Source organism: Sapajus apella, unplaced genomic scaffold (genome assembly GCF_009761245.1).
Source record: "Sapajus apella isolate SASKATOON/1434 unplaced genomic scaffold, GSC_monkey_1.0 scaffold5, whole genome shotgun sequence".
NCBI lineage: Eukaryota > Metazoa > Chordata > Mammalia > Primates > Cebidae > Sapajus > Sapajus apella.
The window spans coordinates 40,758,267-40,879,157 of NW_022436945.1; the positions used below are offsets into that span (position 1 = coordinate 40,758,267).

The window sequence follows — 120,891 nt, forward strand, 5'->3', positions numbered from 1 at the left end:
AAAGAAAGAAAGAAAGAGAAAGAAAGAAAGAAAGAAAGAAAGAAAGAAAGAAAGAAAGAAAGAAAGAAAGAAAGAAAGAAAGAAAGAAAAGAAGGAAAGAAGGAAAGAAGGAAAGAAGGAAAGAAGGAAAGAAGGAAAGAAGGAAAGAAGGAAAGAAAGAAAGAAAGAAAAGAAAGGAAAAAGAAAGCACTCCAGACATACAAAATGGATTGACCATCTGTTTCATCTGTTACCAGGTTAATCCTTTACCAGCACCAATTCTTTGGATTATGTATTTAATCATTTACAATTGCAACAGAATGGCCAAAGAGAATGATGTTTTCTGTAGTTTCAGGTGAGATTAAGTGGAGAAAAGAAGCTCAGGAAAAATGATTGCAGGGATCAGTAAAGGACTTGGTGTTCCTTGAGAATCCTGCCCATCCCCACCCCCAATAAAGGTAAAATAAGAGTGTGGTAAGGTAGGCTGAAGGCTCCATGCGTTATATGATCTTTTCATAATTGTTTTTTTCTACATGAAAAATTAAAACTTATAGGCCAGGCACAGTGGCTCATGCCTGTAATCCCAGCACTTTGGGAGGCGGAGGCAGGCAAATCACCTGAGGTCAGGAGTTTGAGACCAGCCTGGGCAACATGGTGAAACTCCGTCTCTACTAAAAATACAAAAATTGGCTGGGTGTGGTTGTGGGTGCCTGTAGTCCCAGCTACTCAGGAGGCTGAGGTGGGAGAATTGATTGAATCCGGGAGGCAGAGGTTGAAGTGAGCTGAGTTTGCACCAATGCACTCCAGCCTGGGTGACAGAGCAAACCTCCACCTCAAAAATTTAAAAATAAAGAAAATTAAAACTTGAGGAACTTCAAACACCTTTACAAATCTGCCATTTGCTCATATTTGCTGTCTCCAATATTTTTTCTCAGTCCATCCCAGCCTGGCATACCCATGCTGGATAGAGCTGCAGAAGATATGAATGACCAGAATTGAGCTGGGCCTACACTACGGGAATTGAGAGACATAGAGAACAGATTGAAGAGAAACTTCTCCTCATAGATGGCCCAGGCACCAAGCTAAGGGTGCTTCCCCAGCCTCTCTCCTCATCTTGCTCCTCATTCTGTAACGAGTCAAAAAAATATCAAATGTTTACTCTGATTTTGCTTTTCAAATGTGCTTGGTTTTCAAGCCCAGCTGCTTTGTGACACTGCTCCAACCGGGCCCAGGCTGGCTTTGCAGACGTCCTGCTGCATAGAGTGAAAAAATAAACAAGTCACAGGAATCCCAAGTCACATAGCAAGTCAGTTATTTTGGACTCATTTAACCTTTATTCAAGATTAACTTCTCATTAGCTTTATTTTATTAAGGGTTGCTATAAAGTTTCTTCTGCGACTATGGTGTCAGATTTTTTTTAGCAAGTAAAACAAATGCACAAGTATTTTGATAAGAGGGGCAACTATGCTGTTTCTATCTTTTATAAATCTGAAAGACTCCTGGTTGTCACATGGCTTTGGCATTAAGGGAGATATTTAGCAGACAGGATCACGCCCCTGACTTTTATCTTTGTGGACTTAAACTCAGTGAAAGTAAGTTCACAGAGATGTTCTTATTAGGCTGGACTGGACTGTTCATTTCCTGCACTGACTTTTCATATCAGAAGAAATAGTTGACCTTAAATCTTGTGATTTTTATTTCCTAGAAAAAGTCAAGAACAGGCTAATAGGGAGTCATGGGACTTGAGGAAAAGCCCCTAAACAAGCGATATCTGACATCTGAGCCTTTCTCACTGTCTGCAATGCCACCATGTTATGGCAGCCGCCATTACCTTTGCCTGAGGTCATCACTTACAATGGCCTCGTCTCTGATCTCCCTGTGTCAATGATTGCCTGATTCCTTTGTGCTTTCTGCACACACAACAGCCAGGAGGATTTTTCAAAAAGTGTACCTTATATCAAAGCATTCCCCGACTAAAACTCTATAGGCGCTTCCCTTGTGCTTAGAGTAAACCTGAAGTTCTTACTGTGGATACATGGCTGCATGTGGTCCAGCTCCTGCTCGTTTCTCCAGGCTCAGCCCACTATCTTCTAGCCCCACTAGACTCCAAGTCCTTGAGTAGCTCTTTTAGGCCTCAGGGCCTTCACACATGCTGCTCTATTTAGAAACCTTCTCTTCACCCCATCCCTTTCTCCCAAGTGACTTTCTCCTTATTCTTGGGACTTCAGCTTAAATAGCCCTTTCTCAGGGAGAACTTCCCTGACTGTCCTATTTCAACTAGACTTCTCACGCTTGTCATTAGTCTATTTTAGACTTTTTCAGAGGATTTATCATGATTGTCGTAATTTTTACTTTTCTTTTTTTCTGATTTATTTTCTGATTCCTGTGGTTGAACGTAGAGAGCCAAAATCATGATTTTGTCTTTTTCATTTATATCCTTTTTGTCTAGGAAGCCATTTGGCACAAAGTTAGGGACTCACCAAATAATTATAGAATGAAGAAACACTTTGTTCTGGTTGATAGAGAAAATGGCTGCATTTTCCAAGAAGTAGTCTTCTTTTTATTTATTTAATTTTGATTCATGGTTTTGTTGTTGTTTTTAGAGATAGGGTCTTGCTCTGCTGCCCAGGCTGGAGTGCAACGGTGCGGTCATACCTCATTGCAGCCTCAAACTCCTAGGCTCAAGCAATCCTCCTGCCTCAGCCTCTCAAGAAGCTAGGACTGCAGATGCGTGCCACCATGCCCACCTATTTTTTAAAATTATTTTGTACAGAAAGGGTCTTGCTATGTTATCCTAGCTGGTCTTGAACTTCTCACCTCAGGCAATCCTCCTGCCTTGACCACCCTAAGTGATGGAATTACAGGTATAAACCACCATGCCTTGCCTGCTTTTAAAGCTTTAATTTTATTAAACTTTATATGACATGCTGAAGTGTGAAAATTGTCTAGCTATAAATTTCTTTGAGATTTTTCCCATCAAATTCCTTATGTTTTGTGGTCTTGTCTTTTGTGAATTATATGAATATGAATGTAAGCTTCATCTTGCCTGCTGTATCTCCAGTATCTATAACAGTGCTTGGCATATAATAGGTATTATATATGTACCAATGCTACACAAAAGCTATCCAGGATGAAATTTCTAAATTGATTTAGCACTTGGACCACAAACTCACAGAGAAGTGATTCTTAGAGTTTGCAAACTGGTTGCCTATCAGTGTCCCAGAAAATTGTATTATTTGACCTGGGTAATGTTTTCACTTGTATTCAATCAGTTGCCAATATATTAAAATTGGGAGATTTCATATAAAAATCCTGATGTAACTTTTCTTGAAAAGCCAGAAGATCTGGCCATACAGGGCTCTCTTTGTCATGTGCCACAACAGGCTGAAGCTGCCCCTTTTGAATGTGCAGCTCCTCTCCATTGCATTTTCTTCTTTTTCTTTTCTTTTTTGTTATCTGAGACAGAGTCTCACTCGGTTGCCCAGGTTGAAGTGCAATGGTATGATTTCAGCTTACTGCAACCTCTGCCTCTCAGGTTCAAGCAATTCTTCCTGCCTCAGCCTCCCAAGTAGCTGAGATTACAGGTGCCCACCACCATGCCCAGCTAATATTTTGTGTTTTTAGTAGAGACAGGGTTTTTGCCATGTTGGCCAGGCTGGTCTCGCACCCCTGACCTCAGGTGACCCGCCCGCCTCAGCCTCCCAAATTGCTGGGATTACAGACGGGAGCCACGGCGTCCAGCCTCCATTTGCATTTTCTATCAGTTTGTGTTGACAAAAGAATTGTGCCCCATTACAGTCATCCTGAAAATAATTTTAGGGGATTTTAAAACTAGGTAAATATAGAATTCCATCAGAAACTTCATCAGAGATGAAGAATTAACTCAGCGAATATTTGTGCAAGACTGCGATGGCGTCAGGCCTGATCAGTTCTTCAGAGATTTGTTCAAAGCTGTCTGCAAGTGGTGCAGTAGGTAGTGGCTGGAATAGAAATTATTTACCCTTGAGATCTTCTATCTTGTTAAATTCTAGGCATGGAGTAAGAAATTAAACCAATTTCTTCCTCTCAGGACCAAACTAACTTGGCTCATAATTATTCAAGGACACCATACCCCCAACTTCCAAAGAAAGGAGGGAACAAGGTAAAGGCAATATTCAAATCGATTCCTGGGTCATATGCCTGGCAAGTTGGCAAACCACTAGTGCCTTGATGAGTCAAAGTGCACATTCCATCAACTGAGGATTAGTTAGCAGGAGCACAGCTTCACCTTCATCATCATCACCATCATCATCATTATCATTGTGGAAACAGAGTTTTAATATGGACCTTTGGAAACAAGCTGCTATAAAGAGGTTGTGGTTACATTTGATCAGTAAATTCTTTGTCCATGTGGCCCACAGAGTCAAAATAAGAAATGATCTATGAGAACTGGCAACGAGTTACTGGCTCAAGTAAATTTAGGCTGTCATCAAAATTATAATTAAGTTTATTATAATTTTACTTTTAGAATTTTATTTTTGCCTCCATTTACTTGTTTTGGTCATCATGGAAAAAAAAAAAATAGGCCTGATGAGAGTAAAAACATCCAGTATTGCTGAGTTTGATTTAGCCTAGCAATTAGATACATTTTTATAAGTGCTACTAATTGTCCCTTAAAATAATCTGGAATGTCACAGTCTAAAATTACTCCTCTATCTTGAAATCTAATTCATAGCTTCTACTTAAATGTTTACAGATTATAGTAGAAAATAAGGACTATCAAAATTATAAAATGTTTAAGTATAACTTTGAGGAATTTATCATTCATGATTTAATTAAGCAGTTCTTTGCAGCTGTTCAGAGTCATTACTGAGTAAAAATATCTTGCTCCCGAAGTACTATTGAAAACCAGAATTTCTTCTACAACAAGATTTGCTCTTGTTTTTTTTTCTTAAAAGTGTAAGAAAACAAGAATTTAGGAAATTAGAAAATAATTCTTTTTAAATGTGGAAAAAATTAACATGTAGTCATTTACTGGAATAGTAGCAGTGTTCCATGTTAAAGGACCACTACCTTGGATTGAGATTACTCTGCAATTTCTGGCCCACCTGGGCCCCCAGGGCAGAGCAGCCGAGCTTCAGAATCACTGATGGAGTGTATTAAAAGTATATATGTCCCTGGAGCTTCTGATTGCTTTGCTCTAGATTGAAACCTGAAAATCTGTATTTTTGTCAGGTGTATCTGAGGGTCACCCATATTAGGCAAGTACTAGGCTAGTTCCAGAGGATTTAGAAACACTAGAGGGACCTGACATGGATTTCTTATCTTGTTCTTCAAATTCAGGTGAGCCTGGAACCCATGATCTGAACCAGACAAAAGCCCTCCAGGCTGATTTGGTCCTTACATTCCAATAGTCTCAGATTCAAATGCTTAATCTAAGTTGAATGATCTCAGGGGAATGGCAATCAGACGATTTGGTTCTAGGCATCTTTTTGCTTCTAACTGGTGGTGTGAAACCGCTCTCTTCTTTGGAATTACCATCTTGTAACTTACAGGTTTGTTGCCCAATGCGCAATGAGTCAATATACCAAGACACCAGGGGTTGCAGCGGAGAAAGAGTTTAATCATCGTAGGGCAGCAAAATGAGGAGGTGGGAAGAAACCTCGAATCCACCTCCCTGAGAGGTTGGAGTATGAAGTGTTTAAGGGATCTGGATGCGTAATGGGCTAAAGTGTGAGGATTGCCGATTGGTCATGGAGAGTTGAAATCATGGGACAGAGAGATATAGAAACTGCATTCTTATGCTGAGTCAGTTCCTCGGCGGGTTCTTTAGATAGATTGGTGTTTGCTGGAATTCAGAATCTGAAAAGCAATTTTGGGGAAAAAGGTGCAGTCCGAGGTTCTGTCTATAGGAGTAATGCAGGACCAGGTGGTCAGCGAGCTACCTGACTCTTGATTAGTTAGCAGCTGTAGGGAAGCGGGTCAAAGTTCATCAGCACAGCCTGATCAGTGCCTAACTAAATCGGCCTAAAGCCTGGATTGTAATTCTCATTAACCCTGCAAGGGTAGTTTCAATCTGTAAAATGAAGGAAGTGGGATAAATGGTTCCTATGACAAGGATTACAAAGCAGTGTCCCCAGGGCATATCCAACCTACAGACTGATTCTACTTGGACCTACATGGTCTTTGAAAATGACCAAATTTTGTTATGTTCCAAATAGGGATATTTCACCCTCAAAAATCTGGATTTTCAGCTTCTCTTGGAAAATTGAAAATTCTGGGCAACACTGGGCTTCCTGTTCTCGTGACTGTGCTGGGTAATGTTTGTTTTTTTGAAATAGGCCATGAGTTCTTGTAGTCCAACAGTAGCTTCCCCTCTAACCCAGCAGCCTGCTCATCCATTTATGTTTCCTGCTTGGTGCCTGGAGCTGCTGGAGCTGTAGGCTTGCCCCCAGGTCATTTTCAGGGTTAACGGTTCTGGGTTCTCCAACTTACATCTAAGAGCTGGGTCCCTTAAACAGACATGGCCTGATTGGCCCCTTTCTTAATTTTTGAATCTGAAAAGCAATTTCTGGTGTTTCTTTTTCAGGGTACAGTGAATCTTTAAAGAAGAGAGGCCGAGGCAGGCAGATCACAAGGTCAAGAGATTGAGAACATCCTGGCCAACATGATAAGACCCTGTCTCTACTAAAAATGCAAAAATTAGCTGGGCATGGTGGCATGTACCTGTAGTCCCAGCTACTCAGTGAGGAGAATCGCTTGAACCCAGGAGGCAGAGGTTGCAGTGAACCGAGATTGTGCCAGCCTGGTGACAGAGTGAGACTCCATCTCAAAAAAAAAAAAAAAAAAAAAACCCAAGAGAGTAGAGGACTGAAGGAACGTGGTTGCTGCTTCTTCAGAAATGACCCCAAAAAAACCTCAAAAATTTCTATGTTTACATAGATTTCTAAGTACATTATACCCAAGTGAGTCTTATTTAGGCCAAATGTTTGTACCATGGGTTATGTGAAGTTCTAGCAAAAGGAAAGAGATTACTTAATTGCCAGGTTGTTGCAAGTCATAATGAAAACTGTATGGCACCGAGTCTAAAATCTTTGTACCAATATAATAACTGCTGGATGGCTAGAATTACTGAAAGGAAGTGGCTTTTCTAGGAAAACAAAAAGTGGGAAAATTCTTTCAGCTTTTTCAGAAGCATCTTAAGCCTAAAGGTGAGGCAGCTAGGGTTGAGGGATATGTATTTAGGATGCTATTGAACTGATATAGACCTGTTTGTGAATTAATCAGATCTCACAGTTATCAAAGGGACTGATTTATCACACCACTTCTGCTTAAACTCAAAATGTGCCAAATGCAGAATGGCTAGAGCAGATATTCTTAGCTTCCCCAAGGCAAATTAGTGTCAAAAGTACACTTCCTATGATCACTTACTTCAATTCAAATCAAGCATTCCTGGTCCCTAGTAATGGGCATGATTCTACATTACAAAAGATGGATCAAATTTGAGCCCAGAGCTAGTGTATGTTACAGACACCCATGCATGTGACAAAAATAACTGTCGAATGTTTTAAAGGAGCCCATTGTTGAGAAATAAACAATGTGCTATGTAAATGAGAGAAGGATAGCATTTACATTGGGCCTGGAAGGATGAGTTGAGTTGGGTGGTGAAGTGACAAGGAAAATTTAGGCAAATGATCTGTCGGTAGCAATATGTGTTTGGGGGACCATGAGTGATCTGCTGTGACTGCAGTCGAAGCTTCTAGGATGATGAGAGAAATAAAAAGGAATGAGAATTGGCAAGAAACAAGGCTAGAAAGCTAAGTCATAGCCAAATTGAATAGTCTTGAATGCCGTGCTATGGGACTGGAAAATTGTTTTTAGGTAATAGTGGATGTCATTGAATATTTTTGAGATAGCCATCAGAAACCCCATTTTTTTTTCGGAGATAGGGTTTTGTTCTGTTGCCCAGGCTAAAGTGCAGTGGTGTAATCATGTCAAATTGCTGTTTTATCCTTACAGGCCGAAGCATTGCACCCACCTCAATCTCCTGAATAGCTGGGACCACAGGTGTGTGCCACCACACCTGGCTAATTTTTTTTTTTTTTTCATAGAGACAAGGTCTAGCTATGTTCCCCAGGCTGGTCTTGAATTCCTGGGCTCAAGCAATCCTCCGACCTTAGTCCCCCAAACTGCTGGGATTACAGGTGTGAGTCACCATGCCCAGCCAGAAATATCATATTTTTTATTTTGGAATATCATATTTTTATTTGCAGTGTGCAGCATGGATTGGAGAGGCAGGTGTGATGGAGGATGGGTGGGCGAGGAAGAAGCAAAGTTCTATTGAGGTTTCTACCTTGGGTTTGTCATTATCTTTTGCCTTAAATCCAAAAAAAAAAAAGTCTATCCATTCATATTTCGTTAATATTTGTTAACTGTTAATTTTAAGGTTAGATTTGAATAACAGTCCTTCCAGTAAATTGAATTATCCTGTTAAAATAAATAATATATATTATTTTATTCCAATACACTCCTTCATTAAAAGCAACCATAAAAATTAATCACAGCTTAATTATTTAAGGATTCCTCCAACACCCTTTATGAATTTCCCCTTTATGTCTTTCACTGTAGTCTAAGCAATTTTTTTGGTACTTATGAGTAATACAACCAAGTTTGGCCACTAAATCAGTGATGGGAGTTTGAGGTTTGGGCTGGAGAGCTGAACGATTCTGGATATCCCTGTTCTCATCTGCTGCCAAAGCTGAAAGTGTTGTAAGACATATAGAATGGAAACTATTAAGTCAAATGGCGGAATAAACTGATAAGCAAGAAATCTTATTAGACAAGAAGAAACAATGAAAAAGATGCATAGCCCATTGAGAAGGGGACAAAACATACACACTGCTATTTCTCCATGTTTTACATGGGTCTATTATATGTTGGATCTGCTTCAGGCTCATGGAAAATGGATGATTCTCAGCAAAATCCACCAATGGCAGACCTTTGGGGACACTGAAGGGAAAAGGAAGCCCTTATGTACAAAATGCAATTACAACCATGTGAAATGTCTTATTGCTGGGTCTGGTATCATTGTACTGCTCTGGTAGAGACATATTTAAATGTTCTATTCCTATAAACTGTGGGAAATGATGGCTGATAAAGAACATAAGGCTGTTTCATGAATTTCACATAACTTCAGACACATTCTGCCCACTAATATGCATGGAGAAGAAGAATTCCATGGAATGAGAAAAGACTGCATCTGATATTTTATTACTTTGCTAATACTTTTATTATTTTGGAGAATTACTTATAAACTTGATGCATGCCTTTATTAAATACTGTTACTAATTATAGATTAATATTATCTTAGTAAATATAATACAATCTCAGAATGTTTTGGTTGGAAAGATGGAAAACAGCAATTAATATACTCGGAATTCACATTTTGAGCCTGGTGTGGTGGCTCACACCTATAATCCCAGCACTTTGGGAGGTCGAGGCAGGTGGATCACGAGGTCAGGAAATTGGGACCATCCTGGCCAAAATGGTGAAACACCGTTTCTACTAAAGATACAAAAATTAGCTGGGCATGGTAGTGCATGGCTGTAACCCCAGCTACTCGGGAGGCTGAGGCAGGTGAATGGCTTGAACCAGGGAGTCAGAGGTTGCAGTGAGCCAAGATCATGCCACTGCACTCCAGCCTGGCAACAGAGTGAGACTCTGTCTCAAAAAAAAATTTAAAAAAATAAACAGAACTCACATTTGAGCTAAGAAAACAGGTGGAGTTGAAGACACCTGCCTCCAAGTTTGTATACAGTGACAGTGATGGACTCTAGGAACTTATGGCAGCAATTCTCTGTCATGTAATCATAAAAGCCACAGTATAACCCAGGATTATTTGCTGCTTTCCCACCCAAACATGGTGGGCAAGGTTAAGACCTCCATCAGACAGGATTGCTCTGGAAAGCTGCTGTGCTGCTTACTAACTGTGTGGTCTGAAGCAACAGCTCTACCTAGCCTTTCTGTATCTCACTTTTCTCATCAGTAAAATGGAAATGACAATATTCTAGGGTTGTTTTGGTTTTAAATGAGATAATTTATTGAAAGCAGGATTTATCAGCTTCAGCACTATTGCGATGTGGGGCTGGATAATTCTTTGTGGTGGGAGGTTGTCCAGTGCATTGTAAGATGTTTAGTAGCACCCTGGCCTCCATCCACTAAAAGCCAGTATCACCTCCCCACTCTCCTCCTCCCCTAGTTGTGAGAATTGAAAATGTCTCCTGGCATTGCCAAATGTTCTCTGGTGTGCGAAACCACTCCTCCACGCTAACCAGTGATTTTAGGAATGTACCTGGCACATAGTAAACACTAAAAAATAAAAAGCTCTCACTATTATTATTTTGTATTCCTGTTAAGGAGCAGTAATTTTGTACTTATAAAATCTTTGTTTCTTTTTTTGGCCTTCATGAAAATGTGTAGAAAAAATGGTTAAATGCAAGGGGTAGGGAAAAGATGAGCCACAAACTGTATAAGCAGCTTCTCAACAGTTTTGTTAAATGTAGTGTAGTGATTATCGTTTTTTTCCTCCTTCTCTAAGAAGAAGAAGATGACCCCACACCTAGCCCTTGGATACTTTCTGATGTGTTCCAAATTTTACCAGGCCCTGAAGATGCCTGAGTCAAGGGAATGTTGTCACCGTACCAAGCCTGCTGTATGAGAAAAGAGAAAAAGATAACATGGTTAAACCACTTGCATGCTATTAATACAAGTTGCGCTCTGGTGAGCCAAGCAGTCCCCGAATGTAATTTCCGTGTATTTCTTCACCTCTCACCTTCCACCATTGCTATTACTTAACCCACTGACCCAGATAGCTGCTTATTAACATTTAATACATGCTGAAGTGTTAGTGGAATTTGAACAAAACATGAAGAAGTTTCTGATTTGCTTTTAGCTCATTGCCCTTGAACCACTACATGAGTAATTCTTGAAAGTCCTGCTCTGTCATTGCTATAACCGTGGTATGCATTTTCTTTAAGACAAAAATGAACAATTTGTGAAAAGGAATTTCCTCCCACCCTCATGCATGCAAGCTTTCATTCATTTAACCAATGTTGATGAGTTTCTGTTATGCTAGGCATTCTAAGCTGGGGAGGTCATAATGAACGGGCATGGTGTTTATTTTTTCGTTGCTTGTAAGGGAGGTGGAAGGTTGGGAGACAGGAGTACGTAAGTGGGAGATTACAACACAGTGTGAGAAGTACCAAGACACAGAAGGTGTGTGTCCATCCACAAGGGACAATGAAACCCGTCCGAGGGCCCCTAACCAGTCTCAGGGTTAGAAATATTTTCCACATTGAAAAGCAAATGAAAATAGAAGTATCGTTCCTCCCCTCTCCTCCTCAATAAATAAATAGTCACACGGAGAAAAATACGGGATTCAATCAGATAGGAACCTGGAAGTCTGTGACATCTGAAGTGTGTAGCCCTCATATATGCAAAATGCAAGATCATTTGAGAATAGGAATGTTTAATTTGACATAAATATTTATTAATTCCTAAGTTCATTCCAGAATATATTTGCCATAGCTAAATTGGGCAAATAGCAGCTTATATTTTTATTTCTTAAAATGTAAAAGTAATACATGAACATGTTTGAATAAAAATTTAAACAATAGAGAAACAAATAGAGGAAGAAGTGAACTCCCCTACCGAGTCCCCTCCCCTTCATTCCTTAATTTTGCACTCCTAGCCAAAGATGAGCAATAAACAGTTTGGTTAATGTCTTTTCAGAGATCTATTTATATAAAATCACATTATCAGCATCTTGGTATGATTCAATCTGATAGTTAACCTAATTCGAATGATCCCACACATATATTCTGTGACTTTCTCTTTAACAATGTATCTTTAAACTTTGTGTGAACAAATAGAGATTAATCTAATTTCTTTGGCACATAACATCTCTAAAAGCATTATTAAAAAATACTCTTGAGAAGATAGATTAATGCTACAGAGGAGATGCCAGTGATGGAAGAGCTGCTGGAAAAATTACTCATAATAAGGGACAATTTGAAAAATAATTCCTGGTCACCTGAGGTCAGCCCAGAGGCCCAGTTCTTTCCAAAAGGCCCAGTGTACACGGTTAAGAAGCTTTTCAGTATGCAAACAAAAGAATGCCCCTGTCCCCTTCTCCCTGCTGGGCTGGCTTTTGCTGGCAGTTGTAATTTACCTTCCAGCCACCAGTGCTCTCCAACTGCACTGTGCTGGGCTCCAAGCTGTCTGGGAGAGAGGCTGGCTGGCTCCAAGACCCAGAGGCCGCAGTCTGAGACTCAGATGAAGTTTCTGTGGTGAACAACAAATGTTAACTTATTTTCTGATGACTGCTGGAGTCTTGGGATACTACCTGATCCTCCTAGATTGTTGTCTAGTATAATTTTTCATAATTTGCTATTTTCATAATAATGCCCTAAGAGGGCAATTTGAGTAGAAGCAACATTGGATTTATGGTTTAAACATTGCGTTTAAATGTCCGCTCCCTCCACTGTTTATTAAAACGGATAGACTGGCTAAATCACATATCCTCACTGAGCCACAATTAGTTTTAATAGCTATAAAATTGGAATAGTAAAAAACTATATATCTGTCATTTATTGGGCGCTTCCTATACGACAGGCACTGCTTTTAGCACTTTACATATATTAACTCACGGAGTAGTCGTCATAGCCCTACGAGGTGGTTATGACCCTATTCTCACCCTGTTTTACAGATGAGAAAATTGAGGTGCAGGGAGGTTAGATAAGTTGCCCAACATCACATAGCTAGGGAGTGAACGCAAGAGGTGCAGTGTCTGAAGAGGAACAAAGAGAGAAATAGGAGTGGTTTCAGCAGCTCTGCTTGGCCACCAGAGCTAGCCAGGACAAAGGGTTACGGAACTTTCTTTTTTTCTTTAACTAATTTTTTTTTTTTGTTTGTTTTTTGAGACACAGTCTCACTCTGTTGCCCAGACTGGAGTGCAATGGGGGGATCTCAGCTCACTATAACCTCTGATTCCCGGGTTCAAGCCACTCTCCTGCCTCAGCCTCCTCATTAGCTGGGACTACAGGCATGCGCCCTCATGCCCGGCTAATTTTTGTATTTTTAGAAGAGACAGGGTTTCACCATGTTGGCCAGGCTGGTCTTGAACGCCTGACCTCAGGCGATTCTCCCCCCTTGGCCTCCCAAAGTGCTGGGATGACAGGCCTTTTCCTTTAACGATTGTCCTCATATCTGATAATTAGAATTTTAGAGCTAGATGGAATCTCAGAGATAAGAGATTGTCTGGGGCAGACCTCTCATTTTAAGAGGGACAACAGTAGGTCCAGAGCACTGAAGGAACTTGGGCAAGGTTCAAACTTGCTGATGAGAGTGTAGGGCAAAGATTTCGCTGCCTATGGCCCTGTCATTCCCTTGGTTTTCTCCATTGGGTTAAAATACCATCAACAATTTAAAACCACTGTTTATTGTGGAAAAAGTTAAACTCCTACAATAATATAATGAACCTCTGTATCCTGCCACTCAGGCTTCAGCAACCTTTCCGCCAATCTGCGCCATCCATATGCCAACCCACTCCCTCCCGCCCCTCACCCCCACTCCACTGGAAAATTCTGCAGTGACTCTCAGGTATCATAAGATTTCATCGTAAGTACTGAATATATCACCAAACTATAAAGACTCTATTTTTAATGTTAGTACAATGCTATTATCACACCTTAAAAATAATCTTGCTTAAAATCATCAAATATCCTGTTAGTGTTCAAATTACCCCATTTGCCACACATATTTATTTTTATCTTTGGTCTGTAGGAAGCAAGTTTTGAACTTTGATTCAGTATAAGACACTGTAGAGGACACAGAGATGGCTAAAAATACAATCCCTTTGGTTCCAAACAATGAAGTATGAAGTTGAAAACCTACTAGTAAAAAGGAACAATAGTGTACTACAGTCCCATGGTGCAGAGGAACGCAGCAGTGTAGAGGTTTGCCTGGGTTCTTTTTATTTTACTTTTTAAATTTTTTTTTTTTTGAGACAAAGTCTCACTCTGTCGCTCAGGCGGTGGCGTGATCTCTACTCACTGCAACCTCCGCCTCCCAGGTTCAAACAATTCTCCTGGCTCAGCCTCCCACGTCACTGGGATTACAGGCACCCATCACATGCCTCGCTAAGTTCTGTATTTTTAGTAGACATGGGGTTTCACCATGTTGGCCAGGCTGGTCTTGAACTCCTGACTGCAAGTGATCTGCTGGTCTGAGCCTCCCAAAGTTCTGGGATTACAGGTGTGAGCCGCCATACCCGGCCTATTTTACATTATTTTATTTTCGAGATAGAGTCTGCCCAGGCTGATCTAGAACTCCTGGGCTCAAGTGATTCTCCTACGTCAGCCTCCTGAGCAGCTGGGACTACAGGCATGGGCCCAGCTGGCTACCTGGGTTCCAAACCTACCACCACCACTTACTAATCAGGTGACCTCAAGTAAGGTCACGTGATCTTCCAGTGCCTTCCTTTCCTTATCCGTAAGATGGGGCTATGACAGACCTACCTCAAAGGGTTATTTGAAGGAGAAATGTGATAATATAAGCAAATACTTCCATCAGCACATGAACCACCATGATTGATCAATAAACATTAGCTACTATTATATCTTGATATGGTTATGGCCCATGAATAAGTCTTAAAGTCATTTGTGTAGTAAAATACGGGTATTCTGATCATTATGTCATGAATATATAATTATGAATTATTATAATGAGAATGATGATTATTTTGGCCAGAAATTATTTTTTTAATAGGCAAGTCAATACTATTGGTGTTTTTCAACTGACTTAAGCTCTCTCTCTCTCCCTGGCAGCCCATAATCTTCACACTTTCCTACAAGCTGAGGTAAAAAGCATTCAGTATTTGCAGCCATATTTTCAGGGCATTTCTGTTCTAAAGGGCCTATGGGATAGAAGAGACCTGATTCCCAACTGAAAAGGGTGTTAGCAGAGAAGTTTCCACAACCGCTATCCTCAGGATAACCATTCATCCTGGAGTGCCCAGTTTACACCTTTTGTTCTTTTTCACTTCTAGAAGTGTCCCACTATGGATGATAAATTATATGATCATCCTACTTACACCCTATTCGAAATATCAAGTATGTTTTTTTAAAAAACACCTTGTAGAGTCAACCTCCCCTCACATATCTCCTTCCTCTTACCTCAGGGCCCTGCCAAGTAAATATCCCCATCTGCAGAGTCAACTTTAACCAGTGGAGGCCTGTAGTCAAGTGATAATCAGAGACTATTTCTGTCGCTGGGAATGGTTTATGCTACAGGAGTTCGAGACCAGTCTGGCCAACATGGTGAAACCCCGTCTCTACTAAAAATACAAAAATTACCTGAGTGTGGTGGCGTGCACCTGTAATCCCAGCTACTCAGGAGGCTGAGGCAGGAGAGTTGCTTGAACCCGGAAGCTGGAGGTTGCAGTGAGTCCAGATAGTGCCACTGCACTCCAGCCTGGGTGACGGGACTCCGTCTCAAAAAAAATAATAAAAAAATAAAAAGAATGAAAGGGCAGTCCCTAATCTAAGATCATTTAGTTGCAAATGTTAAGAATTGCATATAGATTATAAATAATTCTGTTTCCCCAGCCCCCCTCCAATCAGGAAACTTGATTTATTTGTACTCTTTCTTGTGTTAAACACATATTTACTCCTTGTATTTACTCAACCATTTAAGGCTTCTATTCTTAAGAATAAAAAGAAGAGGAAAACCAAGTTTTTCTCCTGCAGCAATGTAAGGTAACTTCCTTATCAGATCAGAAGGAAAATAATAAAAGTCAAAAGAGTCATAGTATTCACCATGAGATTAACATAGATTTGGATTCTACAAATTTATGACGATAATAATAATAATAAATTGGATTTCCTGGGGACAAAACATATCCAGATGAAGTAAAAAACAGAGGGAAAAGCCTCCAGATGCATAATTGTCAGTAATTATGGTTTTGTAAACACAGTGCCTATTGGGTGCCTGGCTTGCCTGGCTTTGTTTTGGGCAAGCCCTTTGAGCCTCACAGTTGACTTATGGTACCATTTCGTCAAAGAATTTATTACTTGGTAAAGAGGCTGTGACAAGGTTACAAATAATTGTTATATAAGCCAAAGAAAAATATATGACTTAAAGATGTCTGAACTACGTGCTAAGGAGATTTACGGAACTCTAAAGTTCAGAAATACTCCTAAATCTGGGAAGCAACGGGGATTTAGATAAGATGCCCTATCACTTTATATATGTATGTATGTATTTATTTCTGTGCAGTGCCTCTGTTGTAGGAAGTTCTCAGGAATGATGGTTGATAATTATAAAAAAGTTATCATATTTTAAATACTCATATATCTAATGGTACTCTAGAGCTTTTAAATTCAGCCTACACGCTTCTCCCATTTCTCATTGGACTTGTTCCTTGTGTTTCTAATGTTCATTCTTCTCTCTTGGCTTTAGATTGTGTTTTCATTTCCCTTTTAAAATCATCCTACCCCCTCACCTAGATCTTCCAGATCTGTTTTCTTTCTTTTTTTGAGACAGGGTGTCACTCTGTTGCCAAGGCTCAAGCGATTCTCCCACCTCAGCCTCCCAAGTAGCTGTGACTATCTGCACACACCACCAAACTCAGCTAATTTTTGTATTTTTTTTTTTTTTTTAAAGACGGGGTTTCACCATGTTGGTCAGGCTGGTCTTGAACTCTCGACCTCAGGTGATCTGCCCGCCTTGGCCTCCAAAGTGCTTGGATTACAGGCGTGAGCCACCACGCCCAGCCAATTTTTGTATTTTTTATAGAGACAGGATTTCGCCATGGTTGGTCTCGAACTTCCAGGCTCAAGCCATCCTCCTTCCTCAGCTTCTCAACGTGCTGGGATTACAGGAAAGAGCCACCGTGCCAGCCCAAGATCTCTTTTCTCTGGTGCTTTCAGTGGAGCCTACACACTGTGCAAGGCTCCCCAATCTTCCCTTAACCTCCTTAACCTCTTGCCTCTTCCCCTCTTTCCTCATATCAACAAACTTGAAAGCTTTCCAAGGAATAAATCATTGGGCCTACTTCTTCACTTCTAACGTATTGCTCAACCTGCTACATTCTGATTACTGGCCCCACACACTGTGTATGCATGTAGATGGGTGTGTAGGTGTGAGGACATGTGTTTAAAGTTACCAAAGACTTGTAGGTTTAGGGACATGAGATATTACAGTAATTAGCACAGGGGTTATGCCAAGGGTTCCAATCCTGGCATAAGATTCAAATTTTGTGCAAGTTACTTCACTTCCTTGTACCTCAGTTTCCTCATCTGCAAAATGGGGAGAACAAGAGTATCCACCTGGTAGAGTTCCTGTGAAAATTAGAGTTAGTGTACATAAAGAATGGAGAACTTTGGTAGATGTTGTCAGTTCTTATTACAAACTCCCACTGATGCTCTTCTGCCCTTATCGTATTTGACCTCCTTAAGAGATATGATACAGTTGAGTACTCCAACTTTCCTGAAAATCTCCTTTTGCCACAGCCCTTCTTTTGGCTTCCTGAACCTGCTTATTGGGGTCCTTTAAGGAATACTCTTTTTTTTTTTTTTTTGAGAAAAAGTCTTGCTCTGTCTCCCAGGCTAGAGTGCAGTGGTGTGATGTTGGCTCACTGAAATCTCTGCCTCCCAGGTTCAAGCAACTCTCCTGCCTCAGCCTCCCGAATAGCTGGGACTACAGGCACTTGCTACCATGCCCAGCTAATTTTTGTATTTTTAGCAGAGACAGGGTTTTGCCATGTTGGCCAGGCTGGTCTCAAAGTCCTGACCTCAAGTGATCTGCCTGCCTCAGCCTCCAAAATGCTGGGATTACAGGTGTGAGCCACCACGCCCAGACTCTTTATGGGGTACTCCCTGCCTGTATCTTACATGTGAGTAAGGAGATGACATCTTTCCTCTGCTCTCCTTGTAATGTACATTTTATCTGGAATGACCTCATGCAAATCTGAGGCTGCAGTATACCTTCTCTGCAGCCTGGTCCTGTGTGGAGCCCCAGGCTGGCAAATCTAGTGTTAAAACGTCTGGCCAGGTGCAGTGGCTGTAATCCCAGCACTTTGGGAGGCTTTGGTGGGAGGACTGCTTTAGCTGAGGAGTTTGAGACAAGCTTGGGCAACACAGTGAGACCTCATCTCTTAAAAAAACGTAGCCGGCTGGGCATGGTGTCTCATGCCTGTAATCCCAGTGCTTTGGGAGGCCAAGGCAAGCAGATCACAAGGTCAGGAGTTTGAGAGCAGCCTGGCCAACATGGTGAAACCCAGTCTTTACTAAAAATACAAAAATTTAGCTGGGTATCGTGGCAGGCATCTGTAATCCCAGCTACTCAGGAGGCTGAGGCAGGAAAATCGCTTGGACCCAGGAGGCAGAGGTTGCAGTGAGCCAAGACCACACCACTGCACATCAGCCTGGGTGACAGAGCGAGAGTCAGTCTCAAAAAAAAAAATATTAGCTGTGTAATGGCATGTACCTGTACTCCCAGCTGCTCAGGAGGCTGAGGCAGGAGGATCACCTGAGCCCAAGGAGTTGCAGGCTGCAGGGAGCTAGGAGGGCACCACTGCACTCCAGCCTGGGCAACAGAAGGAGACCTTGTCTCCAAAAAAATAATTAAAAGTCCACGAGCATCTCAAAACCAACAGGCTCAACTCCAAATCTTTCACCTTCTACAACCACCTACCTCCTTCCATGTCTTGCTGGATGGGAGCACATATGGCTCACACGAGAAACTGAGCTATCATCCTAGACTCCCTCTTCCATTCATCTTCGACCGTACTTTTGGTCAGACAGGCCTATTGAGTCTTCTTATTTTCCTTATTCATCCCCTCTCACTGTTCTCACCTCTGTGGACTTAATTCAGTTCCCCTGTTACTCCCGTGGATCACTGCATTAGGCTCCTTACCATTTTCTTCCTGCCTTAAGTTTTGCCCCCTTTCAACACACCCCTCGCTGAGTTTCTTCACTATCTTTCCAAAATGTAAATCTTATCACATCAGGCCGCAGCTTAAAGTCCTTTAGTGACTCCCTGTAGCTCAAAGGATGAGATTCGCATTTCTGAGTATTTAAGGTTCTTGTCTATCTCTGTGGCCTCAACTCTTCCTGCTCCCCTCCACGCCCCGTTTTCTTGACACTCCTTGTTCTCCCTATTCCTGTTGTTTCCTGCCTCTAGCCCTGTGTGTTTGTACTTCCCATTGCTGGAACACTCTCCTCTTCTTTCCCTTTCCCCACTCCTGATCCTTCAGAGTCTAACGGCCACCTCTCTGGGAAGCCGCATGAGCTCACCAGACAGGTGCTCTTCTGTGTTTAAACATGACTGTGCATGGCTCTGTTAGAGTAATTCATGCCATGTCATTTTGGCCCCTTTATTCGTCTCTCCCCTCATTCGCTGGAAATCCCATAAGGGCAGCATCTGTGTCTTGTCTAACTTGGTGTGCCTGGCACCTAATGCACTATATCTGACACAGAGATGTTCAATTAATAGAGTGAAAGCTGGAATGAAGACTATACATTATCTCCTTTCATACTCACAAACTGTGAAGTGGTTATTGTTAGTATAGAATGTAACCAGGGGGATTATATTAATCTATTCATTTCTTCAACTTTATGGACAAAAGACTTTCAGATGATTGCTGAAAACCAAGAAAAGCTATTAAAAATCAAACTTGAAAAGGATTATATTCTTGGTGTGGCAATTCTACCTCTGGATAGGAATGCATACTTAACTAATCAGAAGCAGGCAAGTTGTATTCACCAAGACATTAATCATCAAGTAATTTATGATAGTAAAAAAATTGAAAAACAGATAAATGATTAAATGCCCAGAATTATGGTACATCCATACAATTGAACATTATACTGCCATTAAACAGTACATTTCCAAAGGATTTTTTAATGATATGTAATAATGCTTATGTTCTTTGTGAAAAAGCTGGATAGAAAACTAGAAAATATGTAAAGAGAAAAAAAGCCTCACACATAAACGGAGAAAAAAGAAACATATTAAACCATTCAGTGATTGTATCTTGAATGCTTATTTTGGTTTTTGTAATTTTTGGTATTTTCCAAATTTTCTACAATAAGCATCTTTACTTTTACAGTCAGAAATAAAATATTTTCAAGTTCAAGATTTTAGCTGTGTTAGTTCTATTTGTATGGCGTTATTCCTTTCTTCTGTCGACGGTGAGTCAATTTTTCTTTCAGGATGCAGCCCTCCCTGTCTCAGGCCACGTTACTCAGACATGGCCAATTAGCATACTCCATCCCTCTGGCTCCTTCCCCGTGGGCACGTGACTTAGGCTGGGTCAGTGAGACTCGGTTTCTCCCATAAACTTTTATAGGAGATGTTTATGGGGCAGGAAAGCTCTACTTCCCGGGGGGCGGGGGGTGCAATAATGAGCTGAAAGCCTAGAGCTTCCCTGAGTATACACAAGGACAGCAAAAAAACGTATGAAAGTTTCATTGAGGATGAAGGTGGAGGAAAGTGTATGTACACTTGTGCACACATGCACCCACGCGCACTTGCCCTTTAAGTCCTGATAACTTTGAGTCCTTGGATTTAGGAAAGTCTGAAACACTATCATCCCTGGACTTACCAGTTATCAGAGCCAATACATTTTAGCTTTCTTTGCTTGCTTAATTTAAGCAGCTTCTACAAGTTGCAATCGAGAGTCCTTACCAGAAGAATTATGAAAACAATGAAATACATATAGCATAACCCCTGAACAAGTCCAGGACTATCACAAAATGCAGTATAGAATAATCCATACATCCTACCTGCAATATAAAACATTTCCATCATTGCCAGTGTTCCATTGGACACTGCTGATCTATAATATAGCTCCTTATATATTACAGCACATATGTTCATTCACAGTGCCTTATATATTATGCTTCCTTCCTTTATTTAACAGGTGGGAGGAGGGTGGGTACTATTAAAAACAACTAACAACCCTAAAGGTACAAGTACTGGAGGCTCTCTGTTGTGGCCAGCATTAACATTTGAATTCCTGGGTCGAGGAGATTTGGTGTGTCTCAAGGTTGGGTTGGAAGGTGTTTCAGGGGATGGCTTTTTCTGTAATCAGTACAGAAGGATTTCAATATTGTTCCAATAAGGCCAAATTGGTGTGTACTGGCTGAACATAAGCTCTGTTAGCAGATATTATAGTTTTTTATGTGAGTACCTATTTTCCCTGCTGGACTGTGAACTCCCCTAGGCAGAGACTTTGTCTTACTCATTTATGTAAGTCTTATGCCTACCTAGGTGCTCAAAAAATATTTGCTGAATGAAAAACAGGAATGACAGTCCAACATTGTATAACTCCCTATTCAGTTTTTTTTTTTTTTCCTGATAGAAGATTCTTGCTTAGAATTAAATTGCAATATGGTCTCTTTTCACCCACTCTTTTGAAGATGTTATCCTCTCCAATATCAGCTGATGGAAGAAGAAAATTGTAAATTTTCTCTCTGAGGCATAATGTTGATATTTTAGCTCATAGTGATTTTTTCTCAATACAAAATGGATTTTAGAAATAAATCAAGATCCCAGAAACTTATGATTGCTTTGAGTGGTATCTTTTATCTGTCATCATAAGAAAAACATGAGATCTGATGGCCCAGAGCACAGACCTTTTGCATTTCAGTTCTCCTACAGTTGCAGGACTCGAACCTTTTGCTGGGAGATTGGGATGTAGGTCCCATACTTGATTATGAGGACTGTGAGGGCAGGGGCCACATCTGCATATCTGTCTATTAATAATAGTACTCCTGGTACCTAGCTCCTCCTTGCTTCACAGCAGACACTAAATAAATGTTTGCCGAGTGAACAAATACATACATTTGAAGAGAGGCAATTATACATATTGATCATTTGATCATCCTCTAGTACTGATAATTTTTAAGTGATTAGCTTTAAAAATCATTTTTCTTACATCAACCTGGGTCCTGTCACCATTAAACAACAGGAGAACTTTCAATATCCAGTGAAGTGAGGTAGCTGGGCAACTATAAATTTTGGATGAGACTTCAGAGAAGATGTATCTGTTCTATCCCTTTTTCTGATGGGCATCTGCCATTCATTTTCCATTTTTGAGCTCTCAGGAGGGATGTCTTATTAGTTTATCAAAATGCTTAGGGGAAGCTCATCTTTCTTGGAGTATGACTTCAAACAAGGGTTTTTCCCTCACTACAATAAGAAACATACCTGCTCTATCCCCCTCACAAAGCTGTTATCCTGAGCATGAAAGAAGAGTCGGTGTGGGGAACTAGTAACCCCCACACTGTTGCTGCTTTCCGTTCAAGGATCCACCATGAGACCGTGGGTAATGCACTTTCTGGGCAGTGAAATACTGCTTAAAAGAATCGTTGTGCTTTTATTTTGCTCCTGGGACCGGCAAGGACAGTTAAGAGGAACACAGGGATCCCTAGCCCTGAAACTGTCGTCTGATACAGAGGCAGAGAAATCATTACAGGGGTTGGCAGCGTTGGGGTGGGGGAAGAAATGTGTAAGAAAACCTGGGCTCCCAGAGCAAACCTCGCAACGCACCCCTCCCCACTCCACCGCCCCAGTCTCCACAAAAGTCCGGGTACCGGCTTCTTGGGCGTAGGCCAAGCCGACCAATAGGAATCCACTGTGTCCTTATATGTTACGAAGCAGGTGGAGAAACTGAGCAGAAACAATTAGCTAAGCCAGGCTCAGCCTTTACCGCGGTGCCAGGCGCTCCTAACAGGCCTGGAGGGTAATGTCGGGGCTCAATTTCCTAACGCTCCCCTCCCCATCCTCGTACCTCCGCTACCAGCGGCGTCCAGCCTCCTCTCGCTCGAACGCGCCGGAGGGGCGGGGAACCGACCTTTATTATCTAGGGAGCACCTGGCAGGTGGCGGGACCGTGCCCTAACGTGCACATGGTGCCCAGCTTCACAAAGCCAGCGGGCAGCACCTCCCTGGTCCGGGAACGGCCTCGGACTGGCAGACCACATCCCAGGGGTGGAGAGGTGGAGAGAGAAAGGGGCTCCGGGGTCAAGGGCGGCGAGGGCGGGCACAGCACCCCCTCGTCCCCCCACCCCCGGCATTAGCACGTCGAAAGAGCAGGGGCCAGACGCCTCCGGGAAGGAGCGAGACCCGGGCGGGCGCGAGGGAGGCGAGGCGAGGAGGGGCGTGGCCGGCGCGCAGGGGGAGGGCGCTGGGAGGAGGGGCTGCGCTCGGCGCTCGCGGCTCTGGGGGCTCGGCTTTGCCGCGCTCGCTGCACTTGGGCGAGAGCTGGAACGTGGACCAGAGCTCGGATCCCAGCGCAGCCACCGCGATGAGAGGCGCTCGCGGCGCCTGGGATTTTCTCTGCGTTCTGCTCCTCCTGCTCCGCTTCCAGACAGGTGGGACACCGCGGCGGGCACCCTGGCCGTGCGACTCCTTGGCGAAACCGGTGCCTGGGAGGGTGGTACACGCCAGGGTGCGTCCGGAGGGGGAGCTGCGGGCCCTCAATACCCTTGCGTTCCAGCCTCCGGGGAGACTCCAGGCGGCCCTCGGACTCTCCAGAACCCTGCCTTGCTCACCTGCGCGAGGAGACTTCAGCTGCTGGTGGTGGGGGGCGCGAAGCCGGGGTTCTTTCGGGAGTGGGGACAGCGAAGGGGTTAGGCGTGAGCGAGGCTGCAGGCTGCTTTTGAGTTTGGGGTGGCTTTTGTGCCGACGGTGCTCTGGGGGCGGAGGCGGGCGGCTCGGGGGCTCGCACCGAGCGCCTTATCACTCCGTGCGAGGCGCGGCCGCAGATTCCTTTTGTTAAAAGTTGCGTGTGTGTAACCGGCGCCCAGGACTACCTGCCGGCAGGTTCTCCGCCGCGCGGAGGGCAAAGTTAAAGTGCCCTTTCTCTCCTCTGCGGCTGCTGCCTTCCAACTGCAGGCGCTCTTTGTGCCCAGAGCTGGGGACCGACCCGCTGCCGCCTCTGCTCGCGGCGCCACCCGTGGAGACGATTCGAAGGCTGAGGCGTTTCCCCGCCTCCGGGTTAGGGTTTTGCACGGGAAGCGTGCGGCGTGCGAGTGTGCGGCCGGACCCCCGCGAACCTGGTGGTAGTGGCGACAGGGACAACTTGGGTAGGGCGTGTGGAAAGCAGCCGCTAGGTTGCAGACTTTTTGCTTTCCTACATCCCGTGCTCGCCTCTTTCTGCCGTGGCGCCGTTTCATTCCTGCCAAGCGCCCCGGGGCTGCTGGATGTTGCGTTTGCCGCCTGCTCCGGGAAGGCAGCGGACAGCGTGCTGGGACTCTGCGGTTCCTGACCCCGGCCGCCTAGCGCGCTGGCCAGAGTGCCTGGCCTGCCTGGCGGGCTCTGGAAGCCCCTAGTCCGGCTGTCTGCGACCTGTATTCCCAGGTCCTTATTTTCTTGGGAAATTTTTGAGGTTCGTGGCCGCCCGCCTCCCCACCCTCGGGACGTCTAGACTTCAGGGCTGCCTGGGGATGGGGAGGGAGATGGAGTGGAACTTTTTGCAAATCTTAGTTCTTAAAGCTGTAACAAAAATCCAGGTATATTCGCGTGGGAACTTGGGTCTTAGGTGTAGGACTTCCAGGCTGCTGGAGCCCCTCCGTCAGATTCCTGCCTCCCGTTCCCTTGTTTTCTAGGTGTCGCTGGTGCGCGCGAGTGCAGGTCGCCCAGCTAACCCCTGAAGCCCTGTTGTCTCCCAGGTCATTTTTAAAAACAAACCTTTAAGGTTACCCTGATGATGTAAGGATAGAAAGTGAGTCTAAGCTGGAATCAAGTGCTTGAAAGGAAGCCGCGCAATCAAGGGTTGTGAGACTGTCGACTACCGGTCAGTTTCTCTAGAAAGCCTCCAGGCGCAGCCTCCCGCGTCCTCATCTTGTAACCATTGTGAGGGCTTTCCTGTGGGGGTAGAGAGGCCTTGCATCTGGACCCCTGAGCAGCAGGAGGAGTCAGCAGGGGTCACGCGGGAGTCTTCAGATTCCCTGGAGGATTTGATTACCTGGCTTAAAACGACTCATCTGGTCTTTGTTTTTTGTGCCTTGGCCTTTTTAGTATCAGTTAAGGTATGTGAACTAGACTCCACTAGGAGACTAGAAAGACCACATCGAATATCTGCCTTTTTAAAAATTAAATGAATCAATGGTTTCCTTCTTCCCAGTAGATTTTTGGCAAAGGGAATTTGAAGGTCTGCCTCCTGGGGGGCAGTGTGGTACAACGACCAAGCCTTACTCTGTCCCCGGGATTCTCCTTTTCTCTGCCATTCCTTGGCTGCGTGTCCTTGGGCAGGTTGCTTACATCCTGGGGAATCCAGTCAGTGTCCTCCAGAGTACAAGGGGGCATCTGCATCCTGAAGGATCCTTTGCATCTAGAATTATCCTCCAATGTTCTAAGTGTAGACTCAGCAGTCTTTTCAACTATTTCCCTGGTCCCTGCCTGCCTCTTTGAAATTCCTCTGCCTCTCCAGCTCACAGGGACCTCATAGTGTATGGATGCATCTGACTAGAGCTGTGGCTTATGCTGCCCGCCCCTCAATTCCCATATATTCCTCTGAATTGTTCTTTGAGGACTAGGAGGTACCCACTTTGTCCTAACCCTCGTTCTTCTCCTCCCCTTCCCCCCTACAACAGTATTACAGCTCCTGTGCCTAACAGGATGAACCTGCAAGGAATAGTGAATCATACCTTCCCCCCTCGTTCCTGCAGGTGTGAGGCTGGAGACATTCTCAGCAGCTGGACACAAGGCACTCTAAATTATCCTACTGGAAATAATAAAATGGTTTTATAAAGAGATCCCAGATAATTCATTTATCCCTATTCTGTTTTTCCCACCACTCATCCCCATATTTTCTTCTCATGACTCTAAATCCTGTATGCTGTGCATTTTTACAGCATGCTTTCTAATGCATCTTAAATTTCGTATGACGTGTGTGTTACATAGTTGTTGCTCTTCAGTTGGAAACGATGTACCAGGCCCGGTGCTTGTGGCTTTACCTGCAATTTCTAGTAGTCTCAATGGGCCCAGGAAGTAGTACTATTATTACCCCTAATGTTTTACAGCTGGAGAAACTGGCAAGGATAAGCCCCAAATCATCAGTGGTGAAACCTGATGAGATTGGCTTCATGTGCCCAGCTGTATATCCATTCACATTACTCACCAGAATCTGTTGTAAGACTCATTCAAAAATATTTAATGAGTTTTTACTATGTGCCAGGCATTGTTGGAGGTTCTGGGAATGCAGAATGGCCAGTGTCACTTCCTTCCCAATTTTGGTGAAAAATATTGAGAATTGCATGTCTTATGACAAGGGAGTATTTGTGGAGAGAGGATTCATTAAATTTTAGCTTGGAGAAGGGGCTGTAGGCATTTAACCTGTGGTATGCTGGCTTTAGGTGTTAGCTGTCCCATTCCAGGTAGGGTCTCTGAAATGAAGGTAAGCTGCCTCTAAAATGATGATGCAAGCCAATGTAAATCCATCTCTCCAAAACATAAAAATGGTCTTGTGCATAGGTGGGAGCGAACACCCCCAATAACGGCTGATACCGTTGGCTATTTACCCTGGATAATACGATGAGAAATAACGACAATTTACCATCCAGAGCCATTTTTTCTCCCAAAAGAAATTCTCATCAGAAATGTGCCAAGTATTCTGCGGGCTTCCCTTGGAGCACATTTATGTACAGATGTTGTGGTGATGAATTTTGCTGCTGTTGTTGACAGTCCTTCGAAGTTACCCTTAGGGTTTTGACTCATTTCCTCAAGCTTCTTCCAGTTGATTAAAGAATGACACAAGGAAATGAACCACAGTGTCTCCAGCGGAATTCTCAGAGCTGGACTGCAGTGTGGGGACCCCTTCAAGGTGTAGTGGTCAAGGCTGTGGCAGCATTTTCTCCAGAATGAATTCAGTTGAAGAGTTGGCAGGCTACCATGTGGGAAGTGCTTTCTTTTGCTGCATTAGTGTGTGGCAACTTTTAAAAAGAGAAATTAAATGACCTTTGCAGGAATCCAGATATGCAAAATTGCATGTGCAGTTTTGGTAACTTGGATACTGCCATAGCTATAAGTCCAGAGTGAGCAAGGCTTGGGAGGGAGTTAGTGGAGGTAAAAGTTTGCCTGGAGGGCAAATCCAGTGTCAATCTTTGTTGTACAGAGAGAGGACTAGAGTTGACTCAGCTTGGCCCAGCAGCTCTGATTTCTGACATTTTTTGGACATGATCATATGGCTCATCTTTTGACCTCAGATTCTTAAGTAAAGGGCAGCTGTAATCTGATAGCTGGCAGAGACCTGTTTTGTTTGGCCTACATGGTGCTTTTTAGAAAACATTGAGGTGATATTAAACAATCTAGAGTTTTTATCAAGATCTCTATTTCTGTTTTCTCTTTAAGAATTGAAGGTCATGGCCCCTGTAGAGGGGGCCTGTGCTCTTCAGGTTGCATTAGGCTCTAGAACTTGATCCTGCCGACCCTCAGTGTTTCCCACTGGGCTCTGGTAAATGCAGGAATCCAAATCTGCCCCTGGGACCAGGCAGATGACAAGTAGGAGGAGCACAGTCCAGCCTACCTTGTGTTGGTCTGATGGCTTCATGACTGACAGCTCTGTAGCCTTAAAGCAAAAAATGGGATTAAATGACACTTGGAGGAATCCATATATGCAAAATTTCCTGTGCAGTTCTCTTAACTTGAATAGATATTGCTACAGCTATAAGTCCACAGTGAGGAAGGCCTGGGAGGGAGTTAGCAGAGGTAAAAGTTTTATTTATTTAGGAGACGGAGTCTTGCTCTGTCACCCAGGCTGGAGTGCAGTTGCGCGATCTTGGCTCACTTCAACCTCCGCCTCAAGGGTTTAAGTGATTCTCCTGCCTCAGTCTCCTGAGGCGCTGGGATTACAGGAGTGCTCCACCACACCCAGCTAATTTTTTTGTATTTTTAGTAGAAACGGGGTTAGCCAGGATGGTCTCAATCTCCTGACCTTATGATCCACCCACCTCAGCCTCCCAAAGTCCTAGGATTACAAGCGTGATCCACCTGCTTAACATTTTTGAGTTTTCATTTTTCCATCCTAGTTTTGCCACTTATTAGCTCTGTAACTTTGGGCAAATTTCTTAATCTCTGCCAGTAAATGTGTTGCTACATGTAAAACTTTTAGAATGGTGCCTCATAGTACAAGCTTAATATATGTTAGCCATAATTACCATCTGTAAAACGGGAATTATTATTGCCCCTAAAATGGGAGTAATGCCTACTCTGTTAATATGATTGCCCTAAAGATTAGAAAGAGATTTTTGTAAGGGTGCTTGGCACAGGCTAGGGATGGGATAGGCACCTAATAAATGAGTGAATGCCTCAAGTATATATAGAACTTGACTATTTCTCTATAATTCTTGAGCATGGGTATCAGTAAATAACAAACTTGACAGTTTTTTGTTTTTGAGATGGAGTTTTGCTCTTGTTGCCCTGGTTGGGGTACAGTGGCACAATCTCAGCTTACTGCAACCTCCACCTCCTGGGTTCAAGCGATTCTCCTGCCTCAGCCTCTCAAGCAGCTGCGACTACAGGCGCACGCCACCACACATGGCTAATTTTTGTATTTTTAGTAGAGACAGGGTTTCATCATGTTGGCCAGGCTGGCCTGGAACTCTTGACCTCAGATGATTCACCTGCCTTGGCCTCCCAAAGTGCTGGGATTACAGGCGTGAGTCACTGCACCCAGCCGACAGTTTTTAAAATGAAATAAACTTTAATTTTTTTGTCTTTTTTAATTTAACTTTTGATAAGAATTAGGAAATTACTAGTCTTAGAGACTGAGTAGATCTTGAACTTTTTTTTTCCCTCCAGGAAAGAAAACAAAACTACACATCTTGTAAGATTTATCCAACAGGAATGTTTGTGTCTGGTACTTTTCCCATTCGTCTTATGTTTTGGCTTTTATGCTTACATTTTGATTATGACATGCTTTTGCTAGACATCTTCCTGTGCATACCTTTCTGACAGGTTTTCAACATTTTTGCAAAATTTAAGGTTTAAACCAAATTATTATTCAGGACACGTGGCATCAGTTAATTATGAGCTTGGGCTCTGAAATTGACACCCTGGATTTTTATTCCATTTCTCCCTCTTCCCTGCCGTGTGCTCTGGGACAAGACACTTAACCTCTCCTTAAGCTTCATTTCCTCATCTGTAAAATGGAGATGATGACGTGGGGCTCCTGCGAGGATTACATGAGATTCTGCATGTTATATGCTTAGCACAGTGCCCCTCATAGAGGAAGTTTGTGGACTCCAGTATCAGGCTGATTTTCTTATGTTCCCCTTTCAGCTTTGCCTCTCAGAAAACAAAAAATTGAAAATGTGTAGACTGAACATGTAGAGTGGTTTTTTTTGATATTAAGATGAAGTTGTTATCTTTAATTAATATACTACAGTTAGTGGTAATGCATATTTATCCACTTGGCTCTTTGTTTAAATGTATTCTTGGGTTACTTTCCACCAAAAGAGATACAGATTTCTGGATCAAAGTTTACGTGGGGGAAATGTCTGTAAATGTCCATTTTCTCTAGGTGAATAAGTGCATGTAGCTCACCTGGGGTCCTTGAAATCAGTCAAGGAGCTTTTCCCTGACTGCTTTCCTTAGGAGTTAAAGGACAAAGTTGAACTTGTCCATTGCCCCAGGCTAGACATAGTGGTTGGTGTTCAGTAAGCATTAGTTTAACATCTTTTCTGTTCTCCAGCACTTACACTAAGCTTTGAACATAATAAATGCCCAGTAAACATTTTGGATTCAGTTTAACAAAGGCTTACCAATCCCAATGACTTGGTCTTCCGTTATGGGCTGGGGGTGGAGGAAGGACAGGGCAAAAGCACAGCCTCTTAAGAGCACAGCTTCTGATTCAAAGTAGAATTTGGTTGTCTTAAGTGCAAAGTACTCTGGGCAGGATTTTAAAGGAAATGAACTTAAATCTTGATGGGCAGGTAGTAGGAGATCAGGGATCTGTAAGAGCATCCGCATGAGAGATAATATTTGAGATTAATTTCTCAACCTTAAAGGAAGAAGGTAGTATATTTGTGGCTTCAGCTGGAAAAAACTGCAGAAACATGGAGCAAGGCATTAGGATCTTACTTGAGGATTACCAAACCTTTCTATTGGTGTGATGGCTGGGGGTAGGGAATTGACTAGGAAGGTAAGACTCCTCTCTTTAGCCTCAAGGAGCATGGATGGAATGTGTATCTAGTGCTGAGTGTAGGTTATGAAGAAGGCTTTTTGAAGTCCAGGGTAAGGTGGACTTGACCCAGGAGTGGCCCCCAGGCTTTGCTTACTAGTCAGGGCTGCCTGTTCCACCATTCTGTCCAGTTAGACATACTCCCCAACGTGTTCCAACAGTCTGGTGAAGTGAGAGGCCAAGCCCCTCCTTAAAACTTGGACACACCCTTGCTTGGGCAACCAAGACTAAGGGAAGGTTTGTTTGTTTATTTATTTATTTATTTATGAGACAGGGTCTTGCTCTGTTGCCCAGGCTGGAGTGCAGTGGCATGATCATGGTTCACTCCAGCCTCCACCTCCTAACTTATGTGATCTTCCCATCTCAGCCTCCTGAGTAGCTGGGACCACAGGCGTGTGCCACCACACCCGGCTAATTTTTTTATTTTTTTGTAGAGAGTATTCTCAAAATTCTGGGCTCAAGCAATCCGCCAGCCTCAGCCTCCCAAAGTGCTGGGTTTATAGGTGTGAGCTACCACATGTGGCGTGTTTTTTTTTTTTTTTTTAATAGTAAAATATACATAATATGAAATTTACTACCATAATCTTTAAATGTGTAGTTCAGTAGTGTTGAGTACATTCACATTGTTGAACACTTTTCATCGTGCAAAACTGAAATTCTATACTCATTAAACAGCAGCTTCCCTCTCTCTCCCTCAGTTTCTGGCAACCATCATTCTAATGTCTTTCTCTGAATTTGACTATTCCAGGTATCTCTCAAATGCTGAATTTGTACTTTTTTTTTTTTGACTGGTTTATTTCACTTAGCATAAAGTCCTCAAGGTTCATCTCTGTTGTAGTGGAAGTCAGAATTTTCTTTTTAAGGCTGAATAATATTCCATTGTATATATAGACCATATTCTGTTTACCTATTCGTCCTTTGATGGATATTTGGATGGCAAACAATGTTGTAATGAACATTTGCATACAAATATCTAACAGATTTTTGTGGAGACTATTTTGGGAGCGTTAAACTCATGGCTGTGAGCTATGTGTTGGGGAGCTGGGCAGACATGGGCTCTTTAGATTATCTCTGGATGAAGGGGTAGAGGACCTGGGTATTAGGGTGCATGCTTTGGAAAGAAAGCGTCGGTAAGAAACAGGAGGATAAAGGTGCAGGTCTTCACTCACTTGGCGTATTTTATGGGCACCTTCTGTGTGTCAGGGACTGATAAGATTGAGGGGAAGAACTGGAATGATCATGGGTGTAGGTAACTGGAAGTAATGTTGATACTATGGAGTTAGTGGAAATACAGCCAAGAGGAGGAGGGGTTGCCTCTTTGAGGGCGGGAGTATAATGTTGGGCTCTGCCTGTGTGTGTTCATTGACTATTTGTGAGCAGCATTTTCTTGAAACTCAATTTCACAGACACGATGGAAGACGTCAATGAAATTCTTCTTAGGTTCAGGTCCCTGTAAGAAACTAAACCCCAAAGTCACAGAACTTGGCTCTATAATATGATAGTGGCATTGGAGACTATAAAGAATGGTGTGTTAACTGTGAACCAGTCATAGGGTAAAAAGGAAGTTTTCATGAAAAGAAGTGTAGACTACGAAGGGAATCCTGTGTTCTTCTCTGCGCTAGGCAATGTTTAAGATACATTTTTTTGTTTTTTTTCAGAGAATAAAATGGCCATATTGGGTGTAGAGGAGGGCATAGAGTTGATGAAGCTTTGGGGAATAGGTCCTTTGAAGGCAACTTAAAGAAATGGGATTTATTAAGCCTGGTGAAGATAAGGCGAGGGAGGTTTAGTGAATGGCAGTCTTCAAATATTTGTATTGTGTGAGTGAAGGGTAGAACAAAATGAGAGTCATTTAAATTGCCCCAGAAGGAAATTGAACATTTTTTTTTTAGGGAAAATTTTTCATTGGAAGGGTTGGCAGAGACTTTATTGTGTTACCGGAGCTAGTTATAGGACCTTTGCTGGAGCTGTGAAGAAAACCAAGTAATTGTCATTTTGAAATGGTTCTTAGGTCCTGCCCAACTAGGTTGGTTTGATGGCCCTTTAAGGGCCTGTCTGAAATCCTTTTGGAATAATTCAGAAATGGGAAAATAACCGGTAGCTTTTCTTTCCTCACTGCCTTGGCTGTGGGGCAGAGTTTCTTATAAATGCTGGGTAGACGCTAACATAATCCACAACTATAGGCACAATTTCAGCTGTATTGAAAACAGCCAGTAAAGAACCCACAGCCTAAAAATGGGTTATTGATCTGTTAGGTGTGGCAGGATCTAACCACCGAAGAAAATGTACTGTGTGATAGTTTAAACTGAGTGTCAAAATAAGACAGATAAAAGGAAGCTCAAGGTCTAGAGAAATCCATAATCAATCATTCAGCCCTACCCTAAGAATCGTGCTCTAATACAGCACGGAGGCTGAAAGGTCTGTATGGACGAAGGACGGCTCCTGAAGTCCTTTTCTCTTGATTACTCAAGGATGGATTGGTTTACCCACCACTCTGACTTCCCTTCCCATCTGTCCTGTCCCTCTGGTCATTCTGTGGTCATGGCTCAGTGACATGTTTGAGATCAGCCAGAGGTCCAGTGGGGAAGGTGGTAGAAATGAAATTGCAATTCAGCAGCTCCTGGATGGTAGACATCATCAATTTTCACGTGACAGGTATTAATAAAATGATGTTAAGATGGGATCCTTGCCTTTAAGGAGCCTAGGACCTATAGGAAGATGAATGCTGGGTAGCCGCTAAGGTTACAGGACTTGTAATAAGGTTTAAGTAACAGTTCTGGTGATATTCATTACCATTGGTTTGGAGGACATAGGCATGACTTCTTCAATAGAGTGGCCAATTGAAAGGAAGATAGGGGCCCGAATGGGGTGGAATTTGATCAAGATGTGAAGAGCAGAAACAAAGGTTAGAGTTAGCCGAAGGCTCTTCTGCCACAGATGGAATGTCTGTAGAGACTAGCGGAAGATAAGATAGGATAATTTTTAGGGCACCTGGATTTTTATTCTTCAATAATTGGTCTTTCCTGCAGTGCTATATGTGATGAGATTTTTGTAAATGTAATCCGGCTAAGTAGTTGCCTATTCGGATAAATGACTTTTAAAAATGGAAATGTATGGGTATCACTTTTGCATGTATTACCTATGTTGTATGTTCAATGCAAATCCAGCATGGATATGTATTTTGACTTGTTTTTAAGTCCAAGGCTGCTTCTGTTCCCTTCTCACCCCCCAACCCCAACAGCCACCTGACAAGAGATCCTGTGGGCTTAACATCTGATTGTGACAATAGATGACCTTTCATTCTTTGCTTATTAACCTATTTTAAATATTTAGCAAAATAATACACCTTGTTTATGTCAGTTCATTCATTGAAGCAAACGCAGCAACAAACAAGCCTGCAAACCTTGATAAGGGGCCTGTGTGGTTTAGATCATCTTGAGATTCTTCCCTGGAACCCCCAAGTCTGTTTTGACGGGGTGTTATGAGCACTGTTGGCTGCTCTCCCCAACCCAGGTAGTCTGGGGAGGGAGGAGGAAGGAGGCTGTTTGCGGTGGGCAGAACTCTTGTCACTTAAGGAAAAGGCAGGTCTGATAGCACTTGCCAGTAGTGAATCCCTCATTCTTGACCAAGTAGAAAAATGATAAGAGGCAATATGAAAAAGGCGAAACTGTTCTCCTTTATCTTGTATTTTTAAATTGCTTAGTGAAGCAAAATATCCAACTTCATTTGGGTTTACCCTAGGTAACTCATTACAGAGGGTTTTAGAAAATTCTTCCAAACAACCCTGGGACTCCCAGTAATTTAAATATAATGGCCTATGTAGGTTCTTAAGCAGAGGAATTAGTTGACAGAGTTAGAACAAAGGAGAGCATTATCACAAAGAGCTCCGGAAGGTAATGTGTCTCTTTTTATTGGAAAAGAAGTATTTCTAGAACGGGATTCAATTGGCTTCTGGGGAAAATATTTACTGGAAATTTTAGAAACGTGAAAGCTGGCAGGAGACGGAGACGTTGGCTATTATTCTCCTTGGCTAGTGCATGCTTAAAAATAAAACAAGACTATGTTAAAAAGATCTTGAGAATTCTCCTTGGAAAGACTGAAGTAAAGATGGTACAGATACTTTTCAAAGGATATAATTTTTGGCTTAAAGTATTTCAAATGCATTTCCACCTTAACTTTGACAATGCAGACTTTCTTTTTAATGGCTGATGTTGAGGGAAGGTACCTTGGAAGATTTTCAATTTAAGGAATGGATGATACTTATTTGGCTAGTGAAATAATCACAAGGACTGTTTTTTAGACTTTTTGACATTATTAACCCAGGATTCTTAACCTAAAATATATTAGGATAGCTAATGAAAATACTTAATTGGAATGTTTAAACATTCCTCTGCTTATTTTAGTATATTCTGTATATGTGCCACAAGGAAATAGTATGTACGTTTTTAGCCGAACCAAAAAGCATCACTTTGATAAAAAAGGACACCCCCCCTCTTGCTGTTTTAAAATAAACCAGCATATGTAGAAGGGTTTGTGAGGTTTTTTTGTAGAGCTGAATGTGTTGCCCAATTTACATTCCAGCATTTTCAAGGGATATTAGTTAAATGATCATCTTGATTTCGGAACCACTGAATTTCAGAGGCTGGCCCAGATCATGTGCATGTGCCTGCGAGTGAGGTAGGTCCCACGCAGGTCTAGAGGCTTTGCTCCATCCTGGCCACTGGAATACCAGCTCTGGCCATACAGCATGAGTGCTTAACATTACAGCTTCAATCTTCATTCTCTTGGTCCCTTCTCGTATCTTTAAAATGACGCTATATCCGAAATCCATAGGTGTATTCACAGTTATTGAAGCGGCGGAGGTGTGTAGCGGCAAACATAGCAGGCAATAATCTTTGTCCTCTCCTGGGGCTTATGTTTTAGTGAATTATTTTCTCTCCAGGAGAGAGAAGTCCAGGAGTCCAGAAAGAAAAAAAAAAGAAAGATGTAATTGAAGGGGCTCTCATAGAAAGCAGTTTAATTTAGACTTATTTCAGTACCATAATATGGTTAACTAAAGAAGAAAGAGAAAAGAAAGTTTATGCAGAGGGTCAGAGGGCACCAGTTCATGAAAGAGGAAAACCAGAGAAGGCAACTGGAACAGGAAACTAGAGAAGGAAAACGAGATTCAGGGGCCGGGGGAGGTGGGCGGGAGGGGAGTCAGGGAAACTTTGTGAGGTGCTTGTCACTGCCTGCCACCGGTCCAGCCCTCCGGAGGGCTGTGTACCAGCTCTATCCCAGTATGTCCCTGCCCTAGTTTCTGTAACTTCAAAGCAGCAGGCCTCTTCGTTCAACAGGTGGGTTTTTGATGGAGGATTTACCAAAGAGCCTTAACTAGTGACAGGTGTCTTCATTTTCAGGCCTTTTGGAGCCTTTAATGTGCTGAAGTGTGCTATTAGTCTGCAGGTTTGGAACTGTTTGTTCTGCAATATGCTGGAATGCTCTTTCACAGCTGAGAGGGACGTTTCAGGGTCCAGGCTGGATGCTCTTTGGTATCTCTCCAAGGACCGGAGGTTGCGCACCTCCTTTTAAAATTCATTCATCTTTTTCTTATTAAAACATGACCCACTTCTGTTTTAATAATAACTGTGTTGTAATAACTGTTGGTCTGTTTGACACGGTGCCGTTTAGCCCCTGTCAGCCCTAAACGGCATGTCAAGTTTCAATGTTCCTGTTACTGTAGCTGGCCTGGGTGTGATGCCAGCAGAGAGGTGACATCAGGGTGACTTCATCCAGCTTTTTCCATTGTAGTTTTAGGGTGGCCTTTCACTGGCCCATGAAGTGATAAACTCTCCGGTTTCAAGTGAGGGACTCCTCAAGTTGAGAACTGCCACCGTTGCGTTCCTCAGGACGGGAAAGTTCCTTCTCTGTCAGTTCTTGGGCACCGGAGCCTACTCTTGCTGCAGACGGTATTGTTCTGGCTCTCGGGGAGGAAATCCAAGATAAAGGCTGTCTAGAGATAGAAAATGGTACCCTTTTGGGATATGGACAGGAAGGCATCCCCAGTAACAACAGCCTTGGTTGACCATATTAAGGAGCAATCTTGAGGTGCTAGGTAGGATGTCAGTTAACAATTTAATGAAATGACCAGCATTAGGCCTATATGTATGGCTGCTTCACTAATTACGAACTCAGCTGCTTAAATATATTCGCTCCAGGTTTCACAATTCCTTTCATCTATGGTAATTATCATTGGTTAGCACCTATTTTGGATGAGAATTTCAGGGTCTACATTTAAGTAGATCCTATTTAATTTTTTTATCAGTTGACTAGGGAAGAGTTAAAAAAAAAAAGCAGCAGGGAGTCTATGACTTCTAGGATATTCCCTGGCTTGTTTGAAAATGTATTAGCAGCCATTTTATTTCAGTATGGAAGGACAGAACTTTAAAAAAATGCGTATTTTAATTTATGGCAACATTTCAAATGGAATAGTGTAATGAGCCCTCATACAACCTTCTAGCTTCAACACGTATACCAACATGGCCTCTATCCACTGTGTCTCCCATGATTGGGAAGCATGTCTCAAGCATCACAGAATCTCATCTATAAATATTTTCAGTAGGTAGTCCTAAACTACAAAGACCTTCTTTTCTGAACATAACGACGATGCCAATATCAAGCCCTTCCAAATCAATATAATTATATAATGTCATTGAATATCTAGTATTCACATTTTCCTATTGAAGATAAATAAGTTAGAAACAAACAAGATCTACACGTAGCAATTTGTTGATATGTCCTTTAAGTCATTTCTTCATTCTAGGTTTTAGCCCCCTTTTTGTTAAGGAAACTGCAGTTGTCCTGTGTAGCTTTTCATTCTGATTGCATTCCTGCAGTCTTCACCTGTATAGCATTTTGACTATTTCCTGTAAGTTGGTGACTTAGACGTTTGATCATATTCAGTGTGATTTTTCTTTTTAATGAGGGGACTGTGTAAGTGGTGTGTTTTCTTGTTCTGTTTTCTGTCTCTTTTTGGTGTACCTTTGGGTATTTGTGAGGAGTCGTGTTTTTTAGATTTGTATTTTTGGTTTTAATGGTTGCCTTCAGACTAATAGCTTTCTCTAATACCCCTGTCTGCTCTTTTTGAGGGGGCTATTTTCCATTGGTTTGCTACTGTAATATTTAAATTAGCCAGCATTTGTTCTTTTCTCTCCCACTTCTCTCATGAGCTGGACTGGAAGTAATATATCTTTTTTTTTTTTTTTTTTTTTTTTGAGACGGGGGCTTTTTTTCTCACCCGGGCTGGAGTGCAGTGGTGCAATCTCGGCTCACTGCAACCCATGCCTCTTGAGTTCAAACGATTCTCCTGCCTCAGCCTCCTGAGTAGCTGGGATTACAGGTGCACACCACCATGCCCAGCTAATTTTGTATTTTTAGTAGAGACAGGATTTCACCATGTTGGTCTTGAACTTTTGACCTTGTGATCCACCCGCCTCGGCCTCCCAAAGTGCTGGGATTACAGGCATGAGCCACCAAACCTGGCCAGGAAGTAATATTCTTTTACTTCCAGTTAATACCTAAAAGGCAGTCAGCAAGCATATTCTACTTTTCGGAACTTCACCTAGCCCCCATTTTTCTGGTGGCTATACTCTTTGTCAGAGCATACAGCAAGTATATACTCTGCCATCTCCCTTGCTACTATCACTTAGTCTTAGTTGTACAGGTAAGTATCTGTTTAATGCTGGCAACCACCTTTTACCATGGCTTTCCTGGCATTTTGGTTTTCTGAAACGCACCCTCTAATAGATGCCTCATGGGAAGTGTTTCCTGAATTACATGTCCACAACGGGGAGTGCGTAATCTGTGTATTTAAAGGTCAGGTTGGCTAATATAAAATTGCTGGCCCATCTTATCTTTGCTCAGATATCTTTATATTCTGTATTGCCTTTTGCCATAAAGTGGTGTCAAAATCTGATGATAATCTTCTTTCCCTCACATTTAACTTGACATGTTTGCCTAGATATCCAAAGGAATGTTTTTCTACCTTTATTCTTTAAAGTCTACCAGTTGCTTTTATAGTATTGGCTGCTGTTGATTATTTTTTTTCTGTAGACAGTGTGCTGCATTATTATGTATAATTTTAAGAGTTCCTTTGTATTTCCTCTCCAATAAAGGTTTCATTTTGTTCTGTTCTATTTGTTCTGTTCTTTGTTGGCTTTGGGAACTCCCATTATTCATGTTAGACCTTCTTTGGCTGTAATCTGTATCTGCCACTTTCACATCTTTTTAATTTCATCATAATTTGTGTGACTTTAAAATTTCTCCTCCTTCTAGTTCATTTAAGGCACTGTTCATTTTTATTTGCTCTCATGTTTTCTTTACCTATCATTTCTGAAATGATTTTATTTTTAATTCTCAGTTCTTTTGCCTCCATTTAAAAATCTTCATTTTCTTCAACTTATTTCTGAGTTTTAAAAACCCTGATGGATGCTGTTCTTCATAGCTTCTTTCACTTGTTAATTTCTTTTAGCTGCTTTTGAAATATTAGGTCATAGCTTTCCTTTGTGCTCTTCTGGCATGATTTTGTTTATACGAGGGATGTCATTCTACTCCTTAGTTTTTCTTTAAAAATAACTATGTGGAATTCAACTGTGATTCTTTTCTGTGGTTAACTGAGTTTTCCTATATTTTTAGGAGGGCCAGTGTAGATTTTCTAGTGTCAGAGATCTAGGAGACTCTCTTAGTTGTTTTCATTTTATTTTATTTTATTTTTGAGACAGAGTCTTGCTCTGCCTCCCCAGTTGAAGCGATCCTCCTGCCTCAGCCTCCTGAATAGCTGGGATTACAGGCATGCACCACCATGCCCAGCTAATTTTTTGTATTTTTAGTAGACATGAGGTTTCACCATGTTGGCCAGGCTGGTCTTAAACTCCTGAACTGAGGCAATTCAGCTGCCTTGACCTCCCAAAGTGCTAGGATTACAGGCATGTGAGCCACCGCGCCCAGCCTCATAGTTGTTTTCATAAAGGAGTAAAAAATATATATATATATGAACTCTACTTTCCTATATCCTAAGACTTCTTTTTTGACCCTACCCACACTGCTCACTTGCCCAGACTTTTTCTTACCTTTGCCCCTATTTCCTCCTCTTAGATCTCATCCCAGCAGCTTCTGCCCATTGTGGGGCTTTGTCTTGGCTTGTTAATTCATAGAAATCAGACCTCTCCCGCCCCAGAACATTCTGGCACATTGGACATACAGGTGGCACAGCCCACTCTGCACTCACTAGTAAAACTGGAACTTTTTTCTGTGTCTACCGTCAGGATGACCCTCTGAGCTTTCCAGGGAGTGCCTGATGGTGGTTCCTGTAGCTGATGGTAGGCTTGTCATGTAGATTTGTGGGATACCTTGTCACCTCGAGTTTTTGTAGATGTTCCCCATGGTTTTTGAGTCTGCTCTCTTAGTCAGTTTTTATGGTTGGGGAAAATCAGTAATTATGCTGCCACCACCATCTTCCCAGAATCTATATTGACATTTTAACATAAAATTTGGCAACCTTTGGGTTGACCAAATCTGCACCAAAGTCCCATCTTGAAATCTCAGCTCGCAGATTGCTTTTTCAAAATAATTTGCTTCCAAAATAAGTTACTTAAAATTTGTAACTATCTGAAAACTGATTACTATGGAAATGAACACTATATGGCCTACCTAACATTAGCTTTCTAAGCTCATTGTTTATGACAAAATATGGTGGCTGAAATCATCCTAGTGCCAGGAAACTCATTGCTGAGCTGTTATTTCTGAGAAAAATTTATAAGAACTGACATGCTTTTGTCATTGTTTGGTGTGAGATTCCTTGAATTTTGAAGGAGAGAGGGCTGTTTAACAGTTTTAAAAGCATGAAGCCATATTTATACTTAATACCATCTAATAAAACAGCATTTCTTAATTAGGTGTATTTTTCTCAGATTTATTTTTCCCACTGAAAAATCTGCATATCTTTAATCATTTCTGGGAAAAATGCTGTTAGGGATTGACGTAATATTTAGATTTCCAAAAATACTAAATTTCCTTCTTCCAACTTGAGTTTTCCTCCAATTGGTCATTGATTTAAATTGCATACTCAAAGGTTGCAATTTTAGAATTGGCCCCTTTACCCCCTGCTTTTGTGGATGGCTAATATCCTAAAGCCATATAAAGAATAAGGAAAGCTTTCTCAATAGACATATTGGAAACTTTTGTTATTTAAACTCTGGAAAATAGAGCAAGATTGTTTTTAGACATTTCCTCTTGTTTTCCACAAACAGAGTGAGAAGAATTCATTTCAAACACAGGGCTGGTCGTTAAGAATTTGTGGCAAAGGGAAACAGGCTTAATGTATTGCTCTAAGTGAATGTCACCCAAGAAAAATTAAGGGAAAAGTGAATACTCATTAAGCAAATTGACCAGCAAGCGTTCTGATGAATGTTGAAACAAATTTGAATAAACTAATTTTGTCCATTAGTGTGCTTTTAAACCAATGTGATTGTTTTGGCCTAATTATTTTCTACTTTGCTTATTCAGATGTAGAATGGCTGCAGAATTAACTATTGCAGCAATTATCTGATTAGCAATTTAGAAAATTGGTGAATGGTATCTGACTACTCACCAAGAAATGTCGGGTATTTCATAGGACTGTGTGGAGGAACCCAGACTGTCCAAGGAGGGTATCTGCCGTTTTTCACTCACTACAAATGGCAGCTCGGAGGCTCTTGCTGGATTAGTATGGGCTGTGGATGTGGGCTCCGGGCCGTCAGATGTAGTGCACCAGATTGAGGTCTGATGTGCTGCAGAAGTTGTATTTGCCACCCGGTATCACTATTCTGGAGTCCCATAGCTGTGACTGGAGAATTCTGCAACATTTCCCACCTCTAAAGCTTGGGGATTCGAGAAATCTGTGCCCGACTGGCTGCCAAAGCTTGTCAGGGGGACCCAGTGCTAGGCCGATTTCTAGGCGTAAAAGCCAGGCAGATTTGCTCACTCAAGAAAATCTGTTTTTGCAGGTTTGCTTTGAGTTCCAGGATACAGATCCTGGTAAAATTGTTTGTAATGCCCTGGGTTTCTTCTGGAAGCCGAGTTCTTAAGTGTGGTCTGGACCAACAGCATCAGGATCATCTGGGACTTGTTAGAAATGCAAACTTTCCACCCCCACCCAAGAGCTGCTGAGTTGGAAACTCTGAGAGTTTCCAACAGGGCCCAACAATCTGTTTTAACAAGCTCTCCAGGTGATTCTGCTACAGGCAAAAGTTTGAGAACCACTGGCCTTGAGTGTAGAAATTACTGGGCTTTGTCCCAGCTGTCAGCCTGTGCTAGTTAAAAAGTTAAAGCCCTCTCGGCTTCTTCAATCCCCTCAATGTCAGAACGGCAGACGAGGATGTAATTCTCAGTTCTCCTGTCAGACTAAGAAAGATAGATACGAGTTTCGCTAAGTACAGACAGGAAAACACACAATTGCAGTACCGTGAGACAGCGTTGCAATAGAGGCTTCGAGAAGCGTGCATGTGTGGATGGAGGAGGCGAAGAGTGGTATTTTTTAAGAGGACAAATACGATTGTGTCCCACCCTGATTAAAACCTTTCAGAGACTGCCCAGTGCTCTGGGAATGTTGCCTGTCCCATAGATTCCTTTCAAGCCTCTGGTATCTCCTTTTGATCTCCATTTTGCACACAGCACCTGCCTCATTCTTGGCTCTAAGTGCACCCTGCACCTCCAAAGGTGTCCAGCTTCTATCCACCCATCTGTGGCCTGTGAAGGAGCTGCCCACTGCCAGGGGCCCCATGGTTCTCCCTGGCCTCCTAGTACATTTCATGGCCCACCTCCCACCTCTCCTTTGCAATCTTAATCTTCTCTGACCTAGGGTAGGTCAGATCGGTTCTCATTGTACAGTGTGCTTGTTTGAACTCATCACATTGTAACTAATTGTATAATTATTGGTTTATTGCTCATGTGGAGCTAAATATAAACTCTATGGGTGGGGGGTGGGGAAGTCTTACCCTCTTGACTGTCCCAAGGGCCCAGCACATAGCAAGCTTTATTTTTGTATGAATGAATGGTGGAGGTCGGGGGGGCAGTTGCCATCTTTGTTCTTAGGACACATGGGCTGGTTAATATATTAAATTTTGATTGAGGTGTCACCTGAGTTTTAGACCCCCCCATCCCTCCCACTCCCATCCCCACCCTCTCTTGGGAGCATTTGCCATCACCATCTCATTCTACCATGGGAAAGGCAGGTCCCTGGCACGGTGGCAGTGGAATTTCATAGCTTGGTTCTAACTTGGGGTCTGCCCTGTGGGACACTAGAGAGAAGTTCTTGAGTATCATTATTTCAGGGATATAGGGAAGGAAGAACTCTTTTGCTTTTGCAGACATTCATAATACATGGGTCAGAAGCCAGTGGCCTGAAGAGTAAAAGTGGCTCCTGGGAGGGTTTCAGGGAAAGTAACTGTTGCCTCCTCTTTCCTCGGGGCGCTCACAGAAATTGATGTCAGGTGGAAGTTGTGTTTCTTCCCACTCACTTCCAAATCTATTTAATAGAAGATATGCACTCTTTTGCCTATTTAAGTCAATTTACTTTGGCCTGGTGAAAGCCAGTGTTTTTTATGCCTGTTCTAGAAGGTGAAGGCATGGAAGTTGCCCTTCAGAAGCAACAGCTGTGCAACATTGGGACATTTGTCTAAAATAAGAAACTCAGCCTTGCTGATTTAATAGAAGGCTTGACAGTAGCTTATACGAATACAGATATTGAGAATGAGGGCTCATTTTTTGTGAAAGATTGAGGTTTCAAGACCTAGAGGGTAAAGAGGCTGATGTACTTATGGGAATCTTGCTTTTGATGGAGGAACTGGTAATCTGTTGACTATTTGCACGTTGATTGATTGTTCGGTGGTTTTTGTTTTTGCATTTGAGACTCAACATACTCTCTCATACCTATTGTAAACGTCTGCTAGATGAAGTGAATGTAATAAAACACAGTAAATTTGGGAACAAAAGTTATAAACACAATTCCTCCCTCACTGTCAGAGTACTGTAGCTGCCATCTGCCAGGAGTGTTGATAGCAGGAAGAACTATAATTTTGTGCTATGATAACCTGTGCTATTTTCTTTATCTTCATCAGGTGCAGTTTTTCCTCATAGCTCCAATGCATTCCATGATCCCCTTCCTTCCCCTCCTGGACCCCTGTGAGGCTGTCTCCCTGCTCCTTCACATTGCCTTACCCCCTTCTCTTCTCGCTTTCAAGTGCAGTAATTACAGCAGTATAACAACAGGACCATTTTATTTGAGCATAAAGCATTTAAAGGATTTGGAGGTGATGTGAAGATTCTGACCTATTTTGCCCCCTATAGATGTCAAAACTGAGGTTTGAAGAGGTCAAATGAGTTTTCCCAAAGTCTCACAATTGCTTGGATTGGAATCCATGCATATCTGAATCCAAAACCCACACCTAATTTCATATTATTCCTGTTTTCACCTGCTCACCCAAGCTCAGAGAAGCACCATCATTTCCAGTGTCTGATCCTCCTTCTAGATTTTCCAGTATTGCTGAATAAAGTTACAAAGCTGGACCCACTTTTTTTTTTTAAAGCTCCTTTTTTGGAAATAATTTCAAACTTACAGGAAAATTGCAAGATTAGTACAGAGAACTCCAGTATGCCAGTTGTTAACATTTTGACACATTTACTTTGTCTGTTTTATATATGTATTATTTTTTTTCGAACCATTTTGAGAGTAAGTTGCTAACATAACCCCCTCCCCACCTTTGCTGTGCCCCCTTTGAAGACCACTGAAGGAGACAGCCTTCTATTCTGTGAGAACACCGAGGCCCCCCAGGGTGAGTTCCTCTACGTGGACCCAAGTGCAGCCTTTACCCTGTCCCTCTAGAGCTGAGGATCCTGCTCCAAGGAGTGACACTGTGAGCTGCTTGCTTGTGAGCCCTTTAAATTAAACTCATATTCTAAAACACATTCACTGCCTTCCTGGAAATTGGCTTTCTTGAGCACGTACAAAACAGATCCTTCTCTATGGCAAGGTAACACAATGGCAAGTGAAAAGGGGCTCCCTGAATGTTTCTACCGATTCCAGAAAGAGAGGAGAAGAGGGGATTTGCCTCTAGTTGTTACCCAGAGATGCAGGTAAACTATTTTGCCTCTGCTAATTCAAGTCTGTCTGCAGAACAGTTATCAAGGCCAGTGACCTTTTTTCTAGCCTCAGATAAAACTTTTTTTTCTTATTAATACTTTTGTTTTTACTTCCTTTGGTATAAACCATGCCTGTGGCTATACAATGACATTTTCGAAAGTGGAAATAAAAGGAAAAATGTCCTGCCTGCTCAGTGTGTGGGATGGATGGGAAGGTGCATTTTTCCTATCTGACAGGCTCATGAAAAGCAGGATTTCAGAGTCTATTCACTAGCAAAGTGGACTGCTTTACCCAGTATGATGAAAATTAGCTTAAATACCTAAATCAAGTATAATTTCTAGCATTTTTAAGAGCTAGAAAATCGTGCATTTCTAAAATGTAGATCATAATCGAAGACAGGTTTTAAAAATGCGTTAGGGAAATAATACAAATATCAAGACATGGATAAACAAAAATGTATACACAATGGAATATTATTCAGCTTTAAAAGGGAAGTCAATTTTTATAAATGACACAACAAAGATGAACTTGGAAGATGTTATATTGAGTTAAATAAGCAAGAGACAAAAGCACAAATACTATATGATTCCACTTATATGAGGTACCTAGAGTAATGAAATTCACCAAGACAGAAAGTAGAATCATGGTGATCAGGGGTGAGGGGAGGAGAGAATGGTGAGTCATTATGCAGTGAGTATGATGTTTCTGTTTGGGATGACTGAAAAAGTTCTGGAAATGGATAATGGTGATGGCAGTACAACAACATGAATGTACTTAATGCCACTGAACTGTATACTTGCAAGGTTAAAATGGTAAATTTTATGTATATTTTACCATAGTAAATGATAAATTTTATGTATATTTCATGTATATTTTATCGTAGTAAAAAATTTCTTAAATGCCCCAGTTGCCAGATACATGTGTATATATACACATGCACACAGATATGCATATGTGTGTGTATAAATGTTAATCAGTCTCTCACTTATCTGTGTTTCATTTGATACCATTCAAATTAGATGCCATACATTACAAATAGAGTTTAGGGTGTCACACTTTTTTTTTTTTTTTTTTTTTAATGTCTTGAAGTTTTGTATTCCTCACAACTCCATTTCCCCTCCTGAGCCTGCAGGGAATTGACATTTTGCAGAAGTTTGAGTGTCCTGATAGGAGGAAATTTGGTGATTAGTGAGTATTGGAGTGCCTAGCTCACACTCCCCCAGATCCTGCCACACATGTCCAGGACAATGCTAACATTAAGGCAGTTTTGCTTGACGGGTCCTCCTGCAGGATCTTCCTGCGAGGATCAGGCTACGCCCATCTGTTTGTGGAGCGGAGCATGCAGCCAGGAGGATGTGCTGGGAGGCGAGAACTGCACCAGGGCTCCCTTTGGTATATCCTAGGTCTGGGGGTGTTAAACCTTTGACTAGTGTGGCTGACCTCTGCTGTGCTCTTTTGACCTGTTTCTTTTTACTTTGTTCTTAATTGTTCTTTAAGTGAAGAAAGCAAATGTTCAAAGAAAGGACGAGCTCCCTACCCCCACCCCAAACTTCACAGATGGTGAGGCCCTTGTTCTGGTGTTTATTGGATTCCACCCCTCAGTGCTTTTCTGGTTCACATTTCAATATGTGCTTTCCAGAAATCAAAACATGGAAATCTACATATTTACAGGGGGAACGGTGCTGGGCTGTTGGGAAAAACCCACTGAAAATAAGAAAATTCCTCCTTTCTGCTCAGGGATGGATCCCAGTATATTTTGCTTGTCACATCCAGACCTTATCCAGCTCCCCAAAGTCTGACTTCATAATGGCAAAGAAAGGTTTCCTCTTAGTCCGTCTCTGTCTGAGGTCAAAAGGGGAGGTCTTTCCTCAAGCATTAGGTTGTATTTTTGTTAGGATGAGTGAGAAAAGAATATGTCAAGTAGTCCTATGAAAGTCTTTGCTGCTGGTAATGTGTGTGTATCTAGGAGAAGTTTGACCAAATAATTAGCTGAGAAAGGTCCGTCTTTGAGTGTCGAATGATACTTGCATCTTCACAGTTGTTTATGATGTCAGAGCCGTGCCTCAAGTTCCATGTTTAGATCCTTATTCTAACTCTGGTCCAAAGAGTAGTATAAAAACAACGTAGACAGGGTGTGGTGGCTCATGCCTGTAATCCTGTCACTTTGAGAGGCCGAGGTGGGTGGATCACCTGATGCCAGGAGCTCGAGACCATCCTGGCCAACATGGTGAAACCCCAGCTCTACTAAAAATACAAAAACTAACCGGGCATGGTGGCAGGTGCCTGTAATCCCAGCTACTCAGGAGGGTGAGGCAGGAGAATTGCTTGAACCCAGGGGGCAGAGGTTGTAGTGAGTGGAGATCGTACCACTTCACTCTAGCCTGGGAGACAGAGCAAGACTCCATCTCAACAACAACAAAGTAGATGTTTAGTTATATATTTATAAGAAAATCACTGCTATTCAGTCTTGCCACAAACATTTGAGTGCTTTCTATGTCTAAGCACTGAATTTTCTTTTCTTTCTTTTTCTTTTGAAACTGGACCTCACTTTGTCACCCATGCTGGAGTGCAGTGGCATGATCATAGCTCCCTGCACCCTCAACTTCCTGGGCTCAAGCAATCGTCCTGCCTCAGCCTCCCAAGGAGTTGGGAGTACAGGCATATGCCACCATGCTGAACTAATTTTTGCATTTTTTTTGTAGAGATGATGTTTAGCCACATTTCACTAGCTGGTCTTATGCTCTTGGGTAAGCAGTCCTCCTGCCTACAGGCATGGGCCACGGTGCCTGGCCCAAGTACTGAATTTTTATTAATAGGTATCTTTATCTTCCTTTTTCTATTTTATTATTTTTTGAGACGGAGTCTTCCTCCGTTGCCCAGGCTGGAGTGAAGTGGCATGATCTTGGCTCACTGCATCCTCCACCTCCCAGATTCAAGTGATTCTCCTCCCTCAGCCTCCCAAACTGGGATTATAGGCAGGGCCACCACACCCAGCTAATTTTTTTTTTTTTTTTTTTTTGTATTTTTAGTAGAGACAGGCTTTTACCATGTTGGCCAAGACTAGTCTTGAACTCCTGACCTCAAGTGATCCACCTGCCTCAGCCTCCCAAAGTGCTAGGATTACAGGCGTGAGCCACTTCACCTGGCTGAGATTTCTTTATCCTGACTTTTTTTTTTAAAGGCAGAGTTTGGCCTCATTGCCCAGGCTGGAGTGCAGTGGCAAGATCTTGGCTCACTGCAGCCTCTGGCTTCCTGGTCCAAATGATTCTTGTGGCTCAGCCTCCTGAGTAGCTAAGATTACAGGCATTGACACCACACCTGGCTAATTTTTGTATTTTTAGTAGAGATGGGGTTTCACCATATTGGCCAGGCTGGTCTCAAACTCCTGGCCTCAAGTGATCCACCTGTCTCGGCCTCCCAAAGTGCTGGAATTACAGGTGTGAGCCATTGCGCCTGGCCTATCTTAGCCTTCTGATGGGCCTACGTGTTTAATTCCAAACATACAATGTGTAATGATGAAATCAGGATAATTGAGGTTATCCCAACACCTCAGCATTTATCATTTCCTCTAAGCATTTAGTTACAGATCTTAGTATTGTTAGTGGCTTTAGACTACCTCTTTAATTTTTCAGATGAGAAAAATGAGGCCTGGAGACCCTAAGTAACTTGCCTGATGATTTTAGAATCCAGAACTTATGTGTCTCTGCCAGTACGTTTTCCCCCTTCACATCCTTTACTAATCTAATTGCTTAAGAGCAAAAGTATGCAGTTATGCCTGGGCACGGTGGCTCACGCCTGGAATCCCAGCACTTAGAGGCAGAGGCAGGAGAATAGCCTGAGCCCGGGAGTTGGAGATCTGCCTGGACCACATAGCGAGACCTCATTCTCCGCAGAAAGGGAAGGCAAAGACAAAACCCCTCCAAACCCAAGTCTAATACCCACAAAAGTATGCAGTTATACATTTCATCTAAAATATACAAATATTAAATGTTTAGCAGACACCAAACATTTAATAATTTCATTTGTCATCTCCAGACTGAGAAAAGCTTCCTATCTCTAGAAGGCACTCATTGGAAGCTTGAGTCGCTGCTGGGTCCTCTTAGTTTCCTTAGAAGCAGGCAGAACATTTAACATGTTCTCTCTCTCTCTCTCTCTCTCTCTCTCTCTCTCTCTCTCTGAGTGCTGTTCAAAAAGCAGAAGCAGCCTGAGGGCGTCTTGTTTTGCCACCAGATGGCACGCTTGCAAATTGGGAACCGGTGGAAGGAATGAGTCAAGGTGAGGGCGCCACTAAAAGGCGTCTCCCAGCTGGGCAACGTCAAGGAATCTGCTTGGGGAGATGCTTCATATTACAGAATGAAGTCTGTCTGATTTGCCCAGAGATCACAAAAATAACAGACGGAAAAGCAGAGCATGCAAATGCTACAGGAAAGGTGGGATTGGCACATGATACATTGGTACTATGTCCGTGTGGTTTAAAACAGAAAATTGAGGGGTGACTTGGCCCTGAGGAGGAAACTACTCTCAGTCGCAGAGGCAGGAAGGGCCCAAACCACAGGTGAATCCACCCAGGCTGAACCACCCACACGGAGGTGTGCGGGTGGAAAGTGGGTGGAGTGGGGTGGTGCAGCCTGACTCTGCCTCCGCCGCAAAGGATGTACCTTTGCATGCAGTGTGACATCCTTCTCTAGCTTTGGGGAGCCTGGGAACCACTTGTCCTCATATGTCCTTGGAAACGTGGGACCCACATGTATCATGGGCTTCTTTGTACTACTGAGAGTCTGCTGAAGAGTAGACCCAAAAAAGGGGGGGACTTGCGCCCAAAATAGGCTTCTGCACCTTATGGACACGTGCGTCAGCCCCTGAGGCTAGCTGCAGCCGTCTGGAATCCCACACAGGTCAGCTTGGGAGCCCTTCTGGTCACTCCTCTGGCTGTCCTGTCCTCAGTTTCTTCTTTATTGCCATCTTCCTCTGTGAATGTTCATCTCCCCAACTCTTCATTCTGAGTCCTCTGGGAGCACCCTGTGCCTTCATGCCACCATCAGGCACTGTCCCCCACACTCACTCCGAGGGTCCTCCCTCCACCTGCTCCCCGAAACCAGCCAGCTCCTGCCATTGCTGCTCCCCCAACAGCACAACAAAGCTCCCTTCTTCCGTGGGCAGGCCTGCTTCTGCAGTGCCAACTGCCAGGCCCGCTTCTGCAGTGCCAACTGCCAGGCCCCACATCTAGAGATCCTGGCTTGACTACTGTGGGCAAAGCCCTGGTGATTCTGACGTGCAGCTGGGGTTGCTAATGAGTGTATGAGTTCTGTGATTGTCTCCTCCCTGCTCTCAGTGGCCACTCCTGTGCCCTGGAGACTTGGGGGCAGGTTCCCCATCCTTCTCTGCTCCCCCACCTGCAGCCTTGTCCTCACAGATTCTAGCGTCCGTCTATTTCGCCATTAAAAGTAATGGCAAAAACTGCAGTTACTTTTGCATCAGCCTAATAGAAGGCGCTATGCACTGTCTGATCTGGAATTTCCTGGTTCTCCTTTAACAATGGAGTCATTGTCATCTCTACCCTACTTCAGCCACCCTGGGCCTTGTCATCTCCCTCTGGCCCCTCTGTTCTTTGTAGTCTCCACTCCCTCCCTGGGGGATTTCATGGACACCACTCATTACCCTCTGTGTGCCAGCAAGACTCCAGAGTATATTTGTGGCCTTGACCTATCCCCACCTCCTACCTCCAGTTTCCAGAACTTTCTTGCTTCTGCCTGCTAGGCCAAATGCCTTGAAATCTGTTTTACGCCTTCAGTCTCTTGGCACCCCATCTTCCCATCATGTAAGACAAAACCAGAGATGTTTTTCTCCTTCTTGCTTCTTCACTGCCCAGGGCCAGTCCACCCCAGGTCCCTGGCTCACCTAGCATATAGCCACCTCTCCCCTTCATCCCATTGCCTCTGGCTGATTCCCTCATCAGCTCTTGTCTAGGTCACTGACTGGCTGTCTCCTGGCTGACCTCGTCTCCTGTTCTGTTCCCCTAGCCCTATCCTTCGCTGCTCCCATAGTAGTCCTCCCAAAAATACACCTCCAGCTCACCCTCTTACCATGAGGAGGAGGCCTCCGGGGGTCCTGCCCTCCTTACCGCTCTGGCCTCACACCTGCAGCAATTCTGAATGATTTTGTGACTCCTAGGGCACTGACTCCACTAGTCCTGTAATATTTGGTCTTGAATGTCTCTCTCCTCCCCCCACCCAACTGACAGAACTTTCTCCTCTTCTACCCCTCAGCCTGGCCACACATATTACTTGTTTGAGCCCTAGGAATCTTTTTCTGAATCCTCTCCACTTGCCCACTGCCTTAGTTTCCCAGCACAGTTCTCCATAATACTCTGCCCTGTATTTTAGCTTGTACCTGCTTCATTGTATGGTAATTATCTGTGTGAGTCTCTTCCCCACCAGGCTGTGAGCCCATTCTTTGTACTCCCAGGCCAAAAAGATAGGAGCTCAATTCCCATTTCATCCATGAGGACACGTTGGCACAAGTGCTTGCTTTGTTACTGATCCAGCCTTGTTTGCCGTTAATTACCGACACTCTACCATTAGCTTTATTTCTCTGTCCTGTGATTCCCCTGTGTCAATTTTCATCATCTATAGACCAACCTTGAAGTATACTTAAGGAGCTGCTAAAAAAAAAAAAAAAAAAAAAAAAAAAGAACACGCTGTAAGGAAGTCTGTTATCTTGTGATATTTAAATGGTATAGTGCTATTGCTTGAAACCGTCAACTGTCCAAATGTTGAAACTGATTCTGTAAAATCACTAAATATCCTGTACGTAATGTAGTCCTGAGACCTGGCATGCAGATAGAAAATTTCTTGAATTTTTAAAAGCTAAACAGAAACTTGCTTTTAAAGGAATTGGTTTCCCAAGGCTGGACTTGGGAGTATTACAGTGAAAGGCAGGGAGGAAACAATGTCAAACAGTTACCTGTTATTCACCTCATGCCTAAGCCTGAGTAGGTTTTTTGTTTTTCTGGAAATGGGGTCTTACTCTGCTGCTCAGACTGGAGTGCAGTGGCCTGATCTCAGCTTGCAGCCTCAACTTCTTGGGCTCAGGTGATCCTCCCACCCCAGCCTCCTGAGTACCTGGGACTACAGGAGTGTGCCACCACGCCTGGCTAATTTTTGTATTTTTTGTAGAGATGGGTTCTCACCATGTTGCCCAGGCTGGTCTCAAACTCCTGGACTCAAGTGATCTGCCTGCCTCGGCCTCCCAAAGTGCTGGGAGTACAGGTGTCAGCCACCATGCCTGGCCCCGAGCAGAATTTAATTATGGATTCTGCCTAAATAAGTGCTTTAATCTCTGGATTACTGTCTTAAAGATACATCTCAACTTTCTCTTACCCAGAAAAATCTTTGGAAATAGAAAGTGTGACCCATCCAGGTATGTTCTCAGACTTTTCCATAGTCTTTTCCATAACTTTCTAGTTATAGTCTTTCCGATAACTTTTCTACTTGTAAAGACTGGAGTGGACATTTGGGAATATATAGTTGTAAAGTAGTTCAGTTTCTTCGAAAACTCATGTGTTTCCCCCTGAAAAATAAATGCATTTGAATTTACCTTCTGTATTACAGTATGTAAAACAATGTGAAATGTTGTTTAAAATTATTTACCACTGAGTAAAATTGACCTTCAAGAAGACTCATAATCAACTTTGGGAGGCCGAGGGCAGGGGTGGATAACCTGAGGTCAGGAGTTCGAGACCAGCCTGGCCAACATGGTGAAACCATGTATCTACTAAAAATGCAAAAGTTAGCCAGGTGTGGTGGCACACCCCTGTAATCCCGGCTACTCAGGAGGCTGAGGTGGGAGAATTGCTTGAACCCAGGAGGTGGAGGCTGCAGTGAGCTGAGATCGCGACACTGCATTCCAGCCTGGATGACGACAAGGAGACCCTGTCTCAAAAAAAAAAAAGACTCATAAACATCCTAGATGAAAGAGCGTTGCCCTGCAGGGTGATGCCACAAATTATCCTTTCCCTTCCTGCCCCTTTACATTTTCTGTACTGTAGACATTCCTTCGCTCTGCACTTCTGGAACCACCTATGGTGTTCCTGGCACTGGACAGAGACCTTACTTTGGATTCTGAGAGCTCACAGTTTGGTTGGGTTGGGGTCCCCATAGGACTAGCTTTTCCTGAAGCACTGCACCCTTCATGCTTAGGTAACTTTGTCTTTGCCTTCCCTTTCCTTGAATATACATAGAAACACATACACATGCAAACACATAAACAAAGTCTTCCTGGCTCAGCTCTTCCCCGGAGCCTTTTGTGGTCCTTCCAGGTAGCACAGGCCTGTGGCGTGTGTGCCACCTCTTGATACGATGGTGCAGCAGGCTCCCACAGTAGAGCAGGGACAGTTCTGAGATTCTCTGTCTCATGGCTTCCTTCAGTTCGTGTGGGTGATCCAGAGTTGATTTCGTCTCCTCACTGCTGGGTGAGAGCGTTTTGAGGACTCGTGGTTTTCACTGAGCTCATACTCCCCCTCCCCCATCTCCACACCATTTCCAGTATCATCTCTTTGTTTAAAAGCCTCATGGGTGTTGTGGGTGATTACTGGGATCCTTCCATCTTGGTTTTCATTCAGTGTATTCCCATGGGGATATGAAAGTATGTCAGAAACAGTATGATATACAAATCATTAGCTTTTTTATTACGAATTGTGGTTAAACACTGTGTGAACCGGAGAGTAGCTGAACTGCAATGCACAGGCTCTGCCCTAGTCACGGTTCTTCCTGCTCTGCTTCCCCAAAGCTAGAATAGGCCTCTCATGTGGGGGCTTTTCTTCCTCATCATTATTTGGTCTGGTTCCTTATATTTGTGTCCAAAGCAGGTTTAAAAAGGACTTCCTTACTTTTACCCCCACCTATCAGTCCAGTTGTTGCAGCTTTAGCCTTTTGCGAAGGATAGACAGATGTTGCAGTCATGGTTGACCTGGGCTGGCCACTGCTGAAGGTGCCTTGGAGCACCCTTGGGCTCAGTCAATAGGTTGCTCCTACTTCGACAGGTCACTGCACCCAGAACTGATGTCTCAAGTAGTCTGTGAATTGACGTGTTAAAAAAAACTACAGATATGCCTTGCATATTTCATTTTCACTTAAAAAATGGAAGATGGACAGTTGCCTACAGGGGGCCAAAGCTGCCTCTTTGAGTTTTGGTTGAGCAACGGTTTTGTCAGGAAAGTTCTGAGCTCTGATAATCCTTTCCACACACCATACCTGCAGTGCAGGGTCCGCCATTCCTTTTATCTGTGTCCTTAAATGGAGCACTTGTGAAACAACCCAAATGCAGAATCCCCCACTAAGTTTTTGTAAGTTGGAGGCCCTCCCCCGATCTGCTAATGTCTGTCCACATTTAATTCAGTGGTAGGCTTTGTTTAGTTGAGTGACCCATATATAGTCTTTTTAGTTATGGAAGAGTCAGCAGCTTTCTCCCCCATATGCACACACTCATTTTCCACCAGTTTCCATAATGTGTATTTCATACATATTATTTATACGTAATAAAATATCAAATACAACTCCCATAAGCAGGTTTGGGGATAGAACCAGATGACTCGTGGTGTGAGCAGAAGAGCAAAGATGCACTAGAGAAGAACTTAACGGTCTTGAACTTTAAAAATGTCTTGGGCAGGGTCAATGTGGTTTAAAATAAGAACTTCTAGGTCTTTCCGCTCAGAGTTAAAAGACCTTCCCCTGCCAATGCTTATTTAGTATGCATGCAACTGTATAGAACAACTAAATAAAAATAGTGAAGCAATTAATTTTTTTGAATGATACGATTTAAAACAACATTGAGGCGTTGTCATAGAGGCCAGTGTGATCACATAAAAAAGCATCAGGATAGCTGAGGAAGGTTTTAGGTTTAGCCAGGCCTTAAAGAATTGTTGAGTTTTTAAAAAATTAATTGTGCTAGAATACATGTAACTTAGGATGTACTATTTTTAAGTGTCCCAATTCTGTGTGGCACCAAGTATCTTCACAGTGTTGTGTAACCATCACCACTAACCATTTCCAGAAATTCTTCATCATCCCAAACAGAAATTCCACTTATTAAATAATAACTGTCCATCCCTCTCTGCCCTGCCTCCCCACACCTTGGTGACCTTTTCTCTTTCTGTCTCTATGAATTAGCCTATCCTTGGTATGTCATATAACTGGTATGCTACAATATGCCTTTGTGTCTGGCTCATTTGGCCTGTTTGCAAGGTTCATCCATGTGTGGTATGTATTAAGAATGTTATTCCTTTTTTTTAGCCAAGAAATATTCCATTATATGTATATACCACATTTTATCCATTCATAAGTTGTTGGATGACACTTGGGTTGTTTCCACCTTTTGGCCATGGTGAATAATACTGCTGTGAATACTGGTGTACAAGTATGGGTTTGAGTTTCTGCTTTCAGTTACTTTGGTTGAATTTTATACTACTAGTGATGGGGGACATACAGCAAGTATCTGATGAGGGAGGTTATAAGCACAGGGTATGTTGGCATTTCTTTTATTTTGAACTATTCCTAAAGTCTTGCATTGTTGACTGTTCCTGAGAGTCCCCTTCTTCCTTTATGGTCTTTGAAAGCAAAGGCCATTTTCTGGGTTCAGGACTTACCTGAACCGGGGGTAAGTATTTACTGAATAGTTTCTGGAGCTCCTAGCTTAGAGCCATTATTCCTTATAGTACTGGTTGGTCTCCAGAGTGCTGGGTTTTGCCATCTATCCTTTTTTTTGGTTCATTAATTAACATGTGTTCAGGGAACAGAAAACAACTCTTAAGATTAGCCTTAGCCAAACGTAATTAGGGAAGTACATTTGCTAATGCAAAAAGTCCTGATGTAGATAAAACACAATTTGACAAACATTTGTTGAGAACTTGCTGTCTACCACACAGATTTCAAAATTTGGAATTTCAGAGCAATTTCAAAGCTAAGTTGGAGTACCTTTTCGAAAGGCATTCTTTTAATATGAATCTCTATACAAATTGTGAGACTGTTATAACAATATTAAAGACAGTTTAAAAAAGAGAATAAACATATTACAGTCCCACCCTAATAAAGGCCCTATTTTCATTTTATAATGTGAGTTTATAAACCATTTATTTTGAAAATAAAACCCTGAATACTTCTGGTGGCGATTATTGTAATTATTTTTTAAAACTCTAGAAGTGAAGCATGAACTCAGGATATTGAATTTAGAGGCCCCATATTTGAAGGTATGCATGGCATGGCTGTTTGACTTAATGAAGCCAAGCGTTTCTTGGTGGAGCAGCAGAATTGACATGGGTCATCTTTTGGGTGTAGATCTGTAGACTGTTGACATCTGTTTAGGGACTGGGTGTTTAGGAGCCTGTCTTCTCTTTTAATCTTTCATATGTTCAGGATTGAAGAGAATGTTTTTATTACAATGCTAGAGGGAAAAGTACAATTTAGGATCCTCATCTGCAGGCTCTAAGACCTTGGAGTGGGTGTAGGAGGTAAGATATGGACACAGTTGAACATCAGTACAAGGCAAATGAGTGATGGGCTGCCTGTGTTGGTGGGATTTAGTGAGGACAGGTTATCGCAACCTGTCATGGCTAGGGAACAGCATCCATGAAGAGGCTGTCCTCAGCAGAGCGTTGCACATGACAGGACGTGTCCGAGGGACTCGGGCAGAAAGGATGATGGGCATGGCAACGGATGAAGAACGTTCTCAGGATCCAGTCTAAGGAGAAGCAGGTTGGGTCTGGGGGAAAGCAGCTAGAAGTTAACCCGTGACAATTCCTTTAAAGTTGTAAGAACTGTTACTGTTAGCTGCTGCTGCTTGTGTTGTGGTTTTCAGGCTGGGGATGGAGTTGTTCAAAGAATATTGGTTTAAGCTGATGGACCTCAGAGTTTTGAGGGAAGATGAGTTGGGGTGGGGTGGGTGGAGGCTGGGAGGGAGTCTTTTAGGAGAGGATGTTAGCTCTGTGAAGTAGTTGGCTGGTCTGGGATGGGACAGCAGGAATGGAAGGGATACCGGTGTGTGGAGGAGGCTCTGAGGGAAAGATTGCTGGGATGTGCTGCCCGAGAGGTGGAAGGAAGTCAGGTAGGAAGTCGTTTGGGAGATGATGGGAACTCTTCCCATGCATAGGAAGTGGATGAGTCCGCACTGATTTGGAGGGCCAGTAAGAAGTTCCATTTCTGGAATAAGTGTGTCTAACATTTATTGTGTATTTTCCATGTACCCAAGCGTCGTTCTAAGAGCTTTACGTAACAGCCTTATAAAAATAAGTGCAGTTACTATCCCCACTTTACAGATGAGAAACTGAGGGCAGATTTGAGTAGGAACTTGCCCCAGGGTTGTGCACGTAGTGGCAGAGCCAAGATCTCGACAGCCTCACTCAGGAGCCAAGCTCTCACTTGGTATGCGAAAAGGCTTTCCTGCTTTTCTGTGATGGCGTGTATTAAGAACTGTCCAGTCCTGTTTTAATCTCCTTGCTTGTGTTACTTCACTTGATTCTCAGAAGAACTCCATGAGGTGAGGGTATTTTTATCCTCATTTTTCAGGTGTGGAAATTTGGGCACAGAGTTAGAGTGATTTGCCTATGTCACACAGCTTGACTTACCTGCATCGGCCTGGTGTGTCTCAGGAAGTCAAGGATGTTTGTTTGACTGGATTGTAATTATCTATATTCATCAGATCAACCCATGAGAAAATGGAATTAATTGAAATAGATTGCCATTTAAATTCTTTAAGAGTTATTGGGTCAAATCTGTTATCAATATCATGCACATTCATTGGGAACTGTTGCTTTTTTAAAAAGGATAGATAATAGAAATAACAGCATCTTCATTTATTCCTGCCTCTGTTTTTACTATTTAGTGCTCTGTACAACTCTGAAAATAATCCTGGCCACTGCATGTCCATAGAATTGCTGCCACATTTAGATGCTGCACCTAGTGGACTCAGAGTCTCACTCTATATCTTTTCTCACATTGTTGGCACCTAATAACATGTAATGCTTATAACTGGCCTTATTGGCTTTTGATCTGGGGTATACTTTGCTTGACATAATGGGGCTATAGTTGATGCTACCACATGCAATATTTGTCTAGCTAATAAATAGGAATTGAGACTGGTCATCCATACACACACCTGCAGGGAACAGTTTCCACCCTCCTTTAAAGCAGCTTCGGTCTGTCCCTATCCACAAGCGCTCTTCTTTCTATCGCACATGTGAAGGGGTCTCCTGTTTTCCTTACCTTTAAGCCTGGTTTGGCTATAGATCTCTATTTCTGTCTTGTACTGCCAGAACTATCCAAGGGAGATGTCTGCATTTGCAGCCTGTAACCCTGGAGCAAACGGCACTTCCCACTCAACTGAAATTGTACTTTAGGATTTCCAGTGGTCTCTTTGTAACCAGATCAGGGGTCTTTTATTCATTCCCTGCTATCTTACTGTGGCATCTGCCTTCAGAGCCACCACCCTCTCTTTGAAGCTTTGTAACGCATTGCCTTCTTTGCCACTTAGCCTCTCTGCTTTCTTCCTGGTGGTTCTTTCTCTTATATCTCTCATGACCCTTTCGTGCACCCTCTTGGCTGGAAGAGCTCTTTAAGATCAGTGCTTGGTTAGTTCCTCAGATCCTTTTCTTTAATGATCTGATCTTGTTTTTTAACTTCACAAGGCATCGCTGGACCACTATCATCTGAATTCCAGGTCATAAGCAACCCACTGCTGAGAAGTCCAATTACTGACCAGGTTGTACCTGTGAGCAAATTACACCTCTCTCACATACCCTCCCCTCTGACTATTCCCCCATCCCTGATCCTCAGCCATCCTGAACTTGTGTGGCTCACTCAGAGCAGTCCTCATCTGCAACCTTGCATATGGTGACAGGAGACGTAAATCTGATGTGCATGAACCATTCCCCTCACCATCCTGCAGAGGTGACTGAGAGTCCCCAGGGAGTCTCATTATCACACTGCCCCAGCCCACCTCACGTGGGGACCTTGCCTTCTGCCGCCACGCTAAAGTCCTCCCTGAGTCAGCCTTTCTGCTTTTTCGTCCCACTGATGTGTCCTTCTTGTGACAGTCTATTGCGTCTTTTCCTCTTTATTCTTAATTCCTTACTGTGGGTTCTCATTACTTCTGCCTGCAACCAGCACTTTTCACTTGTATTCTTGAATCTCGTTGATTCTCTAGGATCTCACTGTGCATGTCATTTCTCTGCTGAAAAACCTAGAGTGAGTCTACAGGGTTCCTGAGGTACCTTCCCAGAAGTTCAGGACCCTTGATGGATCTGGTTTCATCCCGCACATTACCTGTCATGTGCTCTGCAAGGTACCCTGTTTTTTAGCCAGGCTGGTTTCTGTATAATTCTAGAGGCTCTGTGCTTACTTCACTGCGAGCCCTTTCTTCATGCTGTCCTCCTCTCCTCCTCCTGTTTGCCTTTATGATATGGTTATACTCCGGCCCACCTTTTGCTTTCATTTTCTTCAGATTGACAGTAAATCTATCTGTCTCTCTCTCTTTTTTTTTTTTTTTAAGAGAGAGACTGAGTCTCACTCTGTCACCCGGGCTGGAATGCAGTGGTTCGATCACAGCTCACTTCAGCCTTGACCTCCTGGGCTCAAGTCATCTTCCCACCGCAGCCTCCCGTGTAGCTGGGACTACAAGTGCTCACTACCACGCCCAGCTAATGTTTTTTCTAGTTTTTGCAGATGAGGGGTGGGGAGAGGGGTCTCACTATGTTGCCCAGGCTGGTCTCGAACTCCTGGGCTCAAGCAGTCTTCCCACCTCAGCCTCCCAAAGTGCTGGGATTACAGGCATGAGCCATGGCACCTGGCCAGCAGTTTGTTCTTTAAACCCTGAAATGTATGTAAGGACCATGTGTCACACTTGCATGGACTTTTTCCCAGCAGCTTAGCATAGTGCTTTTGTAGATGATAATGAATAGGTATTTGAATACATGGAGGCATGCATGACTGAATGAATTGGGTGTTGTAACATTTTTAGGGTTCAGGTTTCATATTCAGAGCTTAAAGTTTGCATCTTTATAAACTAAATAAACTAGTTTCTTATCTAAGAAACCTATATAGGCATTAGGATGATTAGGTTGAAACCCAACATAGGCCAGAAATTATTGATCTGATCTTTAAAACAAGTGTATCATTTTCTGTCTTAGTGTTTAGAGATTTGTGAATAGTTCTCCTTTTGATGAGCATTACCATGTAAAGAGAATTATATAGAAATAACTGAATTCACACAGTTGTAAGGAAAAGCTTATTCTATGTCATGGTCATGTATATTCTGCCAAAGAGAGTGACAGGCCAGTAGTTTTTTTTCGGCCCACATAGTGTGAGATTTTGTTTCTGTTGTTTCTAAGCCGGGTGTCTGCATGTCTATGCTGTGAATATGGCCCATATTCAGATGAAAACTTGACCCAGTTGTATGTGTTGAACCCAGAGAAGGCTGTGGCATCCAGCACGTCCCAGCTTGGGAACCAAATGTGACCCTCAAGACTAATTGAGGGTTGCAGAACATAACTTAATTTTCTAGATGAACTTAAGTTTTAGACTGAACTCTCTTTTTAGCCATAAATAGCAGGGCAGCTTTGTCCTATTTTTGTTGTAGAGTACACAGAAGATGGAACTCAGTATTGGAAGAAGTGCTTTATTTCGCCAAGGAAGAAGATCATACTCAACACGATTCTATTTTTCTTGGCAGGCTCTTCTCAACCATCTGTGAGTCCAGAGGAAGCGTCTCCACCATCCATCAATCCAGCAAAATCAGAGTTAATAGTCAGCGTGGGCGACGAGATTAGGCTGTTATGCACTGATCCGGGCTTTGTCAAATGGACTTTTGAGATCCTGGATCAAATGAATGAGAATAAGCAGAATGAATGGATCATGCAAAAGGCAGAGGCCACCAACACCGGCAAATACACGTGCACCAACAAACACGGCTTAAGTAGTTCCATTTACGTGTTTGTTAGAGGTAAGTGCTTGGCTTTCTGCGATGTTGTGCTTTCGAGAATTTAATATCATGCTTTTAATTTCGGATGACATATGGATGACTGAGCCATAGATAAAATATTTCTGGCTGGGTCTAGAAAGCCTAAAACACACATGTTTCTTTACTGTTCTCCCCCATCTTTTGATACGATACACAGTGGCTTTGGGTATGGCCCCAGCTGGAGGACTGGAGGACGGGAGGACTGTGATACTCTTCCTAATGAGATTACAGTAGGTTTAGCCCATTTGTGCTGGTGCTTTGAGTAAACCCTGAGAATCAATTAGACCCATTGGGAAAGCTGCCATTTTAATGCCTTGAGATACTAGATACTCCAACTTAGTAAAAACACTTCAGGGAACCAAAGGCCTCTCAAGGCCTAACCAGACCGACACTTCAAAAGATGTGGCCCACTCTTAAGGAGGAAATTTCAGAAAAAATAACTTGGTCAGCTAGACATCCCATGTCTGTCATGGGTTCTTTTGTAGAGTTTTCCATAAAAAACATTGTGACCTCTTATAAACAAAAGAAAAAGAAATATGGTAGTTGGATTTCTGTGCTTCATTTCCTATGACACGTTCAGTGATTTGTCTGTGATTTTAATAGCCTTGTCAAGAGTAGGCATGCTGGACCAGGGTGTATCTTGTACTTGATGTAAAAGCTGATCTACTTGTCTGGGCACGGTGGCTCACACCTGTAATCCCAGTATTTTGGGAGGCCGAGGTGAGTGGATCACGAGGTCAGGAAATGGAGACCATCCTGGCCAACATGGTAACCCCATTTCTACTAAAATACAAAAAAAAGAGTTACTTTGTTGCTCTCTTTTTCAGGATCTTTTTTATATTATTATATAACCTTTTCTAAGGGCGTGGTGGCGTGCACCTGTAGTCCCAGCTACTTGGGAGGCTGAGGCAGGGAAATCGCTTGAACCCAGGAGGCGGTGGTTGCGGTGAGCTGAGATCGTTCCACTGCACTCCAGCCTGGCAACAGAGCAAGACTCTGTCTCAAAAAAACAAAACCAAAACTGATCTACTGACATACTCAAGTGATGGGCAAAGAAATGGAGTCCTGTTTTCTAGGTCTGGGTGTACCTGGACTGGGGCTATCTGTGAAACAGGCGTGAGTGAGAGGCCTTATCCATGGTATCATGAATGAATAATAGATACATTTATTCTAGATTGGAGATCTTATATACCTCCTGAGCCCATTTCCTCACTGCAGTATTTGGATAAGATGATCTGTTCTGTCTTCCTTACATAATCATTAGGGAGCCAGGGTGGTACAAATTCTAACATGCCCATCAGGAGCTAATAAAGCTGACTCTAAAGCTTGATTGTGCCTCTGCTTTATCAGTTGTCCTTTCCTAAGTAGGTAGCTGCAAACAGATATAGACTGGCAAGTCACCACTTCACCTTGGGGCACGGTTTTATAATTGCTGAGCTAACCCATGTGCTGTTCGTTGACATTCAGGAAGGTATTCTGCAGTTTCCAGGTGGCGATGAAGTATCAGGACAACTGAATAAATGAGGAAAACTGTTGAATTGGTTAAATCACTCTTAGCAGGGCTCACAAACTTTCTTTAAAGGGAAAGTTATCTTCTGTAACTTGGAACTATCCTTAATTATAACAAACGCAAAATGTGCGAATACTTAAGTAATCTATGTTACAGCAATGAAGGAGGTGGGGCATCATTGTAGAAGCTAGACTCAAGTGACCTGCAAAGAGTAGATAGAACAATAACTAGCTATGGACTAGGGCCATACATAGTTCAACCATCATGAGTTCATTTATTTGCAGAATAAATTAGTAAGGCTGGGAGATGCATAATTTATCTTGGAAAACTTTTTTCAAAATTGGTCAAAGAAAGTTAAGAATAAAACACAAGCCTATTTCAGTGATGTCAAGTTCATGTTTGTGCAACACGACTTCCGGGTGGGAAAGACACTTTAAAAACAGATTTTAAATGTAATCTGTGGGCCTAAGCATGTATCTATATTATCGTTACACTGTAGAGGGTGGCAGCGTATTGTGTATACAGAATTAGGTCTGTCTGGCTTCTGTGAGGCCCCAGTCAGCCTGGGTCACTCCCAGTTTATGCCTATGTCCTGGCATAAACTAAGAGTGTTCACTTTCACTCATAAGTATCCTGGTGGACTATGGAATTTGCCACAGCATTCCTAAAACTCACAGCCTCCCTTTGTGCATTTGAAATTATTTGATTTCCAGAAGTTACATTTATGTTTCTTCAGAGGAATATGAATCAAATGAGGCTCACCTATCTATGATGGGTACTGGGTGGCCTGCTGAGAGTTTTCTAGATTCTCTTTGGAAGGTGAAAGTCTCTGGAGACGGGAAACGCTGGAAAGGGCCCTGCACCAAGGGGTTACAAGGAGGAAGCCTTTCCTGCTCTCACTGGGAATCACCACGCTGGCTTATTGGCCGATGAATCCTGGAGTTGTAAACAACATTTCCTAAATGTTGTTTCCTTAAAAACAAAGTTTTAAGAGCTCAAGTGTTGCTCTCTGTTGACCTGGGTTTGAGTTTCACTCAGCCATTTCCAGGTCATGTCACGTTAGGAGGGTTGCTTTTATGACACCTCAGTTTCATCTATGAAATGACAGTAATGATAGCACTGATCACTGAGGGGCATTTTGAAGTTTGCGGTTAAGTGTAATGGTCCAAGCTTAGTGCATGTTATATAGAAAGCATTTAATAAATGTTAATTCTCAATAGTACTAGATGTATAAATGTTGCTTTTGTTTACACACAAACAAAAAGCAGTCACTTGGACCATTAGTCATGAAAGACAACATATTAGATCTTTTAGAAACTGTTTTCAGTGTCTGTCCCCAGCCATGCCAACTACTAATTTTGGATATGCTTCTACAGATCCTGACAAGCTTTTCCTTGTTGACCGCTCCTTGTATGGGAAAGAAGACAATGACACGCTGGTCCGCTGTCCTCTCACAGACCCAGAAGTGACCAACTATTCCCTCAAGGGGTGCCAGGGGAAGCCTATTCCCAAGGACTTGAGGTTTGTTCCTGACCCCAAGGCTGGCATCACGATCAAAAGTGTGAAACGCGCCTACCATCGGCTCTGTCTGCATTGTTCCGCGGACTGGGAGGGCCAGTCAAAGCTGTCGGAGAAATTCATCCTGAAAGTGAGGCCAGGTACTGGCCCTTTATTAATCGGCCTCTGGTAGTTGAAAACTCACTCGTCTAAAGAATACTTCACTTCTCGTTGGTCCACCTTAGTGTAGTCAATCAGGGAGCTGGCTCTTCATAGTTCCCCCGGTTTCAAAAAATGTCATCTGCTTGTGAGTTTATTTCATGGTCCTGAACCCATGTGGCAGTTCCATGACTGCCTCTAATAGAGGTTCTGCCACAGATTGGCACTTAGACTGGACTGACTTAGGTCAGCCCAAAGTTTCATAATTGCATCAAGTATTCCTTCCAAGAGAAACCCTTTGGGAAGCTTGAATTACATTGGTTGAAAAGATTAGCATGCAGATTATTCATTCTTTGATTTACTATTGACATATGAATTGGCTTTCCCTTCCACTGATTAATTGTAATACATTCTTAAACTGTTTGAGATCTGAGAAGGAAAATTCCAGTTGACAGTGGAACTTGTTTCTATTGTGGCATTTTGTAGAATATTTCATTAGCTGGAAGATAATCTAGGTTTTAAATCTCAGATCATCTAATTCAACACCAGTTGACATACAGCTATTGAGTACAGTTTTTATTAAGGCTTTTGAAACTTATTGAACTTAAGGAAAGTTTGATTATTTAAAACCTGGGATTTCCAGAAGTAAGCAAGGTAGGATTTGCATGGGAAAGATGCCTGTTTGCTTAAAAGAATATAAGTAGTTGTCCTCATGACACCATCAAGGTTGTCTGAAGTAAAGATTAAAGCAGCTTCCCTGTGCTAGGGCTTCTGCTTGGTTTTGAAAAAGCATTTTCCAGAAGCATTATAATCTCACAGTGGGCATTTCTGCATTTTTCACTCAATATTAATGAATATACTTGAAGGATACATGATTTAATTGTTGATACCTTCAGATATGCAAGTAGAACAGATAGGTTACCACCATGCTTTGTATTTTATTTAAAAGATGACGAAGTAAGCTGTACACATTTGAGGAGAAATGGTAAATCAAAATTTTGTTCTGTAATACAACAAATTATTTGAGGAGCCACATTTCTTTTCATTCTAGCCTTCAAAGCTGTACCTGTTGTGTCTGTGTCCAAAGCAAGCTATCTTCTTAGGGAAGGGGAAGAATTCACAGTGACATGCACAATAAAAGATGTGTCTAGTTCTGTGTACTCATCATGGAAAAAAGAAAACAGTCTGGTGAGTGAATCACTTCATTCTTTTTTCTCAGCATAGTGTTCTGTCTCTGTAGGAGATGATAAGGTTTCTCTTTAAGCAGAGTCTGTCCTGGAGCTGCCTTTGCTGCTGAGTCTGCCGGAGGTGGATTGTCTTGGGAACATGTTGGGTTTGTATATTTCTGCCTTTCATACCTCCACATGGAGATACATGCATTTATTATTGGTAACAACTAAATTTCATTTTATACATTTATTTTGAGAAACTTGAAGAGAGAACTTCAGATTCATGTGATTACTTCATGCTGTTTCTTTGAAAAACTTGGTTAGGGTCTTAAAAAACATGGTTAACTGCATGAACAGTTTGATTTAAAACTATTATTGATACTGTTTAGGCCAGACTATTTAAAATAGAGAAAAGAGTTGCCAGTTTTTTTCCTTCCATGTTTAAAAAGAATAGACAGTCTCAGGTATTCACCAGAAAGCCCTTGCCTTGCCCACAAATTGGCCTATCCATTTGAAGATGGGTTTCTTTTTGTAAGGATCTGATTTCCTCCTCCGAGGCTGGTTACCTGAGATTAAGTTGCTAATGGTTTTCTATTTGTTTTAGTCACTATTTATAAAATCGTTATCTTTAATCTGAAACATTTGGGCATGTTTGCATTCTTATTCGTTTAACAAATGCATATTCAATGCCTATTATACCTCAGATATTGGGTTAAGTGTATCTTAAAATTAAATAAGTTTTAGCTAGCTATATTTGAAGTTTTCTCTAAATGCTCATAGAGCTTTTACACTGCTGTCTTAATATCCAAATATTTTGCTTTAAATTTCCCATTGACTAAGCTTTCAGTAATTTTTCTTTGAGTAATCTTGGCCATCTAGTTAATTAGCTAGCACAGTGGTTTTTGTTCATTACATATGTATGCATTACATTGGAAAAAATAAATACTATATTTTCCTTGTCCTCCTCTTCCCCTTCCTCCTCCTCGTGCCCTATATTCAACATTGGCAATTTTATGCCTGTTTAAAAAATTCTTTGCTAAACAAATAACCATGGTAATTCCCATAATGCAAAGACATTGTGATGACATTCCTGTAGACCTGTGATGGATGATATCTTGCTAAATGGAGCTGCCATTGACTGGGAGAATGGATTGTACCGTAGACTTATTCTTTCAAACCAATGACTCAGAGAAACATTTTAGTTTTTGTATCATATAATGTAATAAAAACAATAGTTTATGTATGGATTTTTGGCTAACCTTACAGAATACAATCCCATATTAATTGGCTTTCTATAATCTTTTATTTCACATGAGAGAACGATTTAGACTGGGTGTGCATTTGAGCCTCTGTATAACTTGAAAATTGCCCTTTTTGAGATGAGAAATTAAATTGCCCCAGGCAGTTTTGTTCTGAACTATTTCTCCCAGGAGCCCTGCATGCCATTCCCAATTAATCCACTGGTGCTGGTAGATAAGCCGTCAGTGTTAGGAGCTCTTTGGGGAAATCCCAGTGTGCACCTCCAAGGGTTAAGGAAAACCAAATCACGTGCAAACAATATGTAATGTGTGACTTGCAGATGGGGCTCATGGCTGTCTGCCAAGGTTCATCTATGAATCTTTTATTGATATCTTTTGGCTTAATTTGGAATACTGTTAGCACTATCAAATTATTCAAAAAAATCCGTAATTTTTGATTCTGACCCTTTGGAATAGGCTTAACACACAATGTAATTTAAGGTAAAATGATTTTTTAGTGTTGCAATTGTTTGTTTAAGCGCAAGAGAGTCTTGAAGTTTGTTCAGTACTGTTAATCTTGGTTAGCTTTCTTAATGCCTCTAAACCTTCATATTTTTACTTGCTTGTAATCAGAATCTTTGTCAGTATCCTAAATTTTGGTCTTTGGGTTTGGACGTTCATGCTGCATCTCTTAAGACCACACTATTCCTTTGGGCCCTAACAAGTTCAGTGTTCCTGTTTGAGCTCTATTGTGGACTCTTGGGCTCTTGAAAGAACTAGAAGGAAGATAATCCTAAATTGAGACTTTGGTGTGTTATCTGTCCGTTGTCACTCTGCCTTTGTAGAGAAGTCTGTGAAACTACAGACTAGGAAAAGCCAGTTTGAAAATGTCACTTCACCTTGCTCTTATATCTTCTTGACAATTGATCTTATGCTGTGAAATGGTAGATTTCTGCCAATTATTAGAAGATTGTCTTAGAAGGGGGTAGTAGCAGATCTACAAAGCGTTCCAAACTACAAGCCTTTAAAAAATAGTTTCGTTCCCATATATCCTTTTAGAAACAAAAGCTAAGACTAGTGATGTTCCTGACTTACCTAAGATCTCACAGTTAACAGCAAAAGAGGTTTCTGTTCTTTTTAGTTTGCAACATTCAACTTCAGTCAACTTTTATGCGTGCTTACTTTAAAAAAGTTTCTAAAACTATAATAACATTAAAAAATAGGCACAATCCCACTATCATATGATAACATAAAAAAATAGGTATAATCCCATTACACGGCATTGCTATCATAGACAGCAATGTTGTGTAAAAGAAATACATGAACCTTACATGTAATTTTACATTTTCTAGTAGGCACATTACAAAAAATGAAGGTAAAATAGATTTTAATAATATATTGTATTTGACCCAGTGTATCTACAATATTATTTCATAATGTAATGAAACATGAAAATTACTAATGAGATGTTTTACTTTTTTTTAATATTAAGTCTTCAAAATCCAGGACATATTTTCTATTTATAGCACAACTTACTTTGGACTACCAGATTTCAAATGCTCAGTAGTCCCAAGTGTCTTGTCCTTATAAATGCTATATAGTCTGCATTTTTTCATATTTCTTTTCTCTTTTCCCCTATGCATATGTATTATCACATGATTGCGGTTTTAAGGTACATTCAATTTATGCTTTTTAAGTAGTGTAAACACCTCTCTTACAGTCATAATGCTATACTTGGTATATGTTTAGGTCGTTTCTGAATTTTCACTGAAACCAACATGTTGGAGCTTTTATTTTCTGTTGAGCAATTTTCTTGAGTTAAATTTGCTGGGGTTGATCAGAGGGTATGAACATCCTGGCAAGCTCCTCTTCCAGAAGGATTTTTCTGATTTATAATACTATCAGATATTTAACTCTATTAGGTTTACCATAGCCTCACCAAGGAATCAACCTTGATCTCATTCCACGTCAGTATCAGCTCCTTTTACTTTACAGCTAGTGCTCGACTTACGACCACGATTGGTTCTGACAGACCAGTCCTAACACGATTTGGTCGTGAGTTGAGTAGGCTATATGCACGCGGAGATGGTAGTGCTGCGGGAAGCTGGTCCACACTGTCGTACGCCCAGCTGGGCAACGTTTTCACTGCCAGACGCAGAGCAGTCGTGGCTAGCGATTGTGGTCGTAAAGTCGAATGGTCGTAAGTTGCATAGGTCGTAAGTCGATCAATACCTGTACTTAGTTGTTTTTCCCCCATTGTAATAGGAATGTGTGTACATTACAGAAAATTTGGAAGATGTAGAAAACTATATTCAACTCTCTTTAATCTTTTCATAAAGCTGCTGTAGTTTATGTTACGGTTTTCCCATGACGTTTTAAACACAAGAAATCTCTCCATGTCTTGTCTGCAGACAAATAATGAGATGGTGATATCACAAGGGTAAATTAACAACCTTTTCAGCTCATGCTGAAATAATTTGGGCCTTGTTCTTAAATGTCTAGAATACCTTGGAACACCCTTCAGTGGTTCACAAGATTCTGCTGGGTGAGAACTACAGGATGAGTTTCCAAGTTGTTGACATTGTGATTCTGTTTTCATTCCTGCAAATAATAAATTTTAATAAAATAGAACATTATTATTAGTAATATGTTGTCTCTCAGTCATTGGAACATAGACTAGAAAAAGATATAATAGGACATGACAAAAATATGCTGACTCATTTTACAAAATATCAGTATCCCATACTATTTCATATATAGCAACTTTTAAAATTTCGCATTGCACAGAATTTGGAATTATACATCCTAGGGTTAAGAAATGAATTTTCATTTTTTTCCCAATCATTAATAATGACTGTCTTTCAATATAATCCTGTAATATGAAGTGTTCCAATGACAGACTTGTCATGGTGCTTTATTATTCTTACTTAAGTAGTGTATAATGAAAGCTAATATGGAGAAGTTAATTGCTGCTATTTTTAATTTATCCAGGAAAGATTCTGAATATAAATTATATGGTAATCTTTATTTTTTTTTCTCCTTTTCTGAAACCAGCAGACTAAACTACAGGAGAAATATAATAGCTGGCATCAGGGTGACTTCAATTATGAACGTCAGGCAACTCTGACTATCAGTTCAGTGAGAGTTAATGATTCTGGAGTGTTCATGTGTTATGCCAGTAATACTTTTGGATCAGCAAATGTCACAACAACCTTGGAAGTAGTAGGTAAATACCTCTATGGGAATGTTTAAATTACTGGCGGTAGTGAAAGAAGAAATTACTAGATAGTTTCCTTTTTATGTAAATGGAATGTTGAACAGATTCTTAGAATTTTGTTATCACTGAATGAATGAATGAAAATGATCATTGTAGCCTCTTGCAACGAAAGCTCAAAACCAAATGCTACCAGTTTAGTAGAGGAAAGTTGAAAGCTGTTACTGAAATTGTTCAAACCTGTTACTCTCTGCACCCCACCTTCCTTTCCCCACCAAGCAAAAAAAACATAAGTTGAGATTTTTCAAAAATGCTAGTGCTTGCTGAATTACTTGAGTTTGGAAATGGATGTAGAATTTCTCAAGGAGCACAAATGCTTAGAGCCTAAAGTATTTCTCTGAAACTTTTGGTAGAGGTTCTGCCTCTTGGTTTGTTGTTTTGCCACTCATCAGCTCTAGTTCCTTGCAGTAAAGACTTAATTGGACATTTCTTCCCTAGGATGCCCTACCTCGTTATCTCACCTGTTCTCTAAGCGTAAAGATGATAGCATAAACCTTCAGGAAGGAGTGCCATTGGGGCACAGGTCATTGGTTCTACAGAGCATAAACTACAACATGGTAATCTGTCTTCTAACCCCATCATTTCTGGGATGTACAATTAGTTTTGCTTCATCCTTTTTTTTGGACACAGTCTCGCTCTGTCGCCCAGGCTGGAGTGCAATGGAGTGGTCTCGGCTCACTGCAGCCTCTGCCTCCTAGGTTCAAGCGATTCTTCTGCCTCAGCCTCCTGAGTAGCTGGGATTATAAGTGCCCACTACGACACCTGGCTAAATTTTATATTTTTAGTAAAGACAGGGTTTCCCCACGTTGGTCATGCTGGTGTCCAACTCCTGATCTCATAATCCGCCTGCCTCAGCCTCCCAAAGTGCTGGGATTACAGGCGTCAGCCACTATGCCCAGACTTTATCTTCTCTATTCTAGAAATTTCACTAAATATTTATTTTCTAAGCATATGTTTAAAGAGAGCAGAGCATAGAGAGTTTCTTCATGCTTTTGATTTACTGAGAACAATTATTTTAAAATTACTTTGTTTATACTTTTTTTGTCTTTTGAGTATTGTTTGAATTAAATCCATTTTCCTGTCTTTTTAGTGCAACCATATTCCTAGTGTGTGACTTTTCATTAAATACTTCTAGGGTGGCAAAATTTTTTTTATCAAGAACAGTAATAAAGTGATGCAGTATTTGTTTTCATATCTTTCCCTGCCTCACCAAATTTCTTCAATAATTTATGTAGCAGTATTAAAGCTTTGTGATTATCCCACAATAATCTCATAAAATTTTGGTGTTTCTGCCCATGTTATAGTGGAAAGTTTCTCCCCAGACTGAACATGGGAAAGATACTTTACTTGCAATTATAGTCAGCACACAGAAAGTGTACCACTTTGTTCCTAAACATGATTGTGAACCATTTATTAGTTTGAATAGAAGGCTATGCTTTTAAAGTATTAAACTCCATAAGCACTAATTTGCTAAGTTGATTAGGGAGCATGTTGATATATCAGCTTCAGCTCCAGAAGCAATTAGGAAGGATGTTTTGAGAACATCGTTGTATGTAATCGGATTTTTTAAATCCGTTCATCAGTTTCCAAGAATTATCACTCTATGACTGGAAGGACTTGTGGCTGTGAAACCTGAATCTCGTTTTGTATTGTTTTGAGAATGGGCTGGGGTGGAACAGGAACAGGAGGAGACAAAGAGAAAAGTAATTTTTAGTGGCTGGGAGGAGGATTTATATCCCTCATGGAGTGATGGAGAGAACAAGGCTTTGGGATCACCCTTTTTAAATAATTTTTTTAATTGTATATTTTTAAGGTACACAACATGATGTTATGGGGTACATACAGATAGTACAAAGATTACTGTAGTGAAGCAAATTAGCGTATTGATCCTCTCACAAAGTTACCCTTTGTTTCTGGTTTTGTGATGAGAGCCGCTAACATTTTACCTGGTTTTGAATTGGGGTCTTTGCTGCTTAAGTTTCTAATGCACCCCACTTTAACTCTGCCTGCACTTTGTTTTCTGAGAAACACAGCCTCTAACTTCCAAAACTGTGGAAAGGAGAAAAGGCCTTGGTTTTTTTTTCTTTTTCTTTTTCTTTTTTTTTTTTTTTGAGATGGAATCTCACTTTGTCATCCAGATTGGAGTGCAGTGGTGGGATCTCAGCTCACTGCAACCTCTACCTCCCGGGTTCAAGCAGTTCTCTTGCCTAAGCTTCCCAAGTAGCTGGGATTACAGGCATGTGCCACCATGCCCCTCTAATTTTTCTGTACTTTTAGAAGAAACAGGGTTTCACCATGTTGGCCAGGTTGGTTTTGAACTCCTGACCTCAAGTGATCCATCCACCTACTTGGCCTCTCAAAGTGCTAGGATTACAGACATGAACCACTGCGCCTGGCCACATCACCAATTTCTTAATACAGAAATAGTGGGAAAAAAATTATGCTTCATGTTGTAACAACCTAGGTGGAGTTGATTCTTTATGTTACAACAAGCTGGGTGGAGTTCTAATAATTCTTACTCTTCACGAATTTGAAGTTCTGTTACACTATAGGACATGAAGCTATATTGAGCAAACTAGACTAGAAAGCTCAGGAGCACTTAAGTATTTTGTATACTTAAGTATTTACAAGTATATACTTAAGACTATACTTACATACTTAAGATTAGAAAGCTCAGGAGCACTTAAGTATTTTGTAAGTGAAAGAGAAATAATTTCAATGCAAATATTGTTGCCTGAAACAATGGAAATAATTGTTGCCTAAAATAAGTAATAATTTTGCATAATTTACTGCTTTTGAATTGGTGACCTTGAGAACCTGAAAATTCAGTGTAGCATTCAGATGGAAGATTGACTCCCTCAAAATTAACCCAAATTACCTTAAAGAATGACAGGGCGGGAGAATGTTATTTCTGATTCAGTTATTAGAACAAGGAGGTGATTTCCATCTCTTCCCAGCTTTTGTTGGATTTTTTATTCTCTTCCCCAACATCCGTTTTTTAACTGGCACACCGGGTAGAGGATAGTTGGGCTACACTTTTTATTCTGAATCTCTAGGAAACTAAAGAGCAGTACAAACTATAATGACAACCACATGTGGAGCTTTAAAATATATTTAACCAGATAGCACCAAAGTGAATGAGTAATTTTAAATTTTATAACTAACTTTAAATCGTAAAGAATAAATAGAAGAATAAAATCAAAACTCTTCCATACTCTTCACTCACTTGATGTAATAATGTAAAGATTTTGGCATATTGCTTGTATTTTTATGTCTAACAGAATTTGAATCATGCGTACAACTTTATTCGTATTCGCACTTAAAGTATGTAGCAACTCTAGGATTTGCTGTAGTAAAAAGAGGCCAGCTTTGGCTTCTCACAGACTTGTAGACATGTGTTTAAATCTAGGTTCTTCTAGATGGCTTTCAGACCTTGGTTTTTTTCATCTATAAATTAGAGAGTATAAACTCATCTCTCAGTATTGTCATAAGATTAAATGGGCTGAGCCTGGTGGCTAGAGTGGGTAGATCTCTTGAGCCCAGGAGTTTGAAACCAGCCTGGGCAACATGGCGAAACCCCGTTTCTACAAAATACAAAAATTAGGTGAGCATGGTGGCAACATGCCTGAGTTGCAGCTACTTGGGAGGCTGAGGCAGGAGGATCGCTTGAGCCCAGGAGGTCGAGGCCTTAGTGAGCTGTGGTTGTGCCACTGTGCTCCAGCCTGGGCAACAGAACGACACCCTGTTTCAAAAAAAAAAACACAAAAGATTAAGTGTCACAATTAAGTAAAATACATGCTTAACTGCTTAAAGCAGTTCTTAGCACATAGTAAGCATTCCATAAATGGTGGCCATAAAGATAATGTTAGCAGTTACTTTGTTGCTCTCTTTTTCAGGATCTTTTTTATATTATTATATAACCTTTTCTAAGGGCTCCTTTAACCAGTTCTCTATTTTGCCATTTTAAAAATTATAATCTTGTATAATATAAATAGTACTTTTTCTTTGGCCCGTAGCTGTCTACCTCATTTTAAGAAGAGTTCTCAAATGGAAATTACAAGATTTAATCAAGGGATAGATAATTAAAAAAAAAAATCTATATTTGCTAAATGCTTCCTGAAAGAATTGTGCCAATTTACAGTGTGGAATTCAGTGTGCTACTTTTTATCACACTTGCAAAATTATTGAGTTTAGTTAAAATTAGTTTTGCTATTTTTAATAAATGAAAAGTGATGTCTTATTTTAATTACTAGCTTAGCTAAACATTTTTTCCTATATTTTATTCTCTTTTTCCTGTTTCATTATTTTACTATATAGACATTTTAAAACATTTATGTATTTATGATTTTTTCCTTCTGTTGCTTCTAAAAAGGCTAGAAAACTGCCCCTTCTGTAGAAGTTTCATGGTAGTCAATTCTGTTACTTAGTTAAAAATACCATTTTGTTGTTAAAATGCTCTTTGATTTATCTGTGATATATGATAAGAGCTAAGATTATTTTTCTTCAAATACTAAAGGATATTCTTTGAACATTTTTATTCAACATTAGGACTCCCTTCTTTTCCCCCTTAAATTATGATGCCTTATATATACAATTAAATTGGGTCTGGGTATGAACTCACTGTTTATTCCAGATACTTTTTAACCTAATAAACATCAAGACTAGTAGATTAGTCTTTTAAGATGGTGATAGATCTTTAAGAGAATTGCTTAAGAAACAGAGGTGGGAGAATCAGTATTTCAAATGTGTATCCTTTTTTATTTGTGACAGTGATTCTACAAGAGCAAAATAAAATAAATGGCTAGGTAAAATTATCTTACTTATTGCCAATTAATACTGGAAATCGATCATTTATCTTTGTCATTCCAAGATGAAGTTGTGGTTTTTTTTGTCCAGTAGTTGTAGATAATGGTTTCTTTCTGTCTTATTTCATTCTCATTAGATAAAGGATTCATTAATATCTTCCCCATGATAAACACTACAGTATTTGTAAATGATGGAGAAAATGTAGATTTGGTTGTTGAATATGAGGCATTCCCCAAACCCGAACACCAGCAGTGGATCTATATGAACAGAACCTTCACTGATAAATGGGAAGATTATCCCAAGTCGGAGAATGAAAGTAATATCAGGTAAGAAACAGACTTTGCCCTGGGGGAGGATTACACGTTACCCCCTTTTCCACTGGGCTTAATCAGATCCTATTTCTGTAACCCGTAAATGCACGAGAAGATACCTGGTAAAGAAGAAAGTCTGGGGCTGCCTCGTATGTCTTCATCCTAGTATTCCATTTTGTTATGTTTAGAGCACACACACACACCTCTGTACGCCTCAGTTTTCCCACTTGTGAAATGGGGGAACAGTTCTTAGAGATCTGAGCTTAGCTCAAAGCAGTGAGTGGCATGTACTCGGGACACAGCAGATCTCTTCAGAGGATGTGGGAGTTAGTATCTATAATTGTTCTGTAAAGTTCTAAGAAAACTAAGAGTCAGATGGCTTCGGCTCAGGCAGTGAACCCATGTTCTTTTACAGTAGACCTCTCATTTGATCCTCAAAACATTATAGTAAAAATAGTAGCAATAGTAGTATTTCAGGTAAGCCATAAGTGCTTTTTTCTGAGGCATGGTTCCAAGTACTTCACACATATTCACCCACTGACCTGAAGCCTCACAGACCTTGTGGGCAGGCACTTATTTCCCACCATTTTTGTAGAAGAGGAGACAGAGGTATAAGGGGTGAAGTAGTTTGACCAAGACCGAATGGCTAATAAGGGCTAAGTGCCTTGATAGGGCTTTGCTGTTTTCCCAGTCAGGACTATTGACTGGGGTGAGAGATGATAACATCCCAGGCCAAGGACTAAAGATTGGAGGGAAGAGGACAGATTTGGGAGGTCTCCAGGTGATTGAGAGGGCAGGAGACATAGGGAGGAGCCGATGATGCTCTTAGGTTGGGTGGTGAGAGGCCATACCATTCAGGGAGTGGAGGAGGAGGAGCAAATTTCTGCGGAAAGATAGTGACTTTGGTTTAGGGGTTGTTGGATTTGAGATTGAGTGGGATCTTGAGTGGGATTGTTTGGGTAGGGAGTATCTTAGGTCAAGCACTCTAGAAGCAGAGCCTGAGACAGGGATTCTGAGGCCAGGGACTTAGGCACGGAGAGAGAAACTGACTAGGGAGTAGGGGATGAGGGATGGGAGGGTAAGGGGGCAAGTAAGGACATCGCTGAGATGACCCCAAGCCTTATTCTTATCCAGAAGCTCTGGGCGGGACTTTTGCACCTCTCTGCCTGTCAGTCACTCATTGGCTATAGACATGGCTGGACAGTCAGCTTCTTCCAAGGATCGCCCAAGGGCAATCCTTGGAAGAAGCTGCAGGCAAGGATTTGTGGGCACGAAAGTAGCTCTGTAGAGGAGCCTGTGCTGGAAGTAAAGACGTGAAGGTTGTGAGCCCAGGAATTGCACAGTGTGAGAGTCTGAATGCTGCCTGTGGCGAGTTGGTGGTGTGACCATGTGGATCGCGTGGGTCATAGGCTGCCCAGGATGACACATGAACGTCAGAGCCCCTGCCAGTAACCCAGACAGGGTTATAGGGTGCTCAGTGTACACTGCCGTATGTGGCGGCCCTGCAGGAAGTCAGAAGCTCGAGAGGCAGATACTGCCAGGAGCACTGAGGAGAAGTCTCCAGGGTGGAGGAAAACCAGGAGATGGGGGTGTTGCAAGAAGAAAGGTGAGCAGCGTGGACGTCTCGGAGGTTCCCGAAGTGTCTGCGTGAGGGCAGTGAGCATGTGCGTGCAGGGCGGGTGAGTTCAGGACACTGTGGAGAGCAGGCTTCAGCAGCACCACGGGCAGGGGAGGAAGTGGTATGGGGACAGCCCCCGGGTGGGGGATGGCATGGGGAGGTAGGAGCCAATGGAGAGGCTGCAGCCTCTGTGAGGTCGCCTTAGTGCTTAACTTTTCCCTGCTCTGTGTTCTCACACAACAGGCATCTGCCCCAGATGGGAATATGTGTGCTCATGTGTGTGTATTTGTTAATGTGGATTTTGCTAATACTGAATTAAATTATATTTTTTCCTTAAACAGGCATAGATTTTCAAGTAGAAACTGAAAAAGACATGTCTTCCATGGCAGACTATCCACAGGCAATTGATTGATTGTCTTTTCTTTGTAGATATGTAAGTGAACTTCATCTAACCAGATTAAAAGACACCGAAGGAGGCACTTACACATTCCTGGTGTCCAATTCTGATGTCAATGCTTCCATATCATTTACTGTTTATGTGAATAGTAAGTAACACGATGGGTTTCTTATTTTTTAATATTTTAATTCTTTTTAAGTTGTGGCTCGTGTTTGTAACAACTGCAAGAACTGAACTTGTGTACTGTGTAAATCACGTTTCATGATAACCTTGACCTTTACAGACCTTGTGGTTTGGTGGTTAGAGTGTGTCAAGCCAGTTCCTTGTCCTACATTTCACTGACCACATGACCTTGTAGAAATTGTTCAAATTCTGCGTGCTGTTTGAAGTAAACAGAGGAGCTGTAGGAGTTGAAAATAACAGTTGTTTGAGGGAAAATGTATTGCTGGTGATTGCTGGAATGGGGAGCTAGTGGTTGAATAGGAGCTGAATTACTGCATTAGGTAGGAAAGAGAAGCTGTCAAGCCCTGACATGATGTCTCTGTTACAGTGCCGTCTCTTTTGAGGCTGTGATATTATTTGTGTTGAGATTGTTCTTCCACTGAGACGAATGCAATATTGACAGGTCCATGGGTCACTACTGAGCACCATGTGGCATGTGGGAGAAGGTAGCAGATGGTTTAGGATGAGAGATGGCCATGGCCGTGGGCACCTGAGCACCCGAATCCTGCACTGCTGGGGTCCCACCCACGCCATTTTTAGAGCGCATCACTTCTTAGAGAAATGCCTGCTCCGAAGTTGAGGCCAAGGGAACCCGATCATGAGCTGTAGCTTTTGACAAGTGCAGGGCCTCTTCCCGGCTCCACTCTGGGCCCCGTGTGCATTTCCAAGGAAGGTGCCTGCCACACCATAACTGCTAGGGCAAGGGAGGCCTTCAAAGACTTGGAATTCCAAGGGAGTGGCCCAACAAATGACTGTCGGAATTGGCTTTTCTGGGTGTGTGGAGGATGAGGAGACATCTGGAACATTCATAGCGAAGAGCTTAGGAGATATGCTGGGCACTTTATGTGTGTTGGGCTATCGGACGGTTGTGGGAACAAAGGTCTGGGGCCAATTCCTTGTCTTGAAGGAGCTTACTTTCTGTACAGCGTGATGTGGTTTTGATTTTTTGTTTTTGAGACAGTCTCTCACTGTTGCCAGGCTGGAGTGAAGTGACATGATCTTGGCTCACTGCCACCTCCACCTCCCAGGTTCAAGCGATTCTTCTGCCAAAGCCTCCTGAATAGCTGAGACTATAGGCGAGCCACCATGCCCGGCTAATTTTTGTGTTTTTAGTAGAGACAGGGTTTCACCATGTTGGCCAGGATGGTTTTGAACTCCTGACCAAAAGTGATCCACTTACCTTGGCCTCCCAAAGTGCTGGGATTACAGGTGTGAGATGCTGCACCCGGGTATATGTTTTGTTTGTTTGATTTTGAGAAGAACATGTTTTTATTTTCAAATATGTTGACAAACATGTTGAGCCAGGGTCTGGCTCTGTCACCCAGGCTGGAGTGATCATCCATCACTGTATCCTTGTACTCCTGGGCTCAAGAGATTCTTCTGCTTCAGCCTCCCAAGTAGCTGGGAGTACAAGCACGCACCACCACACGCAGCTAATTTTAAAAATTTTTTTTTAGAGATGGGAGTCTTGCTTTGTTGCCTAGGCTGGTCTTGAACTCCTGGACTAAAGCAATCCTTCTGCCTTGTCCTCACAAAACGCTGGGATTGCAGGAGTGAGCCACAATGCACAACCTATATGAAGTGATTTTACATAATTATCTTATTTGATGCTATGGCTCAGCAAAGATGGTAGGGTGGGTGGTGTGAAGCATTTATAAATGAAGAAAAGAAATAGCTAGACAGATTTTTTATTGCTAATCTGGAGTCTTTTGACTATATGAGCATTTCAAAAATTACGTTTTCTGAGTAAGATATTGATACAAGTTTAGGTGAAGTTCACATTCATGTAATTAAACACATGTCTTTATTACTGACCTTCCCAGAATCCTAATATGCTAATGTGACTTTGCCAAAGGGGGCCATGGGTTAGGATGTATAGATCCCAAACTTATTTGAACACGAGCTCTCCCTTTTTAAGGGAAACATGTTAATTATTATCTGAGTTCCTGCAAACAGTTTTGATTACATAGTATTTCACTGGCCCTCAATTAGAGTAGCTCTAGATTAATTTCAGTGTGAAGCAGAAAATAGTATATAGAGGTTGGACATAGTGGCTCATGCTGTAATCCCAGCACTTTGGGAAGCTGAAGTAGGTGGATCACCTGAGGGTCAGGAGTTCAAGACCATTTGTTTCACGTTGGCCAACATGGTGAAACCTCTTCTCTACTGAAAATACGAAAATTAGCCAGGCATGTGGTGGATGACTGTAATCCCAGCTACTTGGGAGGCTCAGGCAGGAGAATCACTTGAACCTAGGAGGCAGAAGTTGCATTGAGCCAAGATTACACCATTTTCCAGTTTGGGCAGCAGGAGGAGATGCCGTCTCAAAAAAAAAAAAAAAAAAAAAGTAATAGTATATTATTACACATGGACACAGTCCTGAAGAGTTTTAATGTTCATCTCCTTTGAGAGGTGACTATAGGTAAATGAGTATCCTTGCAAGCATAATGTGAATATTGTTTATACAAATTTTATTGCGGCTGCTCTTGTGCGATGCTTCTCAACCTGTCTATGGTAAAAGACTTTCTTTTCTAAGATTCCCAATTCATTGTGGATCAATACGTCTTGTAAAGTATAGTAAAAACCAATTACTAGAAAAGTGAAATGAAAAAGAACAGAGATATACAAAATACAAGCTTGGGTTTTTTTTATTTTTTAGATTCAATAGATACAAAAATTACTCTCTGTCAAATTGCTCCTCCTCAGTGCTTCTCAGTTTCTGTATTTTATCTCTTGTTCACCAGCAACAGCAGATCGTGGGTGGGGCCCACTCCACAGTTTGAGAGCTCAGCAGTTGGGAATTTTATAAAGCGGGTTGCTTTGTGTTTTCACTATTTCCCTGTCTTTAAGGCCAAAGGGGCATTTAGATGGGTCTCTTTTCCTTTTTTTTCATGCTTCCGTTTGCCAGTGTGTGGTCTGCCAGTTGGTCATGAGATACAGACCTCAGGCAGATGTTTCTGACTTTTCTCTGATGGGGGCAAAATTGCTACCGTTTTACTTACCAGGCTGCTGGTGAACTCATGCCTATTTGAAACTAGATAGGATGTGCTGTTAACCTTCCAAAAGGATCTTTTCTTGGATTCCCTGTTGGTAGGAGGCCTTTTCTGTATTTGGGGGTCTGGGTCTCTAATACCCACCCAGTACTTCCTGAGGTCCCGCTCCATCTCACTGGAGATATAGGTGGGGATCATGTTGGTCCTGACCTCAAGTTAAGCTCTTCAGAAAATCTTTTCCTTGATGTCAGTTTGTTACAAATAGCAAACTGACAAAGGCATTTATTTCACTTACCTGACATGTTAGATTTCTTGATTGCTAAATGTTTGGACAGAGGTAGTGGCATTTATGTTTGAGCTTTAAACTGTCTATGAGGTGTGTTCCAGTTGTTCTTTACAGATATAGTTAGCTGATTTATTGATTTTTTTAATTGAAAAAAATTCCAGTTAACATAATTATGTGGTAATATTTTTTAAAAATGTAATTTCAATAGTTTTTGGAGAACAGGTGGGTTTTAGTTAAATAGATAAATTCTTTCATGGTGATTTCTGAGGTTTTGGTGCACCTGTCACTCAAGCAGAGTACACTGTACCCATGTGTAGTCTTTTATCCCTCACCCCCCCTCCCACCCCCTCCCACCTTTCTTCCAGGTCCCGAAAGTTCATTATATCTTTCTCATGTTTTTGCATCCTCATCGTTTAGCTTATGAGGTAGGATTTTTTCAGGTTAAATTTTAAAATCAAAAGCTAAAATAATTTTAGAATTTTAAACTTAGAATATTTGTGGCCTTTTTGACATCAGTTTAACTGAGCCAGTTACATGTGCAGGTGTGCTGTATGGTTTATTTTGTAAATAAGCTCAGCCTCAAGGACAAAAGGGATTGTGTTCTACAAAAATCAGAATTGATAAAAATCAGAATAATGAATGCATGGTGTTTGTTAGTGCAGAAGTTCAGCCTGCTTTTACTCTGTGACACTAATGCATAATTGCTTAACAGATTCATCTGCAAGAAATGCTAGTGAAAATCCTTGATTTGGCATGGTAAAATGTTTGGTGGTTGAAAAATCTATTTGTTTTGAAAATTCCAAATGTAAATGTCAGTATATTGAATGTGGGAGATTGGTGTGTTTTAATTGCTTATATGGTAGACTTCTGAAAAACTGTGCCCTGATAATTTGTGTTAAGAAAACAGGTATATAATATGTTAAGCTTGAAAAGGTTCTAATACTGTTTCTAACCTCTCTAATCAAGCCATGATTTACATGGGCCTGTTAAACCGACTCAGTGACATTTAAGGTAGTTTATAGTAGCCAAGAGCTATAACATGGTTGCCATCTTTGAGTAGAACTTCTAGTGGAAACTGATTGGAATTTTCATTTAAAAAACAAAGCAAAACCAAAAATTAGTGATGATCTGCATTGAATTTGCATTATTCTAATTACTTTTGGAATTGCTTATCCAAGATGTGTATAGAAATTAAATTCTTACTTCTGAAATGGTTGCTATCCTGCAGTGAAAATGGTGAGTTGTTTTTCTTACAGATGAAAATCAGGAAGAAAGTAGAACTTTGAAACCTTAACTCAAAGTGCTTTCTTAATAGGCATTACCCTTTCCAAAATTCTTGAAAATATTAGAAAAAATTACATTGTCAAGATGCTATGGGTAGCTTCTGCTACTTTCTTAGGAGCCTATGGCCTCTTTGGTTATATTAAGTGTCACGCAATAAGGTTTCTTGCCAGATCCAGGACAAATAAAAGGTCAAATATGCACTTTAATACTAACATATCCGCTTGGCTTTTTTTCCCCACACCATCTAGTATTTCTTGAATAAACAGCAAATTTTATAGTGGACTTAAAGGATAATCAGTAAAGTAAATATTTTGTAAATTTATTTTGGCTTTAATTTAAATTCCCATGTGAATCCTTAAGTAATTTACATAATTGTAGAAAGAAATTATGACTGATGTGATAAACCGGATGCTTTTCAAACCTTTGGAATGATTTTAAGAAGGTCCAGTAACCTTAAAGTGGATAGTTCAAAACATGATCTGGTAGCATTTCCAGGACAGTATTATGCATTTAAAATATGAGGCAAATGGTATTTGGGGATCATAAATAGATCTCTCTCCCATCTTGAAGGCTTATCCTTTAGTGACAAACTTCAGCTAGTGCCGTGGGAGTTCTGTGATCCTTATGTGGTGGTGACAGGGAGGCAGACATTGGGAACTGAAGGGCTCCCCTTGCTTCATTAGCTGTACATAGGACGAATTTAATGTTGAGCTAGCTTGGAAACCCAAATAACTGCTGACGTGCACCAAATGAACTCAGAAGTCACCAATTTCACTCCATTTATGGAAGGATGTTAACAGGGGGTTGAGAAACAATTTAAGGAAATGTTAAATAATGTACTATTTCCAAATCACTGCATCATATAATTAACATCCTATCTGTTGTTAGTGATTGTAGGTCATACATTATACCAAAATTAGCCAAAGCAATAAATCACCCAGAATAAGGCCTCTCAATGAGAAAGATCCCCTTTGACCATGTTCTCAGAGTCTGGGCTGCCTTTTATGTATTTTTGGTCATAGTTAAATCCAGTTATGGATGGCTGAACCAAATCCAGGGCGAAGCTCCTGCAGATAAAGCACATAGCCAGCTAGCTTTTGGCCAGCCAGAAGTGATCGCAGGTGGACTGTCAGTGCATTTGTGTTGCTGTAAAGGAGTGCCTGAGGCTGGGTGATTTATATGGCTCACAATTCTGCAGGCTATAAGAAACAGCTGCTTCTGGTGAGGGCTTCAGGAAGCTTCCACTCACTGGGGAAGGGGAAGGAGAACAGCATCACATGGCAAGAGAGGAGGAAATAGGAGAAGGAGGGTGCCAGGCTGTTTTTAAAAATCGGACCTCCAAAGAACCAATAGTGCAAGAAGTCACTCATTACTTCTAGGACAGCACCAACCAAGTCATGAAAGATCTGCCCCCACGACCCAGCTACCTCCCATCAGGCCCCACCTCCAGTATTCAGGATCAGTTTTTAAACATGAGATTTGAAGGGGATAAATATTCAAACTGTATCATAGACCTGTGAAGCCAGCCATGTAGATGGCTTCACCTGTTTGCCAGCTCTCTGGGTCACCCACCTGGCTGGAATCTCCAAGTATCCTTATCCAGAGTAAAATAATAATGGCAGGCTTACCTGCAAAAACTGCTCAGAATTGGACCTTAAGGCCCCTGTGCCCTTCAAGAAGATCTCACAAAACAAAGAGAGCAAAGTTACTAGAACTTCACATTTTTTGGAAGATGGAAATGTCTTCCCACCACTTAACCTATTAGCTTATTTAATAACAAACCTATTAGTTGATTTCCTTTTTTTTTTTTTAAATGGTAGGACCTTTCAAACACATGGGTGTCCAAATCATACTTGTGTTACAGGCTACAAATTTTAAGACTCGCTGTTGATTTTTGCTTGAAAATCTTTGCTTTTCAGTGTTTTCCCCAATGGTGGATTCTATTAGAGTGACTTCCTGTTATATTAAATAATTGGAATTTTTAAACACTAAAGTTAAAGTGCTGAATAGAACTCCTTGTTGATTTATTTACTTGCTTTTGAAAGTTTGCTCTAAGTATGCAACAGTAACTGGAACATAACTTGGTTTGTGTGAACATTTGTATGCATATGTTTTTAAATTAAAACAATTTTTTCTTATTACAAAAGCATGTGAAGGGTAGAACAACTAGAAAATGTAAATAAGCAAAAATAAAAATCAAGTTTTCATTTTTACTTTTTGTCTATTTACATTTTATAGCTTATTACTAATATTCCTTATATATATTCCTCTAGACCATTAATTTTTTTAATAAAAATGAGGTCATATTGCTTTATAACCTGGATTTTTGATGTTGCGCAACAAAAGCATTATGAATATCTTCTGTAACATCATTTGGTGGCTCAGTGTAAGGATCTTTTACAATTTCTGTAGCCTGTGCCTGATGCAGTTTTGAGACATCCAGGATTGAGGCGGGACTCTGCAGTGATGTGACTGAATTTTAAAAGAAATCTGTCAGATGATTATTTAAAGTTTATAATTATCTTGTTTAATCTCTAACGAGTGGCCTTGCTTAGGTGGCTGGAGGTTAATAAGGTTATCATCTATCGTTATCTTTCATGCTCCGTCTTCAACATGTGATATGGCAGATACACTGTGCTGGCTTCCAGGACGGTTCTAAACTAAGGGGAATAATTTTCAGATCTTCTTAGTGTGGTAGCTAATCTATGTAAAAATTGTTGCTTGCCTTTTCACGTTAATATTTTTATAGATAATGTGTGTTCATTTGATATATCTGACAGTGTTTGAACTCTGTTTTTATTTTCTCTTCCTGAACTTGAAATGAGTTTTTGTTCTCAAATTGCTTGGGAATTATGAATGTTGTTTTTGATGTGACACTCTAATATCTCTTTCTCCTTATGAAGAGTATCTGTGGAGGCAAGAATTGTTATAGATGTTTAAATTGGAAACAAAAAGATAATGGCAACCTACTTTTAAAGTAGAACTTGATTCTCTTCTATTCTGAAAAAATTTAACAGAATAACTCTGAGCGTAGCCAGACATCTTTCTCTCCTCAAAGGCTGGCGTCATCGCTGTTCCTCCCTATCTAATAGGAAAGTTGGTCTGGTGGGTGTGTTGCTAAACGGGCCTTGATGTAAGCACTGCACCTGTAAGAGAACCAGGTAACCTGTCTGGATCCATAGCCCTTGGTTGCCCCAGTTTGTGTGGTTTGGCCATTTTTTTATAGTGATGGTGGAAAAGTTAGGTGTGTAGCCATGTAAACTTCTGTTGGAATTGACTCTAGACTTGGATACATAGACCTTGCTAAAAGCAGCAAGAGCAGTCCCTTTCATACTGTGGAACTCCCACTCTGTAGAGATTTTCTTTTCAGCTGAGCCACTTGTTTTTACATCACATTAGCCTCCTTGATTTACAGATGGATGCAAGGTCACTGGTAATATAGGGAAATTTAAATTAATGCAAGAATGGGGACATAATGTTTCCAGGGGCATTCTGTCAATACCCTTCTCCTCCACTTCTGAATTTTGTGGCAAAATGAATTAGCTACTTTTCCAGAGTAGGAAAAAAGAGCCTTTTGTCCCATGCCTGCACTCCTCGGCAGCAAGCAGGGTGGCATTGTGATGTGTGTACAGGTCTTCCTCTCCACGGCTGGGTGATACAGCAATGGTGCTCCTGTAAATTGAGCAGTGATTCTGGCTCAGGAACTCTCTCTCCAAGTAGTTTCATCATTTTTCAACGTAATCTCATGATTGAGATAGCTTTTTGATGGCTGTTGAGAACAAGGTAGAACTATAGCCTGCTGGCCAGAATTGGCCTGTAGCCTGTTTTTGGTTTGTTTGGTTTTTTCGCTTTTGAGACAGAGTCTTGCTCTGTTGCTTAAACTGTAGTCCAGTGGCACAATATTGGGTTCACTGCAACCTCCACTTTCCAGGTTCAAGCAATTCTCCTGCCTCTGCCTCCCTAGTAGCTGAGATTACAGGCACCTGCCACCGTGCCTGGCTTATTTTTGTATTTTTAGTAGAGATGGGGTTTCACCATGTTGGCCAGGCTGGTCTCTAACGCCTGACCTCAAGTGATCCTCCTGCCTTGGCCTCCCAAAGTGCTGGGATTACAGGTGTGAGCTGCTGCACCTGGCCTGTAGTCTGCTTTTGAATAACTCACAAACTAAGAATGTTTTTGAATTTATTTTTAAATGGTTGGGAAAAAAAAAACAGGAGATTTCATAAGTCATGAGAATACAACTCAAATGTCAGTGTCCATAAGGAAAGTTTTATTGGTAACAGCCATGCCTGTTTGATTCTAGACTGTGTGTGGGCACATTTGTACTACAGCTGCAGAGCTGAATCATAGGAAGGACTCTTATGGCCCACAAATTTGAAATATTTACCTGAAATATTTATCTCGCCCTTTATGGTAAAAATTTGCTGACCCCTAGTTGAGAACATCCCTTCATTAAGAGAATGATTTTCTTCTTTTTAAAATGAGAGTCACCATTAAAAATAAATGGATACAGGAGATTGTAGTTGAAATTCTATTTTGTTTGTTAAATAAACTTCTGTTAAAGTGTCCATATGACAATTTCAGGAGTATCTTTAAGAAGGTATAAGACATAATGTATGTCTAAAATATCTATTCTGGGAATTTAAAAAAAAGTGTAATACTCCTTTTATAAATAAAGTTGGGTTATTTTTATACTCCAATTTTAGCTGACTTAAATTTCTTTATTATTAATGGTATTATGGCACAAGTGTAGGTTTTATGCAGACCAAAACCAGGATAGTGACAAATTGCGGAAAAGCATTGTTTCATTGCCATGAAACACCAGCAAACCTTGAATTTTAAAAACAAATTCATCCTTCTGATCACTCTTCACTTAGTGTTTTATTGTTTGGTGACGTGTTTGTGGTTTTTGTCCTGCTGATTATAAAGTGTGGGCAAATGCGCCTTTACAGCAGAAGTTGGTTAAAGTGGCTGGGGTAAGAGAACTCTACTCAAAAATGCCTCCCCACATTTAGATGAAGAAAGACCACTTGCGTGTGTGCTACCTTTCAGCCACCAGCCTGGCTTTGTTATCTGTACCGTGTTCTTAAAATTCATTTTGTTCTTGCTTTCCACATGGACCTGATGGTGATGAAAAGGAATATTTTCCAAGATCACAAATCTATGGGGTAAATCAGTGGATGTGTAGGATTTTTAATTGCATGAGCAATAAATTCTCAGTAGAGTTACAAACATCTGAAATCTGCCTACAAGCTGATCGGTGTTATTGGAGATATCAGAATGACTCAGGTCCACAATGTTTTTAAAGGCAAAAAAGCTATTTTTTTTTAATCACCGCAGGAAATGCATAACTTATACACCTCTTAGGCTTATCTAAACCTCCAACTTGGGAGGAATTAGGGAATGTGTCATTTGCTATACTGCTTATTGCAGAATATCTAAGAAGCCACAGCTCAGATTTAACCTGGAGAACTGCAGAGAGTTACGTATCTTTAAAAGCAAGATGTATATTTAATGCCAAACACGGTGCACTGAGGCACTTACCAAATGCAGATGAGCCCAAATTTTCATTTTTAGGAATTAGATTTCTACCTGGCTCATTCTTTATGCATTAAACATTTTCATAATGCAACTTGCCATGTACAGCTCCTGCTGTACTAGTGTGTCTCATCCTTTTCAGAAGCAGGTATCTTAGCATCAACCTTAGGGAAAGGGCTGGACAGAGGCGAGGCAAGAAAGGCGCCTAGGGTGTGAAATGTAAGGAGGGCCTCACTCACAGGTACCAACTCATAAGTCCTTTAGGGTGAGTGCCTTATTTTTATGCCCTGGGTGCTTCTCTTGCCTCACTCTAGTCCTGGCCCTGATCAGGGTTCCTTAAAGGCCCTTTTTAAAAAGTACATTGCTGGGTCATATCCTCAGTTTACTAGATCTCTGGAGGTGGGGCCCAGGAATGTGCATTTAACCTCTTCCCTTAGTGGGTCTAAGGCATATTGAAGATTTAGGCCCCTCTGAGCTTGGTTGGCCAACCTAAGGCCAACAGGACAAAAGCTGTTCGATTAGCCTCAGGTTATGACCCACCTGGGATAGGAGCTTAACAAAAGTGCTTAATTAACCGGCACGCGGGAACAAGTAGGCCAGCCGGACCACACCACTGCCAGCCGTGGCTGTTGTATAACTGCTACCAGGTGTCACGCTAGAAGGCTTGGATGTTACAGAACACTTGTAACCAAAGCTAAATGGAATTGATTATGTAATTTTGAGCTGTTCCAATTTTTTAATTAAAAAATGTTTTATAGGTTCACTACCTGTATATTACAAAATAAAATTAAAAATAAAAGAATAAAATAGAAACTTTTCATAACCCTACTGCCCAGAGATATTGTTCACATCATCTTAAGGTGTCCTTTCAGCCTTTTTCCCCCACTATTGAGTTAATATTTAATTCCACTAAGAATTTCCCATGTAGCATTATGAGCATTAGGAAGTATGCGTGTAAAGGGAATATAGGTATGAGGACATCTATGTTATGAACTTAGCTCCTATTTGAGTCCTATTCAGTTATCTCTACCAGCTTTGTGTGGACTAGTCCCACTCATCATTCATCTCAATGTTATAAAAAATTCATGTAATCAGGCACTTGGATTTCTTATCTCATGGCTCTCTTTTGCAAAAATAATACAAATAGTGCCCTATTTATGAAAGTCACCTTTAGGCTGTTCTCACAGGTCTCTTCTTGTGACTATAATTGAATGCCTTTGAAAGAATCTTAGAGACTTGTTTCTTTGGGTGGGGTCTTCATCATTCAGCCTTGCTGTGGGTCACATTGAGCTAGGAGTCACAGGTATAGGCAACAGTAAGATGTGGTTCCTGCCCTTGAGAACGTTGAGTCTGATGGAGGAGGCAGAACAAGATCTTGCCTACCAGCATCAGGTGTTCTTAAATCCTTTGGGAATAAGGAAAGAAGAGAGACCAACCTACTTGGCATCAGAGTTGAGGCTTGCTTAGAAAAGGAGGTGACACTTAAACTGAGTCCAGGGACCCACAGTATGACACCTGGAGTCCCCAGCAAATAGCATTCTCCCAAGGGTCCGCTGATTTTTTGTGTTGTGTCCTACTTTTCAGCCCGATCACACAGTTGCCTGTGATAATTAAATGAAACTTGCCAGATGGATGCTTTTGCAAGACGATGGCTTGCCTTCTTGCTCTATTTGTGAAAGCTGGCATTGGATCCAAACTCTCAAGGATACCCCTACCTTGAGATCGTTTTGGAGAGTTGCTCTTTTGTTTGCCTTAGCCAAATGGCCTGCTCATCAGCAGGGCCAGGTTGAGTGACAGGTGGGTGTGTCATGCATGTGGATACTCTGATCTCTGCCAACTTGTTTGCCTCCAGGGAGGTGAGGTACTGAGAGGTTGTTCTACAAAGATGTCATTTATCAGTGTTACCTTCCTTTGGAGAAATAAACTTCCTAAGCTCCTGATCTGTCAGTCTTTCCTTCTCACTGCATATATTTTCCCTATCAGTTGCAACATAATTGATGTTGAATCCCTGCGCATTGGGTTAAAATATACGCATTATCAGACTATTTTAAAGAAACAATTTTTAGACTATTTAGAGTGGCAAATACAGCTCACTTTATTTCTAGTGAAATTGATTACCCAAGAAAGGTAGATATTCTGATTGTAAAAGAATAACTCAGTAATAATAATTAACAATAATTTTTTTTGAGACGGAGTCCCACTGTGTCACCCAGGCTGGAGTGCAGTGGTATAGTCTCTGCTCACTGCAACCTCTGCTTCCCAGGTTCAAGTGATCCCCCTGCCTCAGCCTACTGAGTAGCTGGGACTACAGGCACATGCCACCATGCCTGGCTAGTTTTTGTGTTTTTAGAGATGTGGTTTAACCATGTTGCCCAGGCTAGTCTCAAACTCCTGACGTCAGGTAATCCACTGCCTCAGCCCCTCAAAGTGCTGGGATTATACATGTGAGCCACTGTGCAGCAAAAATGATAATAAATTGTTTCATTTCTATAAATCATTCTTAGCTCTCTGTATGCTCTGTCTCATTTAATTGTCTCAACATCCCTATGAGATGGGCACAGTTATTATTCCCATTTATACATGAGGAAAGAAAAATGTAGAGAGAGATACAGAAACTTACTCAGGGTCAAATAACTGAGAAATTTAAGAGCTGGTGTTCGGATCTGTCCACTATTCATGGGGCTCCTGTAATTCTGTGCTTAGACTTGGCGCAATCAATGCTCTACTTCCAAGTACAGGGTGAGCGTGTCACTATCTCTGCCATCCTGGTGCTTCTGTTGAGCTTACTTGTTCTCAAAGGGTTAGAACCCTTCAGATGTATTGCCATCAGAACCACCGAGTATAAGTGCATCTTCCCTTCACTTTGTAAGTAACTTCAAAAATTAGAAATTCTTGAGTATCAGCTGGTTATTGTAGTTACCCAGAAATACCAAATTAGAGCATTTCTGCTGTTACAGTGAATATATTCAGATTCATAGACATATATTTATATATTCTGGTTCATATATATACAGATATATAAATCTCATGCCGGTTTTCTCCTCATATTTTGCATTTGAAAGATTTGGAGTAAAGCCCATATTGTATTTTACTGTTTATGTGCTAGCTTCCCTGTAAATAGAGTGGTTCAGCTTCTAACCAGCACCACACTTCTGCCCCACCAAAGGAGAAAATTCCTGAAAGAGCAAGAGAGTGGGGCTTATCTTTTCCTCTAACAACTCCTAATTTCATCCATTCCAGTTCCCACAATAACTTGAAATTCCTAGGGCAGGTACGGTCACTTGAAATCCCATTCGCAGGAATCCTTTAAAGTGACTTTTCCATATAGAACACTTTCAAGTCCTGGAGTCTTGATTAGAAGCAGTCTCTCAGATACCCACTCCCTGAAAGCAGAAACCCTGCAGGTGGCCCTGCGACCTCTGCCTCAGCCATCGCCTCTGGGGCTGGGCTGCTGCTGCTGGGAAACCTTTTCTGGGTTGGACCCTGACAGCCACCTCCTTGTACCTTCTACTCCCTGGTTCAGAGTCCGCACTTTGAATGTGCACCCTCAGGCTCCTCAGCAGCCCCAGGAAGGTTGTAAGGATTAGAGAGGGAGCGAAGTGAATGTTGCTAAGGTTTTTCAGCACTCTGACATATGGCCACTTCTGTTTTCCTGCAGCAAAACCAGAAATCCTGACTTACGACAGGCTCATGAATGGCATGCTCCAGTGTGTGGCAGCAGGATTCCCAGAGCCCACAATAGATTGGTATTTTTGTCCAGGAACTGAGCAGAGGTGAGATGATTATTTTTGGCACTGCTTACAATGCAGAGGGGAAGGGCTGCAATTCAGTTGAATTTCAAGTAGGTTTTCTGATTTTTTTTTTTTTTTATAAAGCTTTGTTTTGATTATTATTATTTTTTTTTTCTAGCCGTGTGGCTTTTTAGAGGGGATAATTGCTATATTTTTCTTGGTAGACATTAATTTTGTTTGCTGAAAAATGATTACTGAATGACTTCTCTATTTTGGTGGTTATCTTTGTGGATTTATCATGCAATTTCTAGCCTGCAGGTAGATAAAGCAATTTTGCAGGACAGAGTAATTAGATTTCCATTCTATACACAGGAGGTAATGTGTGTGGGAAATGTGACTGTAGTTATCATGAAAAAATTACCTCAGTAGTTAATTGCCAAGTTACCAAAAAGTAATGATCGCACAATTAAAACATACATATGGCGTTTGCAAGCGACCGCTTTTAAAAAGGGTTTCTTCTTGATTAGGTGCCCAGCCCCTGAACAGAGAACATCTGGCATGGTGCTGCTTGCCCCTCACCATCCACACTGAAGCCTTAAGTTGTCCTTTTGCATTACCTGAAGACGAAAATGGGGTCACCACAGCTGTTTTTATCCATCAGTTGCTATTTTATGCTCAGGCTTTAAAAGCCCAGGTTAACCTCACAATTGAATAGTCAGTGTGATCAAGGAAATTTTATTTTTTGTGGAATAAGCCTCTTTATCACAACAAGTTGGAAGGGGTTATATCGGATTGCTGTTTTCAGCTGGGTTTTAGGAGAGTGTTTTCTTTTGGGGACTCCTTTTCTTTTCGAGGCCCTGAGAGGAGCGGCCACAGTGGAAGCAAGCCCCATAGTTACAGGGGTTCATTTAGCAGTTATGCAGGGAGTGGTGGGTGCGTATCAGACACTATTCTAATGGATAGAACACACCCGAGCCTCTCTGCCTTTATATTCTAGTTCAATCTTTTGGCTTCCCTGGGCCACATCAGAAGACGACGACTGTCTTAGGCCACACATAAAAAAGGCAGTAACACTAATGATAGCTGATGAGCTAAAAAAAAAAAATTGCAAAAAAAATCTCATAAGGTTTTAAGGTTTATGAATTTGTGTTGGGTCACATTCAAAGCCATCTTGGGCCACATGCGGGCTGCAGGTTGGAAAAGCTTGTTCTAGTGGGTAGAGAAACATAATAGATGGAATAAATAATGAATGTAGGTAGGTGTTAAGGGGAACAGAGAATAGCTAGGTGCCTAGAATAGGAAAGTCAGGGTCTGGCTCACGGAAAGGATCCCTCATAGTGGTGGTCTCAGCCACCTGCACCACAACCAGGCCTTCCTGCTTAGAACTCAAACTTTGGTCCTCACTTTGACTACTTCCCAGTTTGCCTCCTTGGATGTTTTTTTTTTTTTTTTTTTTTTTTTTTTGATAAGGAGTCTTGCTCTGTTGCCCAGGCTGGAGTGCAATGGAGTGATCTTGGCCCATTGCAACCACTGCCTCTTGGGTTCAACTGATTCCTCTTCCTCAGCCTCCCGAGTAGCTGGAATTACAGGTGCCCGCCACCATGCCTGCCTAACTTTTTTTAGTAGAGATGGGATTTTGCCATGTTGGCCAGGCTGGTCTTGAACTCCTGACCTCAGGTGATCCGCCTGCCTTGGCCTCCTGAAGTGCTGGGATTACAGGTGTGAGCTACCATTCCTGGTCCCATGAAGATTTTTTATGCCTTCTTCCTCTATGCTATTTCTTTTCAACCATTGATGTAACCTTTTGAAACTTGTTTATTTTAGGGATCTACTGTGTGCCAGCATATATGCCTGCCATTTTATTGAATTCTTTCCAATCCTTTCAGTAACCCTTTGCAATCGGTATTACCGTCCCCATTTTACAATTGTAGAAACTCAGTCTTGGTGGGGGTTAAAGCAACTCGTCAGGATTCAAACCCACATCTGACTCCAAAGCTTCCTCTCCTCTTTCTTCTCTCCCACGGTGCTTTCTTTTCACTCACTAGGTCACCAAAGTGCTTATTCCTCATCAGACACTTGTAAAAGGATATTTTCTGTTGATTATGAACCTCTAACTTTGTTTTAAAAGTATGCCACATCCCAAGGGTTTTATGTATTTATTTGTTTTCCTAGAGTAAGCCTGGGCTTTTGTTTTTTTCCCTTTAGATGCTCTGCTCCTGTACTGCCAGTGGATGTGCAGATACAAAACACATCTGGGCCACCATTTGGAAAACTAGTGGTTCAGAGCTCCATAGATTCTAGTGCATTCAAGCACAATGGCACAGTTGAATGTAAGGCTTACAACGATGTGGGCAAGACTTCTGCCTATTTTAACTTTGCATTTAAAGGTAACAACAAAGGTATATTTCTTTTTAATCCAATTTAAGGGGATGTTTAGGCTCTGTCCGCCATATCAGTCATGATTTTAAGTTCATTCCAACATTGACCATGTCATGTCTGATAATATGTACATCACACCATACCGTCATCAAACTCACTACGTTTCATTTTGTACTAGTTTGTTAATAAAGTATATGCTTTTACCAGAGTAATTTTAACCATGCTACTTTATATATTTTATGTGTTTGTCTCTATTTTATAGTTAGTTGTAAATTTCAATTGTCTCCATTAAAAAGGGGTAGAGAAAGCAAATAGGGGGAAGGAATATATTTACCTTACACCCAAACGAATTAGAACAATCTAAAATTTAATTTCAGTTATTTAAAATGAATTATTTTAATACTTTGCCAGACACTGTATCCAAAAGTTAACACTGCCTTTATGAGGTCGTGTTAGCAAGTTATTTCTTTAAAATACTTAAAATTTGATTCGTGTGTGACTAACTCTCTTAGCATAAGTTAAATGAGCCTTGTGGACAAATTGATGAATTGGTACAAAGTGAGAAACAAAGAAACTGGGCCCTTACTTTTTAGGCCTTCTTGGGGTTTTGTTTTTTTGAGTTGGCAAAGACTAGTGCCAAAAAGTGGCATATTTTCTCAGGTTTTGAGTAATGAGGGGAAGAATCTTCCACTGTTCTACATCATCGATTTTTCAGACAGGGCAATGAAAAGAATACCTTAAAAATGTTTTTTGTGGTTGTGAAAGATGTTCATGCTCAGTGTAAAAAACATGGAAAATACAGGAAAGCGTAAAGAAGAAAATATAAACCGTCTATAAAGGAAGCTTCTTTTTAAAGTTGTACAAGGCAGGAATTTGAAGTACAAAAGTGCATTCAGATGTTGCTTTTCTTTGAAAAACAGCATAAATTATTCCTGTTCTGCGGAAATCTCAACTTTTATTCTGCAGTATTCTCATTTCAAGTTATATTTTTAAAGATTCATTTGAACAACAAGAGTACAATATAACAAAGGTGGGGCTCCGAGGCTCAAACAGCTTTGTATCTTGCCATGGACTGTGAGCGGGGGGTGGGTCGATTTGAGAGTGCGTGGCTATGGCAGAGATCCCATCCTGCCAATAGTTTGTGATTCCACATTTCTCTCATTTTAGAGCAAATCCAACCCCACACCCTGTTCACTCCTTTGCTGATTGGTTTCGTAATCGTAGCTGGCATGATGTGCATTATTGTGATGATTCTGACCTACAAATATTTACAGGTAACCATTTCTTTGTTCTCTCTGCAGAATTATTGTCTCTAATGACTGAGACAATAATTACTGAAAGGTGATCTGTCTTTGCCTTTCTCCCCACAGAAACCCATGTATGAAGTACAGTGGAAGGTTGTTGAGGAGATAAATGGAAATAATTATGTTTACATAGACCCAACACAACTTCCTTATGATCACAAATGGGAATTTCCCAGAAACAGGCTGAGTTTTGGTCAGTATGAAACAGGGGTTTCCCATGTCACCTTTTTGGGTACATATAACAGTGACTTTAAGGAACTCCAGTATCTTCATTTGTTTTGTTCTACCTGAAAAATGAGTTTTCTGTGAAATTGCACCTCCTCTGATAGGTTTGGCATAGAGAACAGTATGGGAAAATGTCTCTAGACAAAATTGTCCTTAATTCCTTAACTGATTTTGAAACTATACAAATGGTCCTTCAGTTCCCCCACCAGCACCACCACCCCTTACCTTGTTGTCTTCCTTCCTACAGGGAAAACCCTGGGTGCCGGTGCTTTCGGAAAGGTTGTTGAGGCAACTGCTTATGGCTTAATTAAGTCTGACACAGCCATGACTGTCGCTGTAAAGATGCTCAAACGTAAGTTCCTCTATGGTACTGCATGCACTCGACATGAGTTTGCCAAATGTGCTTTTCGCTAAAATCCATGTTTCCAATTTTAGCAAGTGCGCATTTAACAGAACGGGAAGCCCTCATGTCTGAACTCAAAGTCCTGAGTTACCTTGGTAATCATATGAATATTGTGAATCTTCTTGGAGCCTGCACCATTGGAGGTAAAGCCATGTCCAAATTGCCTTTTTTTTGGTTAAGTTATCCAAAGATGACATTTTAATATGATTTTGACAATGCTGGATTATAAATTGCTGAAAGACTTTTACCCTGACTATTGTTCTCTCTTGCTAGATTTTGTTTTCCTTACCGTTCTTAAGAATGCATATTTTAATTTTATTATGGGGTAGAACAGCCCAGGACATACACTAGTTACTGTCTTGTTTGTAACATCAACAACATTGGCTTCTTGAAATAGCTCATCCCGACCAGAAGGCTTCCCTTATCTTGTAAGCTTTATATCTTTCTTGATCATATGTAGCCACTGAAAGGGTTAATATTCATTTGCATACCGTCATTTAAAATAGGCGCCTAAGACTACTAGTTCTCAAATATACACCAAGTGAGGCAAACATTTCATTTCTGTAAAAATAAGTTTCCAATTTGAAGCCTTAGTTGAGGTTCCCGTCAAGGATGTCTGTGATGTTTGCAGAAAGTATTTCAGTTGAAAGAAACAAAGATGTGTAAAATGAGCTGTTCCTGGAGATACACGGTGCAGTTGACAGCTTTATGGAATGTCTTCAAACAACCCCTGTAAATGTTGCTTCACCGCATCATGAATTGTTCATGAGGAAATTTCTTACCCAAGTTAATTAGTTGCCCGTTACTTCCAAACTGCAGTTTTAAACGTTCATAACACCAAAAAAATGTTTCGACTAGGAGTGCTCGGAACACAGGTCATTTTAGGTTTTCACTCACTTTCCAGTCTCATCCTAGCTGGCTGCTCCATGTGTGATGTCCCCACTATGCCACAGTTTGTGCCTTCATTATTTCCATAATAACATTACAGAGAGCATGTGAAGCCCTGCTGTAAACAGAAGTGAATCAAAGGATTCACGTTGGAAGCTTGATGATAGTAGAACCTTTGAAAGCAGTAACTTCTGTCTGTAAAATCAGTAGTCATGCTTGGCCCCAAATACTAATGTCACTTAGAAATTCAGGTTAAAAGAGGCTTGCTTGTTTTATGTTACTCCACATAATGCTGCTTTTGATAAGCAGTGTTAATATATAGGATTGTATTGGGACTAAGTAGGCTTATCCACTGAAGCTGAATATTAATGGCCATGACACCCTTGGGAATTTTTATGGGAGGCAGAATTAATATACATATCTCACCTCCTTCTAACCTTTTCTTATGTGCTTGTAGGGCCCACCCTGGTCATTACAGAATATTGTTGCTATGGTGATCTTTTGAATTTTTTGAGAAGAAAACGTGATTCATTTATTTGCTCAAAGCAAGAAGATCATGCAGAAGCTGCACTTTATAAGAATCTTCTGCATTCAAAGGAGTCTTCCTGGTAAGACTGATTTACATAAATAGTTAGCTGTTGACAGGCAGTTCATGGGGTCATAAGGGTTTGCAATCAAGGCTGATTCTTTAAAAAATGAACTGAGGTACTCTGAGGTATGAAATCAAAATTATTAAATCATTTAAATGTGATTAACAGTTTAGAAAGTTCAATTTGTGTTTTTAAAGATTCAAACTGTGTTAAACCTGGATTTTTTTGCTGATTTTTAAAAAATGCATTTTTACTTTTTTCTACACTTTAGCTCCATGCAACTGAATGAATTCTATTTCTGTTTCTTACGGTTCTGTCCTGCATGTATTTCCATTTATACCGCTGAGCTTGGTACTATATGCATGTTTCCAGTGAGACACTGTTTATAGGGAAAATGCCAAAGCCTCTCAAGTTGCCACAGTAAAGACCTTTAAAACCTTTAGCAGAATGACAAAGAGCTCTGAACATATCGCTACACGTAGGCTTTTTGCCATCGACATCTGAATTATTCCTGTATACCTTGCCTCTTGCCCCTTTTAATTCATCATGCTATTAAAAGACATAACCACTCCAGCACATTTTAAAAAATTCTGGACACCATTCTCATCTCTTTCATCATAGATGCCATTCTGAATTTGAATCATCTATAAAGAGCTTCGAGTTTGATTTACAACCAGAAAAGAACCTTGCCTATTCTTTCTTTGGAAGTGCTGTTAAGAGCCACCATTTGAGAAGACTTCCTAGATTTACTTCGTCCAGTAGAAGTCATGGTTATCTTGGCCAATCCCCTATACTGCAGTTGGGTGGGAGATTTCTCTTATCCTTTTTATGCACTATATCCCCTGCATCTTATGATGGCAAGACGTTGCCTCCTGAACTCTTTAACACCAGGCCCTCAAGGAGACCTCAGTAAATAATATTGATGGGCAATAACCTTTTAGAGCCATTTTCTGTACCTCTGGCAAAAGTTTAAAACCCCAGGTGAAAATTTTTATTTTTTTAATCCTATAAACTTGAGTAGTTTAAAGTGGTAGTAGAATTCCGTACAAAACCACCTTTTATTAGTTTCTCCTGGGCATGTGCTCATTATATGAAGAAATGAGCCACTTTGCTTCTTTCCGAAAACTTGGCCCTATATATATTCTTTAACTTTCTGAAATAATGGCTTAAATTGTTCAATTCTGTGTGATGTTCTTTGTGCTTTGGGATCCCATATGGGATTGGAACCACCAGCACACTCTGAAGGAGATTGTTGTCATGGTGTTTCTATGCTAATCAGAAGCAGGAAGTACTAGAAATCTTGAAGAGTCTCCAGCCAAATGTTGCAGATTGAAGAGGTCCAGATGGTTCAGAAAATCATCCAAATTATTGGTGTTTATCTGAACCAACTTGATTTTTTTTTTTAAACCTTATTCCATCAGTCACTATATGTTAACGATCTCTGCCTCCCCCATAACATGTCTTAGAAGCTCTTCATCTTTGTCTTTCTTTCATCTTGTTTCCTGGGGCTCATTTAGAGAGTTTGAGGTAATACAGGATACCATTTTTGTTTCCCATTAAATCCACGTGTGAAGAAATGGGAAATTTCTAACCTGGGTCCCCTCTATGATTAAACACAAAAAGGACACCTAATTTCTGGGCATGGACCCCAATATTGAATATTAAAAACTCATATTTTACAGAACAAGATTTTCAAACTCTTCATTCATATTTTACTTTCCTCAAGTCAGTCCAGTCTATTATGTAGCAAAGGGGATGAGGAGGGAGAGCCCGACCCATGAGTGCCCTTCTACGCGTCCCACTTGATTCAGTCATGACTTGTTTCATCTCTCCCAGCAGCGATAGTACTAATGAATACATGGACATGAAACCTGGAGTTTCTTATGTTGTCCCAACCAAGGCCGAGAAAAGGAGATCTGCGAGAGTAGGTGAGTACCCACCTATCAAGCAACAAGAGCAACTTTATTTACAGAGTATATATATATCATGCTAATGTGGAAGACAACGTCATTCCCAGTAGCAATGATGCAGACCAGTTCTGCTTTATGGTAACCATGCCAATGGTCAATGGCAGTTAGGATTACAAGGGGGTGCTTGGGGTTAGAGCATATGTTTTTGTGCCTGAGCATCTTACTATAGACTTGGGATCTTTGTATTAATTCGCCATCCCTCTCTTCTACAGCTTTTGTAACCCAGCCTAGGATTGTTCAATATTAACTTTGTGATTCAGCATCTACCTTTCCTGGACACCAGGGAGGTGATCTGCCTGCAAGTTCACATTAGTTCATTCATTACCAGCCTTTGGTATTGTCATTACCACTGTCGTTTCCTTTCCTAACCTTTATGGTTTTAATTGCTAAGAAAAACCCTCCCTTCCTCACAGGCTCATACATAGAAAGAGATGTGACTCCTGCCATTATGGAGGATGACGAGTTGGCCCTAGACTTAGAAGACTTGCTGAGCTTTTCTTACCAGGTGGCAAAGGGCATGGCTTTCCTTGCCTCCAAGAATGTAAGTGGGAGTGATTCTCAAAAGAGTTTTGTGTTTTGTTTTGTTTTGTTTTGTTTTTTAAACAGAATTTTAGAGCCATACTTAGAAGGCAGAGTGTCATTTTGAAATGTGGTAACCAAAAGCAGAGGAAATTTAGTTTCTTCATGTTCCAACTGCTGTCTCTTTGGAATTCCTGTTCTAATTTATAAGCTTTAAAGTGCAAGCCTGTCTAAATGAGTTTTCTGTGAATATTCTTTTATATGCAGTGAATTCATTTAAAACTTCTGGCTTTTAGGATATAGGATATGTTCCTAGAGAATAGAATCATTTTATCAGTAAAAGCAGAGGGCACCTCATAGTTACAAGGCTTGGAGTGAAGCATAGACTTGAGTTTTATTGAAGTTAGACCCAAGTATTACATGCATGGCTTATGAAGTGTCGGGAAATAAGGGGTCAGGAGAGTATAATAAACACTTGGGAGGAGGATAGAAATGGAAAGAGAATGATGGAACAAGGAGCATGGTCTGTGGAGGGGTGAGAGGAATTCCTTAGGACCTAAGATTAACCGAATAGAATGAGGTTACCAGTCCTACCCTTAAATGTCATGGGTGACATTTCCCAACAATTACCAACCTAAGAAAGGATACAGGATGGCTGAAATAGAAACCTTCTTCCGTGGGTCCTTGGGAGATGTCAAATTGAAGTTGCAAAGGCATGTTAGGAACTCTGTGAAAGGACATTCAAAGAGATGCATGCAAAATGAATTTCCAGTTTCAACGATATGATATGACTATTTCTTATGTATTTTCCTACGAATAAAAGCAGTCCTGAGAAGAAAATAGCATTTATTAGAATTGCTTTAGAAAGAGATTGTAGTAATTAGACTCTTGATTATGTGAACATCATTCAAGGCATACTTTTGATTTTTATTTTTGGTGTACTGAATACTTTAAAACAAAAGTATTGGATTTTTTATAATATAAGCAACACTCTAATATTAACAAGTTAGTTTTCACTCTTTACAAGTTAAAATGAATTTAAATGGTTTTCTTTTCTTTCCCAACCGAATAGTGTATTCACAGAGACTTGGCAGCCAGAAATATCCTCCTTACTCATGGTCGAATCACAAAGATTTGTGATTTTGGTCTAGCCAGAGACATCAAGAATGATTCTAATTATGTGGTTAAAGGAAACGTGAGTACCCATTCTCTGCTTGACAGTCCTGCAAAGGAGTTTTAGTTTCAACTTTCAATAAAAATTGTGACCTATGATTTTCATAGTGTAAATCCTGTCTTGAGATATCACACATTTTAGCAGTCAAATTAAGTGTACTTCAGCAAAATTTGCATGGTATGCTGAACATTGCTACAACTAACATTCAATAATGGAATTCCTAAGTCTAATTGTGTAATTATGGGGCACGTGAAGGAAACAGAAATAGTCTTAATTTTCATTACAGCCTGAGAATAGCAATGAACTTGATTTTGTTCAACGGTAACAAATGTAGGTCATTGAAGGTCACAGCAGGAGAAGTTTTGGGGGATTGACATGCCGTGTGAAAAAGATTAAAATCTGAGATCATATTCAGAGTTAGCCATAGAATATTGGATCCTAGAATTCATGGAGAGCTATTAAATAGGTTCATAAGTAATAATGAGTTTGTAGAACATAGCAGATGTTTTTCAAAGCGCTGTATTTCGTTGCCAATTTTTACTGAATCCTCAGAACAAACTCTTGCCCTACAATTGCAGTGTCTTCCTATTTTAAAAGTTGGAGAAACTAAGGCATAGTATATTTTTGTGCTTTCTGTCTGAGGTGACACAGGGCAGGACCCAGAGCCTGTGATTTCCAGAGTGACATCCCATCGCCATGGAAAACCATATTGCTCTGTATATTCTTCTATGCCTGTCTTCCTGGGCACATCTCCACAGTCCAGATTTATTCCTGGAGGTGGATTTTTGTGCCCGTTATGATAATGTAATGTTTTCTCTCTCATCACTATGGCGTCTCTACTGGTAGCCTGTACTTGACTTGGTTTTATAAAAGTGTGGCTGCGTTTATCTCCTGGCCAAAGCATGAATTTTTGAGAAGTCTGCCCTGAAGCTAGATATCATCATCAGGAGTGATAAGAAAAACAACTTCTCTTCATCCTGGTGTGATTTTGGAAGGAAGAATGACAAGTTGTTCATTATCTAGGCCTCTGAATATTGACCAAAGGGAGGAGAAAGAAGGTGGCAACCTCTAGGCCCAGTCTTGATTAATTCTGTAATCTGCCTCCATTATTTCATGGCTGTATAATATTGTCAAGACTTACGCAACACCTCTGAATCTTGGCTTTTCTCCCCTTGGGAATAATAGTGATTCCTGACTCAGAAAGTTATTTTGAGGATTAAAGGAGTTAATAGATGTAAAGTGCTTAGAACGTGCCAGACATACTGTTACTATTCTTTATACATGTCTTATAAATAATCCTGACAATGGTTATATACTCTGTTGTTATTGGTTAGTAGTGACCTTAGTTTGAATTGACAAAGGAGTTGGGCCCCATCAGGCTTCCAGATTGTAGACTCCAGCTCAAGGAGTCTACAATCGAACTAACCAATCACAGGCATTGCTTTCACCAGGCTGGTGGGTAAGGAGAATTTCTGAAACAAGATAAGAACAAGGAAACTCACACATGTTACTGCCCAGCATGTATGTCATCATCATTTGAGACCTCCTTGTTGTGTCAGGTTCTCTGAAGTTCTTGCTTTCACATGAGTTCTTCATCATTTTTTCATGTCATGGCCCCTTTTAGAGTCTGGTCAAGCCTGTGGAACTGTTATGAGAACACTGTTTTCAACGCCTGTGATGAAATACATAGGATTGCCAAGGAAAACAGTTAAATAGAAGTAGCTATCTGGATATTAAGTAAATTTGTGATATGTCAGTACATGTGTTTACTACAGAGAGTAACAGGTTCTATTAGGTTGGTGTAAAAGCAATTGTGAGTTTTGCTTTTTTTTTCCTGAAAACCACTGTAATTTTAGAGTGGCGATTAATAGGATTTTGAGATACATGTAAAGACTTAATAGGATATGAAGGTATTTATGATTACTGTCCATGACAAAGTCACAGGTACAGCTGATACTACTGGTGCTTATCACCTTCGTTAATAATTTAAAGAAATGCTAAACTTCATCTAGAAATTAGTGAAAGTAAGGATGTCATTTTTCCTTTCCAAGTTCACAGGCCCCTGAATTTGACACCTGTAGATCTTTAGCACAACATACAGGAAGGGAAGGCCATTTTTTAACGGACCAAAATAACTTTAAGAAAAAAAAGAAAAAAGAAAAGCTTTCCCAGTTTTCAATCCTAAGTTGATTCAGAGAAGGGTTGATTTTGCTTTTTATGGCAGATTAAGGTCAGGAATCCGGAACGCATCTAAGAGGAATAGTTACAGAAAGTTTAGGTCAACTTTAATGGAGAGAGTTCTCCAAAGAATCATGATCATCACAAGCCACTACTGTCTATCGAGTACTTGCCTTTATTCTAGGCAATTTTTCAGATAACACTGAGTCAGGCAGTGCTAAGCATTTTTACCCACATTACCGTATTTAACCGAAAGGACAATTCATAAAATCAAAAGTATTTATTTCGTTTTACAGAAGAAGATACTGAGGCTTAATTACAAATATTTTAGTGATTTTCCCCATGTATTAGAATGTTGGGTTTTAAAAGAAAACCCAAAATAAAAGAAGTCTAGGGGTAGCAGGCCAGGATTGGTATAAAGGTTCCATGGAGTACTCCAGGCCAAGTCTTTGCTTTGCACGCTTAACCATTCCTGGGTGTAACCCCATGTTCATGGTCCAAGATGACCACCAGGTAGATAGCCAGCCATCACATACATGAGGCAGGGGGCACATGCCAGCTGTATTGTAAGGAGGTTTTCCTGAAGTTGGCATACAGCACTTAACAACTTAGTGGCTAAAACTGAGTCACCTGACTACAGCTAGTTGCAAAGGAGGCTGGGAAATGTAGTCCTAATTGTGAGAGGCCGTATTTCTGTTTTTAAGGAAGGAGAGGGACATATTCAGTGGCAACTAACAAATCTCTACATTACCTAAGGCGCATAGTGGAGCCAGGGCTAAATGTCTGGTCATCTCTGATGTTTGTGCTCTTAATCACCATGCTGTACTGACATAGTGTTCACAGCTTAAAATGGGGATAATGCGCTTGTGAGCCATGTATTTTAGAGGTAATTGGGATCATCTGAGATCATAAAAGTAAAAGGTCTTTGTGAGATGGTACTCAAGTTCTCACCCCATTTTTCAGCAACAGCAGCATCTATAAGAATATCTTCTGTTCAGTTTTGTTGAGCTTCTGAATTAACATTGTTGACTCTGTTGTGCTTGTATTACAGGCTCGATTACCTGTGAAGTGGATGGCACCTGAGAGCATCTTCAATTGTGTGTACACATTTGAAAGTGACGTCTGGTCCTATGGGATTTTTCTTTGGGAGCTGTTCTCTTTAGGTAAAATGATCTTTGCCAAAGACACCTTCATTAGACTCACAGCATCTTCTTGAGGTTTCATTAGTGTCCTGCTTCCTTGTGATTAACACTGATTTGCAAACTGTCTCAGGAAGCAGCCCCTATCCTGGAATGCCAGTCGATTCTAAGTTCTACAAGATGATCAAGGAAGGCTTCCGGATGCTTAGCCCTGAACACGCACCTGCTGAAATGTAAGAGCCGAGAAGTTTTTCCTTTAAATCACATTTCCCCTTTTATTTTTCTTTTTAAAGACAGAAACCCAGATGTGGAGGGTTTTCATAACACAATTTGAAATGTCACTTGTTTCCTTTATGACACGCTGGTCAAATGTCATTTATGTAGCTTATCTTCATAATCTTTCATCATCAAAAATACAGAAAGTTTCAACAACATTTCATACATGCAGTGTTGTTTTATTTTATCCATATGTCAGTCCATATGTCCAGTTACATAGCCCTGGAATTATTACTGAAGTTGTTGGATGCCATACAGTTGAAAACAGGCTGAGGGCGTTGAGGAGGGATAGTAAATGGCTCTTGTCTTGTAGGTATGACATAATGAAGACTTGCTGGGATGCAGATCCCCTAAAAAGGCCAACCTTCAAGCAAATTGTTCAGCTTATTGAGAAGCAGATTTCAGAGAGCACCAATCATGTGAGTACCCTGGCCAGGCATAGAATCCGCCTTCTCCCAGTTCCAGGGGTGTCCTCCTCCTCAGGCTTTCAGGGTGAGGACTAACCTCCCAACCCCTTCTCTCCTCATCTTAGGTTGTAAATTGGGCTTCAGGTAGGGGAAGTAAAGCAATGGAAACCAGTTCTTTCTGCCCATCCCCCCTGTTCTGAGCCAAAGAAGGATGTGAGATTGAGGGGGCAGGGTGGAGAGTTCTGTACTCAGAAGCGTGGAAGTAGAAGTTTCCGGAAGGATTTGCCATGTTTCCTCCCCCGTCTCAAGTGCTGGTCATGGGGTCAGTATTTTCTCCCTCTCACATGTCAGGGCCATTCATCCTTTGGAGGCTGGGGGTGATGGGAACTAGAATAAAAGCATAGAAAAGGCGGCTTGTTACTGCAGTGAAATAAGCCTTCTGATCAAACAAGCATAGCCAGAAAATGGCAGATAGCTGTCATGCCCACAAACCAGATAGAATGAAAAGCTGTTTGAAGTTGGGAGATCCCTCCCCCTGATTTGGGAAGTGGGGGGAATGAAAACTCAGATCCATTATTTCCTCTCCTGCTTTTACGGAAGAATTAGTGATACTTTGACTCAGATTTTTTTTAAGCTGCTTTCTTTTCTGGGCTATGTGCTTGGAGCTATCTTTTTTTTTTTCTAAATAGCATACCACTGATATTTTTGGGCTAAAGCTTGTTCTTCTGGGTGTCAAAGCATATTTCAAATTAAACAGCGTTTTCCACCCAATTGCTTTGATTCTGAAGAGCCATGGGTTTCTCAGCAAATTACACTGGTTGTTGAGTTGTAGTTGGCTTTAGAGATTTATAAGCCTTTTAAATAGGTTAGATTGTACTTGCTCTCCCTGGTGTGCCCCATCAGAAGAGCTGGGCTTGCACATGTTTTGTCCCCACTTCTTGTATAAAGTTATTTCCTTGGGAAAAATGAAGGAGAAAACAAAGCTTGTATTCGTTTTGTCAGTATGACTTGGGCTTTGGCTTCAAAGTTCTTGTAAACCACTTCTCTCCTAAGAGTTTCCATCCGTTAGTTGCGATCTCATCGCTGTAAGTATGCCTTTTGCTGCTGTGTTCATTGCAGGGACTGGTGTATTGACTGTGGACTTGTTTTCCCCAGATTTACTCCAACTTAACAAACTGCAGCCCCAGCCAGCAGAAGCCCGTGGTGGACCATTCCGTGCGGATCAATTCCGTCGGCAGCACTGCGTCCTCCTCCCAGCCTCTGCTTGTGCGCGACGACGTCTGAGCAGAATGAGAGTTCGGGTCACCCCCTCCAGGAATGATCTGTTCTTTTGGCTTCCATGATGGTTATTTTGTTTCTTTTCAGCTTGCATCCAACTCCAGGATAGCGGTCACCCCACCGCAGTCCTGTCTTTCTGAGCACACTTTAGTGGTCGATGATTTTTGTCATCAGCCACCATCCTACTGCAAAGGTTCGAACTATATATATTCCCCATAGCACCATAGCTCCTACCATAAACAGCAAACATTCTGATTTGGACAAAAGAGAGGGAGGTATGGGCTGCGTGCCCAGAGTTCTTTCCAAGGCTCCTCCAATTCTGCTCGAAAACATGGTTGATAGCTTACCTGAATAAATGGTGGTAATTACATTTGGCCTTCAGAATCATCCATAGTAGTATGATGATGCAACAAGCTTAGAAGCTGAAAACCTGAGTCCTTTCTGTGGAAAACAGAACATTATTAGAACAAAGGACAGAGTATGAACATCTGGGCTTAAGAAATCTAATATTTCATGCTGGGAATGAGACATAGGCCATGATAAAAATGACCCCCAAGTGTGACTAAAAGATGCTCTTCTGTGGACCACTGCACAAGCTTTTGTACTGACCTGGTTTTTAAATAGAGTTTGCTATTAGAGTGTTGAATTGGAGAGAAGGCCTCCCCAGCCAGCACTTGTATATACTCATCTATAAATTGTCTGTGTTCATACATTTGAGGGGAAAACACCATAAGGTTTCGTTTCTGTATAAAACCCTGCCATTATGTCCACTGTGTATAGAAGTAGATTAAGAGCCATATAAATTTGAAGGAAACAGTTAATACCATTTTTTTAAGGAAACAGTATAACCACCAAGCACAATCTGAACAAAATCTCCACTTTTAGCTGATGAACTTAACTCTATACATTCTGCAGAACAAAACGATCAGCTTCAGAATGGCATTGTACTCAATGGAATTGATGCCGTTTGACAGAGTTAGTGATTCACTGCATGGCTCCCGCAGGAGTGAGAAAACACTGCCGTCTTAGTTTGGATTCTTATGTAGCAGGAAATAAAGTTTAGATTCAGCCTCCTTCACAGACATGTCCTGGACGCCAGGCCAGTATCTATATAAGTGTGTATGTGTTTGTACGTTTGTATGCGTGTAGACAAATATTTGGAGGGCTATTCTTGCCCTGAGTCCAAGAGGGTCCTTTAGTACCCAAAAAGTAACTTGGCTTTCGTCATTAGTACTGCTCTTGTTTCTTTTCGATAGCTATCTAGAGTAGCTTACCAGGAGCTTCCACAGCAGTGCAGGGGAAGTGGAAGGCATCAGCCCCTATGTATTTGCAGTCCACCTGCACTTAAGGCACTCTGTTATTTAGACTCATCCTACTGTATCTGTTCCTTAAACCTTCCATAATGCTACTGTCTTGCTGAAACATTTAAATTTTACCCTTTGACTGTAGCCTGGATATTATTCTTATAGTTGACCTTTTTAAAAAAAAAAAAAAAAAAAAACTCTCCTTCCTCACCGCCCAATATAAAAGGTAAATGTGTACATGGCAAAGTTTGTTTGTTGTCTTCAAAGGTTGCCTTTACGGTTTCCCCCTCCTACATTCCTTAGATTACACTTAGAGAACTGTGGCCATTATCTGGAAGTGACCATTTGCACTGGAGTTCCACACTCTCGCACCTTTCCAAAGTTAACAGATTTTGGGGTTGTGTTGTCACCCAAGAGATTGTTGTTTGCCATACTTTGTCTGAAAAATTCCTTTGTGTTTCTATTGACTTCAATTATAGTAAGAAAAGTGGGTGTTAGTTACAGATGTCTAGGTACTACAGGGGCACTTCATTGAGAGTTTTGTCTTGGATATTCTTGAAAGTTTATATTTTTATAATTTTTTCTTACATCAGATGTTTCTTTGCAGTGGCTTAATGTTTGAAATTATTTTGTGGCTTTTTTGTAAATATTGAAATGTAGCAATAATGTCTTTTGAATATTCCCAAGCCCATGAGTCCTTGAAAATATTTTTTATATATACAGTAACTTTATGTGTAAATATGTAAGCGGTATAAGTTTAAAGGATGTTGGTGTTCCATGTGTTTTATTCCTGTATGTTGTCCAACTGTTGACAGTTCTGAAGAATTCTAATAAAATGTAAATATATAAGGCAAGTGGAGTCATTTGACTGTTGCGATTTGCGAGATTAAACTTTTAAGTATTAAAGTGCATTCGTCCTGACAAAGTTTTTTACTCAGTTTTCATTAAATATGTGTAGGACTATACATAGGATTTATATATTTGATTCAACAGATACTGATTAAGAATCTTCATATGTGCGATATTTTCTCATTTTAGTCTTACATCCTGAGGTCTCTATTTAAATTGAAAAATAGAGCCGGGCGCGGTGGCTCACGCCTGTAATCCCAGCACTTTGGGAGGCCGAGGCGGGTGGATCACGAGGTCAAGAGATTGAGACCATCCTGGTCAACATAGTGAAACCCCGTCTCTACTAAAAATACAAAAAATCAGCTGGGCATGGTGGCTCGTGCCTGTAATCCCAGCTACTCAGGAGGCTGAGGCAGGAGAATTGCCTGAACCCAGGAGGCGGAGGTTGAGGTGAGCCGAGATTGCGCCATTGCACTCCAGCCTGGGCAACAAGAGCGAAACTCCATCTCAAAAAAAAAAAAAAAGAAAAATAGATACAGAACATTCTAAACATTTTGCACATAACTATGATTATTAGGTTGATTCATTAACATCAACCTAATTTTTGGTATTCATGTGAATTTGCTGCCATTTTTGGCAGAAAAAAATAGCAATTTCATGTGGCTTAATCTAATCTGACTGCCATGTTTCCTTCAAAAAGAGACTGTCTAAAAATTAACATGAACAGTAAAATAGTAGACCAGGCTTACATCAGGAATCCCAAGAAAGTAGCTTGTATTCTTGTTGGCTTGGGTTTTGAAGAGAGGTTGTTTCAAAATGAGATATCCTTGCCTCACCCGAAGTCCTTATTACTTGCTTCTGGAACAGAGTTAAGTTCCACTTCTGCTTGAAGGGAGGTACTTGATATGTATTAGCTGGGTACTGTCATGTGGGTGAAGCATCCTGCATGCCCAGGTGGTACCATCCAGACCACTGGAACCCAAACAGGCTGAGAGTTCTTCCAGCTTAAAACAAAGGAAGCACCTGAATGACATAATCCTATTAAGAATGAATTAGGCACCCACACACCCTCAGTCATGACTGCCTTTATTGATGTGACATCTACACCTGCAGAAATGTCTCCTGAAAGGAAAGGGAAGGGGTGAAAAGTGACCTGTAATGAAAAGGAATCCTTTTAAAATCAAGAGGGAATTGAGTGGCCAGGAACGCGTCAATAATCAGTGAAAAACAGACCCACATTTCAGTCAGGCAATTGCCATTATTTTATTACAGACAGGAATGAATGCTAATTGACCACAAAACAAAGAAGTCTTTTCTTGCCAAATGTTTTCGCTGTCATTTAGCCTTTGTCATGTGTGAGAAATCTTGCGTTAGAAGCAGTTGACAGGCCCCTGTGTTAGGAGTCCTCACCAGCCTAGCTTTTCATAGGAAAGTAATACCAGGTCTTGGTGCCCAGGCTCAAACGGTTCAAATCCCAGTGCCACCCTGTCTACCACTTACCGCTGTGTGATATTGGGCAGATTAGCTCTTGAAATCTCAGCTTGTGGTAGTAGTGACTACCTTGATGGAGTAACATAAAGCTGTTGAGACCAGCTTGTTCATATGCCTGATAAGTTTTGCCATGGCCAGCTCGCCTTATTAAGCAGGGAGGGTGGTGCCCCTATACTGACACAACCCATATAAAATTGTACAGTCAAAAACTTGATTCTAATTGTCTTTCTCTTAGATGCAAACAGTGTTGTACAAGTATGCTGCAAAACTTGACGTTGCTATAAAGATTTCTGGGTTTTTTTTTTTTTTTTTAATCCCAGTGTTGGGCCAGGAATTCAAGGCTCTCTATTCTTGCTCCAGCCTGCCTTCCTACTTCTCTCTTGTTATCAAAGGCCCATGAGTATGCCCTAGGCTCTTGTCTGCTTCCATTCTCAGCCTGCATATGGTCTTTTCTCTCCAGCAAGACCCCATCTTTCAGGACCAGCAAAATCATCTCAATGGGAAGTTGTTGCTGAACTCCCACAACAGTCCTTCCTTCTATGTCTCTTACAACCAATTTTACAATTACTTTGGCTCTTGTCTTGTCCCCACCCCCACTATCTCTAGACTTAAAATTGGTTAACATAAAATACCCATGTGCACCAGGGTTTCTGGTCTCAGTTTAAATACTGAATTGTCCAGAGACTCAGAGGTTAAATTGCCCAAGAGGCTGCAAGAGTTACACTTTGCCCAAGTTCATGGAGCACTACGTGAAGCCAGAATTGGAATCCAGATTTGTACCTTAATGATGGCAAACACCTGGTCTTCCCGTGCTGGCCATGGAGACATAACTCATCTGCCACCACACCCTCCAACTGAGCCCAGGTGCCTTAAAAGTCAGTCTTCTCCAACAAGCTGATATAAATCAATTGGTGTTAGCCTGCAGAGAGACTTACCTGTCCCCTGTAAATGATGACCGAGCTTCCATCTTCCTGAGGTACAGATGTTGTTCATCTCGGACACCCCTGAAACTGCTAGCACAGTCCTTCAAGAGTGGTTCTTTTTGAATGAATAAACATTCCATCAGTGTTTGGAGTGAGAGAGAGCCATTTGGGAGGAAACGGGTCCAAGATAAGAGAGAACATAGACGGAAACAGAAGCTAGTGAAGTTAGCTTAATTTCACATGAGGGGGTGGCACTTTGGAGAGAAGGGAAAGGGGAACTAGAAACGTTCCTTTGGACAGCCTTACTGAAGCCTGTACAGGGGCCTTGTGGGAACAAGAAGAGAAGGAAGGCCTTGGTAGATGGGGAAGGGTAGAGAGGAAGAGAAAGTGGCAGGAGTGCTCTTCCTTATTCAGAAGTAGGGAGAGGAGCTGAAGTTGACAAGCAGTTTCTGGGATTGAGGTGTGGAAGCTGAACACAGGAAGACTGTGTCACCCCACACCTAATCTTGGACAAGGTCAGCAGCACCAGCATCTGCATGAGAAATTCCCCATAGGAGAGGTCTGGGGAGGAGCAAGGCTTAAGGAAGCGCCCGCTGGGCAGCTTTTGAGTGAAACTTTAAGAAGGAAAGTGTATTGGTTTGCTAGGGCTGCCATAACGAAATGTTTGAAACTGGCTGGCTTCCTTATGGAAACTGATTGTCTCACAGTTCTGGAGGCTGGAAGTCTAAGATCAGGGTGTTGGCAGGGGTGGTTCTTTCTGAGCACTTGTGAGAATCTGCCCCATGCCTCTCCTAGCTTCTGGTGGTTTGCTGGCAGTCTGTGGCATTCTTTGTATATCTGTGTCTTCAACTTCACCTGGTGCTCTCCCTGTGTGTGTCTGTCCAAATTCCCCCTTTGGATGAAGACACTAATCATACTGGATTAGGGGTTCAACCTACTCCAGTACAACTTACTTAACTAATTACATCTCCCAAGATCTTATTTCCAGTAAGGCCATATTCTCAAGTACTGGAAGTTATGGATATGACTTCAACATAGGAATTAGGGAGAGACACAATTTAACCCAGAACAGAAAAATCTCAAAACCCTCTTGATTGCAGGTGACCTGGTCCTTCCTAAAGTACTGAAATGGGCTCTATAAAAACTCTTGAATGATCTCCAAAATTCCAATTTCAGAGCGCTCTAATCATTCTGTTACCTAGAGCAGGGTTTAGGACAGAGCCTGGTCTATAGCAACCACTCAATTGTTGAATAAATGAAACTTTATGCATTGAAGGACTCCTCTTTGAAACTTGCCTTCTTGCCTGCATTCCCTGGTCTTTCTCTTTGTCTTCCTCCAGCACCTCTTTAAAAGTTGGAGTTCCAGTGTTTGGTCTTTTATTGTCTTATTTCAGCTGATATATTCTCCAATCTCTGGTCAATCTCATCTAATCCCTGAGATGTAGCTGTCACCCACCAGCCTACAATTTCCAACTCTGTCTCTGGCTCTGACATCTCTCCCTTTGTATAGACTAGAATTGCCAGACAAAATAGAGAACACCCAGTTAAATTTGAATTTCCACATGTAATATAAGTAAGTATGTACCCATAAGTATTTAGAACATATAAATCCTAAAAAATGACTGTTCATTTGAAGTTCAAAGTCAACTTGATGGCCAGTATTTTGTTTACTAAATCTGGTAACCCTTGGCTAGATTTTTAGTCTCTTGAAGTTAAGGATGGCACTTAATCATTGGATATTTTAGGTCCAGCACATGGAAGAAATGCAGTTTCAGAGATACTGAAATATAGAAGAGGAACTTCATTTTATTGAAGATCTGCAGGTGGCAAACTCCTTAGTTTCTGATGTCTAAATTGTCATTTCACCTTCATTCTTAAAAAAAAATTTTGCACTAGATAAAGAACTCAAGAATGGCAGTCATATTTATCAGCACGTTTATTTTAGCACATTTGTTTCTACCCTCTTTGGGTTTCCACTTTTTGCTATTGAGAAGTCTGTTGAGACTGTAATTCTCCTGAAGATATGATCTTTTTGTTTTCTTTATTGCCTCTAACATTTTGTCTTTGGTCTTTACAGTTTCACTATGTCTATGATATACAGACATAGTTTAGACTATGATATGTCTAAACTTGAATTTTTCTTTACTTATTTGGAATTCTTTGGACTTCTTGAATTTATAGATTGGTGTCTTTCATCAGTCCTTTTAAAATTGTTCAGTCTTTTAAAAATTGTTCTTCTCCATCTTACGTCTCTTCTCCTCTGGGACTCCAATTTAATGCATCTTAAATTCTCATGTATCCTTCATGTTTCTTAGTCTGTCTTTCATAGTTTCCTTTTTTTTTTTTTTTGTCTTTCTATGCTACATGCAAAGTAATATCTCTTCTTCCTGTTATCTAAATCCCCCTTAAGCTCCTGTCCATGGAGAACCATTTTAGTACCTTTGCTGAGGCATAATTAACATACCATAGACTCCACTGGCCATTGTAAGTACGTAATCCAATAATTGTGTTAAATTTACAGAATTGTGCAACTATTCCACATTCCAGTTTTAGAACATTGCTGTTACCCCCGAAATTTCCCTTATGCTTGTTTGCAGTTAAAAAGTATTCAAGTAATTTTAATGAATTAATTTTCAGTTATTTTTGCCCTGTGAGATGATACCACATATTTGACATTCTCTTATATTACTCACTCATTGAGTCATGTATTGTCTCTGGGCTCTTCCTAGATGTTTTGGCCATATAAATAACAGTAATAATCAACAGTTTGCCTTAGTTAGAGAATTATCAGTGGGGATGATACTGATGATAATGAGAGCTACCATTTATTTAATGCCTATGATGTCCCCGGATCTTTATTGGGTATGTTACATGTAATACCTTATTTAAGCCTCACATCAATCCTGGAAGGTAAGTATTACTTATCTCCATTTAAATGCAAGTAAACTTGGCCTCTGAGAGGCTTGCTCTCTTGCCCTAAACTTCATGGCTATGAGCAATGGAGTTGAGAGATAAGCTCTAGTTTGTTTGAGCCCTGAATCATAGGATTTTAAGCAGCAACTTCACCAAGAGGAGCAAGCCCTTTCTTGCCTTTTTCTCAGCGTTGGATGATCTTTCAGCCATTTCATTTCACTTTTAAAATTACAAGAGAAGGCAGAGCGCGGTGGTTCACGCCTATAATCCCAACACTTTGGGAGGCCAAGCAGGAGAATTGCTTCTGCCCAGGAGTTTAAGACGAGCCTGTGCAACCCAGCAAGACCCCGTCTCTATAAAAAATTGAAATAAATAAAAATACAAGAGAAGGTAAGGAAATCAAATCAGCCACTTTTCTTCTTATTACTAATTTCTCTAAAATGTTGGTGAGAATGTGGTTAAAGTCAATGCTAATACAGGCTTCAGAACTATCTGTTGATGTCACAGGTTTGTGATCTGCCCACTTCCTGATATGCCATGTGGACTTCCCCATATCCTTCAAGGACATTTATCCCACTCTGGTTCAAAGAATAGTCTTGTTCATTTAAGCCTTGTGAGAAAAACAAAATGCTGGATTTAGAGAGGGGTGTGGGGTCTGAAGAGAGGAGCACTAGAAAGAACCAGTCAAGAATTTCAGATCAATGAGATTGTGGGTGAAAATACCGCCTCCCTGTCTATCCAGCAGTCATTATTGTTGGTTATAAATTAACAAGCTGTTACCCATACATCTCCTCCACTGTCAATTCCATCTTCATTGGTTAAATGCAGCTTCTATGATGTGGGTTCATTTATGAAGGGTTCAGCGTCACAAGAGCTAAGTCCTCAGGGTAAACGCTCCTAGTTAAAATAAATGTTCTCGAGTGGCTTACATGTGTGTCTCCATTCATGGCTGGCTTTGAAGTGTGCATGCTTTTTCGAGCACATCAGCAGGCCCGTGGTGTATTTTATGAGACTGACCTTTTTCTTTGTGGCCTGTGGCTTAGCAGCTGCTCTTGTTCTCTAGCAAGTAAAGAATGAGGACAGGCAAAAGGACTTTCTTCATGGCTGCTTGTCTCAGGATATGAATAGGCATCCACACAACAGGCCGCCTGGCCTGAGTGCCAAACCCCCTTATATGGCGTAATTTACTTCTAATCAGGGTGCATTTTACCCCTATGGAGTGTTTGATATAGAAAGCGGGTATGTGTGAACTGAATTTCTCTACTGCTACGTTCAGATACTCCCGCTGACATGATAGCATGATGTGACAATAGTGTTTATTGGGTGATCTGGTTCATTAGCAACAACATGCAGTGCCTTTGTTGAGAAGGATACAGAGGCTTCCAAGAGGGTTCAGCGAGAAACAATGCTGTGGTTGATAAGTTATATCTGCTTGGACATAGGCATGGGGAATTGTATTTTGTGTGCTAACTCTTGCACAGCACCCATATATAGCTCATACGGTCAGTGCTTTACTTACATTAAGTAGTCTAATCATCTCAACAACCGTATGTAATAGTTATTATTTTATAGATGAGAAAATAAGGCACAGAGAGGTCAAACAGCCTGCCCACGGTTACGTAGCTAGTGAGTGGCCAAGGCAGGACTGGAATCCAAGGAGCCTGGCTTTAGAGTTTGGGTTTTGAACCACTATGTCAAACTACCTCTGTGTACTTACTTTCCCCTTCTAATCAAGACAGACTACCTAGGTCAGCCTGGTTCCACACAGGCCTCACATTTTTCTCTGGCCCAGGATGCAAGAGGGGGGTCCTCTCCACACTGATACCTCCTACACATGAGTTTCATGGGACTCGAATGCCCTTCTTTTCTCCTAGGCTGACAAGGATTTAGATTCCTGACCTTGCAAAGTGAGATGGCTTTTCACCAAGATGTGCTCTGGGGACCCCAAGGATAAAAAGGCTCCCAGAGCACATCTTGGTGACAGTTGAACCCAGTATCTGAAATGCATGATATCTAAGGATGACAGGGAAAGTTGAAGACAGTGATACAGTGTAAGGCAGGAGTCCCCAAGCTTTTTGGCACCAGGGATTGATTTTGTGGAAGACAATTTTTTCATGACAGGAGTGGGGAGAATGGTTTTGGGATGAAACTGTTCCACCTCAGATCATCAGGTTTTAGACTCTCATAGGAAGTGGGCAACCTAGATCCCTCGTATGTGCCGTACACAATAGAGTTCATGTTTCTACGGGAATCTAAAGCCACCTCTGATCTGACAGGAAGCTGAGCTCAGGCAATAATGCTCTCTTGCCCCTGCCAGGAGCTTACCTCCTGCTATGCAGGCTGGTTCCTAACAGGCCACGGCCCAGCACCAGTCTCTGTTGGGGACCTAGGTTGTAAGGAGTCCCAAGCCCATCCTGTTGCCTTAGTTGTGCTACTGTTTACCACTTACCTGACCTCCTTTCTTAAGCAACCATTTATTAAACATTAAACACTTGCATTATTTCATCCTGTCCTCACAGCAGCCCCGGGAGATAGGGAGTTATCTGTATTGCAAAAATTAGGAAGCTAAGACGCAAAGAGTTTAAGCAAATTTTGTTTAACCCCAAATTCCCCCTCAGTGGAAGCAGAACATTTCCACTGTTGTTGCTGCTGAACCCCAAATTAAGTGGAAAGTCTCAATAAGCAAAATAGCAGCGATAGGGATCCCTGAAGTCCACTTGCTGGGCTCTTCCTCCTTTCCCACAGCTACCCCTCAGAACGTCTAGTCCTTCACAGACCACATTTGGGAAACCAGTGAAAGTCCCCTGCAGTTCAGCAGCTTAAAATCTCACACTGCCATGATGGGGTTGACTGTGGCTGAGGTCTCCGCTTACTGGAAGACTTCCAGTCCCTGGGGCACTTTGGGGACATTCCCCAGCCTCTTAAACGCAGGCTCTTCTATTGACTCAAACAGGATGACGTGGAAGGAAGCACACCTTCCCTGTCTACAAGTTTCTGAGATTTCTCCAGCACTAAGGCTCTTGTTTTCAAATTTCTGTTTAATTTTTATGTAATATACTATTATTTTCAAAAGATGTGCTCAGCTTTTATTTTCCTTTAGGTAGTCAATGTTAATTTTAATACAATAACTTTCATACCTTTCTATTCTTGTGCATGTATTTACATCTGTTATTTAAAGAAATGGGATTTTTCTATTAAGGAAGGCAAAGAATTTTTGTCTGAGGAATGTGAGCCCTTTCTAACTTTTAGGCTGAAAAAAGACATTAAAAAGAGAAAACAATCACATCCTACTTCCCTGCTTTGTGAGCTATGCATTCAGCCATTGAACCTGCTTGCTATTGCCTATAAATTAATCTAACAATGCCATAACAAACACTATAACCAATACTATAGTTTAACAATGTATAGCCAATCACTAATCAATGTTATTTCTGTTAACCAATGAGAAATCCTGACAAACAACCAACGTCCTATCAGCTCACTCCCTGTCCTTCTTCTTTTTTTTTTTTTGCCTTTAAAAGTCCATTTGTAACTACCACTAATTGAAGTATACACTCTTGGAAATTTGAATCTATGCTTCCTAGTTGCAATCCTCAACCTTGGTGCAAATAAACTCTCTGCTTATATTAATTTTGCTTCAGCTTCTTTCTTTCCTTTTACATCAAATAAATAAATATATATATATGTATATATGCAACTAACATTGCATTGCATATATATATTCTGCAACTAACATTTTTAACTTACAGTGTATTATTATCACTCCATATCACCACATATAGATTAAATTTACAATTTTCCACAGTGTGGCTCTACCACAAATTCTTCAGGTAAGAACTTGTCACATTGGCTACTGGCAGTCTAAGATCTTATCATTTTTGGTCCACTTCTGTCAGATATAGAGGATGTCATACATTTGCTTGTTTGGACTAAAAGCTAAGTCAGGGGGAAGGATGTGATATTCTATTTTGGTCAGTTTAGCAGATAAAGGTAATTTATATGAGAGGGCCTAGTGTAGCATCAGTTGAGGTGCACATGCTCATTAAAGGTTAATTAAATCTGAAAATATAATATGCTTTGGTAAATAAAAATGAACTGAGAAAGTAGAAGGAATATTAGTGTACCTGGACTGATTTTTATTGAATGTATTTTGAAAGTAAGATTATTAGCTTTTGGTAGATGTCTAAAGGAAATTGGAAGAAAAGGAGTTATTTTCCCATCACACACATATTTCTACAGATTGGCTGCCTATGATTAAAATAGAGCCAAACCACACCAGGGTTGCATTAGACATTCACCCTTCATATAACAATAGGTTATCACTTTCCTTTTGAACTGCTCTCCAATGAATGCAACCCCCCTCCTCCCAAGAATGTCAATCAATCCTTACTCCAGTTTGGGCTGATTGGTAAAGCATTAGACTGCTCTTAACCACAATGAAAATAGCTGCACTCCAGGTACTTGTCAGGCAGTATAATCTCCAACTCCCTGACATTCAGAATCCATCAAAAGCCTGGTTGATAGAAACAATACTTATGCACAATTGTCTAAAGAATAATCAGTTCATCTGCCCTCTCATTTGAAATTCAAGTTCTATTCATGAACTTAAGAAAGCTGTGTGTATGGCTTGGGTTATATTGTACCATAACCCTAGAAAGGCTTTTGCCAAATTATACTTAAGGTTTAATCCATCAGCTTCCACCCCAGATTAAAGAAATTGTAAAAAAAGAAAAAAAAAAAAAGAACATTATTATGATTGATGTTTATTATCTGGAGTCCAGGAGACTTCAGTTTTCATTCCACCTCTGCCATTTATTAGCCATAAGAATTTAAGGGAGTCATATAATTCTCTAATATACAGAATTTAAAAGGAACTCAAACAACTCAATAACATAAAAAAAAATCCCTTCACAAATGGGCAAAGCACATGAATAGACATTTTTCAAAAGAAAACAAATACATGGACAAGAATATGAAAAAATGTTCAATATCACTAGTCATGAGAGAAATGCAAATTAAAACCACAATGAGATATCATCTTATACTAACCAGAATGACTACTATTAAAATGACAAAAAATAACAGATGTTGGTGAGGACGTGAGAAAAGAGAACTCATACACTGTTGGTGGGAATGTAAATTAGTATAATCTCTAAGGAAAACAGTATGGAGATTTCTCAAAGAACTAAAAATAGAACTTTCATTCTATCCAGCAATCACACTACTGGGTATCTAATCAAAGAAAAACAAATCAGTCCAGGCGTGGTGGCTAATGCCTGTAATCCTAACACTTTGGGAGGCTGAGACATGTGAATTGCTTGTTTAGGAGTTCAAAACCAGCTTGGGCAACATGGTGAGACCCTGTCTCTACAAAAAAATACAAAAATTAGCCACATGGTGGCTCTTACCTGTGGTTCCACCTGCTTGGGAGGAAGGGGTGGGAGGATCACTTGAGCCCAGGAGGTGGAGGTTGCAGTGAACCGAGATCGTGCCACGGCACCTCAGCCTTGGCAACAGAGTGAGACCGTTTTCAAAGGAAGAAAATGAAAAAGAGATTACATCAAAAGACACCTGTACTCATATGTCTACTGCATCGCAATCCACAATAGCAAAGAGAAGCAATCAATCTAAATGTCCATCCATAGAAGATTGAAAAAAGAAAATGTGGTAAATATACGCAATGGAATACTATTCTGCCATAAAAAAAAAATCACGTGTTTTGCAGCAACACAAATGGAACTGGAGGCCATTATCTTAAGTGAAACAGCAGACACAGAAAGACAAATACCACATGTTCTCACCTATAAGTGGGAGCTAAATAATGTGTACACGTGGAAGCAGAGTGTGAAATGATAGACAATAAAGACTTGGAGGAGTTGGGGGTGTAAGGGGGTGGGTAATAGGAGGTTGTTTTTATGGGTACAATACACATTGCTGCAGTGATGGAGGCACTGAAGATCCTGACTTCACTGCAATGCCACATATCGGTGTAGCAAATTGCACTGGTAACCTGTGCATATACACAAACAAAAAAATTTTAATGAGGAAAACACTATTTAAAAGCCTAGAAGAAATATATATTCAAAATGCTTCATAATTTGTCTAATTTCACACTCCAATTTAAATAAACTGAAATTCAAAATCATAGATGATGTATTGTGGATGTGATTTATAGAAGAAGAACGGCACCATAATTCAAATCAGAAGACTTTTAATCAAAGAAAGGGCATTGAAAGATTGGGGGAAATGAATGTATGTTCATAGCATTAATTTAAATAAAAGGTTTAAGGTATTACTGAGTGTTTTTTTTAGTTGGGGGGGGCTTTTGTTTTTGTTTTTAATCAACCAGTGAGTTACTGAACCCAGATCATTTCTATTGTATTACCTTCACTAACAGCACTTTTAAGACTCATGAAAGAAATCTCTTTCTGGTCCTTTTCCATGAAACAAAATGTTTTGGCTTAATGGATTTTGTGAATCAAATAATGGTTTTTTTCTCTTTGTAGTTACTCCTAGAAAGCTTAGAGCCAAATGAGTGATTTACCCCTTGCAAATGGAGACCATCTGATGACAGGCATTTTGTACTAATCTTGTGCCTGGCTCCTTGTTTCTGCCCTCATTTTGTCCCCCGCACCACAACCCTTTCATTTTTTTAAAGATTTATGTTATTTTATGTAACTTTATGTATCAATTAAGATACAGTTACAAGACCTGCGACCTTTCTATCTCAAGAAGAAAGAGATTGATTAAGGGTAGAATTAGGTGCTTAATAGCATAGATTCAGGGGCTGGAGTGGTGGGCTGTAGGCAGGTTCTCCAAGAACATCTCCCTGAAAAACACTGCTAAACTGACCACAGGGGCTGCTGCTGCCTCTGGCACAGCCAGGAGATGGAAATCGGGAGGCCACCACTGGAATCATTGATCTCAAAAATCTCACCTCGTAGCTGTATCCCAAAGGTGAGGGAACTGCTGTAGTTAAGATTGCTGCCTCTGCCTTCTCATAGCCATAAAACCAGGAGCTGGGCAATGCAATACAGAAAAACACCCCTCCCCCTGCCCGTGTTTCCCACGAGCAGCAGCTGAAGCAGGAGTAAAACCATGGTCTCCACCTCACTTCCTCCCACTAGACCTCAGATAAGTACTGCTGACAGGTGGATTCCAACTCACAGCAAGAACCTTAGCTTCAAGAGAGTCCAGGAAATACTTTCTCATCAAGTACTCTGCATCACTGCAATCCAACTAGAAGGCTGCAATGAGTGCTAAGAGCCAATCCAACGATAAGTATTTTTGTGAGTCACCATAAATCCTTTCTGGTCCAAGGTAGGGTGGGCAGGGATATAATTAGAAAAATGCTCCCAGTCCCTTCACCTTTTTAAAAATAAAAGTAGTGGCCAGGTGCGGTGGCTTAAGCCTGTAATCCCAGCACTTTGGGAGGCCAAGGCGGGTGGATCGTGAGGTCAAAAGATAGAGACCATCCTGGTCAACACGGTGAAACCCCGTCTCTACTAAAAATACAAAAAATTAGCTGGGCATGGTGGCGTGTGCCTGTAATCCCAGCTACTCAGGAGGCTGAGGCAGGAGAATTGCCTGAACCCAGGAGGCGGAGGTTGCAGTGAGCCGAGATCACGCCATTGCACTCCAGCCTGGGTAACAAGAGAGAAACACCGTCCCAAAAAAAAAAAAAAAAGAAAAAGTAGTATATTCTCGTTCTGTCATGTCCAACATACCTATTTTTTCCCTCACACGAATATTGAGATTAACACTTGGAGGGAAGAGGAGACTGGAAATTAATAAACTAGAGCTGAGCATTGATTCTACTAGCCATGGGACATGAAACAACGCTGAGACCCAGTTTCCTCATAATACAGTGGGAATAATAGGAACACCTGGCCTAATTACCTCACCTTATATTGTAGGAATAAGGATCTCTTTTTTTGCCTTTAAAAGACAAGCCATGTTTATGTTTCTAAATCGCATTTTATCTGCTCTACACCTTCCATCCTGCCAAGCTGGAAAGAGATGTCTAAGTCATTACGGGGCTTCCTTTCTTCCCTAGAGATGGGTGGGAAGATATCGGAACTTACACAGTAAGAGAGGAGAGACGATTCTTTGCATTTGGTCTGTAGTGGTCAACGTGAGATGCTTGTTTGAAAGTCATGCACGGTCCCATGAAAGCAACCATTTCTGTTGCTCCTGTCCCAACTGGGAAGCTAGGTCTTTGGTTGCAGACATACATTGATAAATGAGGCATAGACAGCGTCCTTAAGAAGTATATGGGCTCCTG

The 120,891-nt window shown here is 41.2% G+C and overlaps 1 protein-coding gene across 8 annotated transcripts; it reads left to right on the forward strand.

Annotated features, from left to right (window-relative positions):
• Nucleotides 1–22,748: 22,748 nt before the first annotated feature.
• KIT (KIT proto-oncogene, receptor tyrosine kinase) lies at nt 22,749–107,280 on the forward strand. Of its 8 annotated transcripts, none has more exons than XM_032274227.1 (21): nt 22,749–22,765; nt 60,077–60,346; nt 63,251–63,532; nt 64,582–64,718; nt 68,992–69,163; nt 74,154–74,343; nt 76,376–76,491; nt 90,325–90,439; nt 92,603–92,796; nt 93,944–94,050; nt 94,147–94,273; nt 94,553–94,657; nt 94,741–94,851; nt 96,054–96,204; nt 98,023–98,114; nt 98,570–98,697; nt 99,748–99,870; nt 103,079–103,190; nt 103,300–103,399; nt 103,756–103,861; nt 105,005–105,133. In XM_032274227.1, the coding sequence occupies exons 2-21, from the start codon at nt 60,229–60,231 to the stop codon at nt 105,131–105,133; spliced, it is 2,715 nt and encodes a 904-aa protein (XP_032130118.1). In that variant the 5' UTR covers nt 22,749–22,765; nt 60,077–60,228. The 8 variants fall into 8 exon arrangements, with proteins under 8 accessions (XP_032130118.1, XP_032130113.1, XP_032130111.1 ...); XM_032274222.1 differs by lacking the exon at nt 22,749–22,765 and adding an exon at nt 23,236–23,395 and having other exon boundaries at nt 98,026–98,114; nt 105,005–107,280; XM_032274220.1 differs by lacking the exon at nt 22,749–22,765 and adding an exon at nt 23,237–23,395 and having other exon boundaries at nt 105,005–107,280.
• The last annotated feature ends 13,611 nt before the right edge of the window (nt 107,281–120,891 follow it).

Excerpts from the sequence above, each read along its gene's own strand:
- KIT (XM_032274220.1), top strand. The coding sequence starts at position 23,329 with ATGAGAGGCGCTCGCGGCGCCTGGGATTTTCTCTGCGTTCTGCTCCTC. Across the intron at positions 74,344-76,375 it reads GAGAATGAAAGTAATATCAG|ATATGTAAGTGAACTTCATC; the intron begins GTAAGAAACAGA and ends TTTTCTTTGTAG. Across the intron at positions 94,658-94,740 it reads CGCTGTAAAGATGCTCAAAC|CAAGTGCGCATTTAACAGAA; the intron begins GTAAGTTCCTCT and ends TTCCAATTTTAG.